This window comes from Leptodactylus fuscus, chromosome 8 (assembly GCF_031893055.1).
Source record: "Leptodactylus fuscus isolate aLepFus1 chromosome 8, aLepFus1.hap2, whole genome shotgun sequence".
Classification (NCBI taxonomy): domain Eukaryota; kingdom Metazoa; phylum Chordata; class Amphibia; order Anura; family Leptodactylidae; genus Leptodactylus; species Leptodactylus fuscus.
Genome location: NC_134272.1, coordinates 23,337,945 through 23,482,123, shown reverse-complemented (window position 1 = coordinate 23,482,123; position 144,179 = coordinate 23,337,945). Strand labels below are relative to the sequence as shown.

General features: G+C 41.4%; 3 protein-coding genes across 3 annotated transcripts; 2 read left to right on the top strand and 1 right to left on the bottom strand.

Moving 5' to 3' along the window:
* Nucleotides 1-37,197: 37,197 nt before the first annotated feature.
* MREG (melanoregulin) lies at nt 37,198-85,788 on the bottom strand. The gene is made up of 7 exons (XM_075284403.1): nt 85,662-85,788; nt 56,695-56,769; nt 48,672-48,765; nt 44,148-44,301; nt 38,269-38,359; nt 37,655-37,818; nt 37,198-37,571 (listed from the first exon to the last, which is right to left on the bottom strand). Exons 1-7 carry the CDS (start codon nt 85,726-85,728, stop codon nt 37,470-37,472), a joined length of 747 nt encoding a protein of 248 aa, XP_075140504.1. The 5' UTR covers nt 85,729-85,788; the 3' UTR covers nt 37,198-37,469.
* A 10,333-nt stretch (nt 85,789-96,121) lies between these two features.
* On the top strand, nt 96,122-105,704 carry LOC142216769 (putative methyltransferase DDB_G0268948). The gene is made up of 6 exons (XM_075284802.1): nt 96,122-96,232; nt 100,249-100,412; nt 100,496-100,709; nt 102,461-102,561; nt 104,071-104,208; nt 105,602-105,704. Exons 1-6 carry the CDS (start codon nt 96,122-96,124, stop codon nt 105,702-105,704), a joined length of 831 nt encoding a protein of 276 aa, XP_075140903.1.
* Nucleotides 105,705-120,681: 14,977 nt separating this feature from the next.
* On the top strand, nt 120,682-138,571 carry LOC142216532 (uncharacterized). Its single transcript, XM_075284406.1, is given in 7 exon segments — nt 120,682-120,826; nt 124,763-124,926; nt 125,013-125,226; nt 132,471-132,577; nt 135,531-135,630; nt 135,632-135,669; nt 138,484-138,571. Coding segments are annotated over 7 exon segments (822 nt in total). The 5' UTR covers nt 120,682-120,715.
* The last annotated feature ends 5,608 nt before the right edge of the window (nt 138,572-144,179 follow it).

Below are 144,179 nucleotides of genomic sequence, written 5' to 3'. Positions count from 1 at the left end.
TCTACAACACACCCAAAGGCATTTTGTCCAGTTGACCGACTTTTTAGAGGACATCATTGGACTGAGAGAAGTAGGATGGGTGTTTCGATGAATTGCCCACTATTTAGGCTGTGGTGACCTTGTTCCTAGGAGGTGCTGGGAGCAGCAAAAAGGCTTCAGGTGGTGCATGTAGACCAATAACCGAGCGGATTGTTTGATCTGCTGACAAGCATGAACAGCTCCCACAGGTTCCTTGTCCACCATCCAGACACAGGTTGCACCTTCATTACTCACCAGACCATTTCTAGGTGCTTAACAGAAGTCAATCTAGTGTCACCATGCCCATTATGTATCCTACCATTTACAGTAAGCCTTCAGTTGCAGTAGTGTTGTAAATGAGAAACCTGGACTCCTACAGACTGCAACCATATGGTCTATATTCTTGTATATGGTCTATGGTCTATTGTAGAACAACACACTGCTCCAATCGGTCACCCAAACAAGGAACACTAAAAGCTCAGCAATATTTGCAGGACATCCTATGGCCATGTACAGTCATGGCTGTAAGTGTTGGCACCCTACAAATTTTTCTAGAAAATGAAGTTTTTCTCCCAGAAAATTATTGTAATTACATGTTTTGTTATACAAGTATTTATTTCCTTTGTGTGTATTGGAACAGTACAAAAAAAAACAGGTAAAAAAAAGCCAAAAATTATATAATTTCAAGCAACAGTCCCAAAATGGGCCAAGGAAAATTACTGGCATCCTTAACTTAATATTTGGTTTCACACCCTTTGGAAAATATTAGCTGAAATCAATCACTTCCAATAACCTACGAGCTTCTTACACCTCTCAACTGGAATTTCAGACCACTCTTCTTTTGCAAAATGCTCCCGCTCTCTCATATTTGAAGGGTACCTTCTCCCAATAGCTTTTTTAAGATCTCTCCACAGGACAGCAGATAAGTGTCCAATCAGGAGGATCGGGGACCAAAAGTCCTCCTATATCCTCCTTGTCAATAGAGCACCAGTGCGCATGCGTGACAGGTACTCCACTCACCATTATTGGGCTGTCGGGGCCCCCAGCGGTCAGACACTTATTCCCTGTGCTGTGGATATGGAGAAGTGTCCATAATGGCAGAACCCAGAGGTAAAGAACATTTTGAAGGATATTTTAAAGTGATTCCGTGTTCTAAGTAGATAGCACTAGTCATACAGTAAATTTGTACATTTGGATAAATTTTGTCCTCGAAAATCATTAAAGGTGGTGGATAAGGAAGCTCTATCATGGCAGAGAGCTTGGTTGCTTTGGGCCTACACTGTACTTGTTTGTTCTCATTAAGAACAAGGTATGTGAAGTATGCAAATTAACTCATACCAGCCAAACTAGAGACACCCAGACGCCTTAGATGCAGCTTGGGAGGGTAACTGCTTCTCACTGAAGAGACACAATGGTGTATGGAGACTTATTTTTCAGGTAATGCTGCATGGGAAGAAAAATGTGCAAACATGAGACACCCATCTGTAGACAGCTACATATATCATAGTTGTGTAGAATATATTTTTCACTAATGTCAAAATGAAGCATTTACTCAGAATTCTTTGCTGGTCACCTCTTCTGTTTATACCTTGTGGATAAATACATGAGACACAGCAGAATTATCTTTCATTGCTATTGCCTACCTTAATGTCAACTCTTAGCCAGGTTACTTTACAACATTTTTTTTAGCATAAAAATTGGGGCACACTTTAAAATCACCAAAAAAACCAAAGTGTACTAGCACTTCAAGGATACGACTAAATATTGGGGCTGTTTACAGTCAGTGGCAACTGTGAAGTCTCCAGAAAAACACACAATATGTAATAAAAAAGAGAAACTACTGTCATGCACAACTGATACCCCAAAAGGTGAACATAGATTACTCTGAAAGGTGAAATCACAAAGCGCCAATATCTCTGTTACATAGAACAATAGTGATCATATTAACACCATTAAGTAGTCCCCTAAAATACTGAGAACAATCACAACAGCCTGTAGATATAAAGGAAAGGAACAAGGATGTGTGACTAACCTATCTCTATCTACCTGTCTTCTTGATCCAATGTGACAGATAAGGGAGTTGGTCCCAGCTGGAAATGGGATAAAACAATGTCCCACTATTAGTCCATCTTCTTCCCACTCAAGGGTAGATGTGTCCTGGAAATATGGAAGGATCCACTGTGATTTGTACGGTAGCGCTTCAGCCAGTAGTAATCCACATATAAGCAATAGCTCAAAGCATCAGTCCAAATCTGTAACATCACTTAGTATCATACACTATCCACTAGAGATGAGCGAACAGTAAAATGTTCGAGGTTCGAAATACGTTTCGAGTAGCCCTTCAATATTCGACTACTCGAATCGAATATCGAACCCTATTATAGTCTATGGGGGGAAAATGCTCGTTTCAGGGGCAGGCAACATTCGATCAAATTATACTTACCAAGTCCACGAGTGAGGGTCAGGCTGGATCCTCCATGCAGTCTTCTCCTTGCAGCGTCCTCGCGGCATCTCCCGGCTCTGAATTCACTCTGCCAGGCATCGGGCCTGGGCAGAGCTGATTGCGCATGTCCGAACTACAAGCAGACATGCGCAGTTGGCTCTGTCCAGGCCCGATGCCTGGCAGAGTGAATGAAGAGCCGGAAGACGCCGCGGGGAAGCTGCACGGAGAAGACTTCTAAAGGTAGGGGAAGAACCAGCGTTGATTGGCCGACTGTATAGCATTCGGCCAATCAATGTTGGTTCTGCATCGAACTTTTACATTCGAATAGCGAGTGGTACTCGATCGAGTACGAGTATTTAGAATACCATAGTATTCGATCGAATACCTACTTGATCGAGTACTACTCGCTCATCTCTACTATCCACTATGGGACTTGTCCTCAACTGATACATTTCGAAAAACATTTACTCAAGAGATTTCACACACTCATTTTTGGTACACCATGCCCCCTTCCCCTTTAAGTCACAGCTCCTGTCTAATCAGGAGCCAGAAATGTCATGAGGTGCCCCAGAGTGCTTGTCAGTTTTAGCCTGGGTTAGGGCATGTATACAACATGGGATAATGTACAGTTACTAAAAAAAGGTAATGTAAATCACCAAGAAACTTTTAATGTGCATTGTCTGAACTGTCAGAGGTATTGGAAGATACTATCAATATATATATTGACAAATGAGATCAGAGGACCAATAACTTTTCAGAACAGAGGAGTATTGGTGCTCCATATAGCCCCTAAACCAATTCCAGACCACTCCGGGTTTAGTGTTACCTGTAATCTCTGATACAACATTGTAAGTGTTTGGCTTACAGAATCCATAATGTTATCTATCCACATCTCTATAGCATGTCGAAACGTACAGTTTGGGTGGATTGTTCCCTTAAATGGTACATTATCTAAACTGTCTGTACAAATCATGTGTCGTGCTGACATAAGAAAAGCTGGTAACCGTTCTTAGGATATTGTCTCTGAACAGCAAATGAACTGAGAATATTTAGCTGACCTGTTGGTGAAGGAGTAGCTGTGTGGTTGACGTGAATGTAAACCCAGTAAATGTATATGCTGATCATATGCTGTACAGGAGAAGGGTCTGCAACGTCTTCCTCAATGCCTTGATTTTCAGAATATTTTCCTTCCTTTCACTAGGGACTGTTGTATTATAGCGCCATATAACTTTGAGCTTGCATGAGATGGCGATACAGTCCTGTACATAATCCTACCTGTGACCTGTTCTAAACAGTGGACCTGTCCGCTCTCCTGACATGTCAATTTTAGTAAATAGTTGTATTTTTCAAAGGATAACAATTCTAGAAGATATTTTCTTAGAACTTCCTATTTCTCTGTTATTCCTTTTAGAAAAGTATGAATAGATTGACAACTGGGTGTGGCCAGCTCGGGGTATGTTTCTATATACTTTCACAGCTTTTTACATCAATTCTGATTCTTATAGAGTTGGATTTTTTTTCTGTAATTCCATTCCTTTCCGAGCAAACAATGCTGTTATTTTTGGTGCCTGATATGCTAATTAGGTTCTGTACTGTCAGGAGGGCGGTGTCGGGCAGGAACAAGCAATGGGTGTGATTGTGAACTCTGACACTGGCTGACTCTGATTGGAGCTCTGCATCACGCTACCAGCCTGAGAACACCCTTCTGACATTACAGGGGTTAAATATATCAGACACCAAAACTTATTGCTCTTGTTGCTTAGGAATGGCGGGGATTTTAGAAAAAACACCCAACAACATCGGAATCAGTGGAGTGGCAGTTATTAACATCTGCTAGGAACTTGAGTCGATGGAAATGGTGAACTGTCCTGATGAATGTACTTAGAAATATTCAGGGGCAATTGTAAAGTACTGAGAAATATTGCTATGTTGTTTTACTTTTGGGCTGTTATGTATTTATTATGTTCATTTTGCGATCACTTGGTGAGGCTGGCTGATCTTCCCCTGGACTTCAAGGAGGAGTAGTGAGTCAAGTGTAGTTTGAGCCAAAGGGGAAATTTTTGTGCAGAGGTTATGTTGTGACTAGAGATGAGCGAACAGTGTTCTATCGAACACATGTTCGATCGGATATCAGGGTGTTCGCTATGTTCGAATCGAATCGAACACCGCGTGGTAAAGTGCGCCAAAATTCGATTCCCCTCCCACCTTCCCTGGCGCCTTTTTTGCACCAATAACAGCGCAGGGGAGGTGGGACAGGAACTACGACACTGGGGGCATTGAAAAAAATTGGAAAAAGTCATTGGCTGCCGAAATCAGGTGACCTCCATTTTAGACGAATAGTGGATTTCAAATCCGGGTCATATGAGAATGTGAACTTTGTGACTATGAGACAGGGATAGCTGTACAGGCAGGGATAGCTAGGGATAACCTTTATTTAGGGGGGAATGTTATTAAAAATAACTTTTTGGGGCTCTATCGGGTGTGTAATTGTGATTTTTGTGAGATAAACTTTTTCCCATAGGGATGCATTGGCCAGCGCTGATTGGCCGAATTCCGTACTCTGGCCAATCAGTGCTGGCCAATGCATTCTATTAGCTTGATGAAGCAGAGTGTGCACAAGGGTTCAAGCGCACCCTCGGCTCTGATGTAGCAGAGCTGAGGCTGCACAAGGGTTCAAGCGCACCCTCGGCTCTGATGTAGGAGAGCCGAGGGTGCACTTGAACCCTTGTGCACCCTCGGCTCTGCTACATCAGAGCCGAGGGTGCGCTTGAACCCTTGTGCACACTCTGCTTCATCAAGCTAATAGAATGCATTGGCCAGCGCTGATTGGCCAATGCATTCTATTAGCCCGATGAAGTAGAGCTGAATGTGTGTGCTAAGCACACACATTCAGCTCTACTTCATCGGGCTAATAGAATGCATTGGCCAGCGCTGATTGGCCAGAGTACGGAATTCGGCCAATCAGCGCTGGCTCTGCTGGAGGAGGCGGAGTCTAAGATCGCTTCACACCAGTCTCCATTCAGGTCCGACCTTAGACTCCGCCTCCTCCAGCAGAGCCAGCGCTGATTGGCCGAATTCCGTACTCTGGCCAATCAGCACTGGCTAATGCATTGTATTGGCGTGATGAAGCAGTGCTGAATGTGTGTGCTTAGCACACACATTCAGCTCTACTTCATCGGGCTAATAGAATGCATTGGCCAGCGCTGATTGGCCAGAGTACGGAATTCGGCCAATCAGCGCTGGCTCTGCTGGAGGAGGCGGAGTCTAAGATCGCTCCACACCAGTCTCCATTCAGGTCCGACCTTAGACTCCGCCTCCTCCAGCAGAGCCAGTGCTGATTGGCCGAATTCCGTACTCTGGCCAATCAGCACTGGCTAATGCATTGTATTGGCGTGATGAAGCAGTGCTGAATGTGTGTGCTTAGCACACACATTCAGCTCTACTTCATCGGGCTAATAGAATGCATTGGCCAGCGCTGATTGGCCAGAGTACGGAATTCGGCCAATCAGCGCTGGCTCTGCTGGAGGAGGCGGAGTCTAAGATCGCTCCACACCAGTCTCCATTCAGGTCCGACCTTAGACTCCGCCTCCTCCAGCAGAGCCAGCGCTGATTGGCCGAATTCCGTACTCTGGCCAATCAGCATTGGCTAATGCATTGTATTGGCGTGATGAAGCAGTGCTGAATGTGTGTGCTTAACACACACATTCAGCTCTACTTCATCGGGCTAATAGAATGCATTGGCCAATCAGCGCTGGCCAATGCATTCTATTAGCGTGAACTGAGTTTGCACAGGGGTTCTAGTGCACCCTCGGCTCTGCTACATCAGATTGCTACATCTGATGTAGCAGTGCCGAGTGTGCATCAGATGTGTAGTTGAGCAAAACTGACTCAGCACTGCTAAGTCTCTGCATTCGCATAGGAATGCATTGGCCAGCCTTCGGCCAATCAGCGCTGGCTCTGCCGGAGGAGGCGGAGTCTAAGGTCGGACCTGAATGGAGACTGGTGTGGAGCAATCTTAGACTCCGCCTCCTCCAGCAGAGCCAGCGTTGATTGGTCGAGTTCCGTACTCTGGCCAATCAGCACTGGCCAATGCATTTCTATGGGGAAAAGTTAGCTTGCGAAAATCGCAAACTGACAGGGATTTCCATGAAATAAAGTGACTTTTATGCCCCCAGACATGCTTCCCCTGCTGTCCCAGTGTCATTCCAGGGTGTTGGTATCATTTCCTGGGGTGTCATAGTGGACTTGGTGACCCTCCAGACACGAATTTGGGTTTCCCCCTTAACGAGTTTATGTTCCCCATAGACTATAATGGGGTTCGAAACCCATTCGAACACTCGAACAGTGAGCGGCTGTTCGAATCGAATTTCGAACCTCGAACATTTTAGTGTTCGCTCATCTCTAGTTGTGACATGTAAAAGGATAATATGAAGGTTGAAAATGAGTGTCTAGAGACTGTATGTGCAAATGGGAAAAGGCCTCACAAAACTTGGCCTAATGCTAGAAGGTCACCATGCAACAGGCAAAAACATCATTTGACTCAAGGCTGGGAGGAATGTACCAGCTTCACAGTGCTTGCAGACAGTCATGGAAAGTTGAAATATGTGCAGGGTCTTGCTGGGCAAGTAATCACATTATAGCTGCAGCGCACTTTACATTTGTCTATGAGGCTGTGGACATGTACAGTAAGGATCAGCCTGCCCCCTCCCCTGTCCATCACTAATAATACTGGTGTATTAGTGATTCTGCCAGGAGTAACTGTACAAAGGCAAATAAATAGCTGAGAAAAACCAAAGTTAGCATAATATAGAAAATTCAGAAACATTTGACTGCAAATACATGCAGGCATGATGCAGCCTATAAAAACCCCGACACAAGAAAAGAGCAATCTATGGGCACAGTCAGGAAAACTGCTTGCTGTCTGTTAATAGTATCTTATTTGTAATCACACAAGCAGTCAGATGTAAATAAAAGTTCATAAGAAGATTTTTCTTACATTGTGAGATGTGTAAAATGTTTAGCTTCAGCACTTTGCAGACAGGTATGGAGGCTGTGAGGAGAATCAGCCCCTCCCATCTGCATTCACTTTGTGAATAAACCAGACCCTTCTCCTTCCACTCACTGTGATGATGTCTTCCTTATCTAATGTATCTATTGACGGTACTTCTCTAGATGCAGGGAGTGAACTGCAGTTAGTTGTCTAGTTACTACACCAAGGATTTAAAGAAGGACAGAATATTATCAAATGATATTTTTTGTGTATTTTCTATGATCAGTATTATTTTAAGAAATTATTAATTGGATAATGGTGAAAATCAAACTGCAGTTGTTGATGTTTTGCTGTTTGTTTTTGCTTTTTTGCAAAAATGGAGTTTGATTTAAAAAAGAAGGAATCTCCGTGTTGAAGTGCAGGTCCGTGGGTAGAATGCTGTGCCAATGGATTTAGACAATCCAGTCTGGCTCTTTTTCTAACTTTTTTTTTTTTTTTTTTTTTCGCCTGCACGGTGTCAGAATATGATTAGTGTCTTCTGTTTCCTGTTATTCCAAGGAACTGAGGTGAATAACATCCCCTATTTATAAGAAGCATGCTGGTGCCCTTACATGGACAGTAAATTGGGCATAGTCTTGTGTATGTCAGACATCTTCAGTCTTTGCCAGCACATCAGTATAACTTGTGACCAGTGTAATATTTGTAACATTTATCTTTTATAATTCTGAATTGAACGTTTCATTTAGAACTTGATCACAAAAATATTTGTTCAATATCACCAACACTTTTGCAGCAAAGTCAAGAGATCAGAGGGCCAAGGAAATAGACAAGCGACCCTAGCAGGTGTTTGAGTGTGGGAGGAAAATGGATTACCCAGAAGAAACCCACACATTAAGAGTAAGCATACTCCATACGGACGTTGTCCTATTTTTGACTTTGCAGAGTTACCGCGTTTAGGGAAATAAAATCACTTCTAACCACATTCTTACTTCCAAGTCACAAGACAGCTATCAGGTTTGAGGACCACCTTAAACTTTACCTCAGATCTCAGCCTCCCAGACAATCTTATACACTGCATTTACGCAGATAGATTTTTTTTTCTCCAAAATGATTGAAGACTATTTGTAATGTTCCAGAAGGAGTCTTGGGATATAACTCATCAATTATCATTAGGAATATTATTCTGCTCTCTAACACAGTGAATAGGTTACAATTCATAGTGAAATAATGTCATGTTACCATGTTGCCCATGGACCATTGTCATTTCAGTTAAGGCATCACTATGACCTACAGCCTGTTGTGCCATCACCTGGTCAGGCTTCCCTACATCCTTTCTCTGTCCTCCACACTGTTCTTTCTGATCAAGAATTCTTATTTTCTTATAATCCTTGTCTGTAGCGTTTGCTGATCCTTTAGGAAACTTTAACCTTGCTCTCTGCTCCCAAACAATCTCCAGTACCTATGGGATATTTAAAGGAACGCTTCCCCCAGTGCTCGTCTATGGATAGGTAGGCTTTCCTCTCTGCTGTCACAGTACAGCGCGATAGGCACTGCTATGAGGAATGGCGTTCCTGACTGACTGTCAGGAACACCCTTCTGACAGTGAAGAGCTACAGTACCGGCACTGATGGCTTTCACGATCTGTGCCCCATGTGAAGAACTAACGTGTGCTGAATTCAGTGCCCTGTCAGCTTTCTAGCAGTGTATAAAACTGCCTGTGCCCTAACTAATGAAAGGTCCTCTTTAAGCCAGCATCTCTAACAGTAATCTGCCTCCAAACTTGCTGGTGTGGAGTCGTCTGTTTTCTGCTTGTTTTTGCATTTCCTCATTTTTGGTCCTGTGCTTCTTGCCCTGACTTTTGCTTAGATTACCCTACTGACCCTGTGCCGCCTGTCGTGACTTTTGCATAGATTACCCAACTGACTATTTGCTGCCTGCCCTGATTTTTGCTTGGATTACCCAATTGACTGTGCCTGCCTATCCTGACCGCTGCTTGGATTACTGTGGTAAATGTATTCTGCCAGCCCCTAATCTGTGCCTTAATTTCTATCTTGCTTGATCTCCCAATGCTACACAATGGTATCTCTGGACCCACCTCTGTCACTGCCACCTAGAAGTAATGACCTTGTGATTCCCTGCCGCAAAGATCGGATCTCTGTACAAGGGTTGATGGCTGAAAACAGTGGATCACTAGGTGAACACCTTCAGGAGTAGTTTAAAGTCAAACTGGGTAGGTAACACAATGGATCCAGATGGATTGTATGTTAGACAGCCATTGGCAAACAGTTTTATGTGCATCATGCTGGCTCAGTGGCTAGCAGCTTTGTACTACTGTGATCCTTGGTTTAAACCTAAAGGCATACAAGTGAAGAATCTAGATTACACATTACCCTTCTCTAGAGATGGAATAACACTGCCCTAGATTGAGGTATACTGGAGGCAGAAGAATAATTCCAATTGAAGGCTGGATCCATCTCCAATATGCTCATTCAATTCTTCCCTATAATGGAGTTGATCATGTATCTGTGAGGGTGCTCATCATTTTGTCTTCCTTCCAGTATTTTTTTCTGTCCAGGAGTCTTGACAAAGTCTGCACAGGAAGCTCCTGATGGAACATTCGATACAGATGTAAACATAGCCCCAGTCCAGTAAAACGTTTGTTTTCTATTCCCTACAGGTTTCTCTTCTTGTTAAAAAAACAATGTGAAACTTAGAAATATCCTGTAACAAATGGTCCAGAGCATAGAAAGTGTAAAAAGTGAGAATTTTCTGAAAGCTCAAAAAATAACTAAGGCTAGGTTCACACCGGCACCCGGGCTACGCTCAGGGATGACGTTCCCCATTCCGATTTAAAAATGCAAAGAAAATAGTGGATTAGGTTTCCATTCAAGAATGGAAACCCAAATGCAGGTGTGAACCTAGCATATGGTGGCTTGCCCTACTATTTTCTGAATAGGGAGGGTAGCATGCATGGCCTTCCTCTCCAATAGTGATAGTGGGACGGACATCTATGGGACGGCCATAAATAACAGAAAATTTTCTATCTGCATTTTAGGCAGCTGAATCCTGCAAAATATATATCTGACATAACAGCACGGTGGCTCAGTGGTTAGCATTGCAGCGCTGGGGTCCTAGGTTCAAATCCTGCCAAGGGCAACATCTGCAAGGAGTTTGTATGTTCTCCCCGTGTTTGCATGGGTTTCTTCCCACACACCAAAGACATACTGATAGTGGATGTAGATTGTGAGCCCTATATGGGACAGTGACTGACTGCGGAATATGATGGCGCTATATAAGTAAGCAAAACAAATAAATAATAAGAACAAAAGGCAAGACAAGCCCATGTCATTTTGGGTCGCCTCAGTCTGTTTATGCGTCTGCCATATAGTGTGATGAGTTCAGCAACCATGCCTTTTGTTCTTATAAGGGTCTGTTTTCATTCGTGAGTCAGGGGTGAACTGGGGCTGTATAAATCTATGCACGCACGTATACATATATAGAAGCAAAACATACTCTATTGTTTTACGACACAATGACAAGCCAGAAAGCCATTCAGCTCATCAAACCCTAACGCCGACCATGTCCTCTGACCGGAGCCTGTAAATAGGAGAAAGCTGTGGGTTAAGTATATATTGCTTCTCCGTCCTTCAATGTTTGCTTGACTTGATAATATCATAAAGAAATGCAAAGAAATGGAGTTGTCAAGACAGACCAGAGCTGGCACAACGACAGCACGTCTGAGCCAACAAGCGTAGTCTAGAGGCTCTCGCACAAGACTTTTCCTGAAATCACCTTATTTGAACATATCCCGCACTGAAATCTGATACCCAAGAGTTAGGAAATGCATGAGTTCAGTTCAAAACAGCCATATAGATGTGTGCTCATGACAAATACATTCTCAATAAACCACCAAAAAGGAGACGTCTAATTAGAGAGCGAGATCTGTCGGAGCCTCGCCGCAACTACTCCAGGGGATATTTATTATTGCTGGCAGCCTATGAATGCTCGGATTCGGCTCTTTCGCAGCCAGAGTTAACTTATGACTCGTCCATTATATCATATACATGGATGTTATGCTGAGAAAATTGTGTCTTTACATTAAATTGTGGCTCCTTTCATAAGAGGGGTTTCTACTGTAATTCTATCCTTTGTGTTTCATTTATATGATATCTTACCGAGCATAGAAAGAATAGTTTCATATTCTTGGTTATTAGGTCACATGTTGTGAAGGAGTTATTCTGACTTGGCTATTATTCCCAGATTAGGCCCTTAGGTATTGCTCTATGGGGAGCTACCATCCAATAGGTGGCGCTAGCAGAAAATTTCTCTTTTTCACCAATGAGGTCTAATTTTATTCCTTACCCATGATTCTTAGCAGAGCATTGTAACATCTCTGCCTGTTTGGGTCTCTGCGCCACCCTCTGCTCGCATGCGGCGGTGCAGAAGGCGTGTGCAGTTTGCTTCTTAGCTTAAAGTTTTTGGTCGCACTGTGTGAACATGGCTCTAGTTCTGTGATTGTATTTGCACCACACCCGTCTTCTGCCCTTGTTTGCCTCTGTTCATTAAGTGTTAATTCGTGTGTTTGACAGCCTGCTTTCCTGTCAACTCTAGGGGCGGATTCTTCCTCCCTATTTAGTCTTGACTCTCATTCACACCAGTGCTTGCTATTGCCTTGTGCATACTTGCTCCTTACTGTCACTATTTCTGCTTGCATTCTTAGCTTTGACCTTTGGCTTTCCATACTGACTATTCTTTGGACTCCGATCTTTGGACTGCACCGCTCGACTGTTTACTGATCTTTGGCTAGCTGACCTCCCATTGGTGTTGTCCGTCTTCTCTGCATTTTGTGACTCACCTATACAGGAAGGGACTGTCTTCGTGGTTGCCGCCTATTACGTAGGATAGGGCCTGGCAATAGGAAGGGTCAGTTGGGGGCTTCAGCTTGGGGCTCACTGTCTCTTGTGTCCCATCTCAGGGTTCAAACAGTTACTGGGGAATTGCTGTCCTAGCAATTCCCTAACAAGCATGCATGGTCTAATAAGTATTTCTTGTGGTATCTTCCTGATAAGAGACAATACCCCTTCTGTGGCTAACCCTTAGTTCACATCTGAGTTTGGTAATCCATTCGGGGAGTCCGCATGGGGACCCCCCTGAACGGACTACTGAACGCATTTGTAAGCGGTGTGCAGCGAAAGCACATGGACCCCATAGACTATAATGGGGTCTGTGTGCTTGCCGCGAGATCTACTTTCCTGTCCACATGACTTGCGCGTGGTCTATAAATACTAGAATAATGAAAAAAAAAAGGGTTATGCTTTATTTATTATGGCTCATACATCATTTGGTACATTTTGTACCATTTGCACCCCTTTTACGAAATATAGGTATCTCTACAACACTATATAAAGCTGAATAATTTCCCCATTTTATTCTTAAGAAAGTTTCCAAAATTGAAAAATTTGAAAGAAGTAGGAAATGGAACTACAGGCAAACCTAGCCAGACAAGTTACTATAGATGAGTGATATATATACTGTTATACCAGTTCAGGCGGGTACTCGCACCAGACATGGCCTGATCTGGTCGGAGGGGTCAGTCAGTATACATGGTTAGAGCTGTAATCCCTTAACCACAGACAACTCTACAGATGGTATAAATCCTGCCTTGCGCTAAGCAGACTAACATCAAAAATCCCTCGCTATAGAGGAGCCTGGAAACTAATCTGAGAAATAGTAAATGGTTATACTGCTTTAGTAACTCAACTCGACCACAAGTATGCTTTGGTTTTGGGAGGATGTCGATGTAATATGAAAATTGAAGCCAATACGACAACAGTAACCGTCCTGCAAAAATGGATTCTCTTCCATAACATTTTGCAAAATGCAAACGGGTAACCATTTTCAAAGGGGTGAGGTTTCTGCACTTCAGGTCCTCAAGCGCACCCGCAGGGGTGAACTTAGCATAAGAAGATCGCTAGATCAATGTGGGTGGGTTTTAGCTTAATAAAGGTTTTTGCTTGTCTCAGGAAGTTGCTGCTGAGATGGGATAACGCCTCCGAGTCTTCACCCCTAGTAGTTGTGTGCTACACGATCTGCATAACTCCCAAAGAGGAGACTTATTTAGCTAGGTTGTTTCTATAACGGTGAAGCCAGTCTAGCTCACTTAAAGGGGTTATCCACCTTCCAAATACAATGTTCAAATACATCCATAGCAGTGCTAAATACTAATTGTCCCATTGTGCTGCCTTTGCTTGGCTTTATTTTACTTTCTGCTCCTTGTGTCATTGTTATTTGCATTCATTGAATATGAGAACCAACTACATTTTCCATGGTCATCTTCCTGCTCTCACTCTCTGTTTGCTGCTCACAGGGTGGGGGATAGTGAGATGCAAACCATACATCACAGAAGGACATGTCCTAAGATTTGGGAGTGATTTATTACCTGTGATTTCATACCAAGGGGATAGTGGAGACGAGAGAGGTACACAGAGAGTGAGAGCAAGAAGAGGAATAATGGGAAATGTAGTTTGTCCACAAATTCAATACATGTAAATAACGGTGAAACAAGGAGAAGCAAGTAAAAGAAAGCCAAGCAAAGGTACACAAGGGAACAGTGAGTATTAAACACTGCTGTGGATCTTTGGAAGCTGGATAACCCCCTTTATTTTCTCCTCTAGGAGACTTACAGGAATAGAATGGCACAGCACTGCTTGGTTGATCCTGTATACCCTCCAGGGGTTAAAATGGGGAGCAGTTATTCCCATTGCAGCAATAATTTGCCAAGCTGGGATTAACCCTTTAAGCTGGCCATATATTGTACACAGTAAGTTGAACAGCTAAACGATGCATCTATACTAGAATAGGAGACAAGAAAATCATTGTTAGACACCATTGACAGCAGCTTATCTTCCCAAGTACCAAAGGATTTCCCCACATGGCAGATTCAGGAGGTCGGCCAAATAGTTTTCTCCTTACTTCTGTCATTGGGGAGGAAGCTTCCATATAAATGACATAGCTGGCCATCTAATTAAAAAGGTTAGAGTAGCCTTTTTCACAAAAATGGCTGGTCCACTGTATGAGCACCTCTTATGAGCAGTCCACTCATTCCAATTGTGTGACTTGATTTATTATTCTATGTTTGATTTTTTCTGTACATGAGCCCTCCTGTACATGAGCAGTCTCCTGATTCTGCCTCCAATGTCTTATCCTGTCTTTATGTCTATTTTCCCATTTCTGATCTGCAAGTCAATCCATAAGTCAATTGTGGGTTCTGGTTTGGGTTTCAGTTCACTTCCATCCATCCACTGCTATATATAAACAAACAAACAAACAAACAAATGTATATATGCAAGAAATATGATACAAATAGTAGCATATGTTGGATTGAACTAATTGAACTACAGTACTCAGGGTTTATTGTTGTAGCCTGTTACCAAGGAGTTGCATAGGTCTGCATAGGAGCTGAAGACACAAATGATAAGGAAACATAATAAAGACCCTATGCAAAGTTGCCACATTTTTCCTATTAGATGAACTAGGACGATAAACTAATCTGGATATAGATTTTTATATTTAATAGAATAAAGGGATCTTTCCTTTTAAAAGGGAAGTGTTTTGTTGTTGCTTAAGGAAGCTGAACCCTGAACTTCTGTGTTAACACAATTGCTTTCAATACACAAAGAACATTTTCTAAATGACTCAGAATGGTAGACGCAAGTTTACAAAACAATGTAGCAGTATAGGACTTGTAGAGGATTGTACTCGGTGACCTTAAGCATGGGAGGTTAGTGGGTGCAATGCAGAAGTTCATAGGGCATGTGGTCCAACTTTCTTCACATTCTAACTAGACATTACTTAAAAAAACAAAATGTTAAAAACAAAATGAAAAATGTTGCAACCTTTGTAACTTTTTTTATGCAGTTTGTTGAATCAAAAAAACCTATTTGAAATAGCTCTAAAACTAAAACCCGCAGTTTTTTTTTTTTAAAAAAAATGTAGATTGTGAGCCCCATATAGGGATCATAATGTACATTTTTTTCCCTATCAGTATGTCTGTTTTGTAGAATGGAAGGGAATCCACACAAACATGGGGAGAACATACAAACTCATTGCAGATGTTGTTCTTGGCAAGATTTGAACCCAGGACTCCAGTGCTGCAATGCTAACCACTGAGCCACCATGTTGCCCTGAGTAAACCTGCAGTTTAAAGCCTTTGCATGACAAACTTAAATAGGACCTTTCATGTCCTCCTGCACATGCGGTTTTATATAGCGCTAGAAAGCCGACAATACTCATCCATAGCCCTGTATGTTCAGAGGGAGCATTCCTTATTGCCCAGGAATGACGATGAACGGTAAGGACTATGGACAAGTACTGTCAGGAGGGTGTTCCTCTTGGCAGAGCTAGGCTGTCAGAATATCCTTCTGGCAGTGGGCAGAGATCAGTGCCGAAACTAATGGCACCGATATCTCCAGCTCCGGGGCACATAACGGAAAAGCTGACAGTGCACTAAATACAGCGCACTGTTGGCTTTCTAGCAGAATATAAGATTGCATGTGCAGGGGGACATGAAAAGTCCTCTTTAAATATAGTAGTAGGTCAGAGCTCTGCTTGTCCCCAAAGCTTCACTGACCTGAACAGTACAATTCCAGAAATCAGTTCTGTCCCCTGCTAGGCTCCAGTAGAAGCTATACTGGCCATTATAACACCCCAGCAGAGGTGTAAATGGAAGCTCATGGTCCATACACAAAAATGGGGAGAAGCTGTTTCACATATAGAATCGCCTCAAAGGACAAGGGGGCATTAATTCCATCTGGAGAACAAAAGGTTTCATCTCCAGGGGCCACAAGGCTTCTTCACTGTAAGGACTGTGAATCTGTGGAATAGCCTACCCAAGGAGCTAGACAGAGCAGTCACAGCCGACAGCTTCAAAGACATCTTACAGAAAAATAAGGCTGATGCTTGTGTTACGACAGAGAACTCTCACCCCTTTCCTTCAGCCTCGTTCCTATCCCAACATCTGGTTGAACTTGATGGACTTGTGTCTTTTTTCCACCATACTGACTATACAACTATGTCATTTAAAGGGGCTTTGGAGGGTGTTCCGAAAAACATGGCTGCTCTTTTCTGGAAACAAAGTCATTCTTTTGTACTGTATTACATTGAAGTGACTAAGCCTGAGCTGCATACACTAGATACAAGACACAGCCCATCGACAAGACTAGTACTGCTGTGATAAAAAAAAAATGCTATTCTCATAAAACTTTGAGAAAAAATAAAAGTTTTCAGCCAAGACACTGACAAAAATTGTGTGAAATTCTTGCCAAAACGATCACTGGGGCAACTACAATCTGCAAGTAAATAAATGAAGGCAAAATTCCAAATTCCTAAAGTTTCTCTAAGAATCTGTAGACAAGTTATAGACTGTTGTGGACAAAAATCTATAGTCTGAAGACAACGTGTAGACGTATAGTAGGATAGGTGCTTGAAACGTAAAGTGTATGTCACGACCCAGTGGCGTAACTATCACCATAGCAGCAGAGGAAGCTGCCACAGGGCCCGGGACATTAGGGGGACGACGACAGCCGCTACCGCTGAGTTTTTTTTTTTTAATTTTTAATAGGCCATTACCGGCTGGAGTTACTCCAGCCGGTAACGGGCCCTATATACTTACCGGTCCTGGCAGGGGCCGGGATCGGTAAGTGACGTCGAGAACCCCACAAGCACTATTATACTCGGGGGTCTTTTTGGACCCCCGAGTATAACGATCGGAGGCCGGGGAGAGGTAAGATAACATAACAAACTGTTACTTACCTCTCCAGGCTCCGGGCTGGCTTCGGCCTACTTGTGTGACGTCATATGGCCCGCGACGCAGGGCCCCAGTCACATGACGTCCTGGTAGATGGCCGACAGCGACGGAGAATGCAGGGGAATCGGGAGATAGGTAAGTAACAGTAGTTTGTTATTTGTATCCATCTGGGTCTCCGATTATTATACTTTGGGGTCTGAAAAGACCCCAGAGTATAATAATTGTTCATGGGTGTCCACAATGGGACATAATACTGTGTACTGGGGCCACTATGGGGACATAATAAACATAATACTGTGTACTGGGGCCACTATGGGGACATAATAAACATAATACTGTGTACTGGGGCCACTATGGGGACATAATAAACATAATACTGTGTACTGGAGCCACTATGGGGACATAATACTTTGTACTAGGGCCAGTATGGGGACATAATACTGTGTACTGGGGCCACAATTCTGTTTGCAGGGGCCAATATAGGATATTATAGTGTGCGCAGAAACGCGTGTGGGGGGCAGTGTTAGGGGTCATTTGGTTGAGGTCTTCAGCGTCGGTCGAGGGGGGGGGGCATGTCAAAAGTTCGCCATGGGGCCCCGCCATTCCTAGTTACGCCACTGTCACGACCCTACTCTGTAGTCAGCTAGTTCTTATTTTATTTATTATGCTTACTTATATAGTGCCATCATATTCCGCAGCGCTTTACAGATATTGTCAGTCACTGTCCTATATAGGGCTCACAATCTACATTCCCTATCAGTATGTCTTTGGTGTGTGGGAGGAAACCAGAGTACCCGGAGGAAACCCACACAAACTCCTTGCAGATGTTGCCCTTGGCAGGATTTGAACCCAGGACTCCTGCGCAGCAAGGCTGCAGTGCTAACTGCTGAGCCACTGTGCTGTCTCACCATCATATTGTACGTGCTATTGTATGAAAAGTATCTGAAAAGCAGAGGCGAAATTTATAGGGAGTCTGTCAGGGGGATTTGGGTCGCTAAATCACCCACAAGTCCTTATGAACTAGGGGTTTTGCGTCCCAAATCTCCATCATAACACAATCCGCGGCCGCATATAACATAGGAAGCTTTATAGTCATCAGGGTTAGACAGGGCTGGAATACTTGCTGGGATTCGGACTGACCCCATGACACCTCAAGTAGCATGTGCTCAACGGCAAGCAACCAAAGTATCTCTACGCGCGGTGCTCAGTGCTCTACCAAGATTGCAGGTTGTCTTCTCGTGGACCATCAGTTATAACAGCAGGTTTGGTCGAATCTATTCATTTAATATAAAACAAACCTGAAAAAATTGCTTCCAAATAAAACAAAGAACATCATTTTCTACAGTCTACGGGCCAAGAATACCAGAAACAAGAGAATTGTATCTGCCTCTTGTTACAAAATCATCACGGAATTAGAAGCTCATTGACCAATAAGGCCGATTCCTGGAGATCTGCTTTCTATATTTCATCATGATAAATGATCCATGGTTTAGAGGGGCCTCTGCTCTCCCAAGAGGCCCTACGAGATGGTAGCCAAAGGTAGACCTGGGTCTGATCCAAAGTCAGGTGATTTGTCTGGTTGCCATAGTAAAAACAGACACTAGTGGAATGGAAAGCAGATGTGCGGGGTCAGAGATCGCTGCATAACTGTATCTGCAAAGGAAAACATCTGAAGATTATTCGACAGTCAAAAAATACATTAACCATTCATTGCCTTGGTACCGGCTAAGCACAGGAACCGGCAGTAATTTACTTAATTTACTAGCTGTGAACACACATATTCTTCATACAGATGACATCGCTAATCCGGATTTTTTTTTTTTGTCATTTCGGACTGTTAAACCAGATTTCTGCAGTTGATCTATCCAGATTCACAGTTCTGTTAGGCTGCGTTCACATGATGCATTTTTTACTATAACAATATTTTAAAAACACGTGTTAATTAAAAATAGATGTTCTTATATAACATTGCATCCGGTTTTTCAGAAACAAAGCACCGTGTGAATCCAACCTTATGAATATTGTGTATTTAGGGGGTGTTCACACTTGCGGCCACTGTCCGCCCTGTGTCACTCCACCGAGAAACTGGACAGGGGATGGCTTCCCATTTGAATGGGTTTTTAAAGGTATCCACCGGTGACCGCCTGTGGCCTCTCCGCAGGGAAACAGTTTTTTTTATGGCAGTCCTGCATGTCCCACTTGGTCCCTTGCCCAAAAAAACGATTTCCCCACGGAGAGGCCCCAGGTGGATACTGGCAGTTACCTTTAAAGCTGACCACTGGGAAGGCGTCCCCTGTCCAGTTACTCGGTACTGAGGAAGGAAACTCAGCAGAGTGACACAGGGGGACACCGGGCACAAGTGTTAACGCCCCATAATAAAGCAACACAATATTATACCGTATCATGTTGTAGAATCAGAGTATAAGGTGCGTGAAAGTGGAAGTAGGGGCAGAAAATCTGCAAAGCCGATAGGATTCTGGTTAATCCCATCCACACACTTATATAAGCTACTAGCAGTACCCGCGACTTCGTCTGCGGCAGGGTTCCTGCTGTGCTCGACCCACCTTCAGCGCAGGCTCTGGCCCCCCCATTGTGTCCCTTTACAAACACCCCTCACCACCACCTCCCGCAACCCCGAGCCTCCTTTCCATCACCCCTCCTCCACGACCTTGGCTCTCTTTCCTCTCCTGCGACTCCAGCCCCCTTTTCCCCCCCTACCTGCGACCCCGGTCTCGGTCCCCTTTGCACCCCCTGCATAACCTTGCCCCACCACGACCCCGGTCCCCTCTACACCCCCCCATACCCCGTCCCACTCTACAGGGACCCTTCCCCCTAGATCCCCGACTGACCTGCAGACTCTGTAGGCCACAGGAGGTGCGGGACAGCAGGCTTTCCAGACATCGGCACAGGCGAGCCTTTCACACTTTTCGACACCATGTTGGTTTGTTTGCTGTGCGCCTGATAGCTCCGCCCACACAGAGAAGTGCCAGCCAACGGGGTGAGCGGCTAGAGGGCCTGGGATGACGTCGTCTCAGGTCCTTCAGCGAACGCTGAAGTGACAATCACCGGCAGTGGACGTGAATCCCAGAGGAGTACGGGGATACGAAGTAGCCTGTCATTCAATCCAGGACCCAAGGTATGTATGTGTTAAATTTCAGGTAAATTCATTCGCCTCTTTAGGCATGATTGAGGAACAAACATCCAAACACACAAACATCCAAACACACATACTTTCACCTTTATAATATTAGTAGGATGACTAAGGGAATGAAATCTACGTCCCGAAACGCATAAGCTTGTCTCTGTTTTTATATATGGATCCACTTTTTTGTATGTCTCTTTTTTAATCATTCCAAGTAAAAGTTAAATTTTATATTTTTTGCTGAAGAATTGCTTTTTTTTCAAGTTTATTTGCTTATCTGCTGCGGCATTGCCCGGGGCTTAGCAATAACTGGTGCAGAGGTAGCAATGGCTACAAGACCCTAGAGATTGAGGGAACCGAAGGCATCGCTACAACATAATAAGACACGAGTATTATAGATAGTACATGATAAGTGGGGGTCTCATGACAGATTTTGCATGGGGGTCCAGGAGCTCCAAGTTACACCAATGGAAACCTGGGTCTCGTGTTTTCTGAAAAAAGGGCAAATGATTCTATAAACCTAGGTGCACCTATTTACTGTGCAATAGATAGTCTCCCTGCCTACAAGGAATTGGTAGAAAGCTGAAATATAATAATAGTAATGATAATAATATTCACTAAGAATGAGGCTCGTAGGAGCGTGATTTTATTTGCACTATTGTGCTACTCCATGGAGTCTGATCCTTGGTTGCATACTTAGATTTCTTTGCTTGGGTCTGTGCAGAGTTGCAGAACAGTTTTTGCTGAGTCCGGCCCTGTGGGGTGATGATGTAAGGAACAGATGTGTCAGTCTCCTGTCTCTTCTTGTAATGTGTTCCATGTACCTGACAGTAAACAAATATGTAATTTGCTTAGAAATCATTAACACATGTGAGCAAAATAACAATAAATATGTAACATTGCTCAACTGTGTTAGCGTTTCTTTGTAACACATGATAGTATGTAATATTACAATGTACTGTAGCATGTAGGCAATATGAGCACCCAGTTATCTAGTGATGGCACAAAGGTGTTATATCACATCACATATTAAGTCTCTGCATTCAAATAGTGATGTAGCAATGGAGCAAACTGACTCCATGCCAAGTAACTATTTCACCCTATAGGGTTGTCTCAGAACTAGCATACATGTGTCATATGTTCTATATTCCATGTAAGTGTAAAACAGAATAGAGTTATCCTATCCTGCTAATGTTATAAATGTAAAAGTTTGTGTGTTTGTTACTCTTTCACGCAAAAACGGCAGATCGGATTTGGATGAAATTCTGCACATAGATAGTTTGTAACCTCGATTAACACATAGGCTAATTTTTATCCCGATAAATTACATGGCTTTTTCAACTGTTATGAATTTATGTTCTCATACTATATTAAGCAGCTCTTGGCAGCAGACTGATAAAGCCAGGTCTGTTATCTCTCTATGTAAACACACAGCTAACAGTCCATTGTGTACCTGCATCTGCATATTATCTGATCTGCTCCAGGCAGTGCTGACACACTGGATGGGAAAACACCTTTAATCCAAATTGGCGGTTTGCCAATTTTAAACATGTCGGGAAAAGGAAAATCTAATTTGTCGCAAAATCCTAAAACAACGAGAGCTATGAAGGTAACCAGAAGTCACAGAGTTCTCCTCAAGCAGAGCTCAGGCGGATCATTGACACCAACAACACGCTCATTATATGGTGTCCAGGCGAGCTGCTGATATTGCCAGAACAATCACAGGCACGGTGCGAGGAACAAGTTCAGCGGCAGGCCAGCTTGAGAGCTGCTGAAACACCAGAGCAGGTGGATCCATGATGCCAACAACACACTCATTATCTGGCTTCCCAGTGAGCCGCTGAGATGTCGGAACAATCACGAGCACAGCGTGAGGATCGAGTTCAGTGGCAGGCCAGCTTCCCAGCTGTCGAAACACCAGAGCAGGCAAACCATCGACGGCAACAATTTGCTGAATATAGGCAGATCATCAACGACAACAATACGCATACGAAGTTGCAGGCAGAGGCTAGCATATTACTCCTTTAAGGGATTGTACAAGTTTAGAAAATCCCACATATAGTGCCATTTTTTTTTTTTTTAATTCCTGCTCATGCTGAGCTTTGGAGTCCATTGTGTGGCCCTGAAAATGATTGTCAAGTATTTCTATATCCATACACTTACACAGTCACTGGTAAGCCCACCCACTGGACTCTTAAGCCTAGAATGGGCAGGAATTAAAATAAATTACATTTCCACAAATCTACATGTCAATGTGCCCAGCTCCCCCATCTCTGTAAGATGCTGCCTGCAGATTGGATTGCCTGTACACTATGATGATAAAGGCATTGCCTTGTGTATGTCATGAACCCCCCTTAAAGCAGAGCTGTCCTGTCCATGCTTTACACGTAGAAGACCCCACCTTAAAGGCAGGGACCTCTCTCCCTTTGTTTCACTGTTTGTTCACTAATTTCAATGATTTGTCATCTCCTCAATCGTAAAGTGCTATGAAATATTTGGTGCCATATAAACAAATTATTCTTATGTCTCCAGCCGTAAATTATTGTACTAGATCGCTTCTATTATATAAATCTTTACAGTGCGTTTTCTTTGATCCTTAGCCAATTCCCAGGATAGTCCCCATGAGTTCCCTGTTTTGTAAGTCTGCTCCCCCACCGTTCTCACTCCCACACACGTGACACTAGAGACCGTGAGGAGACCTCTATGATTTTTGGGCACACAATGTCTCGATTCACAAACTATTCTCCTGCCCAATATTTTTCTAACTCACCACTGATACACCTCCTATATGAGACAGCAAACTTCCTAAAATAGCCATAAAGCTCCCGCTGGACATGTTACTCAGTGCTGTGGTATTTTCTCTGTAGAAATCCATCACTACTTATTAACTGCTTAATTACCTTATTCCCGCACGACAGTTTGCTGAGCGTCCATTACAAGTCGTCAATTTTCTGGTAGAGTAATGAATATAGCATATGAGAAATCTTACATGTCTGCGGGGCCATTATAACACATTGGTGGGTCCAGTGCATAAGTTTCATCACCACTTAGAAATACCTGACCTACACAAATGATAATGCCCCCTTAGTGGTCACATACAATATAATGTCTGCCTCCAGCTGCCCCATACAATATGTCCCCCTCCAGCTGCCCCCATACAATATGTCCCCCTCCAGATGCCCCCATACAATATAATGTCTTCCTCCGGATTCCCTCATACAATATGTCCCCCTCCAGCTGCCCCAATACAATATAATGTCTCCCTCCAGCTTCCCCCATACAATATGTCCCCCTCCAGCTGCTCCCATACAATATAATGTCTCCCCCCAGCTGCCCCCACACAATATGTCTCCCTCCAGCTTCCCCCATACAATATGTCCCCCTCCAGCTGCTCCCATACAATATAATGTCTCCCCCCAGCTGCCCCCACACAATATGTCTCCCTCCAGATGCCCCCGTACAATATAATGTCTTCCTTCAGCTGCCCCCATACAATATAATGTCTCCCTCCAGCTGCCCCATACAATATGCCCCCCTCCAGCTGCCCCCATACAACATAATGTCTTCCTCCAGCTTCCCCCATACAATTTGTCCCCCTGCAGCTGCCCCCATACAATATAATGTCTCCCCCCAGCTGCCCCCACACAAAATGTCCTCCTCCAGATGCCCCCATACAATATATCTTCCTCAAGCTGCTCCCATACAATATGTCCTCCTCCAACTGCCCCCATACAATATAATGGATCCCTCCAGCTGCCCCCACACAAAATGTCCTCCTCCAGATGCCCCCATACAATATAATGTCTTCCTCCAGCTGCCGCCATACAATATGTCCCCCTCCAGCTGCCACCATACAATATAATGGATCCCTCCAGCTGCCCCATACAATATGTGTCCCTCCAGCTGCCCCATACAATATGCACCCCTCAAGCTGCCCCCACACAATATGTACCCCTCCAGATGCCCCCATACAATATAATGTCCCCCTCCAGCTCCCCCCATACAATATGTCCCCCTCCAGATGCCCCCATACAATATAATGTCCCCCTCCAGCTGCCCCCACTATATTATGTCCCTCCCCTACCAAACATAAAAAACCCACTAGTCGCTCTCCTCGCTGCCCTGATGTTTCACGGAGCTGCAGGCACTATGTAAGTGACACCATCACATCCTGCCTACAGGGGATGAATGGTGGAGCAGGGAGCTGACTGCTTCCTGCTTCACCACTGTATGCAACTTATCGGCATCCCGTATCTCTGTAAACCTCTTCTGAAGACATTACTATTAATATTATCATCTTAGAAACAATGGTGGCAATTTATCATCACCACTGCTCCCCTATTTATAATGTAATTTTTACATTTTCGCTCAAAAAGTTCCAACGTTTTGCTGCTTCATGCTACACATACAACTTTTCTGAATGTGGACAGGGTAAGGCTTATAGGGAGGAAGAGTATAGCTTCCTGAGGCCCAGTAAATTTAATGGAAATCAGAGCATATCCATTATAGCGGCGGTTTCCCTAAAGCAGACAAGATTAAGAACTACCATTGTTACAAAAACAAAACACAAAGGTAATTGCATTGTGGGAAAGTAGGCGGAGACATGCAAATCCCTTTTCTCCCTAAAGTATAGACATCAAAAGTGCACTGTAAATATTAGATAGTGGTGCAGACGTCCAAACAAGGGCAGAACATGAGTAATGTGTGGGGGCGTCGGACTAGACATTACATCTGATAAGGACCAGGAATAATAATTGGTGAACTTTCACAGTCCTTGACACCAGACAGGACTGAGGTCATAGTTATATTATATACACTATATGGACAAAAGTAACAGGGCACCTACAGATTACACCTACAACATCCCATTCTAAATCCATAGGCATCAATATGGAGTTTATCTCCACTTTAGCAGCTAAAACAGTCTCCGCTCCTCTGGGAAGGTTTTCTTCAAGATTTGGAGTGTGTCTGTAGGAATGTTTGTGTATTCATGAGGTTAGACACTAATGTTGGATAAGAGAGTCTGACTCACAATCCCCATTCTAGTTCATTGCAAAGGTGTTCAATGGGTGTGAGGTAAGGGGATCTATGAAGGTCAGTCACACAAAACTCATCCAACCATGCCAACCATGCCTTTGTGTGATGGGTCACAGTCATGTTGGACTGGAAAAAGGAGCTATCCCTAAAGTCTTCCCACCAAGTGGAAGCATACAATTGTCCATAATGTCTTGAGAGACTGAAGCATTACAATGTAGCACCTCCAGGAGGCGTGACAATATAAAGACGGGATGTGTCCAGTAAGCAAACAAAATCTCCGGAAAAGTGGTGAACCCCAAAACATAACCTTTAGCAATAAATCTAAAAATTCTCTTTTCAAATATAAACCGAAACCCACATCTGTCACTGGCTATATTCTTACACCAATAGCCTGATACATTTACCTAGACTTTAGAGTATGTACGACATACAGGCAGCCATAAACCCTTTCCATGAAGCTGCCAGCTTGAGTCACTGGAGCGTCAGCGACTTGTCTACACTATTACAGTCCTCACTAGACTTCAGTGAGCGCCTTACCATGACTCAGTCTTTTCTAAATGTTTGCAAGGGCAGTCGCATGGCTAGGGGCTTTATTTCATACCCTTGTGACAGTCCGACTAATAGAAACACCTGAATTCAATGACTACGATGACCCAGTACTTTTCTCAATATGGAGCCCTCATGGGGATATCATAACCGTCACAGGTTTCCATCCTGAATTCCCATTATAATGAATCTGAAACATTTTTGGACCATTCAAATTATTGAAGGAACATTCTGTTCTCTGAAATTAATTGGGTCATGTTGAGACTGATATTCTCATCCATGTGCTATTCAATAAATGGAGCCATACACACTTCTTTGTGAAGATATTTGCAGGATGTCTTATTTCAATCCATTTTTTGGACAATAGGACATGTACAGCAGACTGAGCACACATGGACATATGCTATGAGTAGATTATTTCCCTAATTCAAGTCTCTGAATAACGCAAGGTGTGAATGAATTATCTGTAGTAAAACTTATGTAAGAATAGATTTTTGGAATATAGTCATAAAAGTCTGTGACTAGGGATAAGCCGATCTTGAGATTTCAGGATCGTTTTTAAAATCTGATTTCCGAATCCAATTTCCGATCCTAAAGGCAAGTCAATGGGATTTTTTAATGATCGAAAATCGGATTTTAAAAACAATCCTGTTCACTACACAGCGTGGAGTCCAAAAATTGAAGGCTTCAATTTTTGGACTCCACACTGTGTAGTGATTAATAAATCCCCCGGCTACTTAGTCCCCCCCCACTTACCTGCACAGAATTGCTGCCTCTCCTCTCTCATTCACAGGCCTGCAGAGTGCCATGCGCACCTCCGCCTCCCAGACATGGCTTAGGAGAGTGTGGGCGGGTACAGGGCGGCGGGAAGACGTGAATACTCACGTCTCCCCTCCCAGTACCCACCCACACTCTCCTAAGCCACAAGCCCCGCCTTCTCCCAGCATCTGTAACACTAGCCAGAGAGGCGGGGGCGCGCATGGCACTTTGCAGGCCTGTCAATGAGAGAAGACCAGACTGAGAACAACGGGGAGCAGCAGCGGCAGTGCTTCTGTGCAGGTAAGTTGAGCGATCGGGATCGGAATTCCATTCCCGATCTTTTTTAGGCGGGATCGGAACCCGATCGCGATCGTGAAATTTACTCGATCGCCAATCGGGATCCGATCTTTTCCAATCCCGATAGCTCAACCCTATCTGTGACCTGTCACTGGGTTTGCAAATAAAACCATAGCCATAGCTCTTGTACTAGCTTGGAAGGATTACTGTTTTCTAAAAGGTATACATAGTTTTTATGGTTTAACTTTCTAAAAATGTTACTGCTCATGCAAAGCATCTAAAAAAAAAATGATGCAACTTTGCAAATGTAGTCTCAATTTAATAAAAATAAATCTGCCCCGTATATCCTCCATGATAGCTTGTATGCAAACAATCTATGCATTGATCTCAATAGTAAAACTGTATTCTATAAGCTTCGTAGCTTCCCCTTGGTGGTTTCATGTAACCAGAATTTGTCATTGACCTCAGTAATTCGTAGCTCTACTGGAAGACTGGATCTAAAAATGGCGCAATGGGATAGATTTAGGAGTATTGTGAAATTCTAATTAAAGCATCGACACGTCCCTTATTAATGTCCATTAGGACACCTCAATAACATGGCACAAAGAATCTCTTCTTTACTTACGAGGCTTGGAGAGACGGGCAGCCTGGTACATCCTAATATGTCGTATTTTGTCAACTGTACCACCTGTCGGGAAGGGCCTGCGACCCACAGCTGGATGGAAAAACACAGTGCAGATGGTGGACTGAGCGGACATTATTATTACCCTTTACGACATTACTCTATGTGACTCATATAAGCATAAACTGAGCTATATCTACCCACTAGGCAGCGTCCACGGCTCCCTCGCACATCACTGTAACCACCATGAGTATGTCAAGTTCAGAGACCCTCAACCATCCACATAAAATATATCCCACACAAGGACAAATGGTTCTTATCTGTCAGCGATTTCTTTGAATGTTTTCTGTACTTTCTCATCATCTGAATCACTTCAGTTTTGTTTACTTAAAGAACAACATAGCTCGAAGCAAAGAACAAACCCCAGAAGACCGAGCGTCCTACCTACATGGGTGTATCTCACAATAGCCTTATGTAGGGAAAACTTGAGTGTCTGACTATTGCTTTGTTTTCTTTATCTTTTTTTATCCAAGTATTGACGGTGCAGAAACTACTTTAAGAAAGATTTAAGACCCCCCAAATACATAAGAACAAAGTGGACCGAATCCAATGATATTGACAGTAGTGGTGAACTGTATATGGATCCTCTCATTTCTCCCCTGGCTGGTGATGTTGGGGAAAGGGAAGGCATGTTGTATTTTATATGGAAGATTAAATTACTTTGTACCATTGATTTTACAGTACAGATAATGCACATAGTGATGTCACATTATCAGGAAAACGTATACTCTCACTGGCAAAGGTAATTACTGACCACTGATAAGATACTAAACTTCTTGATCTTTTGACAAAAGGCCGAGAAGCCATCATTAGGGTTGAGCGATCGGGATCGGAAAAGATCGGATCCCGATCAGCGATCGAGCAAATTTCACGATCGCGATCAACTGGAAAATGATCGGAAATCGGATTTTGAAATCTCAAGATTGGCTCAACTGTAAAAGTGACTTTTACCATAGAGAAACATTGACTAGGGTTGAGCGATCGGGATTAGGAAAGATCTGTTAGTGCTAGATTTTGAAATCTCAAGATCGGCTCAACCCTACTGTATATATAATATACAATTAGGGTTGAGCAATCGGGAAAGATTGGATCCCGATTGGTGATCACGCAAATTTCATGATCACAATCAGCTGGAAAATTATCGGAAATCGGATATTAAGATCAATCCTGAAATCTCAAGATCGGCTCAACCCTAGCCATCATACACACACAGATTAGACACATATAGTTAGTTATACACCCTACACACACTCACCTCCCCTGCAGAATACTGAGAGCCTGCTGCCTGTCTGATCTGCTCTTTACATTGTCTCCCTCTTCTATCAGTCCACACAGAACTGCTGCCCGATCAGGTTACAACAGCCAGAAAGAAGCTCCTACTGCTGTAACTTTCCGCAGTCCAGACAGAAAGGAGAAAGGAAAGGCAGCACTTCCAGAGACCCCTGCCCTGTGCTCTTTCCACATTTAGATGATTTGCCTTCCCATCCGCCGCTATGATCCTGAGTAAGGAAAATTTAGCACCTTCTCTGGTTGAACAAAAGCTTCTTGGCATCTTGAAAAAAAAAATTAAAAAAATTATCCATTTATTAATAGTGGAGCACCATAATAGCTGTACGCTGGCCCAACGCAGGGGCACACATTGTTGATGAATTTAGCATAGACGTCAAACACCTGGTCAGACCTGGCTTTGTTTTCTCAATTTTATTAGATGACTTTAAAGCCACACCTTTGAGGTTTCAGACACATTAGTCCATGTAACGTGCCCGAGGGACTTCCTCAATATGGTCTTTAGCTCTAGTACCGTATTGTTCCTCGATAAATCTGCAGTATTGCATGCATCTCCTTAGCAAAACAACAAAAACATATATCTAACCAGCGTAGCATATACGTAGTGTGAACAGGTTATCTATATTGTGTAGGTCATATACTCTCATGGACTGCAAGGGTTACATTAGTGTGGATGAAGCAATGGAACAAAAGGCCGAGCATCTGTTTGTTATTACTGGAAACAGTTAAAATGGGGGGGGGGGGGACGTAGAGAAGTGGACGGGGTGAATGCCGAGCGAGAGGCTGAATAATTCATAGCAGCTGTACCAAACCCCTTCCCAGTTCTTTCAATTTTAATGTGGATGGGGGTCAAACAAGGGGGACCCCGCGTCACCCTCAATAAAATAAATAAATATGCTTATCCACGAGGGACAGACAAAACAGTTCTTGAAAAGCTTCACAAAGCCTCTAATTTTATGTGATCGATTTCCCTCTCCGGGCAGGCTGTGAATATTGTTAGCTATTACGTGCTGTCACGCTTCCTACTTACTTACAATCGCCCCATAAGTAATATCCTATAGTTAGGTTGCATATGGTGATGTCATCAGGGCACCGAATACTTCCCTTCATTGCCAGTAAATTCAATGGCTCAAACAAAGAGAAAGGAAAACTCGGCCTGAATTTATGGGAAGAAGTCTGTATAAATCTTCAGGTCCGGTCTTAGGGAAGATCATGGGTCTTCTAGATCTTCTTGGAAAATATTTGCTTTGTGCTGTTATGGAATACGTGGTTGCAGAAAAAACATATCTAATATGTAAGATGTTGTATGATATACACCAAAGAGCCACAAACAGAAAAACCACTAACAAGTGACGTGACGTCGATCTCATGACCATGAGACCTGTCCATGTACTGTATTAGTCAGCTTTTGTAGTTGATGTCTTGGAAGGAGGAAAAGTGAGCAAATGTAAGGACAAGGGTCAAATTCTAGCTAGAAAATGGGGTCCAAAACAATAGGTTACCACTGTCGCCCAATTAGAAGCCTCATCGGTGCCCCCAGGTGCATGACATCACTGCAGAGACTGAACGAGAGCACCAGATGCCATGAGGAGGCCCAAAAGTGGAGCGTGAAGGTGAGTATAAATGTTGTCTTTTTATTCTTTACACCTCCCCTGGGCCTTCCAGATTGCTTAGCGGCCATAGCCTTCTTCCTCTCCTCCCACTTTCTCAAACTGAACATGGAGAAAACGGAGTTCATCATTTTCACCCCACCCAATGTGGCCCCTCCACCTGACCCATCTATCAAAGTTAACGGAACCCCACTTTCCCCAGTCCCACAGGCACTATGTCTTGGGGTTCCCTGGACTCCGACCTATCCTTCAAGTCACATGTTCTAACCCTCAACACCTCCTCCCACCTCCAGCTCAACAACATCCATCGAATCCGCTCCTTCCTCACCCCTGAAACTACCAAGATGTTCTCATAATCTCCTGCTTAGACTACTGCAACACCCTTCTCCATGGACTCTCAGCAAACACCCTCGCCCCCCTCCAGTCCACCTTAAACTGCGCTGCCCGCTTAATTCACCTCACCCCCCCCCCATCTTCATCGGCTGCTCCCCTCTGCCAGTCCCTCCACTGGCTACCCATAGCCCAGCGAATTGAGTTCAAGCTATTAACGTTAACATTCAAAGCGATCCACAACCTGTCCCCTCCATATATCTCTGACCTAATCTCCCGCTACCTGCCCACACGTAACCTCAGATCCTCCAATGACCTCCTACTCCGCTCTGCTCTCATCCGCTCCTCACACAATCGCCTCCAAGACTTCTCTCGTGCATCCCCCATACTCTGGAACTCCTCACCAAGACACATAAGACTGACCCCCATAATCACAGGATTCAAGAAGGCCCTGAAGACTCATCTATTCAGGAAGGCCTACAACCTCCAATAACACTATCACCGCACTGCCATCTGAACAGTCTCCCCCCTCTCCTTCTGTCTCTACCCCCCTCCCCCATAGATTGTAAGCCCTCGCGGGCAGGGCCCTCTACCCCACTGTGCCAGTCAGTCACTGTTAGTATTATATCTACCTGTATTTTTTGTGTGCTGTATGTAACCCCCAAATGTAAAGCACCATGGAATTAATATAATAATGTAAAGCACCATGGAATTAATGGTGCTATATAAATAAACAATAATAATAATAATTAATTATTATTATTAATTATTATTATATTCTGGAGTCTAAAGAGACTTCTAGTTCTATCCGAACTGGTTCCACCCAAAACTATTCCAGGACCTGAGCCATCTGAACCTGGAACAAAATGAATCTTGGTAGGTTTGCCCATGTCTAGTCTATTGCAGATTCTACATTCCCACGTAGTACATAATATTAGGCAGGTAATTTTAAGAGTAAAGATGGCCAAACCCGTAAATTTTGGTGGCATGTACTGAGTATCTTTTGGACATATCTATATGCCAACTCTCACCCAACACCAGATGCGGGATAAAGAGGAATCAGACATGTTGGATTTCAAAATGCCCAATCTTCTGTTCTCACGGTAGGCAAGCCAACTCCAGAGAAGTCTGGCAGCAACATAATCCCTTCACCCAATTTAAAACACATGTACATGTCAAACCAAGTATACTTGTATATGGAGAAATGGGAAAGTAGAGAATAATCGTCTGCTAAGGAGCATTCAACATTGTGGCAACTATTGAAGGTACATGCAAGATTCTTACAAGTTACATGTTCAACCTATGACATGATGCAATCATAATCTTAGGTTTTTCTGCCTCTTATTTTGTAAAACAGATTTTTTTCTAAAATGTTCTCAAAAATCACAATATGTACAACATGTCTATTCACCCTAACAAAGAAGAAGGAAGTCAAAATTGGATTGAATTGTCCTTTGTCCTGGTACAAAGGATGTCTGATGATGGCTGGTCCCACATAGTCTATTTAAAAATGCTGGCCTCACAAAGTAGACATTTTGCAACTTTTTGATATAATACAATACTTTTTTAATTTTTGCAACCTTTTAAAAAAGTCACACTTAGGAATGATGAACTCAACCGTGTTGAGTGAAACAGATTAGATCTCCATTGAGATGGATTCACACAAGGCAGGGATGGCGTAGAGACATGACTAGGGTAATTTTCCAGCCTTGAAGAATGGAAATTTATGAAACTCCCATAGATACATTGAATATTTGCTGCTGTGGTTTTACAACATCCTGTGGTTATTTGATATAGTTGAATATGTTATATTTCCCCACGAACCAAAAAGCAAACGATGTGTTTGGTTGGGAATATTTTTGTAACAATGTGAAATCTCTCTTATTAACCCCCATGTATCCTAACCCTAAGGATAGGTTCACATGACGGAAAATTTTCCGCTGCTCTTTTCCACAAACAAGAGCTGTGTCACGGTTGATAAGATGATATCCAACATTATAATTCAAGAACTATACAGTACCTCTTTGACTGCCCTTTGTTATTAGCATCTACAAGCCACGACTACATGGTGCCTGATCTGATCTCCAAGACTACATGGTGCCTGACCAACAAGACTACATGGCACCTGACCTGATCTCCAAGACTACATGGTGCCTGACCAACAAGACTACATGGCACCTGACCTGATCTCCAAGACTACATGGCGCCTGAAAGACTACATGGTGCCTGACTGACAAGACTACATGGTGCCTGACCTGATCTCCAAGACTAGATGATGTCCGACCTCCAAGAAAACATGGTGCCTAACCTCGAATACAAGACTACATGGTGCCTGATCTCCAAGACGACTATGTGGCACCTGATCTCCAAGACAAGACTACATGGTGCCTGACAGACAAGACTACATAATGCCTGACCTACAAGATTACACATGTTCCTCTGCAGATAATAGACAGTTTCCCATCTTATGCCCTGGCTAGCATCTCAATAAATTGTGATTCATAAGTTGAAGTTGTTATTAACACAAAGTGTTTGCCTTCATAACAGTGTCATTCAGAGTATCCCCATAGTACGGATATCACCAGAGTCCTCACTAAAGTTCCAGCCACAATTTGCTCTCCTTGCTTGATCTGTAGCCCGCCTGGCTGGTAGCAGGTAATGCTTTAGTTTGCTTACATCAAGCCTACCATTTATTGCATAGTTTTCTACAGTGTTTTGGTTTTGCTCAACATTTACCGTACTACACTGCCCTCTGCTGGATGTTTGGACTTAATCACATGCTATTCCCTGTAGTTGACAAATATTACCCAGACTATAGGACATTTCATATGGGAAGATGTTGTATTTCTGTATTGTGTGCACTGTACAACACCACAACACAGTCAGACTACTCCTTATTGTGCACACCTTCTGCTTCAGAGACATATAGAAAATGTGCTGCAGCAATAATGTGATCTTTAGCAGCAGAAAAACTGATAAGACCCCATGTAAGAATCTATTGTATTCTTAGTAGAAAACAGGCTGTAAAATTCTCGATGCATTGCGAGGGAGTCTGTGCCCAATATACCTGTAACTCACTGTGTATTACCAGTATCTACAGATGTAGAAGTTGCCAGTGATGGGGTGGGGGATGTTTTAGAATATATAGACTAAGATTTTATATGTAGCAAAAATGGCTGCATAAAAAAAAAAAAAAAAATTAGACTCCGAACTGTCTTTTACTATTGATATCCCAGTTTTCTCTATTACTAAAGAGATTCTATCATTAGGAATATGCTTTTTTTTTTAAAAAAAAAAATAAGCCCATGATTAGGGTTTAGTGATCGGGATAGATCAGATTCCGATCGGCGACCAAGCAAATTTCACGATCGGGATCGGCTGGAAAATGACCAGAAATCGTATTTTAAAATCGATCCTGAAATCTCAAGATCGGCTCAACCCTACCCATGATGGAATAGTCTTTATAAATGCTATTCTAGTCCTACCTTTTCTGTTCTTCTGCTCGCAGCCATTTTTGAATGATTTCGTTTTTAGCTATTATATGCTAATGAAGCTCAAGGAGCACAGGGGACGCTCTGTCATACCCTCCCTGGGCCTTCTTCCCATCTCCTAGACCTTCCCTGCATGCCCCCTCCTATGTAGATCAGTTAATGTCAGCTTCTTCTTCACTGCATCAGCAACTCTCTTCAGTGAGATTGGAATCCCGCGCATGCGCTGTCGCTTGGCCCGACATGTCCACTTGGGGTTAGTACTGAGCACATCTGCAGGATTTCAATCTCGCTGAAGAAAGTTGCTGCTGCTAATGCAGAGAAGAGAAGGCTGATGTCAACTGATCTATATAGAATGAGGGGTACAGGAAAGGTTCAGGAGGCGGAGTGAAGGCCAGGGAGGGTATGACGCAGCTGTGCTCTGAGCACAGAGAGAACACCCCCTGTGCTCCGTCAGCTTCCTCTTAATTTTCCGCTGCTGTGTTTGGCCACAGGATTGCCGATGTCCCTGCATCAGAATTCCATCACGGCTTTCATTTGCTGATTAAGCCCAGATGAATGGGCCAAATTGAGCGGCACGCCGATTTCTTCTGTGTCCTGCTGCGATCTCTGTCTCCCATTGAAAACAATTGGAGATGGGTTTGGGAATGGAAACTGCTCAGAAATCCATAGCAGATTCCTCTATAGGAACGTACGCTTAGTCCTTCACATTAAGACCAGGAAGGGAAGATACTATTATTAATCATAACTCAAGGATATTGTGCAGTTGTAACAACTAAGGGTTTGTCTGGGCTAAGAAAAGACACGGTTGTGGTGTAAAGAAGCAAAATATTACTTATAATACGCGGGTCAGGGGATAATCGTACACATCAGGGAGAGTGTGTGCCAACATAGGCAGTACGGAGACTTACAAGTCATTCCTGCTCCGCTAGGGATTCTGGGTAAAAAATATGCAAATCTATTCTCCAGGATGTAATTAGGAGAACAGTGCCTCTGTACGCCGCCCTCTAGAGGGCAGCCTCCTTAACATCATGCATGACTCAGTTAATAAACCTACTATCATGATGCAGATTTAATTGCCAAATTAGTATTCCTATTCCAGAAAGAACAGATTCCCAGCTATGGACAAATCAGTATCCCTGCGCTATGCTGAGGAGGTCCAAAAGACCGAAACAGCACTGTCCATAGCCGGGAATCTGTTCCTTTTGGAATAGAAATACTAACTTGGCAATAAACTCGGCATCATGTCAATAGGCTTATTAACTGAGTCATGCATGATGTTAAGGAGGCTACCCTCTAGAGGGCGATATACAGAGGCGCTGTTCTCCTAATTACATCCTGGAGAATAGATTTGCATATTTTTTACTTATAATACGTGACAATTCTTATTGATCATCTAGCACGCTGGCGGCCTCTAGTGGCCCAGATGGGAAACACTTATTTTTGGCCGATTTAAGGTAAATCAATACCTATAGACAAATAAAGAACACAAATAGTGACAACTTTTCGGACGACTGTTCCCTGTAAACACAAGCTCTTTATTACAGATTTGGCACCTTTTTTTGCTGATCTAGGGAAACAAAGAAACATCAGCTTGGTAATAGTTACACTTAGTCAATTGACTTTTTGTTTGTTAATACACAATCGTATAAGAAGAAATATAAAATATCTGCAATGCACAATAATAGAATCTTTACAACATGATAGAAATCTACGCATTATAATAGGGGAAGTAGCGGATACCTGTAAGAATAATCCTTTCTAGGGTCTTGTTCATGGCAGTAGCTGTTTTTCGGATTCAATAGACTTACAGAGGTTTGCAGCATTTGACTACACATCAAGACTTGGCCGGGTCTGAAGTAGCGGCACGAAGCTAAAGCGGAATTATTCATCTCGATAGCTCAACCATTATTACAAAGGAAAAAGATGGCGAATATTCATGAGCTGGGGTCTTGTCATTCCTACTGACGTCAGGTTACACAGCGGCCATTTTCCCCAATGGCAGTGGTTCAGTGTTACAATCAGATTTCTTAATTCTTTTATAGAATCTTGAAGCTACATGCCTTTAAATACTGGACCATCCCTTTAAAAAGGGTTAGCAAGTAAGCAAAAAATAAAAATTGCAAAAGCCCGATCCTCCTTAAAATAGACTTTGTCCATTTTGACAAAATTTGACAGATTTCTACCCCTGTGACCTTCAGAGCAGCAGAGGCGACCTTGTCTACAGTGCAAGACGCCCCGTGCATGCTCAGCAGACGTAACAGCAATTCTGCCTCCTTGTACATGACATCATTGCTGACCTCACACCCCATCAGACCCAGAAGTCAATGCAAGGGCTCCATAGAGAGGGACTTTGTATTTTGACATCTCATGACCCATGGTGAGAATGACAAAACCTGGAAATGCAAGTCTACTACAGACGCTTACCGTTTCCGGTTTGGAGAGTAGTTGGTATTTTTGGTTTTGCAAATTTTTTTTAAGCAAAGTGAACAAAATATGGGATATAGCATGGCCTGGAATAGGGTCTCGAAAATAATCTATTGTTGTAAAGTCGTATCTAAGTAACTTATTCCTGTGTGATCTTCTGATGCCAGGAAGGACAACCAGAGGATCCAGGGTCACTCTTATATCCGGTCAAGGTTTCTAGATATAGCAATGGAGTAAATTAAATTTTCCTAAATACATATTTGCAAAAAACAGTAAGTTCTTAAGACTAACAAGCATCGAGCCCGTGGAAGCTTCGTAGAGGTTAGCGACAAGTCTGCCAGCAGCGCAGCAGTGGAAGCAGCGACTACTTCTGGTCGATAATAGTCGTGACGTCACATCTGCTGGACAGACGAATAATCCAGGGTTGAGGGTAAAGGATTTTACATCCTTCATAGAGACCCATTTATTTACAAGGTGCCGTCTGAGAGTTACTTTGATTCAGATCAGCACTTGCAGCCAAAAAACATTAAGACGAGGATCCCTCGGCCCCGGTGACGGAAAGAGCCCTCGTGCTCTGAGCTCTGATAGAAGGCCATGCAGAAGGAGCATCACTTTATCATTTTATAACCCGACTCCTCATGGGTTTTAGGGTATCTCTCATGAGCAATGTTAAAGAAATCCTCAACGGCGTCGAGACAGATCAGTCGGTCCTGTGGGACAAAACAGAGTTACAATGTATCACCATGTTACTTGTCACCGCACAAGTCACTACTGCGAGATCAAGAAGGTTTACCATTATATAAAGGTATCGCTCCGGAAGATCCCACCCCGCTGGGAAGATTGTCGTATCATCTGCAAGTCGCAGAAGGAGCTCCATAGCCTTCTTCATATTTTTAGGGCAACTGATGGTACTTTGCTTTGTGACAGACAAAAGGGATTCGGCTTCTTTTTGGAAACCTGGAGAAAACAGATGGGTTAATATTGATGTCATGAAATTCTAGGTAACAGGTACCAATCCTCAACCCCATAAGAAGAAGATTTTACGCATATTTCAACTTTTAGATTTGTGCATACATGTGGGGCACGTAGGCAGATCTGACCTTACAGACCTTTTTTCATAAGTAGACAAGTTCAGATCATAAAATGAACATCTTTTAAGATGCCAAGATGTTGCAAACAGGGATATCTTGGGACATCTTGTGTGTTTATGCGCTGCCACCCAGTGGTTTTGTTGCTGTGTTACATGTATGGCTGTGTAACTGGCCCAATAGTCATAATTTGTGCACCAAACATGAAATCGTCTAGTCTTGTCATATAAGAACGCAGTTTCTTGTACTGACATCTAGTGGCCAATGTGAAATCTGCAATCAATCAAATGATTTATTTTTTCATATTTTTCCAACGTACCCAAGTCTTCCAGTATCCGCCTCCACCTTGTTCTCACTTCTCTTCTTGCTTGCCTTAGAGTGTAAATTTCATAGTTGAGTTTTTGCCATTCCTAGGTGAAGAGGAGAAAGTAAGTAATATTCTTTCTTGTAAGTATTCAAAAGACAGTTCACACACCCAACATATATACTTGTCTGAACTTTGCTTTAAAGGGGTTGTCCCATCTCAAGGATCCTATCTATACTGCTTACTTATGCGGACTTAAGACTTTTCCTAAATACATAGCTGACTCTTGGTCCTGTAGCATGTAAATTTGGGATTCTCATCAAATCCAGCTCTGCTACATCAGCTTGATATTGTGCATCTTCCAGTGATACTGTGCTAATTTATGTACAACCATCTCTCATTACTGACTGCAAACATTTACAAAGCAGCGCTTTGCCTGGGAGACAGAAAGTGAAACCCCACCCACCAATTCACTGAGAAAACCAGGAAGTGAACAGAGCACACAGCATGCAGTTTGGTGAGGGGGTGAGTTGGGAATACCGCTTTAAATAAAAATTTGGCACCATCACCTAAAGAATAACACATTTTTCATCTAAACACAAATTCAACATTGCTGTGGCTTGCAATAGCTATTATTTACTGAAAATCTGTAGTAAGAATTTTAGGCTGGGGGTCACAATACAGAAAAATTGCAATTTTTCTTGCAGATTTTGCTGCAAAAGTCTGCAACAAAAGCATAACTTTTTCATAATGGGGTATTCCAGAAAAAGCCTGACTGCTGGGACCCCAGCAATTTTCTAGAAAAGAGTCTCTGCATGTACAGAACAGCAGATTGTGCGTGGTCACCATTAGGGTACATTCACACTACTATTAATAATGTCCATTGCTCAATCCATCATAGATAGGATGAGAGCAATGACAGTGATGGACATTAAGTGACTGATGATGGAGCCCCTCCATTTGCATTCACTTATGTACAAAAATATGACGTAAGAAAATGTGTTACTTTGTAATGAAAGCTTTCTTCCTTCATGTTTTTTCCATTAGTCATTGGGAAGGGATGTAGATGGAGGGGGCTCATTCTGCATCCGTCACTCTGCTATCATTAATCATGGATGAGAGGAATGGAGATTCATAGCTCCATTTACTTCTATGGCACTGTCAGATATAGCTGAATGCTGGACTCAGCTTCCCTTAATAGTCACATATGTGGACAAGAGCAGGGGCGTAACTTGAGGGGTGCAGAGGGGCAGTCGCACCGGGGCCCAGGACACTTAGGGGGCCCATAAGCACTGGCATCAGTATTGAGATTGCAGCTTCCATCTGGCCCATAGGCCAAGGAGACCCACAGATTCCCCTAACCACACTAAGGTGGATTAAACTCCTTATCACCGTAACCATCACTATCAAGATTTCACTGTAGGGATGAGGTAGGGGGCCAGGACAAAAGATTGCACTGGGGCCCACAAGACTTTAGTTACGCCACTGGTCATGTAAATGTACTCAGTCAGATAGTGTGGGCATTTCCATTTGTATTATGTTATATGGCTAGTTGACTATTGCATTACATCTGGCTGGCCACTGGTTTACTTGTACATGTCATCCAAGTATACACAATGCCTTCTCCATATCATTGGGATTTCCATCTAACCCATTCACTGTATGTTGTATTCTTGCTTCTGCATCAATGACGACAACAATACATTACAGTCACTGATCTGATAAGACAGGAGCCAATTATCAAATCTTCTCCATTCTCTGCTGGAACTAGACAACAGTAGTCACAGCCTGACCTAGATCATACTGGAGATCGCAACGCCTAAACCAGTGGGGTATTCTCTGCCTTTCCATTTTCAATTTGTGAGCCCCTGACCCTTTTAATTTTTATTTTTCAGCAAACAATATTTCACATGTAAGAAGCGGTGTGCACAGAGCCAAGATTACGGATAAAACAAATTCCAATCGCTCAGAAAGCGGCATCATAGACTGAGAACAGCCACAAACCCTCATAGTATAAACCAGTAATGTGATGGTGATTATTTTATACGGGAAAGCAGCAATGCTTGGATTAGAATAGAAAACACAATTGTCATTAGAATCTGCAACTCTGCAAACAAAGGAGTCACAGAAGCTTAGTTTAATAAGGCAAAGCTGAAATACCGCGCACCGCTGATAGTAAGTGGCGCTAAAATATAGCGATCCTTCCAAGCTGCCAGTGTCAGACTCCCACTCAAATAATATTAACCCCTTCCCGCCGATGGCATTTTTTGATTTTCGTTTTTCGTTTTTGACTCCCCTCCTTCTAAACCCCATAACTTTTTTATTTCTCCGCTCCCAGAGTCACATGAGGTCTTAATTTTTGCGGGACAAATTTTTCTTGATGATGCTACCATTAATTATTCTATATAATGTACTGGGAAGCAGGAAAAAAATTCAGAATGGGGTGGATTTGAAGAAAAAATGAATTTCTGCGACTTTCTTACGGGCTTTGGTTTTACGGCGTTCACTGTGCAGCCAAAATGACATGTCCCCTATATTCTGTGTTTCGGTTCAGTTCCAGGGATACCAAATTTATATGGTTTTATTTACATTTTGTCCCCTAAAAAAAATTTCCAAAACGGTGTTAAAATTTTTTTTTTCTAAAAGTCGCCATATTCCGACGGCCGTAACTTTTTTATACGTAAGTGTACGGGGATGCATAGGGCGTCTTTTTTTGCGGGGCCGGGTGTACTTTTTAGTTCTACCATTTTCGGGAAATGTTATTGCTTTAATCACTTTTTATTCAAATTTTTATCAGAATCAAAACAGTGAAAAAACGGCGGTTTGGCACTTTTGACTATTTTTCCTGCTACGGCGTTTACCGAACAGGAAAAATATTTTTATAGATTTGTAGAGCGGGCGATTTCGGACGTGGGGATACCTAACATGTACTGTATTTTTCGGACTATAAGACGCACCTAGGTTTTAGAGGAGGAAAATAGGGAAAAAAAATTTTGAAGCAAAAAATGGTAAAATATTTAATATATGGGAGTTGTAGTTTTGCAACAGCTGCAAGGCCACATTGATAAGTGACCCTGCAGCTGTACGGGGACGCATAGAGTGTTTTTTTTTGCGGGGCCAGAAGTACTTTTTAGTTATACCATTTTCACCTTTTATTGAAAAAAAACCCGGTGGTTTATGATATATGATTTTCTACTTTTATATATATATTCTAGGGACAGGATGTGATTTAGAACTTTTATTTATTTCATATTTTTAAAGCTTTTTTTTTTATTTTTTTTTAAATATTTTATTCCCCCCCGGGGGCTTGAACCTGCGGTCACTTGATTGCAAGTCCCATAGACGGCAATACAACTGTATTGCCGTCTATGGGACATTCTGTCTATTAGTATTACGGCTGGTCATAGAACCAGCCGCAATACTAATACAGCAGTGACAGGCCTGGGAGCCTCATTAGGCTCCCGGCTGTCACCCGAACAGGTCGGCTCCTGCGATATCGCCGCGCAGGAGCCGGCCTGCAACGTCACAGGTACGGGGCCGGTGGGGACCGGCCCCGGGGGAGAAGGGGCCACCGATACTGACCCGGCATCCGCTGTACTAGAGAGGCGGATGCCGGCACGGGATAGACGCCGGGGCCTGAGACATCGCTGCCCTGCCCTACATGAAGCCAGCGGCGGGGGGACGGAGGAGCGGAATAGCAGCATCACTCCTCCCGCTGCTGGCTTCATGCAGGGCAGAGGAGCGCAGCGATGTCGCAGGCCCCGGCACCTGTAATGGCGTCTATCACTTGCCGGCTTCCGCCTCTCTATTACAGCGGATGCCAGGCGCCACATTCGTACTATAAGACGCACCCTTCTTTTCCCCCCAAATTTGGGGGAAAAAAAGTGCGTCTTATAGTCCGAAAAATACGGTATGTGTTTCACAGTTTTTAACTACTTTTATATTTGTTCTAGGGAAAGGGGGGTGATTTGAACTTTTAATACTTTTTATATTTTTAAATTTTTTTTAAATTTTTTTTTGCATTTATTAGACCCCCTAGGGGTGTTGAACCCCAGGGGGTCTGATCACTAATGCAATGCATTACAATGCATTGCAAAAAATCATGCACCAGCCTGCAAAAGAGAGAATTTGCAGACTGGCTGGGAGCCTTTAACAAGGCTCCCGGCTGTCATGGCAACATGACGTCGGCCCTGGAGCATGCTCCAGGAGCCGGCGATCCCTGCCAAAATGGCGGCACCCATGCGCCGCCGGGAAAATGGCGCCTCCGGCGCCTTTGACAGCAGCGCCGGAGGGGTTAATGCCTCCGATTGGTCCGGGGACCGATCGGAGGCATTAGAGCCGGTTGTCTACTGCTTAAAGCAGTAGACACCCGGCGGCTATGACGGCCGCCCGGCTCCCGGGCGGTCGCCATAGTTACAGACCCGACACGTGCCGTACTATTACGGCACATGTCGGGAAGGGGTTAAAGCCTTATCTTAATAATCGGCCATCAATATTCTCATCATGGAAACCCCTGGTTGTACTCACTATGCACAACCACATTGTACTCTAGCTTCATAGTGGATGAGACATCATCAAATTTCATCCAAATGCTGTGACTGTAGACGGGTGAACCCACTAATACTGGGTCCGGTTCACCCAAATATTCCAAATTTAATTTTTTTTGTAAAATAGAACAAATGGAGATTTGTCTCAGGTGAACTAAAATGGGTACCACATTAAATTGTGGGGTCTCATCACACCCCAGAGTGTATTAGGTGGAGGCCCAGAGGAGGTGTCAAAAACCCCCCAAAACATTCATACCTTACTTCTCATTAAGTCTTTTTTTTATCTAAAGAGACCCCAGAGTATAATAATTTCCCATTGACATAACGTCAGCTGCATTTGCCTTAGAGAGCTAGAAATTAGATAGGTTCCTAGGAGCCCTGACAGTGTTCTACACTATGTTTTATAGATAGGTCCCTAGGAGCCCTGACAGTGTCATACACTATGTTTTATAGATAGGTTCCTAGGAGCCCTGACAGTGTCATACACTAGGTTTTATAGGAATGAATGGAAGCGGCTGGCACGCAGACTTTGCCGGCGTCGGCCGCTTAACACCCTGCGTGCTGGCTGCGTCCATTCATTCCTATGGATTTACCGCAGCCTGCCATTCTTCTGTTTCATCCTCATCCATCTGAGATGTAGCAGAGCTGAGTATACGGTAAAACAGGGACGAAGCAGAACAGTGGCAGGCTGCAGTAAATCACTCTGTGCTGCACTGCTGTGATGATGACGAGGCACTCACCATATGATAAGCCATGGCTGAAGTTCACAAGTAGATAGATACTACTGTACATTGACTTGTCTATCTACTCTTTTGCTTCATCCCTGCTTTACACTCTCCTAAGCCACAACAAGCCCTGCCTACTCCCATCATCTCTAACACTAGCCTAGGGAGGTGGGGGCGCGCACGGCACTCTGAAGGCATGTCAATGAGAGAGGACCGGACCGAGAAGAACGGGGATCGGCAGAGGATCTGTGCAGGTAAGTGGACACCAGGGTGACTAATTAGGCGGGGGATTTTTTTTGTAATCAGTACACAGCGTGGAATCCAAAAATTTAAACAATTTTTGGACTCCATGCTGTGTAGTGAATAGGATCATTTTTAAAATCTGATCTTCGATTATTAAAAAATCGGAATTAGGATGGGGATCGAATGGAAAATGATCGGAAATCAGATTTTAAAAACGAACCTGAAATTTCAAGATTGGCGCAACCCTAGTTCTCATTACTTTTAATGGAGTCCACCCTGTGACACCAGGAAAGTTTTGCTTGGGAAGGCTTACCTGGTGTCGATGGTTGGGATGAGGAATAAGCTCAGTCCTTACACCTCCTTATTGCTCTCTACCTACCTCAGAGTCTTTCTCTAGTTGGCGTCTCGTCTGTATCCAAGAGTGCAGCATCCTATCATCTACAGCTTCTGTATGAGACAGGTCATGAGGCGAACTCCACAGGTTTCTCTCATCGTCATGGCTCACAGAGTAATTCTGGATATGGTTGTTATTGCTGATAAAACAAAAGGTTATAACCTGTCAATATCTTAGTTTACTGAAATAAACCACACAGTATGTATGTGGATGTCCCATTAGTAATAGTAACATCTTCAAAAGCTGCTTGTATGTAATCTACAGGTCCAAAATAAAGTACTTAAGTACCTAGATCTCTGCATTGAATTGGTTGGATTGTTATCCAAGTCACATGTATAGATGCACACAACCTAACTAAACTGTGCCCAGTCGCCACCTTGTGGGTTTTCGCCTTCTGTCCGAGAAACTGGACAGGAGACGAAAACCCGGCAGTCAGTGTCCGCCCGTGAGCGTCTTCTGCATGTCCGACTTTGTGTCTGGTTAAAAAAAACGGTTTTACCGCGGAGACCAGAAGACGCTCACGGGCGGACACTTTGCAAACCCATTCAAACGAATGGGTTTGAAAAATGACAGCAGGTTTCCATCTCCTGTCCAGTTTCTCGGGCAAAAGACGGAAACCTGCAAAGCGGAGACCGGGCGCAGGTGTGAACACATCCTTACACATATAATGGGTGTGTGATGTCTGTTTTTGTAACGGACTCTCAAAATATAGGTCATGTGCTATTTTTGTCTGTTTTCACAAATCCTTCCAGGTAACTGTGAAAATGGCCATAGCTGTTTTGCACCTTAGCTGTGTGAATGTAGTGTAAGCCGATGGCACTACTCAGGTGGGCGAGATGAGAAAACTCAAGAAGGAATGTTTGTTCTCAGCAGATAACTTTCGTCTGCTCAGCATTTCGGTAAATGCTCAGTATTGGGCTGGATTTTTCAGAATGGCAGGTAGGATTGGTAGTGGGACCTGTAATTCCACCCCCCTCCAGTCCACACTTTGGGGATGATCTGGCAGCGACTTAGCTGCAGAGAGTCTCCTCGTCAAGGAGGCTTAAGAAGTTGTTGCAGCAGCAACACTTTGGCAGAGTTTGGCTGGAGAGCCAAAGAAAGAGGTCATATTCTTGGAGCTGTGTCCTGAATGATTCTACTGCCTTTAGGATTTCTGTTATTCTAGGTGAGGTAACCTATTCTACGTTTAGTTAGAGCCTAGCCGGGCAGGTATTTATTTTTGTATTGTTTCCTGTTGTTGCTGCACTACTTTTTTGAGTGAAAATAAACTCTACCTTTGCTTTGGACAAAAGAAACTGGACTTGTGTGTCTATGCCACACCACCTAGCAACCCCAGACCCTGACAGTAGCCTTATACAGTTGTGTCATTCATGTCTTCCTTTGAGAACACTCCGGGAGGAGAAGGTTGTGAGAGTAAGTAAGAGCTAATTGGCTCAGTTAAGGAGATGAGAATGGAAGTGTCGGCTTCACGTATGCCTCACCCACTAAATAAAGGCACACAAAGCCTGGTGACTGTGAAATTTGTTCTTCATGTGAAAATGGGTTAGTGTAGACTATAACTTTCACAAGACTTATTATAGAGACACATGCAGCTAGAAAATGCAAAAGACCAGAGTATTAATTCACATTTAGACAAATTGTCCAAAACTGAGCCATTGCTGTCCACTTGTTCCATATTGGTTTTGGGAAAAATGATCTATAATATGAGACAAAAGTGGAGCTGTCTAAGCCTGCATTCTGCATTTGCTGTCATACTACCCTGTATAAGTCTGCGTACTCTGAGTAATGTTTCATTTGCCTGTTTCATGATTTGCTGTTTGGACACGTCGTCCTCCTGTCCATATACGTTGGAGTTATGTTTCTTTTTCTATCTGTAGAGTTATTGTCCTTCTGTCTGTCATGTACAGGCCCTCTGGCTTCTGTTATGTTAGTTCCACAGCTACTTATGGCCTTTGGCCTGCTGTGACTTTCACCCATGGGCTTCTGTCATACATAAACCTCTGTCACCTGTGGCCTTTGGACTTCTGTTAAAAATGTTTGACCTACAGGCATGTTTGGCCTCTGGACGTCCATCACGTTAGTACCTTCAGGTTTATTCATACTATGGGTTTTGCCTGAGTCTTTGGTGAGACAGGGAGGATGGGAGGGGCTAGTAATGGGTGGGATCACTAGGTTAGTGAGACAGGATGTAGTAATGGGTGGGATCACAACTTTTAGTGAGACAGGGAGGATGGGAGGGGCTAGTAATGGGTGGGATCGCTAGGTTAGTGAGACAGGGAAGGGCAAGTAATGGGCGGGATCACTAGGTTTGTGAAACAAGCAGGGGGAGAGTAGGAGTGAGAGGAAACTACAGTAAAAGCTACACAGCAGGAAGCTAACACCCTATAAACAAAGGCAGAGGACACTAGGAAATAATCCAAACACTGCTAAAGGTATATGGGTGTACTTATTAACTCATTATTAGCACTAACAGACCTTTCTAAAAAAAAAAATAAATAAATAAAATTCTGCCCGGAAAATCCCTTTATTGAAGATGCTGTGGACTGACCTAAAGATGGATGTGTACATAAGGCATCCTAGATATAACCTCCTCAATGTCCTACAAATCTTATTTATAGCTAGACAAAATATTTGGCGGAGGTAACAGCTGCTGGGGAAGGGAGGGAGCCTAGTCTAAATGTTGATAAATTCAAGGATTTCCTTACCTTTTCTCCCTGCACTGTATTGGTTTACTCAATGTGCACAATAAAGTAAATGGACCGTACAACCGTTTCTATATTAGCTTAAATTGGATTTGTCTAATTACTCGGAAAATAATCAGCCACTGTTTTATTGGTAATCCATGCAGAAATCCCAGTAATTCCAAGAGGTTCACTTCCTAATACCTGCCACTGTATTAAACCCTAAGAGAAGGGGAGTCTGGGTAAGCCCAAAATGTTAGGTCTCGTACTCTCACCAAACCCAGTTTAAGTTGAAATATCTAACAAATCTTTATTTCATTTTCTATACTTTGTAAGCATCTGGGTCATGGGGGGGAAAACAAAACACTTTTTTTTTTTTTTTTTGGGTGGCGGCATAATAGAGTGCGCAGGGCCCACTCTGCGGCATAATAGATAGTGTGCGCAGGGGCCACTCTGCGGCATAATAGATAGTGTGCGCAGGGGCCACTCTGCGGCATAATAGATAGTGTGCGCAGGGGCCACTCTGCGGCATAATAGATAGTGTGCGCAGGGGCCACTCTGCGGCATAATAGATAGTGTGCGCAGGGGCCACTCTGCGGCATAATAGATAGTGTGCGCAGGGGCCACTCTGCGGCATAATAGATAGTGTGCGCAGGGGCCACTCTGCGGCATAATAGATAGTGTGCGCAGGGGCCACTATGCGGCATAATAGATAGTGTGTGCAGGGGCCACTATGCGGCATAATAGATAGTGTGCGCAGGGGCCACTATGCGGCATAATAGATAGTGTGTGCAGGGGCCACTATGCGGCATAATAGATAGTGTGTGCAGGGGCCACTATGCGGCATAATAGTGTGTACAGGGGCCACTATGGGGAAGAATACTGTGTGTAGGGGCCACTATGGGACATAATACTGTGTGTAGAGTTATTCTAGAGTTCCCCCTACATTTTTTTCCCAATTTAAAGGGGCTCTATCAGCAAATTTATGCTGATAGAGCCCCACATATGCGTGAATAGCCTTTGAATGGGTTTGAAAGATGTCCGGTGGTGAGTGTTTTATGCTCTCCGCCACAAAACCGTTTTTTTTTTTTTAAATCTGACACAGAGTCAGACATGCAGTACTCTCTGTCTGGTTTATAAAAAAAAACGGTTTCGCGGCGGAGAGCATAAAACGCTCACCGCCACTCACGGCCGGACCCGGTCTGTCAGCTTTTCGTCTTCTGCATGCAGAAGACGGAAAGCTGAGAAAGGACTGCCAAATGCTAGTGTGAACCTAGCGTAAAACACATAATAGATGTAGTGTACGGCAAGTAGGCTTCTTTTAAAAAAAGCAAACAAAAAAAACAAAACAAACAAAAATAAAGTCAAATTTGCCCTTAGGTGTTTATTAGACATACAAGCTGAATGTAGTCACTGACTAATGTGACCTCTCCATGTGCTGTCCATATAAACCACAATTAATATAGAAGCCCCTTTGTTTGCACTTGGCATTGACCATGTCATAGAAACAAGAACGTAGGTCAACTATTCAACGATGTACAAAGTAAAAGTTGAGTCACGGGCACATCACATTAGTCGGAGCTATCCTCGGGCCTTCCTCTCTGCGGTGCAGGTCTGTGCATGTGGCAACTAACAAGAGTGTACGCTAGTATAGCTGCAATGTACAATACAACATTTGCTATACAAACTTGTTTTTTTTTATATTTCCTACCCACTGGCTAACACAGTACGAGAACAAACATTTTCCTTATACAACTATAGTAATACATCTGCTAGACAACCACAGTAATACATCTACTATACAACCACAGTAATACAATGCACTTACTTTACTAGAGGCTGTTTCTCATGTTTGGGGTAATCGATACATCCGAGTCTGAGGCAGCAGAAGGCACACAACCAATCCTTCATACCCATGGGTTCTGTTAATAAGAAATAGAGTTATGCCTTTAGGATTGAAGATCTTACCTGTCCTCCTTCCCCTTACAACAACACGACATACTGACCCTACAGCTTTGTGTACAGATACAAACATTGCAAGGAGCAGGGATTGCAGAGAAAATCCAGGGCTCCGCATTATTCGTCATCGCTGCAGGGATTTAACATTCTCTTGGAGGATCATGCAAAGCACAAAGTAGAGACGGCCCAAGTCCTCGAATGGTTTTGTAACACACAAGACTTTGAGGCTGTCCTTACACAACTGATTTCTGCATCAGGTTTTCTGACACAGCTTTGAATCTAAAACCTGGAGTGGATCATAAAGGGAGAGAAGGTATTACAGAGAGGAGACACAGCTGATACTTCGCTTCTGCCTCTTTTTTTCCATTTTTCCATTCCATTTTTTAGGTTCAGTGTCTGGGTGCTGCCACACAGTGTCTAAATGATGGTATAGCCGCACTCAACGCTCAGCTGTGTAAAAACACAGGCATATAACAATGCATTTATTTCCTTATAATAAAAATTTATGGTTTTTTTTAATTTTTTGGGGAATTTTTAAAAAAGCATGTGTGTTTTTGAATGCATTGCAGTAAAGCTCTGTATAAGGGCGACGCGCCTTATTTACAGGTTGTTTCTCAATACTCGCCACTCCGTAATGGCTTATTCACATGACATGAATCGCCATCACATCATGAATATCTATAGGTCTATACAGATGTTGATTTATAGGATCATTTAGATCATAAATGATAAATTGACAAGCTCTGTCTTTTCTGTCCAGCATGATGGCTAAGGCCCCACGTAGCGGGTCGCAGCAAAAAAGCGCTTCGGGAAAAACTGCAGCAGCAACACATTGAAGTTTTTCCTGAAGACTTATATCATGTGCATAAGGCCTAACATCAACATTGTAGCCAGTAATGATTCAGTGTCTCACTTACTTAACCACTTCAGTACCGGGCCAATTTGTGGTCTAGGACCAGACACATTTTAGGTTTATTTTGTATGTGCAGTTTAGAGGGCTTTAACATTTTTCTCATACATCTCATTCAACTAATTTTTGCGTCTTTTTTCGGGGACACATAGGGCTTTATTTTTATGATGTTTTTATTTTCGAATGTGTTTTAATTTTTTTTATATCCGGGAAAATATAAACATAATAGGAGGGAAATTGTGTCTGGTTTTCAATTTATTTATTTATTTATTTTTATTTAATAACACAGTGTCACTGAAAAACTTTATAATATAGTTCTTTCTCTCAGTTATGGTGATTTTTATTTTGTATGGTGTCGTCGGGGGTGGGGCTATAACCTTTAATAACGGCGTTTTATTAGTGTATTATTATTTTTTTTTTTAATTATTTTATTTACATTTTTTTTCAAAAAAAAAATATTATATTTTTATTTATTTATTTTTTTTTTTTCAGATTGTGTCCCCATAAGGTCATAAGAGACCTTTGGGGACATCTGATCACTCTTTTTTGTATTAGAGGCTGATTTCCCCTATACTGGGGCTGGTACATTTAGCCTCAGTTGCAGGAGGAATCCAACCTCCTGCACGTGTATACACAGTATGCAGAGCTGATCTGGGTTCTGTAGGACCCAGCAGCTCTTGCAAGACGCTGCTCCCGGCGGATCACATGACTGCCAGGTCAGAGGGCTGCCGCATCATGGCGGCACCCATAGCCGTGTATACAGCGCTCATTGAGCGCTGTATACACAGTGATTGAGATGGCAGGGAAGGGAATAAACCTTCCTTGCCATCTCTCTGGGAGCTCCGGCTGAAGTTACAGCCGGCTCCCAGCTTCAGCAGCTGCACGATCTCCGTGCAGCTACTGTGTTCTGACTGGACGTACTGGTACGTCCTGTCAGAACAAGGCAACCACTTCCCGGACGTATATAGTCTATGGGCGGTCCGGAAGTGGTTAAGCTGAGTTCACACAGTGTTTTTTGGATCGTATTTTGATGCGGAATCTCAAAAAAATGCCTCCCATTGACTTCAACGGGAGCCGTTCACTTCTTCTTTCCGCTGGCGTTTTTTTACCTCTCGCGGAAAAAAGAAGCAAGCTGCCTTATCTTGATGCGAATTCCACCACGGTGTCAGCTGTGTGAGACTTCCTCTTGACTAGGCCCATTCATTTAGGCCTAATCTGGAGCAGAATGCTGTGACTGGATGCCATGAGAGGCATTTTTTGGACCGGATTCTGAGGCGGCTCCTGCCTCAAAATCCGGTACAAAACCCCCCATATGAACTCAGTTTTAGGGTTAGTTCACATGGTGGAAAATGAAGAGGAATTCCTCTTCATTTTCTGCCCACAGACTACCTGTGACGAGAAGACAATGGAGGTCCACTACTGATAAGGCCCAGATGAAAGGGCCACCATTTTCCTCCTCCTTCTCATTTCAAGGAGTTATAAGGCGGATTACTACCTGGATGGCGCTTATTTTTTCCGTTAGCTGAAAAAATTGACTAGAGGAAAAAAAATCAGTGTCTGCCTCTCATTGTAAACAATGAAGGCTGGTTTATAATGGAATGTGGAGCTGATTTTGAGGAGCCAAATTCTGCTGTGTGAACATACCCTTACAGTATACTTAAACTTTAAGGCTAAAGCCCCTCGTTGTGGAAACGCATCTTCTTGTGTTGTAGGTTTTGCTGCGTTTTTTGAGCCAAAGCCAGGAGTGGATTGAGCAGGAGGTAGAAGTAGAAGAACTTCCTATATATTTCCCATTCCTTTTGTAACCATTCTTGGCTTTGACTCAAAAAAACCACAACAAAATCTGCCACAAAAATAGCTGCATTTCTGCAACGTGGGGCCTCAGCCTAAAACAAGTTTTGATTTTTTGCCAGTATTTGTGCCCTTAATAGATTTCTCATTATATTTATTAACACAAATTAACACCTTTTGGTTCATTTTATTGAAATTCTGCATTGAAAACCACTTTGTCACCTGTTTCTCTAATGACATTAGAAATTCTCCACTGCTGACAGTGAATATGGGGTAGAATGGCTATAATAAACTAAGGGGAAGTCACTACAAATAGAGATGAGCGAGTAGTACTCGATCGAGTAGGTGTTCGATCGAATACTACGGTATGCAAAATACTCGTACTCGATCGAGTACCACTCACTATTTGAATGTAAAAGTTCGATGCAGAACCAGCATTGATTGGCCGAATGCTATACAGTCGGCCAATCAACACTGGTTCTTCTCCTACCTTTAGAAGTCTTCTCCGTGCAGCTTCCCCGCGGCGTCTTCCGGCTCTTCATTCACTCTGCCAGGCATCGGGCCTGGGCAGAGCCGACTGCGCATGTCCACTTGTAGTGCGGGCATGCGCAGTTGGCTCTGCCCAGGCCCGATGCCTGACAGAGTGAATTCAGAGCCGGAAGATGCCGCGGGGACGCTGCATGGAGAAGACTTCTTGGAGGATCCAGCCCGACCCTCACTCGTGGACTTGGTAAGTATAATTTGATCGAATGTTGCCTACCCCTGAAACGAGCATTTTCCCCCCATAGACTATAATAGGGTTCGATATTCGATTCGAGTAGTTGAATATTGAGGGGCTACTTGAAACGAATATCGAATCTCGAACATTTTACTGTTCGCTCATCTCTAATAATAAACTAAGGCTGGAGAGGGGAAGACACTACAAACATTTACATATAGTAGCTTGCAAAAGTTTTCATACCCCTTGAAGTTTTTCACGTTTTGACTCCTTACAACCACAAACTTAAATGTATTTTATCAAGATTTTCAGTGATAACCAACACAATTGTGAAGTGGAAGGAAAATGATACATGGTTTTCAAAATTTGAATAAAATAAAAATCTTAAAAGTGTGACGTGCAAGAGTCTTCAGCCCCCTATATCAATACTATGCAGAGCCACCTTTCGCTGCAATTCCAGTTACCAGTCTTTTGGGCTCTGTCTCTACCAGCTTTGAACATCTAGAGACTGAGATTTTTTCCCATTCTTCTTTGCAAAACATCTCAAGCTAAGCCAGATTGGATGGAGACGTCTGTGAACAGTAATTTTCATGTCTTGCCCCAGATGCTCAATGGGATTTAGGTCTGGACTGTGACGGGGCCTCTCAAACACATGAATATTCTTTGATCTTAATCCATTCTACTGTATCTCTTGTATGTTTGGGGTCATTGTCTTGCTGGAAGGTGAATCTCCTTCCCAATCAAGTCTTTTGCAGCCTCCAACAGATTTTCATCCAGGATTGCCCTATATTTAGCTCCATCCATCTTCCCATCAATTCTGAGCAGTTTCCCTGCTAATAAAAGTCTCCCCCTAGTATGATGCTGCCCCCTATGTGTCACACTGGGGATGGTGTGTTCAGGGGATGAGCAGTGTTACTTTTCCGCCACACGGAGCGCTTTGCATTTAAGTCATAAGTGTTCAACTTTGGTCTAATCTGACCAGAGCACCTTCTAGCACGTTTGCTGTGGCCGCTATATGGCTTATGGAAAACTGAATAACGCACTTCTTATGTCTTTCTTTCAACAATGGCTTACTTCTTGCCACTCTTCCATAAACGCCAGATTTGTGGAGTGCACATCATAGTTGTCCTGTAAAAAGATTCTCCCACCTGTGATGTAGATTTCTGCAGCTCCTCCACAGTGACCATGGGCCTCTTGGCTGCTTCTCTGACCAGTGCTCTCCTTACTCAATCTGTCAGTTTAGGTGGACGGCCATGTCTTGGTAGGTTTGCAATTGTAGAATACTTTTTCCATTTTTGGATGATGGATTGAACAGTCCTCCTTGGGATGCTCAAAGCTTGGGATATATTTTTATAACCTATCCCTACTTTAAACGTATCCACAACTTCATCTCTGATTTGTCTGGTGAGTTCCTTGGTCTTCATGATGTTGTTTGTTCATTAGTCTTCTCTAAGAAACCATTGAAGCCTTCACAGAATGGGTGTATTTATACTGAGACTAAATTACACACAGCCGGACTCTATTAACTCATTAAGTGACTTCTGAAGACAATTGTGTGCACTGGATTTTATTTAGGGGTATCAGAGTACAGGGGACTGAAGACTTTTGCATGTCACACTTTTCAGATTTGTATTTAATTAGAATTTTGACAACCAGGTATCATTTTCCTTCCACTTCACAATTTTGTGCTATTTTGTGTTGGTCGATCACTTAAAGTCTCAATGTTTAGGTCCGTGGTTGTAAAGTGACAAAATGTGAAAACGTTCAAGGGGTGTGAATACTTCTTCAAGACACTGTATTAGACTGTACTAAACATAGAACCATGGATCTGGTGTCAAAGACAAGATTCTTAGGTCATGTTATAACATCAAGATGATAATTCTACAGCTCTTATGTTCTGACTGTGTATTCAATTAGTATCTCAGGAAAGTTAGAACTGAAGTATTGATGTCATATGAAAGCTGGAATCTCATTTTTCTTTTGAGGCCATGGCTCTACATGTTAGAAGTGACCACCCCCCACCAGTCTTAACTTTTCTGCATTACACCTGTACTCACCAACAGTGGCGTAACTAAAGTCTTGTGGGCCCCGGTGCAATCTTTTGTCTGGGGCCCCCTACCTCATCTCTACAGCTAATTCTGGATAGTGATGGTTACGGGTGCTAAGGAGTTTAATCCACCTTAGTGTGGTTAGGGGTAATCTGTGGGGCTCCTTGGTTTATGGGTCACATGGAAACTGCAATCTCAATACTTATGCCCGAAGGCTCCTGGACCCCGGTTCGACTACACCCTCTGCACCCCCCCAAAATTACACCCCTGCTCTCCAAAAGTCATAAGCAGTGAAGATTTCTAATACCAATATAAATTCAAGGGACAAAAGGTGGATTTCAATGGAGGTCCTAAACTAAATTACAAAATGTATTAATGCCATGAATGCTGGCCAGAAAATCAAACGTTTCAAAGTTTCAGTAAGCTTTAAGTGAAAGCTATGACTCCGATTTGAACCCTGAACATCAGTCCCTAAGGGCTTACAGATTAGTCAGATGTTAATTGGGCATTAACATCGAGTAACGACTTTCACAAAGCCAAATATGTAAATACTAAGTGCAGTAGGGTGGATTCACACGTGGCAGAATTTATTGCAGAAATAGAACTGTTCCATTTTCCGAATTGGTGTTACAGAAATCTTGCTTGCCAAGGAAACAACATGATTCAGATTAATTGAAAGGATTATCAGTTGCAAAAATTCAGTGTAGACTACAAAACCCAAGACATGGTACATGGTAACATATTTCCGTGTTCTATCCGATTGCCATACACAAAAAAGGGATGCTGTCTTCTTCAGCACCTACCAATGTATCTGTGAATCAAAACAAAATCCTTGCAGATGGTTTTTGCCCTTGGCAGGATTCGAACCCAAGACTCCAACGCTGCCGTGCTAACCACTGAGCCACCGTGTGGCCCCTTCAAAGGCTGTTTTTTCCCTCCCTTTAATACCTTTTTTTAAACCTTCAATACCTTAGTCAATTACATTAAAATAGTGTCCCCACCATATAGGACTGGATCTTATAATATACTGCAATATAGTATATCAATCTTATAAGCCCAGAGACCCCCTTTAATGACCAGTAAGTGTCACAACTCTGCAGAGGAGGAGGATGATCAGTATCTCTGTTACCTCTGCATGGAGATTCAGAGATAACAGTCTTGGGAGCATGCTGCTTGTCTTATCTGTCATCATACAGTGTATCATTTGCAGGCTGTGTTGCTTTCCCTCTTCCCTCCGGAGCGCTACTGCGCGCACTCCGACGCCATTTTTGTTAATGGAAGTTCGGAGCGCCCGCAGGAAGATAAGAAGATGGAGGTGTGGAAGAGCAAGCCCGGGAGGACGTCACTGGAAGAAGACATCAGCAGAAGGCGGGATCAAAGATGACGTCAACCAGTGCATGAACCGGCCAGCGTGCATAGTAAGTATAATTTGCATATTGGTTTTTAGGGTATTAGTTTAAAATGGGGGGGTTTAAAATAAGATTAGCGGTGACTGAATAACCTTTTTAAATGTGGGGCTCATACGGCATAATTTTGCTGATAGAGCCCCTTTAATGTATATCAATGCATAAGAAAGTGCTTAGAAAGAAAGTGAACAAGCTCGCATGTTTAACAGCATTGGCATATGCGTGAGCTAGCTTGCTTTTGTTTTTTTTGCTAAGAACTCCCTTAGGCACTGTCATATACTTAGAATATGAAGCAATCTGTGGCAGATGAAGTTTGATCTGTCACCAAAATGTTACACCATGTATGTCTGGACTGCAAGTTTCAATTCAACGCGACATCATATTTTCATAACATCGACAAGTTTCTTTCTACTAATGTATACAGGGTGGTACCTTTCTCGGGCACCACCAATTTATCGTGGTGCTGTGCATCCTTATCTGCATTTCACCTACCGGACACTGAGGCAGGGGACACTGGACTCCAAGTATTATAGTGACCTATGGTGTTCGGAGTCCCTTCTTCCCCATGGGACTACTGTCCAATAATGAACTGTGATCATGTCTTTAGTATAGGGCATTAGCCATGCAGGGAGGCAGAGGCTCCTAGCATCACAGAATACAAGTGTTAGGACGGGCCATGGCCTCCTCTGTGCTTTGCGGAGGCTCCTGGCCTGCTCTATGTCGAGTGCCGGAATGTCGCAACCATGTCCACATCAATTCTTCACATGCCATCTTTCTTTCACTATAGAAGTAGTTTGTCCAAGATTCCTCTCCGCCTCTATACAAATAAATTATAGCCCTGTCTCTGGAAATTTGGGACCTTTGATGGGTATGAAAGTCACTCTAGGGGAATGGGCGAAATCTAACTTCATACATGCCTTATAAAATCCTTATTTATGATAAGATATTACATTTTTTAATATACGGTAGTTTCAAGTGAATGTCCAATGGAAAGTTACCGACCATTTAACTACACTCACCATTTGGGCCATTGGCACAGAGGGTTTTATTGATGATTTGCTTTGGGAATAGGAGAGCTTCATTAAGACTGAAACCTAGAAAAATAAAGGAAGACGTTACAACATATAAATCATGGTTCTTATATTTTCATTTCACATCAACCTTACTGTTTCATCTAAAATTAAAGGGGCTGTGCTATCAATGCAATGGCAATTGGCAAGAAGTAAGCTCGAAGTACAGTCCTATGAAAAAGTTTGGGCACCCCTATTAATCTTAATCATTTTTAGTTCTAAAAATTTTGGTGTTTGCAACAGCCATTTCAGTTTGATATATCTAATAACTGATGGACACAGTAATATTTCAGGATTGAAATGAGGTTTATTGTACTAACAGAAAATGTGCAATATGCATTAAACCAAAATTTGACTACTGCAAAAGTATGGGCACCCTTATCATTTTATTGATTTGAATACTCCTAACTACTTTTTACTGACTTACTGAAGCACAAAATTGGTTTTGTAACCTCACTGAGCTTTGAACTTCATAACCAGGTGTATCCAATCATGAGAAAAGATATTTAAGGTGGCCAATTGAAAGTTGTTCTCCTATTTGAATCTCCTCTGAAGAGTGGCATCATGGGCTACTCAAAACAACTCTCAAATGATCTGAAAACAAAGATTGTTCAACATAGTTATTCAGGGGAAGGATACAAAAAGTTGTCTCAGAGATTTAATCTGTCAGTTTCCACTGTGAGGAACATAGTAAGGAAATGGAAGACCACAGGGACAGTTCTTGTTAAGCCCAGAAGTGGCAGGCCAAGAAAAATATCAGAAAGGCAGAGAAGAAGAATGGTGAGAACAGTCAAGGACAATCCACAGACCACCTCCAAAGAGCTGCAGCATCATCTTGCTGCAGATGGTGTCACTGTGCATCAGTCAACAATAGAGTGCACTTTGCACAATCAGAAGCTGTATTAGAGAGTGATGAGAAAGAAGCTGTTTCTGCAAGCACGCCACAAACAGAGTCACCTGAGGTATGCAAATGCACATTTGGACAAGCCAGCTTCATTTTGGAAGAAGGTCCTGTGGACTGATGAAACAAAGATTGAGTTGTTTGGTCATACAAAAAGGCGTTATGCATGGCATCCAAAAAAAACAGCATTACACGAAAAACACTTGCTACCCACTGTAAAATTTGGTGGAGGTTCCATCATGCTTTGGGGCTGTGTGGCCAATGCCTTCACCAGGAATCTTGTTAAAGTTGAGGGTCGCATGGATTCCACTCAGTATCAGCAGATTCTTGAGAATAATGTTCAAGAATCAGTGACGAAGTTGAAGTTACGCCGGGGATGGATATTTCAGCAAGACAATAATCCAAAACACTGCTCCGAATCGACTCAGACATTCATGCAGAGGAACAATTACAATGTTCTGGAATGGCCATCCCAGTCCCCAGACCTGAATATCATTGAACATCTGTGGGATGATTGGAAGCGGGCTGTCCATGCTCGGCGACCATCTAACTTAACTGAACTTGAATTATTTTGTAAAGAGGGATGGTCCAAAATCCCTTCATCCAGGATCCAGGAACTGATTAAGAGCTACAGGAAGCGACTAGAGGCTGTTATCTTTGCAAAAGGAGGATGTACTAAATATTAATGTCACTTTTCTGTTGAGGTGCCCATACTTTTGCACCGGTCAAATTTTGGTTTGATGCATATTGCACATTTTCTGTTAGTACAATAAACCTCATTTCAATCCTGAAATATTACTGTGTCCATCAGTTATTAGATATATCAAACTGAAATGGCTGTTGCAAACACCAAAATATTTAGAACTAAAAATGATTAAGATTAATAGGGGTGCCCAAACTTTTTCATAGGACTGTATATAAGCACGGGAGAGTAACTTTGTAAAATAATATGATAAAAATATGTTTCCTTACAGAAATATTGCTATTATTTGCTTGTTATACCACCGTCTGGTATTTAAGATGTAGAATACAGTACAGCTTCTGATGCATCCTTATTAAAAGAAGTAGCGATCATTTAGACTGGGCATAAACTTTCTTTTTGCTTCTTGCAGAGAAAGCCCAGCGTATTAAGAACAGCAGCATGTCGACATCCTGATACAGACTTCAAGCTCCAAGTGGGACAATATATTGTTGGTGCCACATAGAATGGGGCATTATACTGTGGAGACCACAATGAGGGGAACATTATACTGTGCGGTCCAGAAGAGTCCTCCCAATATCTGGAGTTGGAAAGGATTTTTTTTTGTCCCTGTCTTCAGATCAACATGGTAGGTTTATAGTTTGGGTCAGATGGACTTATGTCTTTATCCAGGCTTATTAACCTTGTTTCTAAGTAAACATCTACAATATTTTTGTTAGAGTCCGGGCCGGAGCCTCCGCTGTGATGCACGTAGGCTGCCAACCTGCTCTGTTTTCAGCGTCATGCCTGGCGCATCCGATCCCCAGAGGGGGGAGAACCAAAACCTCCACAATAGTCTGCGGTGGTTGCTTGTCTCCTTCTAGGACCAGAACTGGTGCTTCCAGGGTCCGGGGGTCAGCGGCGGGCCGGAGGCTATTTAGGCCTCATTTTGGCTCTGGCCTGTTTTCTCTGGGAATCAGCTCACCTGCACTCCTACTCCTGCCTGTCTGCCTTTTCCTTGCCTTCCTGTTTTGTTCCTGTTTTTGGCCTTCGTGTATGACCCTGCTTGCCTCCTAGACCAGCTCACTTTGACCTGTGATTTGGATACCTCGTGACCTCCTGTGTACCACCCTGGCTTGTTTGTCTACATCCGTACTATCCCTGGATACTGCGTGACCTCCTGTGTACTGAGCCGGCCTGTACGACTTTTCTGCAGTGCTTCCGCCATCCCCTGGCAATCATCAATATGGTACTCAATTCTGCTGACCTGTTTCTCCTGTTTCTTCACCCACCTAGGTAAGTGGTTTTCGGGTTTTCTGGTTCCACTACAACTTGGGGTGCGCTGTGTGTGTGATACTCTCTGGGCGGCTGTGATTCTGGGTCCCTGAATTTATAAAGTCCAACTCCACCATCAGGAGCTTTGGTGAAGACCTCTGGGGCCTGGTTCTGCTCCAGTTTGGAGAGCGTTGGATGCTTAGTGCTGTTTTGCCTCAGTGTGCGGGGGTCTCTGGTTGCCCAGGACTAACTGTCCATATTATATTGCACTAGGTACCTAACAATTCTTTATTAAAGTATCCTCCACAGGATTGCAAGCTATAGGGGAAGGAACATCACACCACCTTCTGCCAAAATATGCTAGCCAAGAAAGCGTGTGATGACTCAGCAAGCGATGGCAGGATACAAAAATATTATGCAATGTAAATCATAAGCAAAACTCCGAGAGAAAATTCTACCAAACTCAATAAATCACAGAAAAGGAAACTAGAACTGTTACTTTCGTGTCTATGCCCAGACCCAGAATCTGGACTGCAGACTGCACCGCTAAGGGAACAGGGAAAGGAGACTTTCCCCGACGCTACGGCGGTTAGCTAGGCCCTGCCTGCGGGTGGTGGTCCGCTGTTCCCAAGCTAGCCTTGGAGCCGACAACTCCTGGCTCTCTAACACGAAGGCCTAGCCAACAGATAGGGTGAGAGCTACAAGAGAGTTAGGGACTGGGGATACTAAGGTGGTGACCCCTACAGAAACCAAGGTGCAGCTCAGACAAAACAAACAGGATGGGATGTGCTGGGCAACACACACGCAGCACAACACAATACGCAGCAAGAGAATGAGGTGAGGGACAGTGGAGAGGTGAGGAAAGGGTTAACACAGGACTGGGGCAAAACAAACTGGAACCTAAACCTCACAAATAACAGATAGTGCCAGGCAAACAGAACTGAAGGACAGGGTAGAGTAGAAGTGTGGAGGGACAAACCAGACTCACACACAAGGCAACACTCACACCGCTTCCAAGTCAGTTGTAATTCTACAAAACAATCCTCCTCCAAGATCCACGAAAACCAGCAACTAGTGAAGCCAGCCCTCCTCCTAATAAAGGCCCCAGAATCGTTCCATAGGATAATGGTAACAACCACTGTTCCCAATAGCAGTTCCCAATTCAGCCAGAATTAATGCCAGCGCACTCAGGAGGACAGGCAGCAACCAACGGTTGTTTTTTTTATATGGCACCTGCTATATTGCTGTCTGTCCTCCTGAGCCCTGAGCATACCTCCCAACCGTCCCGATTTCCGCGGAACATTCACAATTTTGGTAACGTGTCCCGCGGTCCTGGTTGGAGGGAGGTATGTCCCGATTTCAACTCAGATCTGCGTCCGAAGGACAGAGGCAGATGGGGGCAGAGATGGAGGGACATGAAACTATGGGCAGAGATGGGGGACATGAATCTGGGGGCAGAGATGTGGGGACATGAATCTGGGGGCAGAGATGGAGGGACATGAATCTGGGGGCAGAGATGGGGGGACATGAATCTGGGGACAGAGATGGAGGGACATGAATCTGGGGGCAGAGATGGGGGGACATGAATCTGGGGACAGAGATGGAGGGACATGAATCTGGGGGCAGAGATGGGGGGACATGAATCTGGGGGCAGAGAAGGGGGACATGAATCTGGGGCAGAGATGGAGGGACATGAATCTGGGGGCAGAGATGGGGGGACATGAATCTGGGGGCAGAGATGGGGGGACATGAATCTGGGGGCAGAGATGGGGGACATGAATCTGGGGCCAGAGATGGAGGGACATGAATCTGGGGGCAGAGATGGGGGGACATGAATCTGGGGCAGAGATGGGAGAACATTAATCTGGGGGCAGAGATGGGGGACATGAATCTGGAGGCAGAGATGGGGGGACATGAACCTGAGGGCAGAGATGGGGGAATATGAATCTGGGGGCAGAGATAGGGGGGACATGAATCTGGGGGCAGATGAAGGGTGTATATGAAACTGGGGGAGAGATAGGTGGGGGACATATCATTTACGGGTGACTGTAGGAGGATTATACTGTGTGGGAGCACGTGAAAAATTAATGAGAATGGGTGGAGTCAACATAAAAGTGGGCGTAGCCAAATTTGCCGCTGCGTGTGCCGCACATTTTGTCCCTCTTTCTACTTTTCAAAAGTTGGGAGGTATGCCTGAGTGCCAGGTCGGCCCATCACTTTCCTCAGCACCAATCACGCTGTATGTTACACTGTGTGAAGTAACATACAGCGTGATTGGCTTATCACCACAACCTAATCTGCATGTCATTACTACTGGTGGTACTGTTTGGCCATCAGGTCGCCCATCATTGACGGAGCCTTGCCCAGCTCACTAGCTGTTCCGCTCAGCAGCTTCCAGGGCTTAGAGGGAACATTGGTAACAACCAACACCTGAGGTTCGATCCAAAGAACCTCAAGTAAATTGTGAAGGCTGATACTCAACGCCCAAACAGATGGCCCAATGGCAAGGAAACCACCAGAAGACCCCAGACCACTGGATCAGAACCCTGACCAAACCCCACCAGAAAAACACACAATTTTGATACAAGTCTTCAGGTCGTGACACTTATTAATAGACTTAACTTTTATTGTAGATTCTCATAAAAGACTTTAATAATCCACACCCAAATAATGTCAGCACGAGAAAATAAAATACATATGTTTGTGCATTGGCCATATGTAATCCTCGATCAGGTGCAGTGTATATAGGATACACCCGAGGATGAATTAATCATGAGCGTCTTACATAACCTATACACCTGCACCTCCTATATGACGTAAATCCTCCTTATATGCATGCTGCATTAGCCATTACTATGTGTTGGGGTTAGTTCTATCATAAGGTTTATCCTGTTACACCCTCATTGACACACAAACACTATTAAATGTTATGACGCAGATATGATGCAGACTTGTATACCAACATGTCCCTGCGTACAATCAGTCTCAGTCACCATAGAGCAGATAAAAAAGCCCCAATTCCATATACACAGTAATCTTTTACAGATCGTATATGCTAATACAACTTATATAAGTCTCAACGCGTTTCCCCCCAAGACAACCCACTCTTGGGGATCCTTAGGAGACACAACTAAAGTGTCCCGATAGAAAGTGTTTGTGCAACATGGAGGGTGTGACAGAATAAAGCTTATGCCATAGTACTAACCCCTAAGGAGGATTGGAATTAGAATATGTCATATAAGAGGAGTAGGAGTATAGTTCATGTAGGGCTAGGTTAACACTAGTGCTCTTTGGCCCGTTCGGGGTTTTTGTTCCTGAATCTGCTTAGAAAACGCCTTTGTCGTGATTTTGTCAGATTGTGGTGGGAAGTCCGGGAACTACAAAAGATATTACACAGGGGGACTTAGAAATCCAGTTTTGACAGAAGGGCTATCACGCTCCCCTGCTTTATGGTAAAGTGGGAAAAGGAGGTCACCGATAGCTCCCTTAACCCCATTGAATGAGAAACAAGCTACTCTGGAGAAACCTATGTCTACTCTCCTAGCTAGCAGAAAAAAGAAGCGAGCGGCTCCCATTGAAGTCAATGGGAGCCATTTTGGCAGGCGGATTTTGAGGCGGATTCCACGTCAAAATTCCCTGCCAAAAAACTCTTTGTGAACTAGCCCCTAGACCATCTGTCTTAAGATTCATTGTTAGGAAAATGAATTACTGATGAAAATTATTCATTGTTAGGCATGTCTTAATATGTGATGTAATAAATCCATAAGATAAAGTACAATAATATTTTAGTGCTGGAGCTTTCTATCTATCTATTGTATCTATCTATCTACAGTATCTCCTATCTATCTATCTATCTATCTATCTATCTATCTATCTATCATCTACAGTATCTATCTATCTATCTATCTATCTATCTATCTATCTATCTATCTCCTATCTATCTATCTATCTATCTATCTATCTATCTATCTCCTATCTATCTATCTATCTATCTATCTATCTATCTATCTCCTATCTATCTATCTATCTATCTATCTATCTATCTATCTATCTATCTATCTTCTATCTATCTATCTATCTTCTATCTATCTATCTATCTATCTATCTACCTACAGTCCTATGAAAAAGTTTGGGCACCCCTATTAATCTTAATCATTTTTAGTTCTAAATATTTTGGTGTTTGCAACAGCCATTTCAGTTTGATATATCTAATAAAACAGAAAATGCGCAATATGCATTAAACCAAAATTTGACCGGTGCAAAAATATGGGCACCTCAACAGAAAAGTGACATTAATATTTAGTACATCCTCCTTTTGCAAAGATAACAGCCTCTAGTCGCTTCCTGTAGCTTTTAATCAGTTCCTGGATCCTGGATGAAGGTATTTTGGACCATTTCTTTCTACAAAACAATTCAAGTTCAGTTAAGTTTGATGGTCGCCGAACATGGACAGCCCGCTCTCAAATGATCTGAAAACAAAGATTGTTCAACATAGTTGTTCAGGGGAAGGATACAAAACGTTGTCTCAGAGATTTAACCTGTCAGTTTCCACTGTGAGGAACATAGTAAGGAAATGGAAGACCACAGGGACAGTTCTTGTTAAGCCCAGAAGTGGCAGGCCAAGAAAAATATCAGAAAGGCAGAGAAGAAGAATGGTGACAACAGTCAAGGACAATCCACAGACCACCTCCAAAGAGCTGCAGCATCATCTTGCTGCAGATGGTGTCACTGTGCATCGGTCAACTATACAGCGCACTTTGCACAAATAGAAGCTGTATGGGAGAGTGATGAGAAAGAAGCCGTTTCTGCACGTACGCCACAAATAGAGTTGCCTGAGGTATGAAAAAGCACATTTGGACAAGGCAGCTTCATTTTGGAAACAAAAATTGAGTTGTTTGGTTATAAAAAAAGGCGTTATGCATGGCGTCCAAAAAGAAACAGCATTCCAAGAAAAACACATGCTACCCACTGTAAAATTTGGTGGAGGTTCCATCATGCTTTGGGGCTGTGTGGCCAATGCCGGCATCGGGAATCTTGTTAAAGTTGAGAGTCGCATGGATTCCACTCAGTATCAGCAGATTCTTGAGAATAATGTTCAAGAATCAGTGACAAAGTTGAAGTTACGCCGGGGATGGATATTTCAGCAAGACAATGATCCAAAACACCGCTCCAAATCCTCAGGCATTCATGCAGAGGAACAATTACAATGTTCTGGAATGGCCATCCCAGTCCCCAGACCTGAATATCATTGAACATCTGTGGGATGATTTGAAGCGGGCTGTCCATGCTCGGCGACCATCTAACTTAACTGAACTTGAATTGTTTGTCCAAAATACCTTTATCCAGGATCCAGGAACTGATTAAAAGCTACAGGAAGCGACTAGAGGCTGTTATCTTTGCAAAAGGAGGATATAGTAAATATTAATGTCACTTTTCTGTTGAGGTGCCCATACTTTTGCACCGGTCAAATTTTGGTTTAATGCATATTGCACATTTTCTGTTAGTACAATAAACCTCATTTCAATCCTGAAATATTACTGTGTCCATCAGTTATTAGATATATCAAACTGAAATGGCTGTTGCAAATACCAAAATATTTAGAACTAAAAATGATTAAGATTAATAGGGGTGCCCAAACTTTTTCATAGGACTGTATCTACCTCCTATCTATCTCCTGTCTATTTATCTATCTCCTATCTATCTATCTATCTATCTATCTGTCTATCTCCTATCTATCTATCTATCTATCTATCTATCTATCTATCTATCGATCTATCTCCTATCTATCTATCTATCTATCTATCATCTATCTATCTATCTATCTATCTATCTCCTATCTATCTATCTATCTATCTATCTATCTATCTCCTATCTATCTATCTATCTATCTATCTATCTATCTATCTATCTCCTATCTATCTATCTATCTCCTATCTATCTATCTATCTATCTATCTATCTATCTCCTATCTATCTATCTATCTATCTATCTATCTATCTATCTATCTCCTATCTATCTATCTATCTATCTATCTATCTATCTCCTATCTATCTATCTATCTATCTATCTCCTATCTATCTATCTATCTATCTATCTATCTATCTCCTATCTATCTATCTATCTATCTATCTATCTCCTATCTATCTATCTATCTATCTATCTCCTATCTATCTATCTATCTATCTATCTATCTATCTATCTATCTCCTATCTATCTATCTATCTATCTATCTATCTATCTCCTATCTATCTATCTATCTATCTATCTATCTCCTATCTATCTATCTATCTATCTATCTATCTCCTATCTAACTATCTATCTATCTGTCTATCTATCTCCTATCTATCTATCTATCTATCTATCTATCTATCTCCTATCTAACTATCTATCTATCTGTCTATCTATCTCCTGTCTATCTATCTATCTATGTATCTATCTATCTATCTATCTATCTATCTATCTCCTATCTATCTATCTATCTATCTATCTATCTCCTATCTATCTATCTATCTATCTATCTATCTATCTATCTCCTATCTATCTATCTATCTATCTATCTATCTCCTATCTATCTATCTATCTATCTATCTATCTATCTCCTATCTATCTATCTATCTATCTATCTCCTATCTAACTATCTATCTATCTATCTATCCGTCTATCTTCTATCTATCTATCTATCTATCTATCTATCTATCTATCTATCTCCTATCTATCTATCTATCTATCTATCTATCTCCTATCTATCTATCTATCTATCTATCTCCTATCTATCTATCTATCTATCTCCTATCTAACTATCTATCTATCTGTCTATCTATCTCCTATCTATCTATCTATCTATCTATCTATCTCCTATCTATCTACCTATCTACCTCCTATCTATCTATCTATCTATCTATCTATCTATCTATCTCCTATCTATCTATCTATCTATCTATCTATCTATCTCCTATCTATCTATCTATCTATCTATCTATCTCCTATCTAACTATCTATCTATCTATCTGTCTATCTTCTATCTATCTATCTATCTATCTATCTATCTATCTATCTATCTATCTCCTATCTATCTCCTATCTGTCTATCTATCTATCTATCTCCTATCTATCTATCTATCTATCTATCTATCTATCTATCTACCTATCTACCTCCTATCTATCTCCTGTCTATTTATCTATCTACTATCTATCTATCTATCTATCTATCTATCTATCTATCTCCTATCTATCTATCTATCTATCTATCTATCTATCTACAGTATCTTCTATCTATCTATCTATCTATCTATCGATCTATCTCCTATCTATCTATCTATCTATCTATCTATCTCCTATCTAACTATCTATCTATCTGTCTATCTATCTCCTATCTATCTATCTATCTATCTATCTCCTGTCTATCTATCTATCTATGTATCTATCTATCTATCTATCTATCTATCTCCTATCTATCTATCTATCTATCTATCTATCTCCTATCTATCTATCTATCTATCTATCTATCTATCTATCTACAGTATCTTCTATCTATCTATCTATCTATCTATCTATCTATCTATCTCCTATCTATCTATCTATCTATCTATCTATCTCCTATCTATCTATCTATCTATCTATCTCCTATCTATCTATCTATCTATCTATCTATCTCCTATCTATCTATCTATCTATCTATCTACTATCTATCTATCTATCTATCTATCTATCTATCTCCTATCTAACTATCTATCTATCTGTCTATCTTCTATCTATCTATCTATCTCCTATCTATCTATCTATCTATCTATCTATCTATCTATCTCCTATCTATCTCCTATCTGTCTATCTATCTATCTATCTCCTATCTATCTATCTATCTATCTATCTATCTATCTATCTATCTACCTACCTATCTACCTCCTATCTATCTCCTGTCTATTTATCTATCTACTATCTATCTATCTATCTATCTATCTATCTATCTATCTCCTATCTATCTATCTATCTATCTATCTATCTATCTATCTATCTATCTACAGTATCTTCTATCTATCTATCTATCTATCTATCTATCTATCTATCTATCGATCTATCTCCTATCTATCTATCTATCTATCTATCTCCTATCTAACTATCTATCTATCTGTCTATCTATCTCCTATCTATCTATCTATCTATCTATCTATCTATCTATCTCCTGTCTATCTATCTATCTATCTATGTATCTATCTATCTATCTATCTATCTCCTATCTATCTATCTATCTACAGTATCTTCTATCTATCTATCTATCTATCTATCTATCTATCTATCTATCTCCTATCTATCTATCTCCTATCTATCTATCTATCTATCTATCTATCTATCTCCTATCTATCTATCTATCTATCTATCTCCTATCTATCTATCTATCTATCTATCTATCTATCTATCTCCTATCTATCTATCTATCTATCTATCTATCTATCTATCTATCTCCTATCTATCTATCTATCTATCTACCTATCTACCTCCTATCTATCTCCTGTCTATTTATCTATCTCCTATCTATCTATCTATCTCCTATCTATCTATCTATCTATCTATCAATCAATCTATCAATCATATACAGTATCTATCTGTCTATCTATCTCCTATTTATCTATCTATGTCTCTATCTATCGATCTATCTCCTATCTATCTATCTATCTATCTATCTATCTACAGTATCTTCTATCTATCTATCTATCTATCTATCTCCTATCTATCTATCTATCTATCTATCTATCTATCTATCTCCTATCTATCTATCTATCTATCTATCTCCTATCTATCTATCTATCTATCTATCTATCTATCTATCTATCTATCTATCTCCTATCTATCTATCTATCTATCTCCTATCTATCTATCTATCTATCTATCTATCTATCTCCTATCTATCTATCTATCTATCTATCTATCTATCAATCATATACAGTATCTATCTGTCTATCTATCTCCTATCTATCTATCTATCTATCTATCAATCATATACAGTATCTATCTGTCTATCTATCTCCTATCTATCTATCTATCTATCTACAGTATCTCCTATCTATCTATCTATCTATCTATCTCCTATCTATCTATCTATCTATCTATCTATCTCCTATCTATCTATCTATCTATCTATCTCCTATCTATCTATCTATCTATCTATCTATCTATCTATCTATCTCCTATCTATCTATCTATCTATCTATCTCCTATCTATCTATCTATCTATCTATCTATCTATCTATCTCCTATCTATCTATCTATCTATCTATCTATCTACCTATCTCTCTATCTATCTATCTATCTTCTATCTATCTATCTATCTATCTATCTATCTCCTATCTATCTATCTATCTATCTATCTATCTATCTCCTATCTATCTATCTATCTATCTATCTCCTATCTATCTATCTATCTATCTATCTATCTATCTATCTCCTATCTATCTATCTATCTATCTATCTATCTATCTATCTATCTCCTATCTATCTATCTATCAATCTATCTCCTATCTATCTCCTATCTATCTATCTATCTATCTATCTCCTATCTATCTATCTATCTATCTATCTATCTATCTATCTATCTATCAATCATATACAGTATCTATCTGTCTATCTATCTCCTATCTATCTATCTATCTATCTATCTATCTATCTATCTATGTCTCTATCTATCGATCTATCTCCTATCTATCTATCTATCTATCTATCTATCTATCTATCTATCTACAGTATCTATCTATCTATCTATCTATCTATCTATCTATCTATCTATCTCCTATCTATCTATCTATCTATCTATCTATCTCCTATCTATCTATCTATCTATCTCCTATCTATCTATCTATCTATCTATCTCCTATCTATCTATCTATCTATCTATCTATCTATCTCCTATCTATCTATCTATCTATCTATCTATCTATCTATCTCCTATCTATCTATCTATCTATCTATCTCCTATCTATCTATCTATCTATCTCCTATCTATCTATCTATCTATCTATCTATCTATCTATCTATCTCCTATCTATCTATCTATCTATCTATCTCCTATCTATCTATCTATCTATCTATCTCCTATCTATCTATCTATCTATCTATCTATCTACCTATCTCTCTATCTATCTATCTATCTTCTATCTATCTATCTATCTATCTATCTATCTATCTATCTATCTCCTATCTATCTATCTATCTATCTATCTATCTCCTATCTATCTATCTCCTATCTATCTATCTATCTATCTATCTATCTCCTATCTATCTATCTATCTATCTATCTATCTATCTATCTATCTACCTATCTCTCTATCTATCTCTATCTCTCTATCTATCTATCTATCTATCTATCTATCTCCTATCTATCTATCTATCTATCTATCTATCTATCTATCTATCTATCTCCTATCTATCTATCTATCTATCTCCTATCTATCTATCTATCTATCTATCTATCTATCTATCTACCTATCTCTCTATCTATCTATCTATCTATCTATCTATCTATCTATCTATCTCCTATCTATCTATCTATCTATCTATCTATCTCCTATCTATCTATCTATCTATCTATCTCCTATCTATCTATCTCCTATCTATCTATCTATCTATCTATCTATCTATCTATCTATCTATCTCCTATCTATCTATCTATCTATCTATCTATCTATCTCCTATCTGTCTATCTATCTATCTCCTATCTATCTATCTATCTATCTATCTATCTATCTATCTATCTATCTATCTATCTACCTACCTATCTACCTCCTATCTATCTCCTGTCTATTTATCTATCTACTATCTATCTATCTATCTATCTATCTATCTATCTATCTATCTATCTCCTATCTATCTATCTATCTATCTATCTATCTATCTACAGTATCTTCTATCTATCTATCTATCTATCTATCTATCTATCTCCTATCTATCTATCTATCTCCTATCTATCTATCTATCTATCTATCTATCTACAGTATCTTCTATCTATCTATCTATCTATCTCCTATCTATCTATCTATCTATCTATCTATCTATCTATCTATCTCCTATCTATCTATCTACCTATCTATCTATCTCCTATCTATCTATCTATCTATCTATCTATCTCCTATCTATCTATCTATCTATCTATCTACCTATCTATCTATCTATCTATCTATCTTCTATCTATCTATCTATCTATCTATCTCCTATCTATCTATCTATCTATCTATCTATCTCCTATCTATCTATCTATCTATCTATCTATCTATCTATCTCCTATCTATCTATCTATCTATCTATCTATCTCCTATCTATCTATCTATCTATCTATCTATCTATCTATCTCCTATCTATCTATCTATCTATCTATCTATCTATCTATCTATCAATCATATACAGTATCTATCTGTCTATCTATCTCCTATTTATCTATCTATGTCTCTATCTATCGATCTATCTCCTATCTATCTATCTATCTATCTATCTATCTATCTATCTATCTACAGTATCTTCTATCTATCTATCTATCTATCTATCTATCTATCTCCTATCTATCTATCTATCTATCTCCTATCTATCTATCTATCTATCTATCTATCTATCTATCTCCTATCTATCTATCTATCTATCTATCTATCTCCTATCTATCTATCTATCTATCTATCTATCTATCTATCTATCTCCTATCTATCTATCTATCTATCTATCTATCTCCTATCTATCTATCTATCTATCTATCTATCTATCTCCTATCTATCTATCTATCTATCTATCAATCATATACAGTATCAATCTGTCTATCTATCTCCTATCTATCTATCTATCTATCTATCTATCAATCATATACAGTATCTATCTGTCTATCTATCTCCTATCTATCTATCTATCTATCTATCTATCTACAGTATCTTCTATCTATCTATCTATCTATCTATCTATCTATCTATCTCCTATCTATCTATCTATCTATCTATCTCCTATCTATCTATCTATCTATCTATCTATCTATCTATCTCCTATCTATCTATCTATCTATCTATCTCCTATCTATCTATCTATCTATCTATCTATCTATCTCCTATCTATCTATCTATCTATCTATCTATCTATCTATCTCCTATCTATCTATCTATCTATCTATCTATCTACCTATCTCTCTATCTATCTATCTATCTTCTATCTATCTATCTATCTATCTATCTATCTATCTATCTATCTCCTATCTATCTATCTATCTATCTATCTATCTATCTATCTCCTATCTATCTATCTATCTCCTATCTATCTATCTATCTATCTATCTCCTATCTATCTATCTATCAATCTATCTCCTATCTATCTCCTATCTATCTATCTATCTATCTATCTATCTATCTATCTATCTCCTATCTATCTATCTATCTATCTATCTATCTATCTATCTACCTATCTCTCTATCTATCTATCTATCTTCTATCTATCTATCTATCTATCTATCTATCTATCTATCTCCTATCTATCTATCTATCTATCTATCTATCTCCTATCTATCTATCTATCTATCTCCTATCTATCTATCTATCTATCTATCTATCTATCTATCTATCTCCTATCTATCTATCTATCAATCTATCTCCTATCTATCTCCTATCTATCTATCTATCAATCATATACAGTATCTATCTGTCTATCTATCTCCTATCTATCTATCTATCTATCTATCTATCTATCAATCATATACAGTATCTATCTGTCTATCTATCTCCTATCTATCTATCTATCTATCTATCTATCTACAGTATCTTCTATCTATCTATCTATCTATCTATCTATCTATCTATCTATCTCCTATCTATCTATCTATCTATCTATCTATCTATCTATCTCCTATCTATCTATCTATCTATCTATCTATCTATCTCCTATCTATCTATCTATCTATCTATCTCCTATCTATCTATCTATCTATCTATCTATCTCCTATCTATCTATCTATCTATCTATCTATCTATCTATCTATCTATCTCCTATCTATCTATCTATCTATCTATCTATCTATCTATCTCCTATCTATCTATCTATCTATCTATCTATCTACCTATCTCTCTATCTATCTATCTATCTTCTATCTATCTATCTATCTATCTATCTATCTCCTATCTATCTATCTATCTATCTATCTATCTCCTATCTATCTATCTATCTATCTATCTATCTATCTATCTATCTATCTCCTATCTATCTATCTATCTATCTATCTATCTATCTCCTATCTATCTATCTATCTATCTATCTATCTATCTCCTATCTATCTATCTATCAATCTATCTCCTATCTATCTCCTATCTATCTATCTATCTATCTATCTATCTATCTATCTATCTCCTATCTATCTATCTATCTATCTATCTATCTATCTATCAATCATATACAGTATCTATCTGTCTATCTATCTCCTATCTATCTATCTATCTATCTACAGTATCTTCTATCTATCTATCTATCTATCTATCTCCTATCTATCTATCTATCTATCTATCTATCTATCTATCTCCTATCTATCTATCTATCTATCTATCTATCTATCTATCTATCTATCTATCTCCTATCTATCTATCTATCTATCTCCTATCTATCTATCTCCTATCTATCTATCTATCTATCTATCTATCTCCTATCTATCTATCTACCTATCTATCTATCTCCTATCTATCTATCTATCTATCTATCTATCTATCTATCTATCTCCTATCTATCTATCTATCTATCTATCTATCTATCTTCTATCTATCTATCTATCTATCTATCTATCTCCTATCTATCTATCTATCTATCTATCTATCTATCTATCTCCTATCTATCTATCTATCTATCTATCTATCTCCTATCTATCTATCTATCTATCTATCTATCTATCTCCTATCTATCTATCTATCTATCTATCTATCTATCTATCTATCTCCTATCTATCTATCTATCTATCTATCTATCTATCTATCAATCATATACAGTATCTATCTGTCTATCTATCTCCTATTTATCTATCTATGTCTCTATCTATCGATCTATCTCCTATCTATCTATCTATCTATCTATCTATCTATCTATCTACAGTATCTTCTATCTATCTATCTATCTATCTATCTATCTATCTATCTATCTATCTCCTATCTATCTATCTATCTATCTCCTATCTATCTATCTATCTATCTATCTCCTATCTATCTATCTATCTATCTATCTATCTATCTATCTACCTACCTATCTATCTATCTATCTATCTCCTATCTATCTATCTATCTATCTATCTATCTCCTATCTATCTATCTATCTATCTATCTATCTATCTATCTATCTCCTATCTATCTATCTATCTATCTATCTATCTATCTATCTATCTCCTATCTATCTATCTATCTATCTATCTATCAATCATATACAGTATCTATCTGTCTATCTATCTCCTATTTATCTATCTATGTCTCTATCTATCGATCTATCTCCTATCTATCTATCTATCTATCTATCTATCTATCTACAGTATCTTCTATCTATCTATCTATCTATCTATCTATCTATCTATCTATCTCCTATCTATCTATCTATCTATCTCCTATCTATCTATCTATCTATCTATCTATCTATCTATCTATCTATCTCCTATCTATCTATCTATCTATCTATCTATCTATCTACCTATCTATCTATCTATCTATCTATCTATCTATCTATCTTCTATCTATCTATCTATCTATCTATCTCCTATCTATCTATCTATCTATCTATCTATCTATCTATCTCCTATCTATCTATCTATCTATCTATCTATCTATCTATCTATCTCCTATCTATCTATCTATCTATCTATCTATCTCCTATCTATCTATCTATCTATCTATCTATCTATCTCCTATCTATCTATCTATCTATCTATCTATCAATCATATACAGTATCTATCTGTCTATCTATCTCCTATTTATCTATCTATGTCTCTATCTATCGATCTATCTCCTATCTATCTATCTATCTATCTATCTATCTATCTATCTATCTACAGTATCTTCTATCTATCTATCTATCTATCTATCTATCTCCTATCTATCTATCTATCTATCATCTATCTATCTATCTATCTATCTATCTATCTCCTATCTATCTATCTATCTATCTATCTATCTATCTATCTATCTCCTATCTATCTATCTATCTATCTATCTATCTATCTCCTATCTATCTATCTATCTATCTCCTATCTATCTATCTATCTATCTATCTATCTCCTATCTATCTATCTATCTATCTATCTATCTATCTATCTATCAATCATATACAGTATCTATCTGTCTATCTATCTCCTATCTATCTATCTATCTATCTATCTATCTATCTATCTATCTATCAATCATATACAGTATCTATCTGTCTATCTATCTCCTATCTATCTATCTATCTATCTATCTATCTACAGTATCTTCTATCTATCTATCTATCTATCTATCTATCTATCTATCTCCTATCTATCTATCTATCTATCTATCTATCTATCTATCTCCTATCTATCTATCTATCTATCTATCTATCTATCTATCTCCTATCTATCTATCTATCTATCTATCTATCTATCTATCTCCTATCTATCTATCTATCTATCTATCTCCTATCTATCTATCTATCTATCTATCTATCTATCTCCTATCTATCTATCTATCTATCTATCTCCTATCTATCTATCTATCTATCTATCTATCTACCTATCTCTCTATCTATCTATCTATCTTCTATCTATCTATCTATCTATCTATCTATCTCCTATCTATCTATCTATCTATCTATCTATCTATCTCCTATCTATCTATCTATCTATCTCCTATCTATCTATCTATCTATCTATCTCCTATCTATCTATCTATCAATCTATCTCCTATCTATCTCCTATCTATCTATCTATCTATCTCCTATCTATCTATCTATCTATCTATCTATCTATCTATCTATCTATCAATCATATACAGTATCTATCTGTCTATCTATCTCCTATCTATCTATCTATCTATCTATCTATCTACAGTATCTTCTATCTATCTATCTATCTATCTATCTCCTATCTATCTATCTATCTATCTATCTATCTCCTATCTATCTATCTATCTATCTATCTATCTCCTATCTATCTATCTATCTATCTATCTATCTATCTATCTATCTCCTATCTATCTATCTATCTATCTATCTATCTATCTATCTCCTATCTATCTATCTATCTATCTATCTATCTATCTCCTATCTATCTATCTATCTATCTCCTATCTATCTATCTATCTATCTCCTATCTATCTATCTATCTATCTATCTACCTATCTCTCTATCTATCTATCTATCTTCTATCTATCTATCTATCTATCTATCTTCTATCTATCTATCTATCTATCTATCTCCTATCTATCTATCTATCTATCTATCTATCTATCTCCTATCTATCTATCTATCTATCTATCCATCTATCTCCTATCTATCTATCTATCTATCTATCTATCTACAGTATCTTCTATCTATCTATCTATCTATCTATCTATCTATCTCCTATCTATCTATCTATCTATCTATCTCCTATCTATCTATCTATCTATCTACCTATCTCTCTATCTATCTATCTATCTTCTATCTATCTATCTATCTATCTATCTATCTATCTCCTATCTATCTATCTATCTATCTATCTATCTATCTCCTATCTATCTATCTCCTATCTATCTATCTATCTATCTATCTATCTATCTATCTATCTCCTATCTATCTATCTATCTATCTATCTCCTATCTATCTATCTATCTATCTATCTATCTATCTATCTATCTATCTATCTACCTATCTCTCTATCTATCTCTATCTATCTATCTATCTATCTATCTATCTATCTATCTCCTATCTATCTCCTATCTATCTATCTATCTATCTATCTATCTATCTATCTCCTATCTATCTATCTATCTATCTCCTATCTATCTATCTATCTATCTATCTATCTATCTATCTCCTATCTATCTATCTATCTATCTATCTACCTATCTATCTATCTATCTATCTATCTATCTTCTATCTATCTATCTATCTATCTATCTATCTATCTATCTCCTATCTATCTATCTATCTATCTATCTATCTATCTCCTATCTATCTATCTATCTATCTATCTATCTATCTATCTCCTATCTATCTATCTATCTATCTATCTATCTATCTCCTATCTATCTATCTATCTATCTATCTATCTCCTATCTATCTATCTATCTATCTATCTATCAATCATATACAGTATCTATCTGTCTATCTATCTCCTATTTATCTATCTATGTCTCTATCTATCGATCTATCTCCTATCTATCTATCTATCTATCTATCTATCTATCTATCTATCTATCTACAGTATCTTCTATCTATCTATCTATCTATCTATCTATCTATCTCCTATCTATCTATCTATCTATCTCCTATCTATCTATCTATCTATCTATCTATCTCCTATCTATCTATCTATCTATCTATCTATCTCCTATCTATCTATCTATCTATCTATCTATCTATCTATCTATCTATCTCCTATCTATCTATCTATCTATCTCCTATCTATCTATCTATCTATCTATCTCCTATCTATCTATCTATCTATCTATCTATCTATCTATCAATCATATACAGTATCTATCTGTCTATCTATCTCCTATCTATCTATCTATCTATCTATCTATCAATCATATACAGTATCTATCTGTCTATCTATCTCCTATCTATCTATCTATCTATCTATCTATCTATCTATCTACAGTATCTTCTATCTATCTATCTATCTATCTATCTATCTCCTATCTATCTATCTATCTATCTATCTATCTCCTATCTATCTATCTATCTATCTATCTATCTATCTCCTATCTATCTATCTATCTATCTATCTATCTATCTATCTATCTCCTATCTATCTATCTATCTATCTATCTCCTATCTATCTATCTATCTATCTATCTATCTCCTATCTATCTATCTATCTATCTATCTCCTATCTATCTATCTATCTATCTATCTATCTACCTATCTCTCTATCTATCTATCTATCTTCTATCTATCTATCTATCTATCTCCTATCTATCTATCTATCTATCTATCTATCTATCTCCTATCTATCTATCTATCTATCTCCTATCTATCTATCTATCTATCTATCTCCTATCTATCTATCTATCAATCTATCTCCTATCTATCTCCTATCTATCTATCTATCTATCTCCTATCTATCTATCTATCTATCTATCTATCAATCATATACAGTATCTATCTGTCTATCTATCTCCTATCTATCTATCTATCTATCTATCTATCTACAGTATCTTCTATCTATCTATCTATCTATCTATCTCCTATCTATCTATCTATCTATCTATCTATCTATCTATCTCCTATCTATCTATCTAGCTATCTATCTATCTCCTATCTATCTATCTATCTATCTATCTCCTATCTATCTATCTATCTATCTATCTATCTATCTCCTATCTATCTATCTATCTATCTATCTATCTATCTATCTATCTCCTATCTATCTATCTATCTATCTCCTATCTATCTATCTATCTATCTCCTATCTATCTATCTATCTATCTATCTATCTACCTATCTCTCTATCTATCTATCTATCTTCTATCTATCTATCTATCTATCTATCTTCTATCTATCTATCTATCTATCTATCTATCTATCTCCTATCTATCTATCTATCTATCTATCTCCTATCTATCTATCTATCTATCTATCCATCTATCTCCTATCTATCTATCTATCTATCTATCTATCTATCTACAGTATCTTCTATCTATCTATCTATCTATCTATCTATCTATCTCCTATCTATCTATCTATCTATCTATCTCCTATCTATCTATCTATCTATCTACCTATCTCTCTATCTATCTATCTATCTTCTATCTATCTATCTATCTATCTATCTATCTATCTCCTATCTATCTATCTATCTATCTATCTATCTATCTCCTATCTATCTATCTCCTATCTATCTATCTATCTATCTATCTCCTATCTATCTATCTATCTATCTATCTCCTATCTATCTATCTATCTATCTATCTATCTATCTATCTATCTACCTATCTCTCTATCTATCTCTATCTATCTATCTATCTATCTATCTATCTATCTATCTATCTCCTATCTATCTCCTATCTATCTATCTATCTATCTATCTATCTCCTATCTATCTATCTATCTATCTATCTATCTCCTATCTATCTATCTATCTATCTATCTACCTATCTCTCTATCTATCTATCTATCTCCTATCTATCTATCTATCTATCTATCTATCTATCTATCTCCTATCTATCTATCTATCTATCTATCTATCTATCTATCTATCTCCTATCTATCTATCTCCTATCTATCTATCTATCTATCTCCTATCTATCTATCTATCTATCTATCTATCTATCTATCTATCTCCTATCTATCTATCTATCTATCTATCTATCTCCTATCTGTCTATCTATCTATCTCCTATCTATCTATCTATCTATCTATCTATCTATCTACCTACCTATCTACCTCCTATCTATCTCCTGTCTATTTATCTATCTATCTATCTATCTATCTATCTATCTCCTATCTATCTATCTATCTATCTATCTATCTATCTATCTACAGTATCTTCTATCTATCTATCTATCTATCTATCTATCTCCTATCTATCTATCTATCTATCTATCTATCTATCTATCTATCTATCTCCTATCTATCTATCTCCTATCTATCTATCTATCTATCTATCTACAGTATCTTCTATCTATCTATCTATCTATCTATCTATCTCCTATCTATCTATCTATCTCCTATCTATCTATCTATCTATCTATCTATCTCCTATCTATCTATCTATCTATCTATCTCCTATCTATCTATCTATCTATCTATCTCCTATCTATCTATCTATCTATCTATCTATCTATCTATCTATCTCCTATCTATCTATCTATCTATCTATCTATCTATCTATCTATCTATCAATCAATCTATCAATCATATACAGTATCTATCTGTCTATCTATCTCCTATTTATCTATCTATGTCTCTATCTATCGATCTCCTATCTATCTATCTATCTATCTATCTATCTATCTACAGTATCTTCTATCTATCTATCTATCTATCTATCTATCTATCTCCTATCTATCTATCTATCTATCTATCTATCTATCTCCTATCTATCTATCTATCTATCTATCTATCTCCTATCTATCTATCTATCTATCTATCTATCTATCTATCTATCTCCTATCTATCTATCTATCTATCTATCTATCTATCTCCTATCTATCTATCTATCTATCTATCTATCTATCTATCTATCTCCTATCTATCTATCTATCTATCTATCTCCTATCTATCTATCTATCTATCTATCTCCTATCTATCTATCTATCTATCTATCTATCTCCTATCTATCTATCTATCTATCTATCTATCTCCTATCTATCTATCTATCTATCTATCTCCTATCTATCTATCTATCTATCTATCTATCTATCTATCTATCTATCTCCTATCTATCTATCTATCTATCTATCTATCTATCTCCTATCTATCTATCTATCTATCTATCTCCTATCTATCTATCTATCTATCTATCTATCTCCTATCTATCTATCTATCTATCTATCTATCTATCTATCTCCTATCTATCTATCTATCTATCTATCTATCTATCTATCTCCTATCTATCTATCTCCTATCTATCTATCTATCTCCTATCTATCTATCTATCTATCTATCTCCTATCTATCTATCTATCTATCTATCTATCTATCTCCTATCTGTCTATCTATCTATCTCCTATCTATCTATCTATCTATCTATCTATCTATCTACCTACCTATCTACCTCCTATCTATCTCCTGTCTATTTATCTATCTACTATCTATCTATCTATCTATCTATCTCCTATCTATCTATCTATCTATCTATCTATCTATCTATCTACAGTATCTTCTATCTATCTATCTATCTATCTATCTATCTATCTATCTATCTATCTCCTATCTATCTATCTATCTCCTATCTATCTATCTATCTATCTACAGTATCTTCTATCTATCTATCTATCTATCTATCTATCTATCTATCTATCTCCTATCTATCTATCTCCTATCTATCTATCTATCTATCTATCTCCTATCTATCTATCTATCTATCTATCTATCTATCTCCTATCTATCTATCTATCTATCTATCTATCTATCTCCTATCTATCTATCTATCTATCTATCTATCTATCTCCTATCTATCTATCTATCTACCTATCTACCTCCTATCTATCTCCTGTCTATTTATCTATCTCCTATCTATCTATCTATCTATCTATCTATCTATCTATCTATCTATCTATCTCCTATCTATCTATCTATCTATCTATCTATCAATCAATCAATCTATCAATCATATACAGTATCTATCTGTCTATCTATCTCCTATTTATCTATCTATGTCTCTATCTATCGATCTCCTATCTATCTATCTATCTATCTATCTATCTATCTACAGTATCTTCTATCTATCTATCTATCTATCTATCTATCTATCTATCTATCTCCTATCTATCTATCTATCTATCTATCTCCTATCTATCTATCTATCTATCTCCTATCTATCTATCTATCTATCTATCTATCTATCTCCTATCTATCTATCTATCTATCTATCTATCTATCTATCTCCTATCTATCTATCTATCTATCTATCTATCTATCTCCTATCTATCTATCTATCTATCTATCTATCTCCTATCTATCTATCTATCTATCTATCTATCTATCTATCTCCTATCTATCTATCTATCTATCTATCTATCTATCTATCTCCTATCTATCTATCTATCTATCTATCTATCTATCTCCTATCTATCTATCTATCTATCTATCTATCTATCTCCTATCTATCTATCTATCTATCTATCTATCTATCTCCTATCTATCTATCTATCTATCTATCTCCTATCTATCTATCTATCTATCTATCTATCTATCTCCTATCTATCTATCTATCTATCTATCTATCTATCTATCTCCTATCTATCTATCTATCTCCTATCTATCTATCTATCTATCTATCTATCTCCTATCTATCTATCTATCTATCTATCTATCTATCTATCTATCTCCTATCTATCTATCTATCTATCTATCTATCTCCTATCTATCTATCTATCTATATATCTATCTATCTACCTATCTCTCTATCTATCTATCTATCTCCTATCTATCTATCTATCTATCTATCTCCTATCTATCTATCTATCTATCTATCTATCTATCTCCTATCTATCTATCTCCTATCTATCTATCTATCTATCTCCTATCTATCTATCTATCTATCTATCTATCTATCTATCTATCTCCTATCTATCTATCTATCTATCTATCTATCTATCTACCTATCTCTCTATCTATCTCTATCTCTCTATCTATCTATCTATCTATCTATCTATCTATCTATCTATCTCCTATCTATCTATCTATCTCCTATCTATCTATCTATCTATCTATCTATCTATCTATCTCCTATCTATCTATCTATCTATCTCCTATCTATCTATCTATCTATCTATCTATCTATCTATCTATCTCCTATCTATCTATCTATCTATCTATCTATCTATCTATCTATCTCCTATCTATCTATCTATCTATCTATCTCCTATCTATCTATCTATCTATCTATCTATCTATCTCCTATCTATCTACCTATCTACCATCTATCTATCTATCTATCTATCTATCTATCTATCTATCTCCTATCTATCTATCTATCTATCTATCTATCTCCTATCTATCTACCTATCTACCTCCTATCTATCTATCTATCTATCTATCTATCTATCTCCTATCTATCTACCTCCTATCTACCTCCTATCTATCTCCTATCTATCTATCTATCTATCTATCTATCTACCTATCTCTCTATCTATCTCCTATCTATCTATCTATCTATCTATCTATCTATCTATCTCCTATCTATCTATCTATCTATCTATCTATCTATCTATCTATCTCCTATCTATCTATCTATCTCCTATCCATCTATCTATCTATCTATCTATCTATCTATCTATCTCCTATCTATCTATCTATCTATCTATCTATCTATCTATCTATCTCCTATCTATCTATCTATCTATCTATCTCCTATCTATCTATCTATCTATCTCCTATCTATCTATCTATCTATCTATCTATCTATCTATCTATCTCCTATCTATCTATCTATCTATCTATCTATCTATCTATCTCCTATCTATCTATCTATCTATCTATCTATCTATCTATCTCCTATCTATCTATCTATCTATCTATCTATCTATCTATCTCCTATCTATCTATCTATCTATCTATCTCCTATCTATCTATCTATCTATCTATCTATCTCCTATCTATCTATCTATCTATCTACCTATCTCTCTATCTATCTATCTATCTATCTATCTCCTATCTATCTATCTATCTATCTATCTATCTATCTCCTATCTATCTATCTATCTATCTATCTATCTATCTATCTATCTCCTATCTATCTACCTATCTACTATCTATCTATCTATCTATCTATCTATCTATCTCCTATCTATCTATCTATCTATCTATCTATCTATCTCCTATCTATCTACCTATCTACCTTCTATCTATCTATCTATCTATCTATCTATCTATCTCCTATCTATCTACCTCCTATCTACCTCCTATCTATCTCCTATCTATCTATCTATCTATCTATCTATCTATCTACCATCTATCTATCTATCTATCTATCTATCTATCTATGTCCTATCTATCTATCTATCTATCTATCTATCTCCTATCTATCTACCTATCTACCTCCTATCTATCTATCTATCTATCTATCTATCTATCTCCTATCTATCTATCTATCTATCTATCTATCTATCTATCTATCTCCTATCTATCTACCTCCTATCTACCTCCTATCTATCTCCTATCTATCTATCTATCTATCTATCTATCTATCTATCTATCTATCTACCTCCTATCTATCTCCTATCTATCTATCTATCTATCTATCTATCTATCTATCTATCTCCTATCTATCTATCTATCTATCTATCTATCTATCTATCTCCTATCTATCTATCTATCTATCTATCTATCTATCTCCTATCTATATCCTATCTATCTATCTATCTATCTCTATCTCTCTCTATCTATCTATCTATCTATCTATCTATCTCCTATCTATCTATCTATCTATCTATCTATCTATCTATCTATCTATCTATCTATCTATCTATCTACCTATCTCTGTATCTATCTCTATATCTATCTATCTATCTATCTATCTATCTATCTATCTATCTATCTATCTATCTATCTCTCTATCTATCTCTATCTATCTATCTTCTATCTATCTATCTATCTATCTATCTATCTATCTACCTACCTATCTATCTATCTATCTATCTATCTATCTATCTATCTATCTCTCTATCTCTCTCTCTCTCTCTCTCTCTCTCTCTCTCTCTCTCTCTCTCTATCTATCTCTCTATCTCTCTATCTATCTCTCTATCTCTCTATCTGTATATACTGTATTTTATTGTCTGTGATCCTATGGCATTGGACAACTGCTGTTACCATGAGGACGGCGGGGACACATCCATCCTGCTGGGTGTTCCAGTATTGCGGGGCCATGTGATCTCAGCAGTGCGCTGTCTAATTAGAGTGCAGGCTGCTTGGCACAGCGATAGACTGCAGAACCAGACACGCATAGCAGGATCATTACATCTGACACATTTTGCAGTAGCCATGCAGACACGTTATTGCTTTCTTTTGTCTGGCATCCATTAACCAAATTGCAAATTACAGGCTTCATGACTTGTTTTTTATGTATTGTATTGCCCTCCCGTAGCATGTGCGTCATGGCGGGACCTCATGTACACCTCCACTATTTACATAGTAACTTCCATGTCCTTGCGTCATCCATGAATACCGCGCTGCGTCCTTTCCCGTGACGTCCTCCGCTAACCAGAGCATCTTCGCACCTTCTCTTTGCAGTCTCACCTCTCGGCAGTGTAACATCTGCCAGCTCCGCTGTGTCTCCTGTTCCCAGCTATCACACTCACACAATCATTTATTCATTTTACTAGCCGCTCATTGCTACACACTGTTCTTGCCGCCTTTTTTTTCCCATTTGCTCCCCGTAGACATCGGGTCTATATTTACTACTTACGTCATTACATACGTCTATATTCCCTCTTTGAACAATACAAGTCTGCAGACTCCCCCATATGACATACATACGCTTCCATATACATTATCTGAATATGTATCCGCAATTCTCTACGGTGCCGCAGAAATATATTGTGTATACCTGCGGTAGCCACATGCTGCACACATGTACAACACATGTCCATTGATATGATCCCTCATCTTATTATCAATATCATATATTTACTCTGGAATACATACAATCCATTAGAGTATAATATAGTGGGATTATTGGTATAAAATGTAACACATAGTAAGTCTAACATCTCCTATCACTGCAGCAGTTACATCAGCAGTTAGTGATATTCCCCTAAGGATACAGTATACCGTCGCTCCTATTGTCTGTATAGTAAAACCTTCCCATTTATTATAATGCACGTGTATTGTAATTACTAAGACATTGTGCTAGGTGACTGTGACATTGAGAATGATCTATTGTGAAGTGACATTTATTGTCAAGGCAATGGCACATTTGCTAGACTGGCCTTTATGACAATAGCAAAGACGAAGGCTTAATAATCTAGATCCTACTGTTTTAACCAATATTCCTATTATTGTATAGTATGAATGCATCACATAGTATATACACAACTAAACATAAGCTTGTATACTGTACATATACAGCAGGCCAGTATAAGCAGTATATGAGATGCTATAGGAGAATACAAGGAGATTTATTAGATAGATAGATAGATAGATAGATAGATAGATAGATAGATAGATAGATAGATAGATTATACAGCTAGTCACATCCTACCTTTTGTCTTCAGATTCGATCCCTGCTTCTGTACTGCAGAATTCTCTGCATTTTGAGGATCCTTCATTTTCTGTAACAGAAGGTTTAGCAGAAATCACTTGATGCTCAATGATCGCCTGCAAAACTGCACAGGCAGCAGCTGAACCAACACAGGTGGGGAGAGGGGAGAGCGAGGGGGGAGACGTGCGGTGGTACAACCACTCCTCAGGAGTATAATGTAGCTGGTACCTCCTAGTCGGGGAGATCTTCTCAATTAATCAGTGTTAATTCCAAATACTCCATATGCAATGTCTTATATATTAGTGATTTTACCATCCGTCCCATATAAACAGGCAAATTATGGTCTAGAGGTGACTGTGTCACCCAAAAAGGGAAAGCTCTAATTGTACACTTCTGGAAAGTTTGTAGAGGGTCGGCAGCTGTAGTTTATTGCGACACAAAAGTGGGAAAGAGCCATAGTCAATATTAACAGATCAATAGGGACACACCAGATGATCCTTTAGCGCCCACAGTAATTGTTCAGTTCCCACAGAGGTTTTTGCTCAACACTAGAGATGATCCAAATTTCAGGAAATATTCAATTTGCATTGAATCCGGATTTCCTCACGCTTTGTGGTATAAAAAAAAATCACATTTTTTCACAAAATGGCTGCTGCATGTTAGGACATAGGGCAGGGAACTCTGGGAACCTACAATGCCATGCGTGCAGCCAATCAGCAGCCAGTCAGATGTGTGATGTCACAGTCCTTTAAGCCCTCGTGACCGCCCACGGAATCGGGAGCGGGTGTTAGCTGTAACTGAAAGCTAACACCCTGATCTGTAACGCCCGGTCTAAGCACAGTTCCAATCGGGGGTTTTAACCCTTTGGATGCTGCAGTCAAACATGACCATGGCATCTAAGGGGTTCCTCCAGACTAAATGTCCCTCTCGGCAACCCCTCGCAGCGGGCTCAGGGAGTGCTGATAAGTATCTTCTGCAGCCCGGGATCTGGCCAGTGACCCTGGGCTGCTATTAGCCTCAAGTACCTGGTTGATCCTGCCCAGAAGTGAGGAAGGCAGCCTATGCATGTATTACAGTCTATAGTGCTGTACTAGCGATCAGTGCGTCACTAGTTCTGGTCCCCTAGTGGGAAATCACTAAAAACCACTGCAAGGCACAAGCTCTCTGCAGCCAGGAAAAAGCTGTATTTTTAATGTGATTCACCACAAATTAATTTGGATCAAACCATATTGGAAAATTTGGGGAAGCTGCCAAATTGAATTTTTGAAAAATTCGCTCATCTCTACTCATCACACTTGGTATCTGGTTTGCAGGCACAAAATGGATTCACCACATTATTCTTTGAAAACACAGACTCAGCTCTGAAATTGCACTACATGAGCAGAATGTCAGACTGGTAGCAGAAGTCTGGACAGAAGACTCAAGAAAACCTTCCTATTATATGAACCTTTTCCCACCTAGCTTGAGTACAAGGCATCAGGCAATAGCGCTGTACAGTTTAAGCATATGCCATCAGTTGGCAAAACGAAGCGATTGCACCACCAGCTGCTTAGCCAGGTGTGTTAAGTTGCAGAACCAGACAGCTGACTTGGTGCATATTACTGTTTCCAGAGTTGGTGATGTGCCGAGTGCAGATGAGGACGAGCAGGAGAACAGCCTTGCTCAATTCCACTACCAGTGCCACCTCCAATGAGAGTGATACCTTTTCGTATAACATGTCATTTCTACATTTGTTCCTGAACGCCCATGGCTGGTCTCTACTTGCTGATCTTGCACATTGTGATTGATTTCTCATTTGGCATAGTAGAAAAAAATTTCCACATGGAAGATGACTGAATGTAGTTGTTGCTGCCATCAGTAGCAGAAACATGCCTGCCATTATCCCAACCAGTGCCACCACCACCATGAGCTACCTAAAGGTCTGGCCCGCCAAGATTTCTGGATGTTGGGCCCACACAATGTCATTACTATCATTGGTATCACCACTGCCACCACCACCCTCTTCAACTGATGTAAATTTTTCACCCTGTCCTGGTTGCCAAGTCCTATCTGTAAATTAATCATCATAGACAATGCCATTATTATCTTCCCCACTTTTTTCTGACCATGCACACCCTCAGAATTTCCACTTCCAGATTCTGCTATGAAGTAGGAGAAGGAACATACTGTAGCCTGACTGAAGATAACATCATACTCAGATGCAATATCCTCCTGTGAATGAAATGAGCGAGCTATGTTCATTCATTCATTCATTCATTCATTCATTCATCTTCATTCTCAGGAAGTACAACAATCCTGTTAGCGATGGCACCAAAACGAAAAGTTGTGTTGCTGTTGCCACCCACATTCTTATTGTTAGTACTTGTTTGAAATTTTTACACTGTCCCTTCCTTTGTCTGTACCCTGTTCTGTTTTTTATACATACGTTTTACATACGTTGCTTAGTTATAGTGATTATAGCGATATGGGAACAATTCTGGCACTGTGTGTATGTCTGTGTGTGTGGCTGTTTTTTTGTTTTTTTTTAAAGTATTTAGAATTTTGTCTCATATACAGCAGGCTAGACTGTATATTGGGTGAACAAACCCAAAAAATATGCTTGAGGATGGAGCCGCATGTTGTGAAGATGCAGCATTTTGGCAGTGGCAGAAAGGTTGCAGCAAGAAATGCAGCATTTTACTGTACCTGCAAAGTTGATGGGATTCTGGATAATCCTATCTACACATTGCCGAAAAAAAAATCTGCAGCAGAAAAGTTGCGTTTTCAACAACGCTCATACTTTTTTTTGTTTTTTGTTTGCTGTGGTTGGCTACTTAGGGTCTTGGACTAAAGAGGACCTTTCTCCACCACCATCGATTCAAGTTCTTAGCATCTGTTAAAAGTTGCTGCTGCATTGTTTCTAGTTCAGGTGGAAATTTTTCTGTAGACCTCACATTCCTGAGCAACAAGTTCAGGTAGTTTTGATGCCTGATGTGCCATTTAAGATCTGTAAACTCAGAAGGGCAATGTCAGGCAAGGGGGTGTGATTCAGAGCTCCAATAAGAGACAGTCAATGTCAGAGCTCAGAAATACAACGTGCGATGGTACAACCACTCCTCAGGAGTATAATGTAGCTGGTACCTCCTAGTCGGGGAGATCTTCTCAATTAATCAGTGTTAATTCCAAATACTCCATATGCAATGTCTTATATATTAGTGATTTTACCATCCGTCCCATATAAACAGGCAAATTATGGTCTAGAGGTGACTGTGTCACCCAAAAAGGGAAAGCTCTAATTGTACACTTCTGGAAAGTTTGTAGAGGGTCGGCGGCTGTAGTTTATTGCGACACAAAAGTGGGAAAGAGCCATAGTCAATATTAACAGATCAACAGGGACACACCAGATGATCCTTTGGTGCCCACAGTAATTGTTCAGTTCCCACAGAGGTTTTTGCTCAACACTAGAGATGAGCAAATCGAAGCAGACGAAGTGGAATTTGATCCAAATTTCAGGAAATATTCAATTTGCATTGAATCCAGATTTCCTCACGCTTTGCGGTAAAAAAAAAAAAAAAAATCACATTTTTTCACAAAATGGCTGCTGCACGTTAGGACATGGGGCAGGAAACTCTGGGAACCTGGGTTCACCCACAATGCCATACATGCAGCCAATCAGCAGCCAGTCAGATGTGTGATGTCACAATCCTTTAAGCCCTCGTGACCGCCCACGGAATCGGGAGCGGGTGTTAGCTGTAACTGAAAGCTAACACCCTGATCTATAACCCCCAGTCTAAGCACAGCTCCTATCGCGGGTTTTATCCCTTTAGATGCTGCAGTCAAACATGACCATGGCATCCAACGGGTTCCTCCACACTACATGTCCCTCTCGGCAACCCCCCGCAGTGGGCTCAGGGAGTGCTGATATGCCTCTACTACAGCCTGGGGTCTAGCCAGTGACCCCAGGTTGCTAGTAGCCCCAAGTACCTGGTTGATCCTGCCCAGAAGTGAGGAAGGCAGCCTATGCATGTATTACAGTCTATAGTGCTGAACTAGCGATCAGTGCGTCACTAGTTCTGGTCCCCTAGTGGGAAATCACTAAAAACCACTGCAAGGCACAAGCTCTCTGCAGCCAGGAAATAGCTGTATTTTTAATGTGATTCACCACAAATTAATTTGGATCAAATCATATTGGAAAATTTGGGGAAGCTGCCAAATTGAATTTTTGAAAAATTCGCTCATCTCTACTCATCACACTTGGTATCTGGTTTGCAGGCACAAAATGGATTCACCACATTATTCTTTGAAAACACAGACTCAGCTCTGAAATTGCACTACATGAGCAGAATGTCAGACTGGTAGCAGAAGTCTGGACAGAAGACTCAAGAAAACCTTCCTATTATATGAACCTTTTCCCACCTAGCTTGAGTACAAGGCATCAGGCAATAGTGCTGTACAGTTTAAGCATATGCCATCAGTTAGCAAAACGAAGCGATTGCACCACCAGCTGCTTAGCCGGGTGTGTTAAGTTGTAGAACCAGACGGCTGACTTGGTGCATATTACTGTTTCCAGAGTTGGTGATGTGCCGAGTGCAGATGAGGACGAGCAGGAGAACAACCTTGCTCAATTCCACTACTAGTGCCACCTCCAATGAGAGTGATACCTTTTCGTATAACATGTCATTTCTACATTTGTTCCTGCACACCCATGGCTGGTCTCTACTTGCTGATCTTGCACATTGTGATTGATTTCTCATTTGGCAAAGTAGAAAAAAAATTTACACATGGAAGATGACTGAATGTAGTTGTTGCTGCCATCAGTAGCAGAAACATGCCTGCCATTATCACAACCAGTGCCACCACCACCATGAGCTACCTCTAGGTCTGGCTCGCCAGGATTTCTGGATGTTGGGCCCACACAATGTCATTACTATCATTGGTATCACCACTGCCACCACCACCCTCTTCAACTGATGTAAACTTATCGCCCTGTCCTGGTTGCCAAGTCCTATCTGTAAATTAATCATCATAGACAATGTCATTATTATCTTCCCCACTTTTTTTCTGACCATGCACACCCTCAGAATTTCCACTTCCAGATTCTCCCTCAGCTCCCTTACCAGAACACCTACTGACAGTAGTACCACACGCCCTGCCACTACTACCTCTACCACCACAGCCATGTCTTTCTCCTTTGCTTGCAAACAATGCTGTCTCATCTTATCCAGCTCATCTAAAAAAGGAGGAACACTGTTTTAACTACAAAAATAGATTTCTTACCAGGTCCCGCATCACTACCAGGGATATGAGTCAGTGTAAAATGTGATTGAAATATGATTGACAGTCCAGAAAGCCCTAGCGGTAAATTTGATGTTATGAAGTAGGAGAAGGAACATACTGTAGCCTGACTGAAGATAACATCATACTCAGATGCAATATCCTCCTGTGAATGCAATGAGCGAGCTATGTTCATTCATTCATCTTCATTCTCAGGAAGTACAACAATCCTGCTAGTGGTGGCGCCAAAACGAAAAGTTGTGTTGCTGTTGCCACCCACATTCTTATTATGCTGCTGCATTGTTTCTAGTTCAGGTGGAAATTTTTCTGTAGACCTCACATTCCTGAGCAACAAGTTCAGTTAGTTTTGATGCCTGATGTGCCATTTAAGATCTGTAAACTCAGAAGGGCAATGTCAGGCAAGGGGGTGTGATTCAGAGCTCCAATAAGAGACAGCCAATGTCAGAGCTCAGAAATACATTTTGGCAAACTGCAGTCTATCCTTTTTTATGTCTCTGTGTCAGCAGTGGGGTCCTCCTGGGTCTTCTGCCTTAGCATTTCATTTCATTCAAATGTTGACAGATAGTTGCTGCTGACACTGTTGCAGTCTGACTCTGCAGGGCTGCTTGAATTTGTTTTGGAACTTGATTCGGGCTCCTTAACCACCATCGGTACTATCCTATTTTCTGTTCTGTCCATGTCCAGAGAAAATAGCTGCAGTCCCATTGATTGTAAACTTCTTAATAATGTTGCACATCATGGCCAAAGGAACATTAAGATTAGAGATGAGCGAACACTGTTCAGATCAGCCAATCCGAACAGCACGCTCTCATAGAAAGGAATGGAAGCACCTGGCACGCAGACTTTGCCGGCCGTTTAACCCCCCGCGTGCCGGCCGCTTCCATTCATTTCTATTGGAGCGTGCTGTGAGCGTGCTGTTCGGAACGGCTGTTCCGAACAGTGTTTGCTCATCTCTAATTAAGATCTCTGAAGATGGACTTGTAACCCTGAGATTGTTGATACTTGTCCACAATTTTGGTTGTCAAGTCCTCAGACAGTTCTCTTTCCCTTTATGTTCTCTATGCTTAGTGTGGCACAACGTAAATATTGAGTCACCTTTACTCCTTTGTATTTGGTTTCAGATGTAATTTTTATATTGCCCACACCTGTTACTTGCAACTTGTGAGTTTGAATGAGCATCACATGCTGGAAACAAAGTTATGTACCAACAATTGTGAAAAGGTGCCTGTTATAAAAGTTTTATTGAGCTTAACATTTTAATCCTATAGATATTGATAATCTAGAGAAAGCGCTTAGTGTGTGAAATGATCGTCGCCTAACGCAATTTGGGTGCCTCTATCCCTATGCTTGCTATTTTAGGCATTGTTTGGAATCAAGTGGACTCTTCCCAAATCCTGGTGAATGCCCCCTTCTTTTTTCTTTTTGCACTGATATACTGATTTGTATTAATGTGCTGAAATACTTATAGTCCCTTAGGCATTTGATACTATGACGTACATAGAAAATATGTGCCTACGTGAGCTACATTGCTATAGAATGCTTTACAGGTGTTCTAGGAGGGAAAATCAGAAGACATGCCGTTTTGCAGAACATTGCAGACTGATGATTTTATCTCAACATCTAAACATACTATGAATCACAGAGACAGATAATTAGACATAACCACAAACATCTGAATTGCTTCCAGGAAAGATTAAGTTACAAGGTATAATATTAAAGGGATTCTATCATTACAAAACGCGTTTTAAACTAAAGGCACGTAGGAATAGCCTATATGATAGCCTTCCTGTTGGTGCCAACAATTTTGTCCGGCCCATTTTTGGAGTTTTGTATGAAATTGTGACCAATTTGCCTTTTTTCTTTGTCTTTTTTTTTTTTTAAGACAGGCCTCCTGTGCACGGTGAAGAAGAGGAGATGGCGGCTCCTGATTCTGTACCCCACCAATCTCACATTGTCACCTGGATTGTTGACCATTCTTCTGCCTGACTCTTCTGTACTGCACTGACCTCTCATTGCTGACCAGACATATGGGATTGTATGTTGAAGGGAAGTATGAAGGCAGAGGGATGATTATACAATGGGACTGTATTATAGAGGATCTGACGGAGGGATTGAGGTTTTTTCTTTACATGGTACTGTATGCTGAAGGAGGCTGAAGAAGGCATGGAACTATATGTTAGAGGGTCAGGGATTGAGATTATTTCTTTACATGGAACAGTGGATCTGAAGGAGGAGATTGAGGTTTATATATGGGACTGTATTTTGGAGGGACGGAAGGGAGGGTAAGAGGCAAGAACAAGCGAGTGATGTGCTTATTATGTGACATAACTTCACAAGTAGAAGCCTGAAAACTTTTGCAATAGGAGTTCACAGTTGCTTTTGGAGGAACATCAGAAAAGGTCATATGAGTAGAGTGCTGCAGGTTTGTGTGTGTGTGTGTGTGTGTGGAGAGGGGGGGATGAGCAGAGGGGCTCTACAGACTGCCTATTGGGGGCGATGAGCCCAATCAGGGTGGCTTAATAGATGGACTCTGCAGTCTGCCTTTTGGGGGGCTGAGCATAGAGGCTCAGGTGCTGCCTATGAATGGATGAGCAGAGAAATGGGGCACTGAGGGCTGCCGATGGAGGGATGAGCAGAGGGGCTTTGCAGACTGCCTATTGGGTTGTGGCATCTGAGCAGAGTGGCTGCTATGAGCCCAATCAGGGTGGTTTAGCACATGGACATGCAGCCTGCTTTTTGAGAGGCTGAACATAGGGGCTCTAGGGCTGCCGATGGGGGAACTGAGCAAAGGGGTTCTGGGGAGGAGCAGAGGGAGTCCAGGTGCTGCCTTTCATAGGGCTGAAAAGAGTACTTTGATGTCTGTCTATGCAGGGGGACTGAGCAGTGGGGTTCTGTGGCTGATAATTGGAGGAGCTGAGCAGAATGCTCTGGAGGATGCCTATGGGGGAATAGAAAGGGTGGGCCCTCAGGTGCTGTCTGGGAGTAAGGGGGGAAACCCTGGGATATTGCCTGGATGTGAGGGGTCTGCCTGGTGGGCAAACAGTGGGGTGCTGCTGTCTCCTGAGCTAGGAGAGGGATGGGTCTAGCAGGCTGTCTTGTGGGTTAGGGGGACACCAAAGTACTGCCTCTTTGTGAGGAAGATGTGGGGAGCCCCAGAGTGAAGCGTGTGTGTGGGAGAACAGCCCCTGTATACTTCTGCTTGTTTGTGGGAAGAAATGGGATGCTGCTGCCCGTGTTTTGTGTGTGTTGGGGTGGGGGCCTGCCTGGAGAAAGAGGAAGGGGGTGGTCTTCGGAGCTATATGGTGCATGAGGAGGGGAGGCCTTTGGTGCTGCCTCTGTGTGAGCGACTCGGGGGTGGGGGCAGAATGCTGCCTGTATGTGTGTGATGGCCAATGGGGTCTACTCCTGAAATGGAGATGCCTGTTGGACTAGGAAAGGGGAGGGCCTGGGGGCTGCCTCATGAGTGAAGAAGGGAGCTTGGGGGGCTGCCTGTTGGGCATGAGAAGATATACTCCTTGGGGCTGCCTTGTGGGAGGGCTGCCTGATGAGCAAGGTGGGCGGCAGGTCTGAGGAGCTGTGTAGTGGGTTAGGTGGAGAGTAGGCTTGTGGAGCTGTGTGATGGGCAAGGATGGGTGGGTGGTGTAGTCAATTAACCTTTTCTATTGCAGTCCCTACACTGTAAATTACTCATGGTTAAGTCATAATATTGTGGAAGCGCTGAACTCTGCTCTCAGTTATGACTGCAATGATCCTTTTCTAGCCCAAAAAGAGTTCCTGCATTACTAACCCTGAGTGCAGGGACTCCTTCGGTAGCAGATGAAGTTCCTGCACTCTGGTGCACGGAGCACCCAAGATGTACTACATTGTGTTGCAGATATACAGCTTAACAGCTTTAATGAATATTATGGCCGATACGCTATATCTGTATAGCAGGAGCAGCCCTAAATAACCTGATGGCCGCTATACTGTATCCATGCAGCACCCCTATATAGAGCTAAGTTGGTGTGTGGGGAGGGGCCCTGGGATCCTTCTGTCTGTTTGTGAGAGGCCATGGGGTGCTGTTGCCCGTGTGTTGTTTTTTGCGGGGGGCCTGCTTGGTGTTAATATTCGTTAATGAGTAGAGATGAGCGAGTAGTATTCGATCGAGTAGGTATTTGATCAAATATTACGGTATTCGAAATACTCGTACTCGATCGAATACCACTCGCTATTCGAATGGAAAAGTTCGATGCAGAACCAGCATTGATTGGCCGAATGCTATACAGTCGGCCAATCAATGCTGGTTCTTCTCCTACCTTTAGAAGTCTTCTCTGTGCAGCTTCCCCGCGGCGTCTTCCGGCTCTGAATTCACTCTGCCAGGCATCGGACCTGGGAAGAGCTGACTGCGCATGTCCGCTTGTAGTGCTTGTAGTGCCCGATGCCTGGCAGAGTGAATTCAGAGTCGGAAGATGCCACGGGGACGCTGCACAGAGAAGACTTCTCGGAGGATCCAGCCAGACCCTCACTCGTGGACTTGGTAAGTATAATTTGATCGAACGTTGCCTACCCCTGAAACAAGCATTTTCCCCCCATAGGCTATAATAGGGTTTGATATTCGATTCGAGTAGTCGAATATTGAGGGGCTACTCGAAACGAATATCGAACCTCGAACATTTTACTGTTCGCTCATCTCTATTAATGAGTTAAAATTTCAAAATATACATTTATAATAAAATATTTTAGCGTTACTGTACTTACGCTATGTTCTCAATAGCGTTAGGGTTTCTGTTCTTTGGGTCCATTTGAGGACCTGAAAAATGGAAACCAGTTAAAACCACTTAAAAAACAGTTACTTGTGGAACCATTATAGTCTGTGGGGACCCCCAGGTTTCCGCCTGAAAAATGTGGAGAGAAAAGAGATTTTTCTCTATGCGTTTTTCAAGCAGAATGGGGAATGGAATCTCCAAATGTAGAGCAAGTGCTAATGTGAAGCAAGCCTTATTTTAAAGGTTACATTGTGACAAATAGAATCAATTTCCAACATTGGTGAGACCCAAGCATCGCTGTGGATTAAATGATTAGGCCTTAGGTTTAAAAGGTTTGAGAAGCCTTGGACTAGGTCGTACACTGTATAAATTTGCCCCAATGTTTCTTTTCATTTGACAGACTTTTACGTATAACTAGCAGCAGCCAAAACTCATATCATCATGGCAGTCCAACTGTTCAAGAAGTTGACGTATTCTTCAGTATATCAAAAGTATATGTTTCCAGTCTCGGGTGAAATCATGAATTTGGTTCTATCGTATGTGAAAGAAAAAGTAAGTGACAATTCCAGTCATGCGATCTAATCTGCTAAATGACACCTCTCTGGATTATTTAGGCTAAGGCTCTATGGAGCAAATCGCAACTAAAAAATGCAGTGGAAACAAGTGGTTTTTTTCTGCACCATTTTTTTATTGCATTTTTTTTCTTCCCTTATTAAATCTATAGGGAAAACGTGCGTTGAACCTTATTCACCTTACTGGTAGTGTAACTCGCAGTGTTTGTTTCTGGAGCAGCCAATGACCCTGTGTTTCCTGGGGTCTTGGCTTTAGGTTTGTCACTTAGAATTTGGTATTTGGTGGCAGTTCTTCTTTAAATTGAGTATTTTTATCTTGATGATATTCTTTTCATAGAGACAGGGTTTTTTTTGTCATTGATTATACAAACATTACACATTAGGGAGAGTGTGTGCCTACATAGGCAGTACGGAGACTTACAAGTCATTCCTGCTCCGCTAGGGATTCTGGGTAAAAATATGCAAATCTATTCTCCAGGATGTAATTAGGAGAACAGTGCCTCTGTGTGCTACCCTCTAGAGGGCAGCATCCTTAACATTATGCATGTAAGGATTGGAGTCAGGGTCAGGCAGTGCAAAGTGACACAGCTGGGAAAGCAACCCTGTGCAACTAATGACAAAAGGGGTCGTAGGCCCTGCGGCTATGACTATGCTGTAATATCTGAGATGAGGCAGACCAATGCACTTCCTAATTGAAGTGTGCCTACCACGGCTCCTAACCTTCTATCCGGCGGCTAGGATAAGGGGAGAGGAGGCCCTGAAAGTCCTAGGGACTGGAGTCACGGGGTCACACCTAAACAGAAAGCACAGTGTCAATGCAATGCAAAACAAAAGACTAAACAGCATGGAACCAGGGAGGACCACAAGTCCCAGCAAGACACAGAAGAGAAGGCGAGGTCAGACGAGCAAGAGGTGAAGCCAGGAGATATAATAAAAGGTACCAAATCAAAAGACAAGGGATAGTCAAAAATACAAGCCGGGTCTAAAAACCAAGAAACATATGGAATACAAACAGACAGGGAATCAGACTGAGCAGGGGGACCAGGAAACACAAAGTGAATGGCTGGCAACGATCCATGCCTGGGTGGGGTTTAAATAGCAGCAGAGAACACACCTGATGGCTAACGGCATGGAGACTGAAGGCAAGGAAAAGATTAACCCTTAATGACCTAAGCACACCCAATAGAACTCCTAACACGTCTCCCAGGGAGACGCCGCGCAGCAAGGAGACCGTGGCGACTCCGTATCCTGACAATGCATGACTCAGTTAAAAAGTCTAATTAATCATGATGCAGATTTAATTGCCAAATTAGTATTTCTACTGCCTATGTAGGCACACACTCTCCCTGATGTGTACAATTATCCCCTGACCCTGGTCTATAGTCTCTCACTCTGCCAAATCTGTATCCCTGCGCTATGCTGAGGAAGCCCAATAGGCTGAAACAGCGCTGTCCATAGCTAGAAATCTGATCCTTTTGGGATAGAAATACTAATTTGGCAATTAAATCCGCATCATGATTAATTAGACTTTTTAACTGAGTCATGCATGATGTTAAGGATGCTGCCCTCTAGAGAGCGGTGTGCAGAGTGCTCTGTACTCCTAATTACATCCTGGAGAATAGATTTGCATATTTTATACAAACATTACAAAAAAAGGTCACATAGCAACAATTGGTTTGACTCGCCCCATTTATTTTTTATTTGTTCTACTTAGTCATACAGCATATGCCTATTGTTGTCTGAGTATTCCTAACATAATAAGAGGGAATTAAGACTGGCCCTCCTTGCGCCAATTTTAATGTATTTCCCAACAGGGGCAGAATTTCTCTTATCAATTGTTGTGCACGTAGGTGCACCTGAACACAACACTAGTCGGAAACTGGGGTAGATTTGTTGTGCTGCTCATGCCAGGTAAAGTAAATGAAGAAGACCCTGGCCCACCTAGATTTCAGCCTGACACTCCCCACTGTTAGTGGCAAACTGCGCACAGAAGCTGAGGTGTGGCATAATGGTGCAGATCATCTCTAAATCATTAAGATTTTGAGGCTGTCGCAACTCAGAGCTTCAGCTCCCTCCATAAGTTTTCAAAGAGATTAAGTTCTGGAGACTGGCTAGTCCACTCCAGGACCTGAATGTGCTTCTTTTTGAGCCATTCCTTTGTTGCCTTGGCTGTATGTTTTGGGTTATTGTCTTGCTGAAAGACCCAGCCACGACCCATTTTTAATGTCCTGTAGGAGGACAAAAAGCTTAATTTTTGTCTAATCTGACCACAGCACCTTCTCCCAATCACTCTCAGAACCATCCAGATTGGTCAGATGAGACAAAAATTGAGCTCTTTGGCATTAACTCAAATCGCTGTGTTTGAAGGAAGAGAAATGCTGCCTATGACCCAAAGAACACCGTTTCTCTGCTAAGGGTACAAGACTACTTCACCACATCAATTGGAGAATGGTTGGAGCCATGTACTGTAAAATCCTGAAGGACAACCTCTTCTCGGCCACGACATTAAAAATGAGTCATTGCTGGGTCATCCAGCAGGACAATGATCCGAAACATACAGCCAAGGCAACAAAAGAGCGGTTCAAAAAGAAACGCATTAAGGGCATGGAGTGGCTTAGCCGGTCTCCGGCCCTTAATCCCATAGAAAACTTATGGAGGGAGCCGAAGCTCCGAGTTACCAAATGACAATCTCAAAATCTTAATGATTTAAAGAAGATCTGTAAAGTGAAGTGGACCAAAATTCCTCGTGACATGTGCGCAAACCTCGTCATCAACTACAAAAAACGGGTGACTGCTGTGCGCACCAACCAGGGTTTTGCCACCAAATCTTGTTTGCTAGAGAGATCAAATACTTATTTCTCTACACAAAATGTAAATAAATTTATACAATGTGATTTTCTGGATTTTATTTTTGATGATTTATCTCTCACTGTTAAAATAGCCCTTAAAATTATAGACTGTTCATGTCTTTGTCAGTGGTCAAACTTACAAAATCAGCGAGGGATCAAATACTTATTTCCCTCAGAGTGTGTGTGTGCGTGCGCGTGTGCGTGCGTGGAGCAAAAGAAAAGGGAGTCATGTACTAGGGAAGGGACAAGCAAAGGGGGTCATATACTGAATGGGGGCCAAAAAAAGGGGTCATGTACCGTGTGGGGGCCAAATATGGATATTTTTTTGAGCTGCAAATGGGGTGTATGGTCTACAACAGGGGTGCCCAATACGTTGATCGCGATCTACTGGTAGATCGCAAAGGACGTATGGGTCGATCGCGGGGTGCAGGGATCCCCGCTGTCTGCTTCTTCACAGTGCAGGCTGAGAGTCATCTCCGGACACTGGCAGGCTGAGGCTGCCGCAGCCCCAGCCTGCCAGTGTCCAGAGATAACTCAGCCTGTGCTGTGAAGAAGCAGACAGCGGGGATCCCTGGGCAGCCACAGAACGCCGCTGTCTCCTGCTGTCACAATCCGCCTGGCCCCGCCCACATGTCAGGCCATGCCTACAGATACGCCCGCCCTGCCCGGTCCCGGCCACAGGTCCGCCCCGGGCCCGCCCCCGCCCTAGTAGATCTTTTGCCTTGGTCAACTAATAAAGTAGTTCACACGCTGAAGAAGTGTGAGCACCCCTGGTCTACAATTTTAACCTAGCCTCTCTGCTACCTAAGCCAACTCAGGTTCACCCCTGATCAGAAGATGAAAGTAGTCACCATAAGCAGCATCCTATACCTCAACTTCCAACTTGAATTAATAAGGTGTAATCCTAGTGCTAAATTCAGTTTTCATCTAATCTGTTCTCTAATGTAGCGGGTGTGTTATGATGTAGTGTCTGTTTTTGGTAAATATTCCCCATTGTAGTTCCTGGTGATTATATTAGTGATGCTTATACATGTGTACAGATAATTTTTTAGAAGTATACTCGGCTTTCATTCTGTACAAAGTGCAGTATATTTGCATGTAGGTGGAAAGCATATCAGTCTTCAGTATACTCTGGCTTTGTCTTTAGACAAATGGACGGCCACTTGAAATGGCGGTGGATGTCGGCTGTGGGACTGGACGTTACACTTTACCTCTAGCTCCTCACTTCAAGAAGGTCCTGGGAATAGACATTAGTGGCTCCCAAATAAATGTGGCTAAACAGTATTGTCCAGCAAAGAATGTGTCGTACATGTGAGTATTATCAGGTCTGATGATATAATAAGAGAGATAGATGACACAAATCACATTGGTAATCCTGTTTCTTCTATCTATAGGGTGGCCCCGGCTGAGAAGTTGCCCCTGAGGACGGCTTCTGTGGACCTGGTGAATGCTGGTCTTGCTGCTCATTGGTTCACAGTAGATAAATTTGCCAGTGAAGCAGTCCGAGTACTGAAGACAAAAGGATGCTTGGCTCTGCATGCATTTTATCCAGCCACTGAGATTGAATACAAGGACTTGTCACATGACCTAAGTTTAGTAATGTCAGAGGTAACAAACTGGTGAAAATTAGTTATTATGCAGCAATCATTTTTGCACTTTTCATTTTGTATCCTAAAATTCTGCTGAGATGTCATTCCAGCAACCCAGTGTAGGTGTGCAAGGAGGACAGATTTACAGCTCATGATGGCGGTCGTTGACTTCACTAACCCTCCAGTACTCCACAAAAAATGACATGGGGGCCTATAGTGTGTATGATGGCAATACTAGCAATCGAAGTTGACTCCTGCCATGGGTGTGAATAGAGACTGTGGTATCTAGGGCCCCTTCACACGGAGGACACGCTGGCTGATTTTGAACGTGTAAACGTTCCGAATCAGCAGCGTTTAAAACAGGTCCCATTGCTTTCTATGGGAGCGGCATACGCAGGCTCCCCATTGAAATGAACGGGAAAAAGCAGCCCATTCATTTCTATGGGGAGCGCACGTATGCCGGCTGTTTTAAACGCTGCTGATTCGGAACGTTTACACGTTTAAAATCAGCCAGCGTATCCTTCGTGTGGCCCCTTCCGGTTAGGCAGAATCCGCCTCAAAATCCAGTGCACTGTCGGCTTTCTAGTGGTGTATAAAACTGCATGTGCCCCAGGAGTTGAAAGGTCCTCTTTAACCACTTCAGTACCAGGCCATTTTGTGGTCCAGGACCAGACACATTTTAGGTTTATTTTGTATGTGCAGTTTTGAGGGCTGTAACATTTTTCTCATATGTCTCATTCAACTAATTTTTGCGTCTTTTTTCGGGGATACATAGGGCTTTATTTTTATGTTGTTTTTATTTTCAAATGTGTTTTAATTTTTTTTTTTTATCCAGGAAAATATAAACAAAATAGGAGGGAAATTTTGCCTGTTTTTCACTTTTCTTTTTTTTAATAACACAAAGTACAACTGAAAGACTTTATAAAATAGTTTTTCCTCTCCATTACGGTAACTTTTATTTTTTATGATGTCGTCGGGGGTGGGGCTATAACCTTTAATAATGTCATTTTATTGGCGTATTATTTTATTTAATATTTTACTTATTTTTTTTTAATTATTTTATTTCATTTTTTAAAAAACTTTTTGATTAATTTTTGAATATTTTTTTTCAGATGGTGTCCCCATAAGGTCATAAGAGACCTTTGGGGACATCTGATCATTTTCTTTTTTTTGTTAGGGAGGCTGATTTCCCCTGCTACTGAGGCTGGTACATTTAGCCCCAGTTGCAGGAGGAATACAGCCTCCTGCACGCTGTATACACAGTATACAGAGCTGATCTGGGTCCTGTAGGACCCAGCAGCTCTTGCAAGACGCTGCTCCCAGCGGATCACGTGATCGCCGTGTCAGAGGGCGGCCGCATCATGGCGGCGCCCATAGCTGTGTATACAGCGCTCATTGAGCGCTGTATACACAGCGATTGAGATGGCTGTGAAGGGAATAAACCTTCCCTGTCTTCTCTCTGTGAGCTCTGGCTGAAGTTACAGCTGGCTCCCAGTGAAAGCAGCTGCACGAACTTGTGCAGCCGCTGTGTTCTGATTGGACGTACCAGTATGTCCTGTCAGAACAAGGCAACCACTTCCCGGACGTTTATAGTCTATGGGCGGTCCGGACGTGGTTAAGGGGTTAAGTGTCATGTCATAGTGTCTAAAGTCAACTTATTATTATTGCCAGGATTGCGGGACACTCCAATCCTGATAAAAAAAAACAAAAAAAAAAACAATAATTTTAATCTTTATTAATAATCCTTTTTTTTTTTTTTTTTTTTTGCAGGTGTGGAATACCTTGTACCAGTATGATGATATAAGTACACAACACATGTTCTGTCAGTACCAATCTATATATCAGGCTATTGCACTAAAGGACAAGGAAAGGTAAGTTTTTACATACAAGTGCAATATCAATAAATTTGAATATCAAAAAGGTTTTTTTTGTTTTTAGTAATTCAATTGAAAAAGTGAACCCCATATATTATATTGAGTCATTACAAACAGAGGGAACTTTTTCAAGTGTTTATTTCTGTTAATGTTGATGATGATGGCTTACAGCCAAGGAAGACCCAAAAGTCATTATTTCAGAAAATTAGAATACTTAACCCAAAACAGATACAAAGGCTTCCTAAGCGTTTAAAAAGGTCCCTTGGTCTGGTTCAGTGGGTGACATAATCATGGAGAAGACTGCTGACTTGACAGATGTCCAGAAGACAGTCATTGACACACTCCAAAAGTTCATGGCTATAGAAGCTGTCTGTTCACAGAGTGCTATGTCAAAGCATATTAATGGAAAGTTGAGTGGAAGGAAAAGTGTGGTAGCAACCGGGATAATCGCAGCCTTGATAGGATTGTTAAGAAAAGGCCATTCAAAAATTTTGGAGAGATTCACAAGGAGCGGCCTGCTGCTGGAGTCAGTGCTTCAAGAGCCACCACAAACAGACGTATCCAGGACAAGGGCTACAAGTGTCGCATTCCATGTGTCAAGCCACTTGGGACCAATAGACAACGCCAGAAGCGTCTTACCTGGGCCAAGGAGAGAAAGAACAGGACTGTTGCTCAGTGGTCAAAGGTGGTGTTTTCAGAAGAAAGTAAATCTTGCATTTGATTTGGAAGGTCTCAGAGTCTGGAGGAAGAGTGGAGAGGCTGCTGTACACAATCCAATCTGCTTGAGGTCTAGTGTGAAGTTTCCACAATCAGTGATGGCTTGGGGAGCCATGTCATCTGCTGGTGTAAGTCTACTGTCTGTATTGTCAAGAGGAAGATGAGACCCCAGACCCAACAATGCAGATGAGCTGAAGGCTGCTATCATACAACCTGGGCTTCCATAACACCTCTGCCGTGCCACAGGCTGATCCCTCCATGTAACATTGCCGCATTGATGCCGTCATTCATGCAAAAGGAGCCCCGACCAAGTACTGAGGTCATTTACAGGACAGACTTTTCATTTCGCCAACATTTCTGTGTTAACTATTTTTTTTTACACTTGGTCTTATATAATATTTTAAATAACTTGGATAATGACATTTCTTTGGTTGTAAGGGAGCCTTCACACGGTGTTACGGTGCGCTCATTCTTATCGTAAAAACACGTTCAGAATGAGCGCGTAAAAAGCAGCTCCCATTGACTTGAATGGGAGCCAGCATACGTGCGCTACCCATTGAAATCAATGGGAGGCTTTTTTCCCTATTGCTTTCAATGCATTACGGGCGTAATACATTGAAACTATATACTATCTACTATAGTTTTTTGGGCAATTCTGCCCCGTTTTGCTTAGAGAATTTAAACCATTGGTGTTGGTCTTATAATGATGAATAAATGTTAATTGAAATATCACATTTTGTGTAATTTTTCAAATAAATAAAATCACCAGAACATATTCTTCTCTTTTAGGATCACAGATGTATCGGTCAAAATTCAGATGGACATTCACGAAATTATTGGCTTTATCCAGTCAATTTTTATGTTTCAGGGATTTGTAGAGAAAGATGTAAAAGGTGCAGAAGAATTTCTTATACAGACTGAAAAACGGTATAGTAGAGATATGGTGCATGTTTTTATAATTTTTTTTTATTGGCAATTTCACATAACAGAAAATATACAAACTCTGGAAAAAAGCTCATGACATGAAAATTACATTTCAGTAGGGTTGAGCCGATCTTGAGATTTCAGGATCGATTTTAAAATCCGATTTCCGATCATTTTCCAGCCGATCCCAATCGTAATGGTGAAATTTGCTCGATCACCGATCAGGATCCGATCTTTCCTGATCCCGATCGCTCAACCCTAGTCCGTGCTTCTTTGTGGGAAAAGTCACTTTTAGGATTGAGCCAATCTTGAGATTTCAAAATCCGATTTCCGATCATTTTCCACCAAATCCCGATCGAGTAAATTTCACAATCGGGATCGGCTGGAAAATGATTTTGAAATGTCAAGATCAGCTCAACCCTAAAAGTGACTTTTCCTATAAAGAAGCATGGGAAAGATTGGATCCCAATCGGTGATCGAACAAATTTCACGATCGAGATCGGTATCCGATCTTTTCCAATCCCGATCGCTCAACCCTACATTTCAGTAATATAAAATGGCAAATTACAGATGAGATACATAAGTGTGACAGTAGGATATATAGCATCAAAAGTTGGTATAATCTATGGTACTTATTGGACTGGCGCCAATAAGATAAAGGAGGAAGGAAGAAAAAAAGGAAGGAGGAGAAGAAGAAGAAAGGGGGAGGGGAGAGAGAGAGATAGAGAGAGGGTGAAATTAAATATGATAAATATATGATCAGTGAATATGACCCAGGGGAGGTGAGTTCTATCCATCTTTTCAATTGGACAGTCTTGGAGTAGTCCAAGATGTCCGGAAGATCTATGCCCCCAGCCAATTTCTTCTTTATTAAAACTTTAATGGGAAATCGCGATTGCTTGCTCCGCCATAGAAAAGTGGCTGAATGTGCGGAATACGTTTACATCGCAGGCAAACAAAGCAGCATTTCTAAAGCAATATATTTAGGAAAAGTCTTCAATTTATCTAAGCTACCAGTATAGATAGGATCCTTTAGATGGGACAACCCCTTTAAGCCAGTAAATCTGACTAACACATAGACCGAATTGCACAGATGAAACACTAGTTGTGTGCTGCTACAGTTAGCGTTCCCTCCTAAACAACCATAGGTGAAATACTGTGCTGTCATACATGTGGAAAGAGCAAAACATAATTGGGGGACTTTGCCACTTGTACAGCAATGCAAGCAGAGTTCTCCTTTAAAACCCTTGTTTTTCTTGCAGTTGTGTACTATGTGCTAAATAAGTTGCAGAGACAGATGCTGTTTGTAATGCAAGTCTTATAAAACACTTGACAATTTCTATAATGATGTTATAACATTATACAATAATAATAACAATAATACTTATTGTTACAGATTCCGAGAGATACTTGGAGAAGAGGCTGATACTGTCCGGCTAAATGTGCATATGAAACACTACTGTGTGCTTGCTTCAAACATTAAGATGGAAACTTGCTGAGTCCACATATATGAGCCTTCTCTTTAATTGAACTGACTATTACAATAAGATACACAGTCCAGTCACATTAATGTGACTACCTGTCAAAATCCAGAATAACCAGGAAGAGAGGGGATGTTGTGATGATGTCACTGGGATGTTGAGCCATGCCGACTCCAGTGCCGTGGCCAGCTGCACTAGGTTACGCGGTTGAGCATCCATGGCGCGAACAACCCGATCAAGGTGGTCTCACAGATTCTTGATTGGGTTCAAGTCCGGGGAATTTGCTGACCAAGGGAGTACGGTAAACTCATCCTGGTGCTCCTCCAACCACACACGTACACTGCGAGCTTTATGACATGTCACATTGTCCTGCTTGTAGATGCATCATCCAGAGGAAAAACAATTTACATGTAGGGGGTGAACATGGTCCGCAAGGATAGATGCATACTTGTGTTGATCCACAATGATGAGTGCACCCAGATGGCTGATAACACGTGCCTTCTGCGATTGGTTATTTAACGTTGACGTCAAAAGTAGGCGGTGGTCACATTAATAGGACTGGACTGTGTAGAACAAGACAGACATCCTCAGGTGATAGACTCCCTTTGACTACTCTATTATTTCTGTTATTATGCTATTATTATGTTATTATCTATTATTTCTATGTAATTTTTTCATTTCTAAGGAATGGGATAATTCAAGATAATTCATGAATGTAAAATGTAAGCATGGGAGGATGCACTGTAGTTGGACCATTTATTTTTTTATGAAAAATTTATATAAAATAAATCTGATTAAAAAAACACAAGAATAGAATCTAGTTTTATTTTATGCAACGTACAATAGTAAGAGTCTACGTAAGGCACCAATTTACATATAGTAGATTCTATCGGCTGATGTAGGCGGTTTCATCTGCTTTTTTGAATCAATTGGAAAAACCTATAAGGCTAGGTTGACACTCGCCCTGCACTCTCCTTCATTCGGGTCTGCTAGAACTGCGGTTACCCATGGAACTCTGCCAACTCCATAGACTATATGAGTTTTTGCCATTTTTATACTGAAATTGGAAGAGAGAAAAGACATCTGTGCAGCAATTTTCTCTCTACTGATTTTTGGAAGATTTTTATCTCTGTAGGACGCAGTTGTGAACCTAGTCAGGTTGAGTCTTGGATTGCACAAGCAATGTGACCAAGCAGTAGAATCTATGCTACAAATTTGTTAGGACTGCCCCCCTAGTCAACACCTTAAAGAGAGAAATATGTCTTGGCCTACGAAGACCTGAACACCCTTCTGTAGATTCTAACTGGTCCTGTTTCAAAAGTCAAGAAAATGATGACTAAGCAATAGAGATGAGCGAACAGTAAAATGTCCGAGATTCGATATTCGTTTCGAGTAGCCCCTCAACATTCGACTACTCAAATCGAATATCGAACCCTATTATAGTCTATGGGGGGGAAAATGCTCGTTTCAGGGGTAGGCAACATTCGATCAAATTATACTTACCAAGTCCACGAGTGAAGGTCGGGCTGGATCCTCCGAGCAGTCTTCTACTTGCAGCGTCCCCGCGGCGTCTTCGGGCTCTTCATTCACTCTGCCAGGCATCGGACATGCGCAGTCGTCTCTGCCCAGGCCAGATGCCTGGCTGAGTGAATTCAGAGCCGGAAGACGCCACAGGGAAGCTGCACAGAGAAGACTTCTAAAGGTAGGAGAAGAACCAGCGTTGATTGGCCGACTGTATAGCATTTGGCCAATCAATGCTGGTTCTGAATCGAACTTTTACATTCGAACAGCGAGTGGTACTCAATCGAGTACGAGTATTTCAAATACCATAGAATTCGATCGAATACCTACTCAATCGAGTACTACTCGCTCATCTCTACTAAGCAAGTTGTGTCGAGAGTATGATGGTCACTGGTAGCTCCTACTTGTTAGTCGACTCCCTCGATCACATTATGCAAATGGAGGAATGGAGATGATGAGTGAAGGCAGACAAGATGGTGTCAACTCTACCTAGATATCCTGGAGTGCATTTTGCTTTTTAGAAGACTTTTTTATCTATAGGTGTCAGAAGACCTGCTACCATCTGCCCAATGAGCCTCTCCCCACCACTTTTCTTTCTATCAACTCTTCCTATACTTCTCCCCCTTTTCTCTTCTCCATTTTACATCACCCATATGATCATATCTGTTGGTAGTTTTTTCCCCTTTTCTCTCATTTTCTAAAATTTCACCATAAATCCTTGTACTTGAGATTTGCCTGACTTGAATTGACAAGTTTTTGCTACATTAATAAAAATATATTGAACTTAAAAATAAATTAATAGATGTGTGTTAGAGTTCTATTCCCAGATAGATTGTAGTATGAGGGTAAGTTCACACAGTTTTTTTGGTCAAGATTTTGAGGCCGTATCCTAATCAAAATCCTGACCAAAAAAATGGCTCCCATTGAAATCAATGGGAGCCACTCGGGAGTTTTTTCCGGGAGCCGGCACAAGTGAGATGCTCATTCTTCAGGCTGTTTTGCCTCGTGATTCGGCCTAAAGACACTCCCTCCTCCCGACTAGGCCCATTCATTGGGCCTAATCCGGAGCGGAGTGCGCAACTGACTGCCGGTGCAGTGCATCGGCATTCAGTCGTGGCTACCCATTTTTTGGACCAGAACCTGAGGCGGCCTCCTCCATTCTCTGGCTAGCTTAGGAAAACCCAGGGTTTATTTTATAATACTGGATACACAAAACAATCAATCAATTTAGTGACAAGACATTGGCATACAAATAAGCTACGCAGATATCATTTCTGAGAAGTTTATCAGACTTCCTATCAATATGGTGTAACATTGTATAAAATGATAATTCTGAGAATAATAAAACAGCTTTCCTTCATAGGACACGATACAAAATTACCATCCAAGGAAGGAATGTTGGGTGTATTGCTTATCTTGTTTGAGCTAAACAAAGGTTCATACAAGGGCATGTAAAATTAACAATATTTGATGAAATCTGTCAGCTTATAAAAAAACATGAAGAAGATTTATTAATGTCTTCAAGGAAAAAATAATTACAGGGAAAACTTCCAGAACAACAGAAATATCAATCAATGTCTCATTAGCTTACACATCCGTTTGAGCCCTCAAGATACATATCATACTTATATTATATTCATAGAACATAATTAGACTATATCTTCTTTCTTCTTTTTGAATACTGGAACTTAATGTTCATAAATTAATAGTCCATATAACAATAATTTTATCAATTTGTAATAAATTATGGCACTAATAAATGTTATGGTAAACTGTGATCAAATAGGAAAACGATTTGCTGTACTAACTAAACTAAACCTGAGGAAGGCCTCTTTCAGCGTCTTCTTCTCTTCATTTTCTTCCCTCATAATAGAAGGATTAGCACAAATTTTCACACGTTTCAAAACAGTGGCGTAACTAGGAATGGCGGGGCCCCATGGCGAACTTTTGACATGCCCCCCCCCCTTCCTGACCGGCACCGAAGACCTCGACCGACCCCCCCCCCACGCCGCATTCCTGCGCGCTCTATTATGCCCCTGCACACAGTATTACACCCCATTGTGGCCCCTGCACACGGGATTATGCCCCATAATGAACATCCATGAACAATTATTATACTCTGGGGTATTTTCAGACCCCAGAGTATAATAATCGGAGAATGAGGGGAGATACAGACATAAGAAAAAAAAGGTATTTACCTGTCTCCGGCTCCGCTGCAGTCTTTTTTTGGTATTGGCCATCTTTAATAACGCACGGATGTCACATGACACTGAAATTGCAGGCAAGTCTGAATACAAACAATGTGTAGAGTACTGATCCATCTACTGACATTGACCTCCCCCTCCTCCTAATACACAGATATCAGGACACTGACCTCCCCCTCCTCCTAATACACAGATATCAGGACACTGACCTCCCCCTCCTCCTAATACACAGATATCAGGACACTGACCTCCCCCTCCTCCTAATACACAGATATCAGGACACTGACCCCCCCCTCCTCATAATACACAGATATCAGGACACTACACAGACACAGACACACACACACACACACACACACACACAGACACACACACATTCTCCATTCTGCATCTACCTTCCCCCTCCCCTTCATTACCTAGCAGTAGAGATGAGCGAACACTGTTCGGAACAGCCGTTTCGAACAGCACGCTCACAGCACACTCCCATAGAAATGAATGGAAGCGGCCAGCACGCAGGGGGGTTAAGCGGCCGGCCGCCGGCAAAGTCTGCGTGCCAGGTGCTTCCATTCATTTCTATGGGAGCATGCTGTTCGAATCGGCTGATCTGAACAGTGTTTGCTCAATTCTACCTAGCAGCACATCTCTCCTTCTCTTCCAGGACTGCACGGGCTATAAAGACACGCCCACCTAGTCATGTGACGGCTGACGTCACACAAGGTCCTACAAGCTATCCCCTGCTCTTATCGCAGTTACAACAGTTTGTGATAAGAGCAGGGGTAGTAGGGGTAGCTGTCGCCAGGCCTTCTAATTTCCCGGGCCCTGTGGCAGCTGCCTCTGCTGCTATGGTGCTAGTTATGCCACTGTTTCAAATGCTGTATCTCTTGACTTGTTAACTTAAAGTCCCATAGCTTATAGATTTCCATCATGTTTTGCAGGTATTTTTACATTGTCCAATAAAGTTCATATTATGAAGACATGTACAAAAAGAGAAAAACATGGCCCGCACATCCCAACCTTATACATTGATCTAGTGCTTCTCAGCAAATTTTACAATACCGAACATGAGGTTCTTAGTATACATATTGATCAATGTATCATAATCCCACTAGCCACTTCACAGCGACCTACTGGGCGCGGCGCTGCACAGCGACCGCCACAAACGAAAAACAATGCCCGCAGGGCGAGCAACCCAGTGGTCCGGTAACACCCCTGCCACCAGACCCAGCCCCCAGGCTCTGGGCCGCGCCGCCCCACGGGCATACTATGAAGATATTGATATAACAATAAAGTCCATATATTAAGTAATTATTACTTCTGATACCTTTGTCACCAGACACATTTCTACACAGACTGTAATGGAATTTTTTTCTTTTTTAAAAAATTATCTTGATCCCTTGTCACTGTAACATCTGTGACACTCCTGAAGCAGCACTGAAAGTGTTAGGGTAAGTTCACACGGGGATTTTTAGTCAGGATTTTGAGGCCGTATTTGCCTCAAAATCCTGACCAGAAAGACGTCTCTCACTGAAATCAATGGGAGCCGGTCAGGAAGCGAGATGCTCATTCAGCCTCGCGATTCGGCCTGAAGAAACTCCCTCCACCGAACTAGGCACATTGGGCCTAATCCAGAGCAGAGTGCGCGGCTGGATGCCGATGCAGTGCACCAGCTTTCAGTCGTTCACTTCTTTTTTTTCGATAGTGGATTTTGCAGAAAAAAAGAAGCGAGCTGCCCTTTCTTGCAGCGGAATCCGCCGCAGCGTCCATGGAGCCACACTCCCTGCCAACTAGACCCATTCATTTGAGCCTAATCTGGAGTGGAATGCCATGACTATCTCCAAGTCATGAGATACCCCTTCTTAAGGGACGGAGTGCAGTAGCAGACAAGTTACAGCTATAACATGCCACGTTACACCCTTTCGTATTTGTGTATGAGTCAGGAGATTGGGTAACAGATTCCAAAAGAGAAGTATATGCCTGGGAGCGAGGAAATGCCAATGACTTATCTTTTAGAGTGCCCATAGCCACAACCGGCCCAGCAACTAATAGTGAATGTTCTGTGAGTCGGGAGATGAGTGATGATGATTTCTGAGATCTGGATGTACTAGTACATAACACTACTAGCACTTTCATACCCACTACATTTTTACACCACACATGATGACACATTTCAAGGGTTTAATGGTCTGTATGGAATTGTGTATTCCAAATCTTCAAATAAGGCTGAGGCCCCACATTGTGGAAAAACTGATTTTTTGTTGGTAATTTTACTGCCTTTTTTTGAGCCAAAGTCGAGAGTGTTTACGAAAGAAATGGGAAGTATGGTGGAAACCTGGGGTGTAACTGGTAAAGACTGGGCCCCATAGCAAACATATATGCCACGCAGCATAGATCCATCTTTCCTGGCCCCCACATGGTATAATGCCCCAATTGCACACACTATAATGTCACATAGTGTTCCCTACACACAGCCACTCCTGACTTTGGTGACAAAAAACGCAGTGTTACTGCAAAGTGAGACCTTAGCCTAAAGGTTATACCAAAGGCCAATGATTCTCCCACTCCTTACCCTTTGTTTCAGGCTACAATGTACGAAGGACCATTACCTAGACCTCCAACTTACCTCACAGCCACATCTATTCCTAGTATAGTCTTAATGTAAAATTCACACATAAGACTATTATATTGAACTTAACCAAATGGAATATGGCAGAATTAAGATTTTTGCATTAACACCATGTATCATTGTTCTACGAATCCTGGCTGGCTAGTTGATAGAATTGCTAGCTTCCAAACCAGAATTCAAGACCCATTTGCAGGTCAGAAAAGCCCCTCAGAGGGTGGTATTTTGGATCTAGGACACTTCTACATTTCGATGTGGACTTTTTAGATCTCAGATGTTAATTTGGAATAGGGTTGATTTGGAAACCTAATGTAGTCATATGAAGAAAGAAAAAGGCACTATGGCTTAAATCTCGGCTACTGGGTGTTGAAGGTCTTGCTAAGGAAGAAAAATGTACTGTACATACCTTACATTGCCAATTTATTGCAAGAATTAGAACTGTAACTGGGGGATATACCCTCAGGATTGGAAACCGGCTTTGCGCTCCTTGTGGTGAAATGAGATACTGAGAGCAAGAATTAGAGTAAGGTCAACAAAATTATTGAACATGATTGAATGTTCAGAGTAAATGGAGGGGGGGGGGGAGAGGAGTGATCTGCGCTGTATACTGGGGCTATGTTCTTGGCACCATTGCCAATGTGATTAGAAATATCGAAGATTATAAAATACCTGATATTGTAAGGAATGGGGATTTGATCCAATGGTATTGTCCTTTAAAATAGCATGAAAGTCCAAGGTAATTCCCATAGACACTGGAGGTCATTACCTGTCTCCACTATTAGTAACTTATTGTGACATCACATCCTCATAATATTCTGAAAACATAGGAGCCTGGTTCTGTTTCTGCCTAAACCCAGGAAAAACTGCTTGGGAAACCTTTTTTTTTTTTTTTTTGGCCCGGACACAAAGTTCAATTTTCTGCCTGGCCTAAAAAACAGTTTCCCTGCGGAGAGGCTGCAGGAGGACAATGGAGGTTACCTTTAAAAACCCATTTAAATGAATGGGTTTCAGAGCTGACCGCCAGGAAGCCGGCCCCTATCCAGTTTTGCCGGGGCTGAGGATGGAAACCTGGCGGAATGACACAGGGAGGACAGGGGCGCAAGTGGGAACACCCCCTGACGCTGGGTTCACACCTGCGTCTGGGGTCGCCGTTCTATGGTTTCCGTCTTCTGCATGCCAGAAGACGGAAACCATAGACCGGGTCCGGCTGTGCGCGGCGGTGAGCGTTTTGCGCTCTCCGCCGCGAAACCGGATTTTTTTATCCGGACACAGAGTACTGCATGTCCGACTCTGTGTCCGGATTATAAAACCCAGTTTCGCGGCGGAGAGCGCAAAATGAATGGGTGAGAAAGTCTCCTGCAGGTTTCCGTATCCTGCCTGTGTTTTAGGCAGGAAACGGAAACCTAAGTACGGAGACCGGGCCGCAGATGTGAACGAGCCCTTAGTCAATGAGTGTCCATTCAAAAAAACTGACCGTTTGTGTCTGTTTGTGTCCATTTTTGACCAATCCTTTTTACCCCTTCTCCCTTCTTCATTCCAAGCATGCATGGATTGCAAAAGAGACACAAACTCATTGCTATCCGTTTGTAATCAGTTTTCCATAGACCTCAATGTTAAAAAAAAAAAAACGGATTGGTTGCTGTCCGTCTGTAATCCTTATTTTTAGTCCTACAAGTTCTACTTTTCTCTCCGAAAAAAAAAAGCGGAAACCAGACAGAAAGGCTACAAACTGATACACGCGGATTACTTTTAAAACCCATTGATTTGGAAAACAGTTTTTTTTTTTTTTTTTATGTAGATTGTGAGCCCCATATAGAGCTCACAATGTACATTTTTTCCCTATCAGTATGTCTTTTTTGGAATATGGGATGGAAATCCATGCAAACACGGGGAGAACATACAAACTCCTTGCAGATGGTTTTTTGCCCTTGGCGGGATTTGAACACCAGGACCCAGTGCTGCAAGGCTGCAGTGCTAACCACTGAACCACCATGTGGCCCCTTGGAAAACAGTTTTTGAAGATTTCAAATACTGATTTTGAACGGATTTTCCAAACGACGATGTGAACCGGGCCTAAGTTTGACAGATGCAGGTAAAGTGAATCTGGAAATGGCAACTTCATCTACCATTTGTTATGGTTAGATGGAAGGCCACAATAAAAGCCATGACTGTTACTGACAAACCAACCTAACTAAAAGAGAAGACCAAACCATCAGCTAATACTGGCAAAGGAGGTGACCCCTTACAATAAGAAGGGAAACTGCTACTGGCCAAGCCTGAGACATGGATGTGCCTTGTCCTGGACTTTAATACAAAATCTCCAGAAAAGGATAACATGGAGGACAGTGCATCAAGAACTGTGGAAGTGCTTTAATTAAAGCAGTAAATATAAAGTTTATATCAAAGTGAAAGTATCAATGGTTAACTTTTCACTACATCTGGATAGTACAGTCATGTTCACCACACCTCAGTACATTCTTGTGACATACTTGTGCTTTCGAAGGAGGACATAACATCAAGTGACACAACATCAACCTTGACCTTGATCATGTCAAATGTTCAGTAAATCTTGTATATATGTATTAGAGTACATTTCAGTGTCAATTAGATTGATGTGGGATTAGATTAGAATTCATTTAGATTTGTATATACGGCTATTTAATCATTGTATTGGGTGTAAGAATATACATGTATTACAGTAACATCCGACATATTCATGGCTTATATGATAAGGTACTTGGTATGTTCGGGGGTGTGGTGAAATACGCACTTAATTCATCATTAACTCCCACAAAAGCAGTTCCTTTCAGATTTATTAGTGGTCGGACAGTGTCATAAATGACCAATATATAAACACATTACTTCAGAAATGTAAGGGCCACTTGGAGCATATAATACAGTGTGCAAGGGCCACTTGGAACGGAACATATAATACCTTGTGCAAGGGGCACTTAGAGCAAATAATACCGTGTGCAAGGTCCACTTGGAGAATATAATACCTTGTGCAAGGGCCACTTGGAGCAAATAGTACCGTGTGCAAGGGCCACTTGGAGAATATAATACCTTGTGCAAGGGCCACTTGGAGCAAATAGTACCGTGTGCAAGGGCCACTTGGAGCACATAATACCTTGTGCAAGGTCCACTTGGAGCAAATAATAGCGTGTGTAAGGGCCGCTTGGGGCATAATACTAAAGTATGCATCTAATAAGTATGAGCTGCTGACAAAATGCCTCTGGTTTATCTACAGCAACCCATACAATGCCTCTGGTTTATCTGCATTCATTTTATTCCACAGAATCACTGCCACCAGGTGAAATTGCTACAGTAATGGGCATTGATTTCTGTGACTCCACGCAAGCTGCCAACTTCCAACTCTGGTGAGCTCATATGATGTGTATATCCCAAAAACATTGTGAATAGCAATGTAAAGAAATGTTTGAAAATAATGTAACATATTCATCTTTTAAGACAGTTCTATGTGTTCCTCCAGCCAACTGGAGGGAACTAATGCTTCCTGTGTTCATAACTGAAAAGGACTTCAAAAGAGAGCAGGGTGAGTGAACAAATATGTGTACTGCAGTGCTTATGCCCCATAGTCACTATGGGGCATAATATTTTTTGCAGTGACCATTTAGGGGGCATAATACTTTGTGCAGGGGCCACTATGGGGCATAATACTCTGTGCAGGGGTCACTATGGGGCATAATACTTTGTACAGGTGCCACTATGGAGCATAATACTTTGTGCAGGGGCTACTATGGGGCATAATACTTTGTACAGGTGCCACTATGGGGCATAATACTTTGTGCAGGGGCTACTATGGGGCAGTGCTTAAATTGGCACTACCCCTCCACATCATCCTCTTGAGTCTTGCTCTCGCACGCAGCCTGCACCACCATTCCCCCCTCTTACTCACACACAGCCTACACCCCCATTTACCCCTCTTGTACCCCTTGTACATGGAATACACCAATTTATAGTAAAAACTGATGGTAAACACTGATAACTGATGGTGTTGAAGTAGAAATTTGTGAAAAAGCCAGATGACAACTGATGCATTTTCACATCAGTTTTGGTATCAGTTGTAATGACTGAGGGACAAAAAAAAAAACTGATACTGATGCAACTGTATATTGTATATGCAGGTGATTATGAGTTTAAAAAAGTGGCTTGTAAAAAAAAATAAAAACTTCCAGCGATGAACTTTGCGAGAATCAGGCAGGAACTTCTCACAAGATGCCTAGGTTAGAGGACACATCGAAAGCCTGCAGTCTGCCAAACACGTGGTAACTTCCTTAACGTTAAATTAGCAAAGGAATGGGTTGAAGGTGAATTCAGCTATAATGGCAACAATACAAAAGCACAGCAGGGCAATCGAAGGAAAAAGATTTTTGAACACAAACTCTCAGTTTCCCACAAAAAGGCAGAAGAAATCAAGACTACTGCTGAGAAAAAAAAAAAAAAAAAAAAGTAAAATAAGGGTACGTTCACACGACGGAAAATGGTTTCTGCCGTGCAAAATTCTGCACGGCTAGCCGAGACCGAATGCCGATGCAGTGCATCGATATTCTATTGCGGCATTCCGCTCCAGTTTAGGCCCAAATGAATGGGACTAAACAGAAGCGTGTCTCGAGCTGCAGAAACCGCGGCTGAATTAGTTGCGGAATCTATGGCAAGATAGGGCATGTCGATTCTTTTTTTCCACTACTAGCTAGCGGTAAAAAAAAGCCAGCAGCTCCCATTGAAGTCAACGGGAGCCATTTTTGGCAGCGGATTTTGAGGTTGATTCTGCGTCAAAATCCGCTGCCAAAAAACTCTGCGTGAACTGACCCTAATGTTTCAAAAATATGTGTTAACCACCAAGATGCATCTGTTAGGGTTTTCACAACTGCATACAAGTTGGCAAAATTAGGGAGATCTTTTACTTGCTTTCCTGTAGACAAGGGTACTTCATAAAAATGGCAGCTGTACCAATATAATTCATCACATTCCCACTGAAATGAGAAAGAAAATAGCCAATAATATAATTACCGTATATACTCGAGTATAAGCCGACCCGAATATAAGCCGAGGCCCCTAATTTTACCACAAAAAACTGGCAAAACGTATTGACTCGAGTATAAGCCGAGGGGGGGAAATGCAGCAGCTACTGGAAAATTTCAAAAATTAAAATGGTGGGAGTTTTTGGGTGCAGTAGTTGCTGGTGCTGGGGAAGGGGAGGGGGTGTTTGGGGTGTCTGTCTGCCCCTTCCCTGAGCTTGAGGACTGTTTTTTTTTCCCCCACTTGTAATTCAGCCTGGTTGAATATAGGGGATCTGCAGTGCTCCTATTAACCCCTTCCTGATGGAACAGGAGCACTGCAGATCCCCTATATTCAGTAGACCGGGCACTGTCAGACACAGGGATACCTAATGTGTGTGTGTGTCATAGTCATTTTCTACTTTTGTATTCTAGGGAAAGGAGGGATTTACAACTTTTATTTTTTTAAAGCTTAGTCTTAAATCTTAGTGTTATGCTTACGTTGTCCTACATTAGAAGACACTCCTGTTCAATCATTCCTTGGGATCTAATAGAGTTGACTGAAACAACAAGTAATGCAATCGATGCAGCTTTTGTTGTAATTTTAAAATTTCATGGATTTGATTACTTTATATGTTCAAGAAAATCTAATTGGATATGCTAGGTAGAAAGAATGGGGTAGCATTACAGCTCCAAGACTTTGTGGACACAAACACGAAACCTGAAGAGTTAAATAAACTTCTTCTTTGTCTACATCAGAATGTGAACGTGTATTCAGTGCTATGAATAATATGGAATGCTTTGAACTTATTTTCATTAAAAGTGTTGGCCCTCCAGTGCTAAAATTTAATCCACTGCCATAAGTACAGTCGTGGCTACATTCTGGGAGGAGACCAGCTAATGAAACTGCATGCTGCAAATGAGAACCTGCTCCAGAACTTCAATATCAAGCAATCTGGTAAGTCCTCAACTTGGTGGGTAATGGTCTATGGAGGTAGGAGGGTGGAAGCCTCCGGAGTTCCTCCTAAAAAATGTTTCCAATTTAAGCACTGGCTGTAGGCCATGGTAGTACATTCAGTCCACACAGACTGCTCACAGTAACGTAAGCAACTTGTGATCTGCCCTTATACTGTTGAAAAATTGTTCCTGTTACACTTGGGAGAAATGACTGTATCTTTGGTTTCGCAACCAAATCAATGCAATGCCAAATTGTTAATGTACCTGAGGGGTCCAGCTGCTACAATAGGCCACCTGACACCATAATTCCAGTAGTAGGACTGGTTTATCATTCCCTTGAGGTCTCACTAATATAACACTATGCGTCATGCTTCCAATCAGATGATCTGTCAATGAAGAGATTCGCCTCCGAGCACCTCTTGTTGTAATTCCAGATCTTCATTGTTCTCCTAAATCCTTGGACATGCAAAACTGGACAAAGCTGTCATCTTTACCTAGGCAAGTAGCGATGTACTCGATTGATAACTCAAGGTCTCTCACTTCGAAGGTTGTGTCCCTCTCACTTTGCAGAAAGTGGGGATAAGTGGCATGTAGCCGAAAAGTACAGTAGGTATTGATCAATCATCCTACACCACTTGATCCTCACACACTGTGTCCCCTGAATAAAAAAACATATTCTGCCCCAATTGAAAAGGTTCCCATACTGTGACCCTGTTATAAGAAAAATTCCCCTACCATATCCCTGAAATGAAAAGGCTCACACAGAGCCCCTGATTTAGAAAAATGCCCCTGTTGTGCCCTCGGATTAAGATAATGTCCCTAATGTGTTCCTCAATAATAAATTCCCCCACTATGCCCTCGAAATTTTTTTATAAATGGCATATTGAGAAAAAAAAAAGATGGTATTATCCATTTCTCAAGTTGAAAGCTAAAAATAACTGCTATAATATAGAATTTTAGGTTGTTGGGGTGGAGTTGACCTGTTTAGTAATATCGGAAGGCTGAAGGCATTGTAAATACAGTATTAGTTAACGATGGATAACATTATTAGTGCTCTGTGTAACAATGCCCTTTCAGGCTTGCTCATTGCCCTTGTACATGGATGCCATTTTTTTTCTGCCATTTTTTCTGATTGCCTCAAAACCCCAACTTGAAATTGGGGATATAAATGATTGGGGTTATACATAGCACTGATTCATGCCCTTGTTTGCCTTTGTTCATGAAGTGGTTAAGTTTAGCCTTGCCCTGTGATTGACAGCCTATCTGCCTATCAACTCCAGGGTGGGTTCTTCCTCCCCTATTTAGTCTTGGCTCACATTCACATTGGTGCTTGCTATTGCCTCGTGCTTGCTGGCTTTCTCTTGCTGTTTAGTTACTTGTATTCTTAATCCCAACCTTGGCTTTTTCTATTGACTATTCTTTTGGACTTCGATTTGGCACTGCATTGCTCTACTGTTACCGAGCCCTTGGTTTGCTGACTTCCATTAGTTGTTGTTTGTCTTGTCTGTGTTTTGTGTGTCACGTATATAGGAAGGGATCGTCTCCAGGTTGCCACCTATTACATAGGATATGACTAGGCAAGCAAGAAGGGACAGTGGGGGGCTTCAGCTTAGGGCTCACTGTCTCTTGTGCCCCTTCCCAGGGTTTCCAGCAGCTACTGGAGAATTGCTGTCCTAGCAATTCCTTAACACCCCCCACCATACCCATTCATCTCTGTACGTCCCAACCCAACTCCCCCCCCCCCCCATACCCACCAGTTGTTTTGATTTGAGATTTCAAATATGAATAGTCAGATGGAAGAACGATCAAGGTCCATGAAGGTAAATTTTAAGTAAAGTCAGTTTTAATATTTGCAGACTTCTAACTCTACTTCTTATCAAAATTTCTTGTTGAAAGTTTTATATATTGTCACAAAACATTCAAAAATTTTGTCTTTAAAGTTTCTCAGAAATACTATCCTTAACCTTGTCACCAGAGGGAAGTTTGCTGAAGAAGTCCCGTGCAGCCTGACCACAGAATTTCTTCAAACTTGCAAATCAGCATATTTGGCTTTGCTAATGGGCAAAAAGGAATTGTATTTTTGCCCCGAGCTTGTGCCTGTGCATGCAGCTGACTTTCTTTCTCTTGCAGTTTTCTTAAGGCCTGCTTTTTGGCAGAACAGGACCTGTTACCCAAGGACCATTGTAGGAAGTGCAAGAACTCTGATCATTTTTCCATCTTACACTATATTTGCAAGCCTAATATAGACATGGACTTTGATTGCTTTTCCAACTTTTAACTGGCAGCCTATAGGTTCAAACGCCATACACTACACCATACACTATCATCTCAATATGACAAATTACATGGCTGATTTGTTTCTCTGGAAGTGACATCACATCTGTGGGTCGCCTGACCATTCAGTCTCATTTATTTTATTGGATTGATCTGTAGCATTGCCAGGTCTCCAATGGACATGAGATCACTTCCTGAGAAGATGAAAGTAGCCATGTCTTCTAGTCCTGCACAAATGAAACAATGGCAACCAAAATTGACTACACAGTCTAAAGAGGAACTAGATTTATCATCCTGCATCAGCCACTGTGATGAATATGGTGCATAATAGTCTCATCTGTCTCGTCTAGGGTGTAGTCTAAATTTTCCCCAATGTTTTTATGTATTTGACAGATTTTCTCATTATAACTAGCAGCAGCCAAAGCTCATATCATCATGGCAGTCCAACTGTTCAAGAAGACGGCATTTTCTTCAGTGTATCAAAAGTATATGATCCCAGTTTCTAATGAAATCATGAATTTGGTTTTATCGTATGTGAAAGATAAAGTAAGTGACTACTCCTGCCATATTGCCCAGTTGTGTTTAACAGGGAATTACCCACAGAATTAGCCACAGAGCCTCTGGGGGCCCCGGCACTTGCCCACCCCAGCATTTGCCTGCCCCAGCACAGAACGGAGGTGCAGCATCAGGGTCGGATTGGCCCACCGGGGAACTGGTGAATCCCCCGGTGGGCCCCGAGCCTGACTATTAGTTTTCATTTAACCTATCCAAATGCACTTGTCAGGGACTTGATTGAGCTCTTCAGGGGCCCGATTGGGCTCCTGACCATCCGACCATGGTCCATGAGCAGGCGCAGGGTCTTCTGCTCCCTACGCTATACACTGCCGTTATGTAGCAGGACCTGCACTGCCCCTCCCTCACACAGATCGGAGTGTTCAGGGGGAAGTCTGCCAGCTGCTGCAATGAAGCAGAGCTTTCACCACTGCCAGACAGGACAGAGCTGCACATGAGCCTCCATACCCAGTGCACCCAGCAATTCAGCCAAATGTAAGTAGATTTGTGTATTTAATGTGTGTATATTTGTATAAAGTGTCTGATATACTGTGTGAGTCCTGTATGGTAGATAGGTGTGTGTGTGTGTGTGTGTGTGTATGTGTATGTATGTATATGAATGTATGTGTGTAAATATCTCTCTATATTCTAAAAATGAATTCTTGTCTGTCCGTCTGTTTGTCCGTCTGTCTGTTCTCTAATGCAAACCAAACGACTGTACCGATCTTCAAATTTGGTACAGAGATACTTCAGGTATCCGGGAAGGTTTAAGACAAGATTCCAACTCGCTCGGACATACCGTTGCTGAGATACAGCACTCCGAACACAATGCCCCCCCCTTAGCCAATACAAACCTGCAAGTCTTTCACTCATATTCCGACTGCAATACACACGGTCACTTCACATGCACAATACGACACTGCTATCCAAACTGAGATACACGCATCAGAGGATTAGATACACAGGTCACCACACAGTACCACACGCCGGGGATTGGATACACGCATCTGCACACAGTTCCACACACCAGAGCATAAGATATGCACGTCTGCACACAGTACCAGATGCCATAGTATTAGATACGCGCATCTACACACAGTTCCACACTCCAGAGGATTACATATGCACATCTGCACAAAGTTGTACACACCATAGGATTAGATACACGCGTCTGCACACAGTACCACATGCCGTAGGATTAGATACGCGCGTCTACACACAGTTCCACACGCTGTAGGATTAGATACGCGCCTCTTCACACAATACCACACAGGGGAGGATTAAATCCGTGTGTCTGCACCCAGTACCACACGACCGAGGATTAGATACATGCCTCTGCACACAGTACCATAAGCCAGAGAATTAGATACGCGTCTCAGCACACAGTACCACACAGGGGAGGATTAGATACGTGCGTCTGCACACAGTACCACACGCCAGAGGATTAGATATGCCCATCTGCACACAGTACCACATGCCGTAGGATTAGATACACGTGTCTACATACAGTTCCACACGCCGTAGGATTAGATACGCGCCTCTTCACACAATACCACACAGGGGAGGATTAGATACGTGAGTCTGCATACAGTGCCACACGACCGAGGATTAGATATGCGCGTCTGCACACAGTTCCACACGCTGAAGGATTAAATACGTGTGTCTGCACAAAGTACCACACAGGGGAGGATTAGATACGCACCTCTTCACACAATATCACACAAGGGAGGATTAGATACACACATCTGCACACAGTTCAACACGCTGGAGGATTAGATACGCATGTCTTCACATAGTACCACCGCCAGAGGATTAGATACGTGCATCTACACACAGTACCACACGGAGGAGGATTAGATATGCGCATCTGCACACAGTACCACACGCCAGAGGATTGGATATGCACATCTGCACACAGTTCCATACGCGAGAGGATTAGAAACACACATCTGCACACAGTACCACATCCGCTTGGAGTTCCCCAGAACAGAAACCTATACGCATTAAAAAGCGGTGAGCAATGAAACCACACGGACCCCATAGATTATAATGGGGTCCGTGTGTTTTCCGCGTGATGTCCACACAAATCACCCGGAGAGAAAAGGAGTGCTTGCAGCACTTTTCTCACCACACGATTCATGTGGACACTGCATGATAAACACATGGACCCCATTATAGTCCATGGGGTCCTTGTGGTCTCATTGCTCATCGCTTTTTAATGTGTATTGGTTTCTGTTCGGGGGACCCCAAGTGGACTTCCCGAAAAGGAATACCAAACACAGATGTGAACCAGCGTTGTTCTGGCAGATGTCATCGCCACACATGACTGCTGAGGCCAATCAGCGGCTTAAGGAAAGGACATGTGACATCATAGGTGACATATGTAAGTGATATCACGGTTCCTTCCCTTAGGCTGCTGAGGCAGATGATTGACTTCATCAGTTACATGTGGCGAGGACTGAAAAAACTCCGGGGCACCGCTGGAGCGAACAGGGGTAGGAGAATCAGGGACAAGTGAGAGTGGGTTTTATTTTTTTCTTTCACCGGCCTCCTTGTAGAAACCTGTAATCCCTGGACAGCCCCTTTAAGGATTAGCCCTTACTGAGCAAAACACACTTTCTATTTTTTTTTATGTAGATTGCGAGCCCCATATAGGGATCACAATGTACTTTTTTTTTTCCCTATCAGTATGTCTTTTTTGTAGAATGGGAGGAAATCCACACAAACACGACGAGAACATACAAACTCCTTGCAAATGTTGTTCCTGGCATGTAGGGTTTTTCTGTCCACTTGAAAAGTCGGACATCATTACATGCAGACAGTGAAGGAAGGGCACGGAGCGCAAAAGAACGCACCCGATGCCCATTTAAATAAATGACAGGTGTCACGGACACAGCTAATGTCCGCTCCTAATGTCCGTGCCAGATTTTGAGCGGACACTAGGAGCGGACACTACCTGTCGGACAGAGACGGTAGTGTGAACGCCCCCTAAGAAAGTTAGAGAAAATCTTTCAAACTCTGCAGAATTTTTAATTACTTACATTTGCAAAAATGTTTAACTTTTCATCATCTACAAATTAAAAAATAATTATATAGATGAGAATACCCCTTTAAGCCTGGACAACCCCTTTAATATGTATATGTGTGAGTGTGTAGGTAACTTTTGCAGTTTTTAGAAATCGCAGCATGTCATTTATACCTACAGAAACACCTACAGTGTACCTATAGGTATAAAGGAGGCAGAAAGTCCATAGAGGAAACCGCTGTGGAGTTTCTTCAAAAAGCGCTGCAGGAAAAACTGGTGTGTTGGCTCCGGGGGTTTTCCTGCAGCGCTTTTTTGCTGCAGGACGCTGTGTTAGGCCTTAGCCTTATAGGGTGATGTACAGTATATTTGAGATGTTAAAGAGGACCTTTCAACTCCTGGGACACATGCAGTTTAATACACCACTAGAGAGCTGACAGTGCACTGAATTCGGCGCACTTTCGGCTTTACCATTGGTGCCCCCGGTGAAGAGCTATTGGCGCCGATACCGTAGCTCTTCACTGTCAGAAGGGAGTTTCTGACAGTCAGTGCGGAATGCCATTCATGCAACTAAGTAGACAAAAAACACAGAAACCAAATGATACCTGTATGTATCTACCATTTGTCATGTCAGTGTAACAAATAATTTATCTGGAAAATATATTGATTAGAGATGAGCGAACACTGTTCGGATCAGCCGATCCGAACAGCACGCTCCCATAGAAATGAATGGAAGCACTTGGCACGCAGACTTTGCCGGCAGCCGGCCGCTTAACCCCCCGCGTGCCGGCCGCTTCCATTCATTTCTATGGGAGCCTGCTGTGAGCGTGCTATCGGAACGGCTGTTCCAAACAGTGTTCGCTCAACTCTAATATTGATCCATAAATGTACTCTCATCTTCTCTTTAGACAAGTGGACAACCACTAGAAATGGCGGTGGATGTCGGCTGTGGGACTGGACGTTACACTTTACCTCTAGCTCCTCACTTCAAGAAGGTCCTGGGAATAGACCATAGTGAATCCCAAATAAATCTGGCTAAACAAAATACTTTAGCAAACAATGTGTCGTACATGTGAGTACTGTACAGGATTTAGATCAGTTCTTTTGATATAATAGATGCCATAAGTCACACTGGCAATCCTCTTTCTTCATCTATAGGGTGGCCCCGGCTGAGAAGTTGCCCCTGGAAGATGCTTCTGTGGACCTGGTGACTGCTGCTCTTGCTGCTCATTGGTTCACAGTAGATAAATTTGCCAGTGAAGCAGTCCGAGTACTGAAGACTAAAGGATGCTTTGCTGCGCATGCTTTTTATCCAGTCACTGAGCTTGAATACAAGGACTTATCACATGACCTAAATGTAGTAATGTCAGAGGTAACAAACTGGTGAAAATGATGCTAGGTTCACACTTGCGTCCAGGTTTCTGTTTGGGAGGTTCGCTCGGAGACCCTCCGAACAGAAGCCTAATCCGCTTAAAAAAGCAGTTACCCGGGAAAACCCATGGACTCCATAGATTATAATAGAGTCTACCAGGTTCCCGGCTGAGAAGGGCAAAAAATATGGAGAGAAAAGTGCTTCTTGCAAGGCTTTTCTCTCCACATTTTACAAGTGGAAAGGGAAAAAGAATCCCTGAACGTAGTTCCAGCACTGATGTGAACACAGCCTTAGTCATAATGCCGATAGTACCTTTCATTTTGGATACTATAATTCTGATGAGAAAATTCCATCAGGAATAACAGTGTCAGATCTGTGGGGTCTGATCCCTCGACTCCCACAGACTATTAGAATGAAGGTCTTGAGCACCACTGCAGTCAAACAGGGGGTTACAAGCAGGGCTGGTTTTAGACAAAATGTGGCCCTGGTCAAAATTAAAAGCAGGGCCTGAAATGCTGATATACCAACAATGCCCCTTTAATAATGTCCACTTTCTGCCTCCCAAAACAGTAACAACCACCACACAATTCAAATAACCATCTTTGCACTGCCTTATAGGCCTTTGTGCCCTCTCACCAGTTAATATAACGCCTCATTATAAATAATACTTCCTGTTTATAAACAGTGCCCCAATTGTTCCCCTTATCATTAATAACTAGAGATGAGCGAACAGTAAAATGTTCGAGATTCGATATTCGTTTCGAGTAGCCCCTCAATATTCGACTACTCAAATCGAATATCGAACCCTATTATACTCTATGGGGGAAAAATGCTCGTTTCAGGGGTAGGCAACATTTGATCAAATTACACTTACCAAGTCCACGAGTGAGGGTCGGGCTGGATCCTCCGAGAAGTCTTCTCCGTGCAGCATCCCCGCGGCGTCTTCCGGCTCTGAATTCACTCTGCCATTCATCGGGCCTGGGCAGAGCCGATTGCGCATGCCTGCACTACAAGTGGAGCCGGAAGACGCCGCGGGGAAGCTGCACGGAGAAGACTTCTAAAGGTAGGAGAAGAACCAGCGTTGATTGACCAACTGTATAGCATCACAATCAATGCTGGTTCTGCATCGAACTTTTCCATTCGAATAGCGAGTGGTACTCGATCGAGTACGAGTATTTCGAATACCATAGTATTCGATCGAATACCTACTCGATCGAATACTACTCTCTCATCTCTATTAATAACCCCAGTCATAAATAGTGCTCCAATACAAATAGTCTCCCTTTTAAATAATAGCCCTCTCATAAATAATAGTTCACCTTATAAATAATTGTCCTCATTATCAATATTATCCCTCTCATAAATAATAGTCCTCTTAACAATAATACCCCCTGTGGGGAAGTTAGCTTGGAAGAAGCAGTGGTGCTGGCCCAAACAGTCAAAGAAAGAGACACAAAATATGCAGAAAACTGGTTTAGAAAAAAACAGGCAAATAAATAAACCTTGACTTCAGGCACAAAATGAGCAAAACAAAATACAGCCTTAACTTCAGGCAAAAATAAAATAAAACCCTGCTCGTCTGAGCGTCTAACTAAACAGAAATGTTAACCTAACTATACATGTGGCTTACTACCAGCCACACAAACAAAACAAGTGCAACTAATCCCTTTCCCTTACAAGAAAACAATAAATCTTGTACTCACCTTACCGCACCCCCATGATGAGCAGAGCTGCCGAGGACTCTCCCTGTAGTAGCGGCATAGGTGGGACAATTCAGTAACGTCATCATACCACCTGCACCATGATGTCCTGTGCGTTACCAGCAATTCTCTATGGTAGAGCAGGGATTTTTCAGCTACCTGCTCTGTCATAGAATTAAGGAATATTGGCAAGCACAGCACAGCAGGCTGATACACCCGTGGAGCTCCCAGGATTCAAGCCATCAGCTTGATTTTCTGAATCCCAGGGGCTCCCTTAGGGATGAGGGTCCTGGGCAATTGACCAGTTTGCCTCCCCCCCACCAATGGCCCTGGTTACAAGTGCTGACAGGTGGGCACAGGATTACCATTTTTTTGATCTGTGGGGCTTCAGTAGTCAAACCCCTGCTGATCAGACACTTATCTACTCTCAGAATGGGTGATAAGTTAAAGTTTTCAGCTGCGACATACAACTTACACTCTGCTGCAACAATACTAATAGGAGTTACCTTCGATTGTGAGTATTTAACCACTTAGATGCCATAGTGTCTATTAACAGTAAGATGTAATGAGTTAGTGTCTGCTCACCTGCCACTCCCGTGTCACAGTTTGGGGGTGCTGATGTGTTGAGGCAGAACCTAATAGGTTGGCTAGCAGCATTATGCTGACTGCAATAATATGTTGCTATAAACTAGTATTGCGGTTTATTATTAGAATTATGTAGTCTATTCCCTTACTAGGACAAAAAAGGTAAAACAAATAAAAATAAATATTAAAAATATAAAACAATATACAAAAATTCCCTACTATACTGTAGAAGCACCCCAAAATTGTGCTATTGAAAAATGTAACTCCTGTGCTCAAAGAGCTACAGTGTTGGCCAAAAGTATTGGCCCCCCTGCAATTCTGTCAGATAATACTCAGTTTCTTCCAGAAAATGATTGCAAGCACAAACTCTTTGGTATTAATATCTTCATTTATTTTGTTTGCAATGAAAAAACACAAAAGAGAATGAAAAAAAAAAGTCAAATCATTGATCATTTTACACAAAACTCCAAAAATGGGCCGGACAAAAGTATTGGTTCCCTCAGCCTAATACTTGGTAGCACAACCTTTAGACACAATAACTGCACACAACCACTTCCGGTAACCAGCAATGAGTTTCTTACAAGGCTCTGCTGGAATTTTAGACCATTCTTCTTTGGCAAACTGCTCCAGGTCCCTGAGATGTGAAGGAGGCCTTCTCCAAACTGCCACCAAGAGATCTCTCCACAGGTGTCCTATGGGATTCAGGGCTGGACTCATTGCTGCCACTTTACAAGTCTCCAGTGCTTTCTCTCAAACCATTTTCTAGTGCTTTTTGAAGTGTGTTTTGGGTCATTGTCCTGCTGGAAGACCCCTGACCTCTGAGGGAGACCCAGCTTTCTCACACTGGGCCTTACATTATGCTGCAAAATGTGTTGGTAGTCTTCAGACTTCATAATGCCATGCACACGGTCAAGCAGTCCAGTGCCAGAGGCAGCAAAGCAACCCCAAAACATCAGGGAACCTCCGCCATGTTTGACTGTACGGACCGTTTTCTTTTCTTTGAAGGCCTCTTTTTTTCCTGTAAACTCTATGTTGAGGCCTTTTCCCAAAAATCTCTACTTTTGTCTCATCTGACCAGAGAACATTTGTTAGGGAACCCTGGAACGGGGACACAAGAGACAGTGAGCCCTAAGCTTATGCCCTCCGCTCTCCCTTCCTATTGCCAGGCCCTATCCTACGTAATAGGCGGCAACCACGAAGACGTTCCCTCCCTTAGTATGTGACACACAAAACGCAGACAAGACGAACAACAACAATGGGAAGTCAACTTAGCCAAGGGTCAGTAGCAGTTGGGCAATACAGTACCAAATCGGAGTCCAAAAAGAGAAGTCAGTGAGGAAAAGCCAAAGGTCAAGTATAATAGTATAAGCAAACAGGGAACGTAAGAGCAGGTATGCGCACGGCAATAACAAGCACTGGTGTGAATGGGAACCAAGGCTAAATAGGGAGGAAGAACCCGCCCATGGAGTTCACAGAAAGGCAGCTGTCAATCAAAGGGCAAGGCCAGATTAACCACTTAATGGACAGAGGCAACCTTGGCAGAAGACGGGTGTGGTGCAAATCCAATTAAGGACTAGAGCTGTGTTCACACAGTGCAACTAAAAACTTTAAGCAGATTCTCAAACTGCACACGCCTCCTGCGCCGCAGCACGCGAGCAGAGGGTGGCGCAGAGGCCTGAACAGGCAGAGATGTTACAGTACCCCCCCCTTTTATGAGGGGCCACCGGACCCTCACCAGACAAACCAGTTCTAGAGGGATTCTGAGTTTTCCCTGCCTTGTATTTTGGTTCTGCTTGAACCACAGACGCTTGAGAACCAGGCAAACATTTTTTATTCATCCGGCGTTTCTGATACCACCAGGTTTTAATACCGGAGGGGCGCTCCCAACTTTTAGTAGCTGAGACCTTCTCCACAGTGACACAATCTACAGAATGTAAAGCAATAGAGTGGGATGAGCACTGATCTCCCCACTTTACCAACTCCTTTTTACCCCAATCCAAAATAGGGTTATGGAGCTTCAGCCAGGGGAACCCCAAAATAACATCAGCAGAGAGATTCTCCATAACAAAAAGGCTTATGACCTCTGAATGTGTAGAACCCACTTGCAAAGAGATCAAGGGGGTTTTAAACCTGACTTTACCCCTGGCCAGTGGAGTAGAATCCGCTCCAGTAACAGACAAAGGCGAGTCCAGTGGCAAAAGCTCAATGCCCAAAGATGCAACAACTGAATATTTAACAAAATTTGCTGCAGACCCAGAGTCAACTAGGGCCTTGCCAGAAACAGATCTGTCCCCAGAGGACAAAGACACAGATAACAACATCTTATTGTTATTCCCACCAAATACCTGGTTGCCTGAGTGGTTCTTCTGATTACCACTCAGGCACTGAAGTTTTTGCGCAGGTGACCAGGGTCTGATAGAGCAGTCTCGGATGACATGACCAGAGGAACCACAGTACAGGCACAGGTTATTCCTGAGACGATGCTCTCGTCGTGTCTTGGCGTCCATAGCTCCCAGTTGCATGGGTTCCTCACCAGAAGTGACGGGAGGAAAGGTAGGTTTTTCAGAGGAGAGAGAGGAAGAGACAGAAAACTTGGAGGCAACAGACCCTACTCTCTCTTTTAAATTTTCTCTGATCTTGCGGTCAATACGGACCGCCAAAGTCATGGCTTTCTCAAGTGTCGGGGGATCTGGGTGACCAACCCAGAGCTCCTTAACACGGTCACACAAACCTTTTTTAAAGTGAGCCTTTAGAGCTGACTCACACCAACCTGCAGTTATACTGTACTTACGGAACTCTGCGCAATACTCCTCTGCAGAGCGTTTTCCCTGCCGCATGGTGAGGAGTTGAGATTCCGCAAGCGCAATGTGGTCTGGCTCAGCATAGATAGAGCCCAGAGACTTAAAAATTTTTCCACATCAGACCACTCATCAGCCTCAGCAGGGAGTTTAAGGGCCCAAGCTTGTGGATCCCCCTGTAGCAGAGATATAACCACTCCCACCATTTGGGCCTGAGTCACATGTGGATTAATCCGAAAATACAAGCGACAAGACTCCCTGAACGTCTCAAATTTTTCACGGTCCCCTGAGAAACGATCAGGGAGTAACATCTTGACCTTGTAAGGTGCCAAAACAGCTGGGGATGATGCAGCAGCCTCAGTTAGGGTCTGAACCTGTTTAGCTAGCTCAGCTACCAGGCCTGTCAATCCCTCCAACTTGGCTGCAAAGCACTGAATGGGATCCATGCTGTCTGTAGGGAAGCAATGGATGTAGGTTTTTGGGCTTGTTATTATGTTAGGGAACCCTGGAACGGGGACACAAGAGACAGTGAGCCCTAAGCTTATGCCCCCCGCTCTCCCTTCCTATTGCCAAGCCCTATCCTACGTAATAGGCGGCAACCACGAAGACGTTCCCTCCCTTAGTATGTGACACACAAAACGCAGACAAGACGAACAACAACAATGGGAAGTCAACTTAGCCAAGGGTCAGTAGCAGTTGGGCAATACAGTACCAAATCGGAGTCCAAAAAGAGAAGTCAGTGAGGAAAAGCCAAAGGTCAAGTATAATAGTATAAGCAAACAGGGAACGTAAGAGCAGGTATGCGCACGGCAATAACAAGCACTGGTGTGAATGGGAACCAAGGCTAAATAGGGAGGAAGAACCCGCCCATGGAGTTCACAGAAAGGCAGCTGTCAATCAAAGGGCAAGGCCAGATTAACCACTTAATGGACAGAGGCAACCTTGGCAGAAGACGGGTGTGGTGCAAATCCAATTAAGGACTAGAGCCGTGTTCACACAGTGCAACTAAAAACTTTAAGCAGATTCTCAAACTGCACACGCCTCCTGCGCCGCAGCAGGCGAGCAGAGGGTGGCGCAGAGGCCTGAACAGGCAGAGATGTTACAACATTCTTCCAAAATGTTTTTGGCTTTCTCAGGTAAGTTTTGGCAAACTCCAGCCTGGCTTTTTTATGTCTCTGGGTAAGAAATGGGGTCTTCCTGGGTCTCCTACCATACAGTCCTTTTTCATTCAGACGCTGATGGATAGTACAGGGTGACACTGTTGTACCCTCGGACTGCAGGGCAGCTTGAACTTGTTTGGATGTTAGTCAAGATTCTTTATCCACCATCTTCACAATCTTGCGTTGAAATCTCTCGTCAATTTTTCTTTTCTGTCCACATCTAGGGAGGTTAGCCACAGTGCCATGGGTTTAAACTTCTTGATGACAGGACACAGGAACATTCAGGTCTTTGGAGATGGACTTGTAGCCTTGAGATTGCTCATGCTTCCTCACAATTTTGCTTCTCAAGTCCTCAGACAGTTCTTTGGTCTTCTTTCTTTTCTCCATGCTTAATGTGGTACAAACAAGGACACAGGACAGAGGTTATTATTTAGTTTAGTTTATTTATTTATTTAGTTATTGCCACCACCTGTTAGGTGCCTCAGGTAAGTAACAGTTGCTGTTAATTACACAAATTAGAGAAGCATCACATGATTTTTCAAACAGTACTAATACTTTTGTCCACCCCCTTTTTTATGTTTGGTGTGTAATTATATCCAATTTGGCTTTTTGACAATTCTTTTTGTGGTTTTCCATTGAAGACAAATTAAATGAAGATAATAATACCAAAAATTTGTGCTTGCAATCATTTTCTGGAAGAAAATGAGTATTATCTGACAGAATTGCAGGGGTGCCAATACTTTTGGCCAACACTGTATATGGACTGATAATAAAGTTATTAACCGTTTGCAGTACAATAAATGCAAACACTGACTGCATACTTATAGAGTAGCTGGCTTGTGGTTGGGTCTAACGTCAGCACCAATTTGGGTAATCCTTTATTTTAGCTTTTGGGGACCTATAATGTTAAGGGACTGTACTAGGGTTGAAGGACAGTCCAAACTTGATCAAAACCATTAATATATATTATTTTATTCATGATTTTTTTTTTTTTTTTGCAGGTGTTGGATACTTTGTACCAATATAATATTAATCGCAAAATCCTGGAACATATGTTTGGCCAATATAAAACCATATATGAGGCTATTCCACTACAGGACAAGGAATGGTAAGCTTTACGTATTTGATGTCTGCTATAGCGCTCAGCTCTAATGTGAACATGTCAGTCATCTCCAGCAGTTCCCAAAAAATGAAATGGAGTAACAGAAAATTTGTGTATAAGTGCCCATTCACACTACAGATAAGCTGACTAATTCTGAACGTTAAAACACGTTCAGAATCAGCGCGTATAAAGCAGATCCCATTCATTTCAATGGGAGCCGGCATACGAGCGCTCCCGATTGAAATGAGGGCTGCTTCTTTCTCTACGAGCGCTCCCATTGAAGTGAATGGGAAGCACTTGCGTGTATGGCTCGGAATGAGCTGAGTGAGCCTTCACTTCAATGGGAACGCTCATAGAGAAAAAAGCAGCAAATTCATTTCAATGGGGAGTGCTCGTATGCCGGCTCCCATTGAAATGAATGGGATCTGCTTTATACGCGCTGATTCTGAACGTGTTTTAACGTTCAGAATCAGTCAGCGTATCCGTAGTGTGAATGGGCCTTAAGGAGGTAAAGGGTAAAAGGAGTCTGTCATCAGAACCCAACTATCAACCCAGTCCTGCAATTAGATCTGCAGATTTAGGTTTATATGCTCTGTTTTGGTGACAGATTCCCCATTAACCCCTTTAGGTAAGCAACTCTTAGTGAACAGACAGACAGACAGACAGAAATTCATTTTTATAATATAGAGAGACTAGCAGGAGGACCCGGCTTCGCACGGGTATATTTCATTTTTTGTTTGTGAATTGGCCCCATAAGAATTGTCCAGTTTTGCACTGGTGTATTTTGTATATAGTTTGTGTGTGTGTTTATAAGCATCTCATTTCGGATATCAGTGAAAAACCTGCGATCGGTTGTTATGGAGATCTGAGGTAAAGCTGTGTGTATGTGATCTTGAGTAACAGTGTCATCCACAGCACCCTGTCCCTTTAATGCTGGCATAAAGCAGAGAAGAAAAATGGCTGGGTTGCTATGGAAACCTGGAGTAAAACTCTAACATGTGGTACTCTTTGCATAGCCATGTATCTAATCTTCCGACGTGTGGTATTGTGTGCAGTGGTGCGTATCTAATCCTCTGGCGTGTGGTATTGTGTGAAGACGCGTGTATCTAATCCTCTGGTGCTTGGTACTTTGTGCATACGTGCGTATCTAATCCTCCGGCTTGTGGTACTGTGTGCAGACATGCGTATCTAATCCTCCAGTGAGTAGTACTGTGTGCAGACGCGTGTATCTAACCTTCCCTGTGTGGTATTGTGTGCAATAGCATGTATCTAATCCTTTGGCATTTGGTATTGTGTGCAGTGGCGCGTATCTAATCTTCCGTAGTGTGATATTGTGTAAAGACATACGTATCTACTGTGTAACTGTGTATAGACGTAGGTATCTAAAACTCCGGCGTGTGGTGCTGTGTGCTGACATGCGTATCTAATCATCTGGCATGTGGTACTGTATGCAGACACATGTATCTAACCTTCCCCGTGTTGTATTGTGTGCAGTAGTGCGTATCTATTCCTCCAACGTGTGGTATTGTTTACAGCGGCACATATATAATCCTCCATTGTGTGGTATTGTGTAAAGACGTGCATATCTAATCCTCCAGCGTGTGGAACTGTGCGAAGATGGGCATATCTAATCCTCCGGCGTGTAAAACTGTGTGAAGACGTGCGTATCTAATCCTCTGGCATGTGGTACAATGTGTTGAGGTGCGTATGAGGTGTGTTGAGGTGCGAGGTGGAAATGTGTGCAGACTCATGTATCTAATCCTGTGGCTTGTGTAACTGTGTGCATTGACGCGTATCCAATCCTCCGGCGTGTGGTATTGTGTGCAGTAGCACATATCTAATCCTGTGGCATGTGGAACTGTGTGCAGATGTGTGTATGTAATCCTCCTGCGTGTAGTATTGTGTGCAGTGGTGCGTATCTAATCCTCTGGCATGTGGTATTGTGTAAAGATGTGCATATCTAATTCTCCAGCGTGTGGTTCTGTGTGCATATGTACATATCTAATCCTCTGGTCAGCCTGTGGTACTGTGTGCAGACGTGCGTATCTAACTCTCCAGTATGTGGTATTGTGTGCAGTGGCGCGTATCTAATCCTCCGGCGTATGGTATTGTGTGCAGTGGAGCGTATACAATCCTCCGGCATGTGGTATTGTGTGCAGATGCGCATATCTAATCCTCCGGCCCGCGTGTGGTACTGTGTGAAGATACATGTATCTAATCCTCTGGTGTGTGATACTATTTGCTGACTTGTGTATCTAATCTTACTGTAAAACGTCGCAATTTTTCTCTTGATGTTTACAACCCATGGGGGGGCTCAGCCTTAAGGATAGGGAATCAGTTTCATAAAGATGGATAACCCTTTCAAGGTGCCAAAAAACTTCAATACATGTCAGTCAACAACTATTTTTCTTAATTTCCCAATGCACATGCATGCTCAGTTTGGTCACAGTTTACAATGACCACTCAGTCCAAGCAGAATTTATCAGCATCTGTCAAGAGGTAAAGCATTTTGCCCCAAAAAAGATATTTATAGCATAAACACAGCATCCACCTTTGAGACCCGAATCTATCTCTAAAAAGGAAATCCATCCCATTCCAAGTTTCCATCCTCAAGCATTTACCTCACTAGCAAACTTGTTGACTGTGAAATCCAGAATGTTCTCGATGGTTGTGATTTCTAGAAATGGGTACACTGTTTCCATAACGCCCATAGACTTGATTAGAGTTACAGAAACAGTGTAGCACCTCATGTTCAAGTGGTTAGCATATACTTGGTGGAAACTCCCTTGTCTGAATTTTGCCACATTTTGCTTAGTAACCATTTCCCATTCTCTTGTTCTCATCAATGTATATGCCTGTTAATTGCTATGTGGATTTTTTGAGAGTATTTTGTGCAATTTTTCAGATAATATACAAATAAAATTATCTTCTAAATAAATCACCAGACTATATTTTCCAGGGTCACAGATATACCAGTCAAGATTGAGATGTCCATTCCTGAAATTATTGGACTTATCCAGTCAGTGGTTTTGTTTCAGACATTCAAAGAGAAAGATATGAAAAAAAGCAGAACAATTTCTTATACAGACTGAAAACAGGTACAGTATACATAGGATATATGCTTTCATGACCTCCATTTTCATTTTTTCCTGCCTATCCCATGTTACTGGTTACTTAGGGCCCCTTCACACAGTGTAAGCACGCCACTCATTTAGACATGTATACATGTGTCCGAGCTCGGCGCTTCAAAACAGAGCCCATTGATTTCAATGGGAAGCGCGCATATATCGGCATATACGCGCGCTTCCCATTGAAATCAATGGGCTCTGTTTTGAAGCGTCGCGATCGGACACGTGTATACGTGTCTGAATGAGCGGCGCGCTTACGCCGTGTGAAGGGGCCCTTACAGTTATTGTAACTACTTGTCACTACTGATATAGGGAATTTAGATTTTTTTTTGCTCGAGTATGCAAGACACATGCAATATAGAAACAGAAGGGAGAAATTTATTATACCGTTTACTCTGTTGGTGGTGTAAAATTTAAGATAACAGTCACAATTTTTGGACCACATCAAAAATTGTTCTTTTTACTTTAATCCCTTAGTAACACATAATATATCTGTATGTCATGGTATTTCTAAGTGCTCGTGCACACGGACTTAACGCGAGCGTATTTTAGCTTTTTTTACACGTATAAAAGATTTCATTGAAGTCAATGGAAGTGTTATTTTTACACGTGTATTATACTAAAATACACTCGCGCTAACTCCGTGTACGAACCCTAAGCAAGTATGGAGAGTGCTACGACCGAGGCACCGAAATGCAGTGGCTCAATACCATCGTCATATTGGACCCGATAGCCGCCCACTTGAATATTGTTGGTGGGAGGTGATCGTCTGTTATGTCAGCCAGGAGTCTAGTGAAGGCTCCCATTCTTGTCATTGCTAAGATTCTAATAGAAGTGACTTAATTCCACAATATACTGCAATACCGTTGTATTAAAGTATGTTGCATGGGTGATCAGACAACCAGGGGTTTAAATACTCTGGGGGGGGGGGTCCAAAAATAAAAGATAAAAAAATAAATAAAATATATCTAAAAAAAATAAATAAAAAATCTAAAAGTTTGACATCCCCCCCCCTTTGTCTAGATTACACCTAAAATAAACAAATTAGGAATCCCCATATTCGAAAAAATGCCTGAACTATAAAAATCTAATACTTATCACATTACGGTAAGTGAAAAAAAATTAAACACAATAAAAAAAACCTGCCATTTTTATTGTTTCCCCTTACACAAAAAAATTGAATAAAGAGAAATCAAAGTGTCATAAAAGTCGCAAAACGCTATTAGAAACTACAACTTTCCCTGCTAAAAAAGAGCCCTTACATAGCAATGAATATAAAAATATAAAAATGTGTCGGAATATGTCAGGTGTCTGTCAGCTGACTGTTAAGGTTGGGATTGTTCACATTAGAGACCCCTCAGTGCTCAGACACCTGCTTGACAGCCATCTGTAATCTTAGGGTCCATTCATATGGAGGAAAATGGTGAGGAATTTGGTGTGGAATTTTCCATGCTGAAAAAAAAGCCTCCCATTGATTTCAGTGGGTGCTGCTAGCTTTTTTTTTTTTCCACTAGCAGAAAATTCCACACCAAATTCCTCAACATTTTCTTCTGTGTGAATGGACCCTTATAGGTATGGCTGGATTTTCACCAGGAACTGAATTTGCTTTTTGTTAATCCGATTCACAACTATAACTATACAATTATTTTTTTTAGAATTAACTATTAAACTACAAGGGATGATGTATAGTAACCCATAACTACCATAGGATGCAATTTTATATAAATCAAGGATAATGGATATCAATATTAACCCTTTAATTATGTTGGTCTAGATCACCTAGAATATTACAGAAATAAGGAATTACCGTATATACTCGAGTATAAGCCTAATTTTTCAGCCCAGTTTTTGTGCTGAAAAAGCCCCCTTTGGCTTATACTCGAGTCAGCAAAAAAAAAAAAAAAAAAAATATATTTTTTTTTTTTAGGAGGGGGGGGTCTATGACCAGTCACAATATCAATGTATAGAATCTCCCATAAAATAGTGCAAATAAAAAAAAAAGATTTTTAAAAAAATAAAAGTTCTAAATCCTCCTTTCCCTAGAATACATACAAAAGTAGAAAATGACTGTGACACACATACACATTAGGTATCCCTGTGTCTGACAGTGCCCGGTCTACTGAATATAGGGGATCTGCAGTGCTCCTGTTCCATCAGGAAGGGGTTAATAGGAGCACTGCAGATACGCTATATACAGCCAGACTGAATTCCAAGTGGGGGAAGAAAAAACCCAGTCCTCAAGCTCAGGGAAGGGGCAGACAGACAACCAAAACACCCCCTCCCCTTTCCCATCACCCAACATCTACTGCACCCAAAAACACTGACCATTTTAATTTTTTAAATTTTCCAGTAGCTGCTGCATTTCCCCCCCTCGGCTTTTACTCGAGTCAATAAGTTTTCCCAGTTTTTGTGGTAAAATTAGGGGCCTCAGCTTATATTCGGGTCGGCTTATACTCGAGTATATACGGTACTCATTTCTAAACCACTATAGGTAACATTATTTGACCTGCATGTTGATGGATAGAAGAGAATAATTTGAGTTAAGATAAGGAAGTACAGATTTAGCACTTCTTTTTACGAGACCCCAAAACACGTAGAGTCCTCTTTTAAAGCCTTTGAGTTTGCCGATGTAAATATCAAGTAAAGTTATCCAAGTCTGCAATACTATGTACCAAATAAATTCTAGAGAGATAAAGGAAGGACCAACAATATATCACAATAGAAAGATTAAACAGCATGTAACAGTCTTATAAAATAAGTGACTTATATAAATTATTGTTACAGATTCCGGGAGATACTTGGAGAAGAGGCCGATTCTGCCCGGCTAACTGCACATTTCATGCACTACTGTGTCCTGGCTTGCAAACATTAAGATGGAAACTAGAGGGGCATTATAGAGGGCTATAGCAGGGGCCCCTCGGGACGGATACGCTGCAATTTGCCCACGGCAGAAACACCACAGGAAAAATTGCGGCATTTTACAGTTCAGGCAAAGTGGATAGGATTCTAGATCCTTATTTCTTTGTAACTACCGTATCTTTTATATGTTAAATAAACCAAATTAAATAAACCTGTTGCCACCAATACTATTGTCTATTCTGCAGTTTTTTACAATGTTTTTTTATTGTAATTTGACTAAATAAAATTAAAGCCAACTCTTTAAGAACATATTTATAAACCGGGCCTGTTACCCGTTGGGGCCTATGTTTAAAAAACCCAAAAAAACCAGCAGTGGCACGCCAAGCCCCCTAAGATCTCGCATCCCATAGCAGCCATGACATTGACCACGGTATCTGAGTGGTTAAATGCCTGTGCCCAGAGTCCTGTGTGATCACAAGCAATACAGCTGTATTTCTGCCATGTAAGGGGGCGTTCACACTACCGTCGGTGTCCGACAGGTAGTGTCCGCTCCTAGTGTCCACTCAAAATCTCTCACGGACATTAGGAGCTGTGTCCGTGACACTTGTCTTTTATTTAAATGGGCATCGGGTGCGTTCTTTTGCACTCCGTGCCCTTCCTTCCCTGTCCGCAAGTGAAGATGTCCGACTTTTCAAGCGGACAGAAAAAATCTACATGTAGGGTTTTTCTGTCCACTTGAGAAGTCGGACATCTTCACTTGTGGACAAGGAAGGAAGGGCACGGAGTGCAAAAGAACGCACCCGATGCCCATTTAAATAAATGACAGGTGTCACGGACACAGCTCCTAATGTCCGTGAGAGATTTTGAGCGGACACTAGGAGCGGATACTACCTGTCGGACACTGATGGTAGTGTGAACGCCCCCTTAAACACAGTCCTGGCAGCAAGTGTGCTCGATGTCATAGTTAGTCACATCTATCAGGATGTACATGTACGTCCTGGTGTGTGTAGGGGTTAAAAAAAAGTAAAAAGCCAGAAAAAATGTACCGTGACAGGAGCTGATGTGAAATAAAAAATAGGTTGTTCTTGTTTTGTTTTTGTTTTTTTTTAAATAACATACCCTCTCTATGACAGTGGCACCAACAGTGTGCTATAGTGGAATGTGATGGTGGACCCGACTACAGGACATGTCTGCCTGAGTGGTGGTAACTGTGGCAATATATTGCAGTCTAAGGGTGCGTGCACACTACGTAACGCCGGGCGTGTATGAGAGCCGTACACGCCGGCATTACGGCAGACTGCCGAACACTTCCCATTCACTTCAATGGGAGCGCTTGTAACAGCGGCGTTTACGAGCGCTCCCATTGAAGTGAATGGGAAGTGTTCGGCAGCCCTGCTGTAACGCCGGCGTGTACGGCTCTGATACACGCCCGGCGTTACGTAGTGTGCATGCACCCTAAGGCCGGGTTCACATGATGTATTTTGGCACATAATGTGGCACGTAGACGCCACGGGAGCTTTTGCGGGCCGTATACGCTCCCATTGTTTTCAATGGGAGCCGATACCGTATACGCTACGCTATTTTGTGTCCGTGATTTTGCGGCGGCAATGGGAGCGTATACAGCCTGCAAAAGCTCCCGCGGTGTCTATGTGCCACATTACGTGCCAAAATACATCGTGTGAACCCGGCCTAAGAGACCCTTCACACAATGTAACGCTGCACTCATTCTGATCGTAAAAACACGTTCAGAATGAGCGCGTAAAAAGCAGCTCCCATTGACTTGAATGGGAGCCGGCATACGTGTGCTCCCCATTGAAATTAATGGGAGGCTTTTTCCCCCATGCTTTCAATGTATTACGCGCGTAAAATACTTCGGGATGAAAGTATTTTATATTTAAAATACTTTCCCAAAGTATTTTCCCGAACACTGCTCTTGTTGCTACTTTGGCATGTACCACTACCTAAACACTGCCGCAGACTACGTACACCTGTATGGCCATGGCATTCCATAATGGCAGTGACTTCTTTCGGCAAGATACAGTAATGCAATATGTCACACTGTAAAATAGTTGACAAATGGTTTTACAAATATGCAAAAAGATCTCATTCTGATCAATCAATGTGTGTAATGTGCCTAAAGCATCACGCATCCGCAGGGCTGGAGTTGGGGGAGGGGCAGAATTGGCAATCTGCCCAGTGAGTAGATGAAACCATTGGCAGTGTTTTTCATTGAGCTTTTCCAGCATTTCCTCTGCACTTTCTTCCCTTATTACGTATATGTAGAAATACTCGTGATTCCACAGCTAAAATTAACATGCTGTGGATGAGATTAAAGGATGACATTTCATTGACTTTGCTCGCCCATTTCTGCAGCCGCCATGACTGCTGTATCTCATGTTGCAGAAAAGCAGCTTTTTTTTTTTGCAGGAGAGGATTGAGCAGAAGGGAGAAGTATAAAGCTGGGTTCACACAGGGTTTTTTGGTCCGGATTTTGATGCAGAATCCGCGTCAAAATCCGAATCAAAAACTGCCTCCCATTGAATTCAATGGGTTCATTTTTCCATTAGTGGCTTGTTCCCTCTCATGGAAAAAAGAAGCAACATGCCATTTCTTGAGACAGAAGTCCGAACAGCACGCTCCCATAGAAATGAATGGAAGCACCTGGCACGCAGACTTTGCCGGCGGCTGGCCGCTTAACTCCCTGCGTGCTGGCCCATCCCATTCATTTGGGCCTAGTCCAGAACGTAATTTCACAAGTGGATGCCAGTGCAGTGTATGCACTGCATCGGCATCCAGTCGCAGCTAGCCGTTTTTGGGAACGGATTCTGAGGCGACCTCCATGTCAAAATCAGGTCCAAAAATCCCGTGTGAACCCGGCCTAAGAAGCTTCCTATATATTTCCCATTCCTTTTGTAGCCATTCGTTGGCTTTGGCTCAAAAACCTGAAGCAAAATCTGCAACAAAAAAAGCAGTTTTTCCATAAAATGGGGCCTCAGGCTTAAAGGGGATTTTTGCTAATCAAAATTTAGAACCTAAAACTGCTGTGTCACCAGGTCAGATGTCCTGTGGTCTTCCATGTCAGTAATTTGGTGGGTGAGTGAGCGCACTGCACTCTGTACAATGTGTGTGGAACTGATGGAGGTGGAGATCAGAGGTGAGCTGTTGTCATCTGTCTCATAGACTTTCAATGGACCTCACAAAGGGTCGTGTAATGCTGCAGCGCCCCCACTACCACATCCTATATAATGCACTTCACCTGCACCAGTTTCCTGTTTGACCAGGACCATTGTCCAGCCAGGAACCTGCAGAGGTGCAGTGTATGTTATTGGGAGGCGCCGGCACTCACAAGTGAGTAGTACATGGCTCCTAGGAACAACCTGCTTACTACAGCGTCCTATTACAGTGCAGGGCAGGAAGAGGTTAATTGCTGGCTGGCAGTATGAGGGGGTATTGGAATTTAAAAGGGGGCTAGTTGTGTTCTCAATATGGGGAATGTTGGAAACTCTGCTAGTGAACGCCTCACTTTGCAACATGGCACCTCGGCCTTAAAGACTTTATGAACACCCCTGTAAGTACCAGTGCTAAGCACTGCAGCACATCGAATTAACAGAATGTGACTATGTAGTAGGGACAATAGTTCAATATTTAGGGTCCCAGTTTTACTCTTGCCCTGTGCACAAGACCGTGTGTAATGTCAGTGTGATAGTCGTGATTTTCACAGTTTGCCATTCATTCCACCCTGTACTGTCCATGCCGCTAAATCAGGGCTCAGCTACATTAATGTGGTCATGTACATGCAGCCTTAGGGGGGCATTCACATGGAGGAAGTTGGCGCAGATTCTTCCATGATAACTCGTGGCAGAATCGGCGCGGAAAAAGACTCCCATTGACTTCAATAGGTTCCGGCTTCCGCGCAGAACACATTGAAATCAATGGGTTGAAAAGCCTCCCCTTGATCTCAATGTGTTCTGCGCAGAAGACAGATCCCATTGAAGTCAATGGAAGTCTTTTTTTTTTTTTTTTTTTTTAAGCGCTGATTCTGCTGTAAGTTATTTTACAAATTACTGAATTTAAAGGGGCAGATTTATGAAATGGTTTAAAAGCAAAACTCTTTACTATCCATAGCAACCAATCACAGCAAAGGTTTCCTTTTTCAAAAGCAATGTAAGCTATGAAAGCTGTGCTGTGATTGGTAACAAAAAATTTGCTGTTGTCATCATCATTGGAGCTCTGAGTAATATAGAAAATCCTAAGGGGACGTTCATATGCACTTTTCCGGCGCGGGATCTGACGTGGAATCCATGCAGAAAAAGAGCCTCCCATTGACTTCAATGGGTTCCTTTTTTTTCCGCACAGAAAAAAGGAACCCATTGAAATCAATGGGAGGCTTTTTTTCCCACGCAGATTCTGCATCAGAATCTGCGCATACAAACTCTGTGTGAATGGACTCTAAGTAGGGAGATCCCAACCCCACTCCCCAAATGAGGTTCCTAGCAAGTTGTATGGACAGAGGCTATCCTGTAATTAACTGCTTCCCAGCTGCTCATTGAGTGTATACTTCCAGGCAGCAGCTGTCTATGGCTCATTGAAGGCTCCCAGGCTTGGCACTGCAATAAATGTATTACACGCAGTCAGAGGCATTGTCTAATAGATGAATAAGGCTGGTCTTACACGACCGTAATGTAAGTCCGCAAATGGTTCGCAATTGAGGGTTTTCAATTGTGGACACATTATACTCAATGCGGCCTCTTACACCACCGGATATTTTATCCATGGTGTGCCGGGCCGCAACCGTGGTCCACAATTTATAGAGCATGTCCGTAATGCCCGTGATTTGCGGCACTGCACAGACTAGCCCATAGAACTCTATGGGCGAGTGTGGCAGGACACGGACATCTGCGGCGTGTATGTTGCTGATCAGCAACATGCGGACTGTAGAATCATTACGGTCGTGTAAGACCAGCCTAAGCATTTTGTTATTCACTGCTGTAGTATAAGTGATCAGACCCCCTAGGTATCATGGTCCCTAGGAGGTCTGATCATAAACGTAAAAGAAGAACAAAAAGTTTTTAAAAGTATAAAAGGTTTAAATCGCCCCCCCCTTCCCTAAATCACATATAAAAGTAAATAAACTAAAGTAAACATAAAGATATTAGGTCTTCCTGCACTCCAAAATTCCCGAACTATTAAAATATTTCTCCCATATGGTCAATGGCGTAGCTGCAAAAAATAAAAATAAAAAATAAAAATGGCCAAATGGCGTGTTTTTCAACACTTTGCCTCCCATAAAAATTTGACTAAAAAGTAATCAAACCATCAGATCTTTCCCCAAATATGAAAAAGTAGTAATTGTCTCAATATTGCTACACAACTTTTTTTTTTTTTTAAAAGGTATCAAAACATTACAAATCTATCGCTCTATGTAAAACTCAAATTCTGTAGTAGTCCGCTCTATACATATCCACAGTTCTTGACCGACTTGGGTGAAATTTGGCACGCCCCCTCTCCACCCACAGGAGCAGAATACTGCGCATGTTACATCTCACTAGCGTCCCCCCGTCATGAGATTTGGGCCCCCGAAGTTAGGCCCTATACATATAATGGGGAAATGTGAAAGTGAA

Bases quoted from the DNA above. Each gene is read 5' to 3' on its own strand.
- MREG (XM_075284403.1), bottom strand. From the start codon at position 85,728: ATGAAGGATCCTCAAAATGCAGAGAATTCTGCAGTACAGAAGCAGGGA. The intron at 37,819-38,268 runs GTACGTTGGAAA...TGTTTTCTCCAG, and splicing joins GCGGATACTGGAAGACTTGG to GTTTCCAAAAAGAAGCCGAA. The intron at 37,572-37,654 runs GTAAACCTTCTT...TTTGTCCCACAG, and splicing joins AGCGATACCTTTATATAATG to GACCGACTGATCTGTCTCGA.
- LOC142216769 (XM_075284802.1), top strand. From the start codon at position 96,122: ATGGCAGTCCAACTGTTCAAGAAGTTGACGTATTCTTCAGTATATCAA. The intron at 100,413-100,495 runs GTGAGTATTATC...TTCTATCTATAG, and splicing joins GCAAAGAATGTGTCGTACAT to GGTGGCCCCGGCTGAGAAGT. The intron at 102,562-104,070 runs GTAAGTTTTTAC...CTTCTCTTTTAG, and splicing joins GCACTAAAGGACAAGGAAAG to GATCACAGATGTATCGGTCA.